Source organism: Pieris napi, chromosome 9, assembly GCF_905475465.1.
Source record: "Pieris napi chromosome 9, ilPieNapi1.2, whole genome shotgun sequence".
In the NCBI taxonomy this organism is placed as follows: Eukaryota; Metazoa; Arthropoda; class Insecta; order Lepidoptera; family Pieridae; genus Pieris; species Pieris napi.
The window spans coordinates 1,383,547-1,527,725 of NC_062242.1; the positions used below are offsets into that span (position 1 = coordinate 1,383,547).

The 144,179-nt window shown below is 32.7% G+C and overlaps 1 protein-coding gene and 2 non-coding genes across 5 annotated transcripts in view; 2 read left to right on the top strand and 1 right to left on the bottom strand.

Annotated features, from left to right (window-relative positions):
* Window positions 1-3,496: 3,496 nt before the first annotated feature.
* LOC125052439 lies at window positions 3,497-111,630 on the top strand. Of its 3 annotated transcripts, none has more exons than XM_047653288.1 (6): window positions 3,497-3,737; window positions 14,065-14,377; window positions 79,245-79,290; window positions 88,869-88,995; window positions 109,322-109,431; window positions 109,926-111,630. In XM_047653288.1, the coding sequence occupies exons 2-6, from the start codon at window positions 14,274-14,276 to the stop codon at window positions 110,286-110,288; spliced, it is 750 nt and encodes a 249-aa protein (XP_047509244.1). In that variant the 5' UTR covers window positions 3,497-3,737; window positions 14,065-14,273; the 3' UTR covers window positions 110,289-111,630. The 3 variants fall into 3 exon arrangements, with proteins under 3 accessions (XP_047509244.1, XP_047509245.1, XP_047509246.1); XM_047653289.1 differs by having other exon boundaries at window positions 3,505-3,623; XM_047653290.1 differs by lacking the exons at window positions 3,497-3,737; window positions 14,065-14,377 and adding an exon at window positions 66,707-67,036.
* Window positions 111,631-138,813: 27,183 nt separating this feature from the next.
* Window positions 138,814-138,886, bottom strand: Trnaf-gaa. Its single transcript has one exon. It is a non-coding gene; the product is annotated as a tRNA-Phe (tRNA).
* A 5,201-nt stretch (window positions 138,887-144,087) lies between these two features.
* Window positions 144,088-144,179, top strand: part of LOC125052793 — a 203-nt gene continuing 111 nt past the window's right edge. The window contains exon 1 of the small nucleolar RNA XR_007117492.1: window positions 144,088-144,179. This exon is cut by the window's right edge and continues 111 nt beyond it. This is a non-coding gene — a small nucleolar RNA (small nucleolar RNA U3).

Here is a 144,179-nt window from a genome sequence, read left to right on the forward strand (position 1 = left end):
TGTCTATGGTGAAGTGATAAATTAAAAGTCTTTTTAAATACATCTAAACTATTCAAAACACTCCTACTTAAGTTGCTTTAACGTTGCTTTGTCATAATTTAAACATTATAACAGTATAAATATCGATACTTGGGATGTGGTGGTAGAAATTTGGTAGAATTTCGTATTTTTGTAGCGATATCATTAAAAAAAATCGATCAAAAATTAGGGGTAATTGGGGTCGCTTATTATTCCACATATATTAAATTAAGTATTCCCTGACCTACCCAATAAAGGAAAAATAATGTTATAAAACAGTTAAACCGTTTCGGAGGAATTTAGTTACAGACACAGACACAAGAAATTTACCTCCTTATGCATAAAATCTTATTAAAATAGTGGAAAGTTTATTTTCTCGTCGACTCATTTCTTCCTTCTTTCTATTTTCTTTCTTGACCTCATTGACTCTGTTCTTCTGTCGGGATATTAACTAATGCATTTGCGGTATTCAAATGAATGAGGCAATCCGGAGTCATCCTCATTAAAAATATCTCTGAGTTGTCATACCAGTAAGTAATTATCGTAAAGTATCAAAATTATATTCATCAAACGATAGAATTTACAATATAAGACGTGATTTAGATTTGGTAATAAAGGTGTTATGTTTCATACAGAAGTGTCGATATTGGAATTCACATTAGCGGCGAAATGATTTATGAACTTTTTAATACATTTTTATGTTAATTGGTTTTTGTTTATAACATTTTAGATGCGTTTTATTTTGACTTATACAATACAATTTAAAGTAACATAATGATCCTGACATGACATATTCATTGTTTAAATTATTTTATATGTCATAGGAAATTTAGTTAAACGGTGATTATATTCTGATATATGTGATACTAAAATAGGACCAACCATTTATGCTGATTATAAAGGAGATACTTGGCTAAGCAAATCATCGCGCATAGCTTGCAGAATTTGAGTTTGGTTAGCCAAAATTTAGGGTCGAATAGGAAGAGTAATTAAGCAGTAATGAAGAGGCACCGAAAGAAGAAAAAGAAATAAAGAGCAGAACTTTAAAAAATTTTCAATAACACTATACATATTTACTATCAGGACTATATAAGTGTTATGCCACTTATACGAAGAAACATAGACAAATAGGGAAGGAAACATACTTCCCCGAATCGTCTATGAAATTGTGTTTCCTGACACCAAGCTGAACGTCAAAACAGTAGTAATAATTGTAACAATTATTCTCAAGAAACAGTGATATGAAATTTTATCTCCACCACACAAATATACAGTATTAACAATATTCTTAACCCCCATAATAATAATAATAACAACAATAGATAAAAATGGATAAGAAGAATACTCAAACCAATTCAAAAAGTTTGGTCCCTGTGGCAGTGTACCTATAATAGCAGCATTTCCTATAGTAAACAAAAGACGGTATAGTAGGAATACTTTTAATAAAGTTCGATAAACACTGCTATAAATAGTGAACAAGAGAACATTGTCAGTACTTCCAATGAAGTTTGCTTGCATCCTGCGTTTGTGTTTCCGTGGTCCTGTGGCAAAACTAGGTTATATAAATGACAATGTAACTGTCATGCTTTCAATATAAAGTGGCACGCTACTCGCTAGGCTCTTGGAGTTTATATACATTTTTAACATTGTATAGGGAACATAAAGACTTCGTAACAGTCAGATATTTGGAAGCTAAAATGACCGCCATTATTATATAAAACTACTAGCTGATCCGACGTTGCTTTGCCATGTAGGTATATTATTTCTAGGAAACTTTTTTTTAGTTCAATAAAAAATAACTATCTACTAAAATAAAAAATAGGGGTTGGTCGTAGAGGGGTGACAGTTAAGGGTTGTACGTATGTTGTATTTATAAAAAAAAGTATATATAATTAAAAATTAATATGTATAATATTTAGGGGTTTGAAAGATAGATAGTAGCCGATTCTCAGATATACTGGATATGCATAAAAAATTTCGTAAGAATCGGTCGAGCCGTTTAGGAGGTGTAATGGGAACGAACATTGACAAGAGAATTTTATATATTACTCGTAGATATGGGATTATCTCGCGCTTGGTCCCGAGATCTCTCATACAAATTCGACGTGAGTCTGTAATCTGTATCGTCTGTCGCAAGGCACTTGAGTCTATTTGCCCAAGTTCACTATGGATAAATATTATATTGCATTTTCGATTCATTATTTGAGTTCGTATTAATGTATCACCCCTGCCGGAAATAATTTCGTATCACATACGATTAAATGTTTCCTTTAAGCCAAAAGTTTCCTAAAACTCAAGGATGACAATTGATTTATCCGAATAACCTATAAATAATTATCATTCGAGGAATGTTATTGGCTAATTTAAATTGAAATAATTCTGATATGAGTATAAAATTAACACAAATTCCAAACATATTTATGATTATTTCATTGAATACAGAATGAGTGAGGAAAATTGATTTTAGGAATTGTTTACGAAATTTACTTCTTAAAACAAATATACCTATCGTTCGGATTTCCCATTTTTTATAATAACCGTTAGTAATTGCTACGTATCGTAATATTTTTTTAGAGTTCATGCATTTGGCAACAAATGTTTTATACACAAACTATACACGCTGTTAATGAGATTTAAGTTTCTATTTAGTTTTAGTTTTTTTTTGCTGTTTGCTTGTGTTTATTTTTTTCCTTGCTAGTTGAAATTTTTATTTTCTATGTATGTGTGTAAAATTTGTGAAGTCATATTTTCTTGTAAAGCATGTGTTGTTGTAGGACTTATAAACGAAGAGTAATTACTAAGACTGAATAAATGTGGTACTGTACCTTATTATACATTTACCTTACAACTCGTAACAATTACGTCTCGTATTTCTATCAAAGAAACCAGAAACATTTAATGCACTTCCGCAATGTATTACGTAATTTACATAATAATACGATCAATTTTCGCTACGCATTAACACGTGTGCAATATTCGTTACATTTGAAGCCACTATCAAATTACATATTAATTAATTTAAACAATACTATGAGTATTGTTTATGTTTCTGAAAAAGACACTGTCTTTTAATAAAACAAATGTGCTCAAAATTGTAGGGTTTGACACTACATAGCATACACTAATATAGCTAATTAGACAGCTGATCAACGTGGTAGCAATAGTCGAAAATCAGTGTATACGTCAATGTGTCGTACTATGTTAGTACTTTAATACAACATAAAGTTAAAGAGTTAATTGTTTGGAGACAAGTTTAAGTTAGACTTTTTTTGGATATATGTCTGGTTTCACGTATTTTTGAAAAAAAAAACTCGTGAAATATATAAAACATCGTACTCATTGGAGCGATTAAAACGTCATTTAAACAGATTTAATTAAGAATTTTGAAGATTAAATATGGTATATTGTTCCTGAATGCGTCACTGTTAGAATCGGGCGACCGGTCGGGGCGAATGTCGAGTGTTGCCGTACTGTGACCGCAGTCACGGCACAGTCTCATCTAAACCACAGCTATGCGCACATCCTCCCTAACATAGCCGAATTTTTCCTTCAGGGAATCGCGAAATTACCGCGCGTATTTGGCGAGAACTTTCAAAAACAATTTGGTAAAGTGATAGTGTTGCATTGCTTATAGATTTTTGTGCGGTGCTGGACATGTTGTGAAGTGTATTTATTTTGTGCATTTTTTCTTTTTGGATTTTTTTGCGACGGAATTTTTGGTTGGTTATTATTTTTTTATGCTTGTAAGTTATTAGCGCAATTTCGCTTTTATTTTAATTTGTAACATATATCTTTTTATAGAAAATTTAAGTCGTACAAAAAGTATTCCAGTAATTTTTACTTGATTTTATCTGAACTATTTTCTGATTCTGTGAATTTTATAACCCCGCATACGAATATTTGAATAGGCTTAGGTATTACTACCTATAAAATAAGAAAATAAAATCGTTAAGTATAATTTTTAAGAGACTAAAGTTTTCCGAATGTTTAAACTTTTTCATATAAAATTTTTCTTTGAAGATTTAAAAGTGTTTTTTTGCTAAAACTATTTTAGTATATGTATAGAGATAGATAGATAAGTATAGACGCCTTATTCTAAAGCGGATTTTTTTATTACTTCACTTTAAACCCCGTTTAACGGCTGGCGGTCAACATAATTTTTTTTAGTACAAATCTTATTGTACACTATTAATTTTACATATTTTAATAAAAACGTCGATAAAAAATAAATAGTTTTTATAACATTTCAGCTAAACTAGCTTATGCTATCGATCAAGTTCGATTAATTTTCTTACGACAAATTCTGTCGGCGCAGGCGCATAGAAAATCCGGTGGCTAGTAGGCGGCTGTGATTAATTCAACGTTATAGATTATTGACATCGTTTGACAAGTTTTTGTTGAATAGAATTTATATTACACCTATAATTTATACATAGCTGTGAGACTTCGCATTTATGATTTTCTATACTTTTCTATACAACACAATTAAGTTTCTGGAGATATTCCTTAACAACTATTATTATATTTTGTAAACTAGAAAGACTATTCGAGTTTCTGATGTCCCTTGTAACGAAAAAAAACTAAACTATAAAAAAAAAAATTAAAAAATCTATGTAGGTAATTACATATAGTTTTTACAAAATTAATATTTCGATAATTGGCTATTTTTTTATACATTATACTGTTTCATATTGACTTGTATATCCAAGTTCAATTCAAATGTGCTTATAAAAACAATTGAACCAATATACATAGTTTTATTATAATCCCACAGAGAAACGTGTGGTCAAAGTAATTTATATCTAGTATAATAACTATTTTAAAGAGGAAATTTGGTAACGATACAATTGATATACAAAATTCTTAATTTAATTTATTTAATAACTTAATTAAGTGATTACTATTACTTTAGCAGGCTATACGAACGAACGAAGATGGAAAAGGCTAGTTACAATAGAAAATAATACTATTTAATGGTTTGTCAGTATTTCTTAATAAGAACTTAGAAATTATATATTCAAAGAACGTGAGACGTGAACTGTTGTCAGATTTTTGTTTTTATAGTAATAACTAATAATAATAATAATTTAAATAATTAATAAGTTAAGCGCAATCATAAACTCACTACAAGAATATTTTTTTAACGGTAACCAGGTGATTGCTGACGTACCAATAACATGAACATAAACTAGGTGAATAATCCAAGTATTATTTATCAAAACATCAAGAACATGACTCAGCAAATACGATAATTTATTATTTTCAATTATTTAATTTGCAATATTCTAAATTACGCGTGACAGAGTTTTCCTAACTTACCAGTAACACGTTTCCTCTGTTTCACAGCGAGCTTTTATAGATAAGTAGATAATATGTGCCTGTGTATATATTTTTTATATAAATTTTGGGCATAAAATTCTGTCATTTCCTCCATGCATGCTTGTGTCTCCGGTACTGCTAGAAAAAAAACTTTTTTGTATACAAAAGTAATTTTATTCATGGCTAATATATAATAGGCACACGGCGAAACAAACGATTCCTTAGTAAGCCTTTTCGTGCGTGAACATAAACTGCCTTCTTGGCGGGCAGACACAGAAATGTCCAGCAATTGCGAGACTTATAAACAAAAAGACGACGTAAGAACCGAACCACTAAAATAAATCCACAAAAGTTTGTACGCAATAAAATTGAAGATTGCCATAATAGCAATAAATTCGGATTCTAAAATAGAATTTAAAATAACAATCCCATATATTGCCGGGAATGGTGTTATTGACTGTCACAAGTTGGGACTGTGCGACGCCGTCGAATTCGGAAGCTTTTCTACCTGACCATAAAATATTGTGATTCTTTTGTTAGTTGTTTTGCCTAGTGCTAGAACTTTTATGTGTTGTCTTAGCGTGTGTGTAGATACACTTAGGTCAAGCTTTCAAATCCCAGCATGTACCAAGCGATTTTTATTTCTATGAAGATCAATCGTGAAGAAAACCGACAATTATGCTAGAATATAAAAAATATTAAGGAATCATGTTATCAGTGGCGAAACCTATTACATATAACTGAAAGTCTTTTTTATTCTATATTGATCTCACTCAAAAACATATACACATTTTACTTCAGTGAACGTTTTATCACTCTTCTGCGGCAAATCCAAAACTTTATCGTTAGAAATCGAACTATGAACACTTCGTTTGTTACTCCAAGCTTTCATTATGGCTATGAAGTAAAGAAATTGCATTTGATGAATAAAAAATCAAATTTGTTGGAAACTAACTTAATTTTGTTTTGTATTTTTGGACTTGGTGTGATGTTACAAGATAATATAACAAATTAGAATTAATTAATTTCGTATACAATATCTTTTACAATAGAATTTCAATCAGAGACACAGTTTTTGAATAAGTTATGTAATTATTTATAACTATGTTATTCGTAGTTAGCAATGTGTTTAAGATGACACATAGCCACTCACGAGGCGGCTATGTGAAGTATTTCCGTTGATCTTTGACAAGCTGTCAAATTGTTTATTACCGAATTTTCTTTTGGATAGACTACATATATTATAAATATACTACGGCAAGTTCAATGAGCTTATTTCGATATTTTTTTATTGATTTCAGCATATTTCGATTAAAAACGATTCTTTCTAGGTTACCCTCCATGTGGTCTATATTTAAATTAACAATATTCTTAGTTTAAAAATTTTGAACCCTGCTTTAAATACTCTTAAAGTAATTCTTTTATTAAACCTCCATATAACTTTACAAACTATTACTTTCTAAGCACTTATATTGTCTTGTAGTTAGCCAATTTTGCGGCTAGTTGGCTCGGCTGGATGTTTAGGATAGGCAATTTCAATAAAACGTTCTCGCCGAATGGTTTTCGCACATTAATCTGCTCTCTTCACGACGATATGCGAGACATTACAGTCCTAATGTAAGTTTCTAACGTCGTATTATTTTGTACATACAATGTCTTTGAAATAGTCTAAGAACTCGTGTAAAATCTTTTAAATAAATATGTCTTTGTGATACATGTAAGTAGTTATAACTAACCCGCTTATTAATAAAAACGAACTAATTCTTTCGTCGCTTTATATCGAATCTACGCTGTGATATTTGTACTTTTAAAACGGTACAATTAGGTACATTTATTTTGTGTAAATAATCTAAAAAAATAAACAGTTTTGACAAGTGCTTAAATGTGCTATTCTAGGTTTGATTACCGGCGATATTTTCTATATATAAAAAGAAAACGCGTTCGATTCCGAATCGAACTCCCATATGTCAAATCCAAAACGTTTTTTACATTCATGAGGCGCTTACGTGGCGTAACGACATCTACCCACCCTGATAGATACAGATATCTGAAGCCATATTAAGGATAGTACCAACACCATGTTTTATAATAATAAGGGTGGGAAACTGTTTTTGTTAAGGTTATATAAAAGTCGACATGACCTTCGTGATCGTAATTGAAATGAAATAAAATTATGGTTTTCATCAAACGAGCACGATAAGTGTTTCTCTTTGATTAATGCCTGTAGGTCAAGTAGGCAAAAGGCACGATATTTTTGCACGTGTTATTTTATTCGGAATCTTTGATTTTTATGTGGATAGAACTTTTTACAGAAAGGAGTTTCTTATGTCATTTTATGTGGAAAATAATAAAACTCTTTTGCAAAACAAAACGAGCACCTAAGGAAATTAAGGAAAAGTCGATTTTAGTTAATTAAATAAATTAAATTGTCTGACGTAGTCTGTGTACTAATAATCATTAGTAAGTTCTGGCAATTTTTCAAATCAAAATTGGTGAATTCTTTAAAACCGAAACACGGTCAATTAATGGTTGGCAATAAATATATTTTTAATGAAATAAAGTTACAAATGTAACCTTATATCGAGTGTTATGTCCTGTTTCAAAGTCCAGTAATAAGCTAAGTATGAAAGATTCCAATTATGCCTGACAATAAATGTCTGTGGAAGATAGAAGTTGTGTTCATCCTCGACCAGTCAAACAACTGATTGATGCTTTGCATTTGTCACTTTTCACTTAAAACTAACAAAAACGTGGCATAACGGACATGTCGATTATCTGTAAATCCGCATTATGTTTTTAGACTCAAAAGGCCTATCAATTTCCATATTTCAAGTAACACAATTCCTCACATTTCGTAGCACGTAATTCCACATTTGCATGGGTGCTAAGGAACTACAATTGAATCCGTTAGAAAAAATGTTGTTACGCGCCTTTAATAAGTATACGTATTATGTATTTTTACATTTCCTGCTTACCTAACCTATTTTTTTTCTCACAATGGTAGCCTGGAAGGGATCGCTCGAAAGCGATAAAGGCGCCAGTTCATTTAATTATGTCAATAGTATTATATTTCTGTATGCAACTAAGTATTATTAAAAATAATAAGTATCTATAAATCTTAAACTGGTAAAAAATAAAATTTGTATTTTGATTTTTTCTTTTCTATTTTGGAAGTGTAATATTTTTATTATTTGTTGTAAACTTTTTGTTCACAGTAATTGAAATGTATTTTAAAATATATAGTATATACTATATACCTCATGTACTATATATAATATACCATGTTGTGTACTTTAATAAACTACAATAAAATCACGGTTTAGGAGGTTATAATTGCCTCTTGCTTGAAATCATATTAATATGGATTACAGCTTTTAGGAGTATGCCAATGATTTGAAATGGTTTAGGTTAGAATAAATCAAACCTTAATCAAATTTTAAAGCTTTAAATAACGATTAACAAGCAGGGAGGCCTTGTTAACATGGCATTGCAACAAAATAAACTTGCTACGAGTCGTAATTAAGTAATGAAAGTTCGCGATTCGATACCTCTTTGCGTGACTTCTAGTTTATAGCATAACATATTCTTATGGACTTGAATTTATTGCTTGAATGCATTTTTCGTTAAACTTCGTTTAATTGTAAATAATTGTATTCGCGATTTCGTTGCTTTATTTATTTACAAAAGCTTGTCAGCGTTCGGCACACAGATACATTGGTACATAACACGTACTGATAGGCTAACATAATAAACTGAAAGTGGAAAAATACATTGATCCATTTATTATAAAAACTAAAGGAAAGTTTGATTTAAATCAAAGTGTGAGGAGAGCAGCTATAGATATCCTATTAATATTACTATGGGTATATGGATAATGATGGTAACTTAAAAAAAATCCTATTACAATTTGTGATATGTGATATTGAACTATTTAATATAAAGTTGATTGATGAATACAATTTGACAGATATTCACAAACCTTTTACTACAACTCTATTCAGAACGTTACGTAAGTGTAGTCATAATTAAAAGTATCCTTTATATACTATTAAAAGTTTTTACATGGCACGTGCGCAGTTCCGTTAAATAATTGTCTATTTCGAAGTAATATCCTGCACGCGAAGCCTCCACGTAACTCTGACTTGGTAAAACCAAACGTCATATAACTGTTAAATATTCATATATGTTACTGATGTTGTATAAACTTATAAAAACTCAATTCTTGAGGAAAAAATAATAAAGAACTTTTTATTAAAGTACTTTGCACCTTAACATTGTATACCAATAATTCTGCTCTGTTTATTATTTTTGATTCATTAATTAATTTCATTTTAATAATTATTAAAATAATGTAATAAATGTCGACGCTTCGCTAAGAAATTTGTGACCAATTTCAATTCCATCGTCGAATATTTTTTTTTTTAAATAAATAAATAAGCTTTAGTACAAGTGTTGGTCAAGTGGTTTAAGCGTTTCTTAACTCCGTATTTAACACTGGATCGTACAAAGCCAATCGTGGGAAACCGTTTCTTAGGGTAAGATTCAGAGACCAAACTAAGCGCGAACTATCAAGCTTCAATGTCAGGCACAAAAGGCTAATCAACTACTTATCTAAAACATTATCAAGAAAACAGATGCAATTCATGACCCATATGGCCATAGAACCCTTTGATTATTATTTTTTAAACACACTCACAGTAATTATTATTAGTTCTATAAATAAAAAAATCTATATTCGGCCGTCAATTAGTATGTAGATAACATTTATTTATTTAAATGTTGCCAATTGCACATTTAAAAATATGAAATTCTTAATTAAATGAACTTTTATGACTTGCAATACTTACTTCCAACATAGCCTCATAGATTGATTAGTCATAATTAAGTGTGTTTAATAACATGTGTTTAATATATATAGGCCCAAGTATTTCCGAACCAATTTGACTTAGTTTCCAATTCTTAAAAGGCCGGCCTTCTGGCAATGTTAGTGTCCATGGGCGGCGGTATCACTTAACATCAGGTGAGCCTCCTGCCCGTTTGCCTCCTATTATATTAAAAAAATTGTGATACATAAGCTTTAGTAAGATCACGTGTTATTGTGAAGGCTTGACACTGCACTGCGTCAAATGTAAAAATTTGACGTAAGCCCACGTCATAGTATGTTGACGTCAAACTGCCTTGATATATGTAATGGGCTAAACCTTGAATATTTTAGTATAATATTACATTTCTGTGAATTTTTTTAAAATGTTTATGCCCAATATTTACAATATTCTTAACCTACATAGTAATAATAGTAAAGTAGAAAATAAAACAAATTTTAAATGTTTGGTCCTTATGGCGGTGTAGCTTTAGTGCTGGCAGCATTTCCTCGCTGTATTGCGATACTTATTCGTTGAGCGAGGAAAGCACCAGCTCTGGGGTCACCGGCACTATCTACCAGACCCCTACTTAAATATGTAATTGCGCGTGTGTACTTGAACCAGCCCAAGAGTCTCTCCTCTAAAAGGAACACAGTCAACGTTGGAGGAAAGAAGAAGTGAATTAGTTGTATTGCGATATATTTTTCGTATAAACACAAGCAGATGAACAAATTTATTTCTGTGCATACATGACAACTTCTTCGCAATAATTGTGCACAAAGAAAGAAAAAATCATGGGTTTAAATGAGTTGAAGCGCACGCTAACGTCCCGTGAACTTGCGTTTTGTTTTTTTGTTTATTACATAGTTATTATATGTGTGTTTATTATTTTTTAACTTTAGAATTCATACAAATAAATCGGCACCGAGTATGCGATCAGGATGCTACTAGTAGCAAATTATACTACGTAAAAAGTGCCGTATTGCTGAGAACCTACGGGCTATTTTAGCATTTCCATTTTTCTGTAGTTAGGCAATAATAAATTGAGTTAGTATTACGGTACTAATATAGATATATAACGGGGGTTGGTAGAGAAGTGTGAAAATGAGCGTTATATATATTTTTTTAATCCAAATAATAAAATTAAATAGCCCCTTTTAACTAAGGGGTATAAAATAGGATTAAATTAATCCTAATTATATATTCTCAAATCTTTTGTTATGTTTTTCATAATTTCATATTAAATATTATATTATATATTATGCTTTAAATGATTTGTTGTTGTTATCTTGTTGTTGTTATCTTAAAGCTTTTAACTTAAAAAAACAACACGCTTTCAGCAACTGATGCTACCGTATTTCTTTAAGAGCAGAATTTAAAAAAAAACCTTTCAAATTTGATGCTTTCGTAATATCAATTGCAATAGTCACAAGTATAAAGCCGTTTCACAATCGGTTTCAATTTTTTTTCTACTCACTGTTGTGAAAGTTCTACACAGTGATAAAAAGCTTCGGTAAGTGTCGCAACTGTAGGTCTGTACACTGTGGTAGGCCAAGTAGGACTTTCATTTACAATTATATTGCGCGAGCGTAGACCGCTACGCGCTCTAATCGTTCGCCAAACACTCGACATTCTACGGTACCAAGTCACCCGTGTGGTCTGCGAATCATACAGATTACTGGAAGTGAACTTTAAAATATGTCATACAAAATAATTAAGTTCAAGTGCAGTTCTTATGTGACTCATACAATCTGCTGTTACAATCACTACGGTGATTTCATACCCTGAATGCTTCCGACTTCTTAGCTATGGTTAAGAAGTCGTGTACAACTTCTTACACCTTAACCAGTGAGGCTTTCGTGCCAGCCAGACCCTGGTTCTATTGATCGAGGATCCTCCCATTGGGTCGGAGGATGAGCACAGCATTCTTTCTCCACACAAGAGTATATATTATTTCGCTTGTGTAATTAATTTAATAACATTTGTTTAAATTGATATACATTTTTTTTGATAATTTAAATATTCATTCCCAACACACAAATATACATTACATATTCTTAACCTAGATATATAATAATAATAATAATAATTAATAAATAGAAAATTAAAACAAATTTAAAAAAGTTTGGTCCCTGTGGCAGTGTACCATTAACGCAGGCAGCATTTGCTCGCTGTATTGCAATACTTTTCGTTGAGCGAGGAAAGCACCAGATCTGGTATCACTGGTACTATTTACCAGGCGCCAACTTAAATCTTTAATTAGGGCCTGTGCACTTGAACCCCACAGCCCAAGAGTTGACTCCAAAGGGTACAAAATATATATGTGTATTATTTTCTGTAAATACTGTATATGTGTTTGTGTTGTGAAAACAATTAACTAATACAATACTTCGTATTTGAAAATTCCTTATTGAATGAAATAAGCTGTATAAAAGCTGAGAACACTGAATTTGTAAACGATCTTATACAAGCGAGCAAGAAAGTCGAATGACAATTTAAACGTGAGCTTTCATACATAAATTAGCAATTAGCCATACCACAGACTTATCCACTTTCAAAGTTTTGAGAGACCAAAATAGCGGTTGCAAATCAACTCATTATCGAATATATAAAATTCTCGTGTCACAATGTTCGTTCATATACTCCTCCGAAACGGCTCACCGATTCTTTGGAATTTTTTATGCACATTCAGTAAGTCCGAGAATCGCTACTATCTATCTTTCAAACCCCCTAAGTAATAAGGGGTGCCCACACCAAAATTTTATTTTTTATTATTTAGTCAAAATATTTTATTTTCATTTTTTTAAGATACAGCATACAAAAATACATACAACCCTTAATTTCTATCTATTTATTAAGAACTTACAAATAAAAAATAGGTGTCCCATGTTGGTATGTACTAAAAAGGTAGGCTAAGTAAAACCTCATTAACGAGAAACGAAGTTCGCGGGGGCAGCTAGTTCTCTATAATTTTATTTTAAGTCATGTCCAGTAACGCTATCTCGATGTACGTGAACTTACCAATGTACCTGAGATCTGCAAGGCACCTTTATTTATGTATACTCAGACAGAAATCACCCTTTGCATCGCCCGCTCGGCGCATGGGAACCAAGAAAGCATTCAAAATGATTTATTGTAAATGGTTTTCTACTTTGTTGGCTAAAATAATAAGCACCGCGCCCGGATTGCCGTTCTAAATTCGATATTTTATTGTTATTTTTTCGCTTTGCCACAGGCCGATACACATCGCTGGATTTAATTTGCAAACCCTGCGGTAGGCCATTAGGGCAGATTGAAACGGCCAGCGATATGGTAATCATATTAGCGAAAGTCGTTAGTATTAGGCTGTAGATCGGTGAAGCGACTTCCAGTACGGTCGACAAATAAAAACGTAAGCACAGTAGGAATTGCGGGTGGCTTTGTGCGTCCACACAATGCCATTGAAACGCACGAACCGATTGACGTCTTGACTTCGAAGGTGTCATGAGAATTAGTGAGCCATTATTGCCCATAGAAAAGCAATGGTCAAGCAAAAAGCAGATAACAATAATTAGTTCGGACGCTGCAAAAAGTGACATAAATCCCGCATAATAAGTTCCCCGTAATGCAAAAAGCGTCGCTTACCTGAAGCCTACTTTTTGCCTACTGATAATATAATAAACACCTCAATTCTCGGCAGAGGTATTGTTTAATGACTTTTCTGTTGTGATATTGCACAATCCCCGTCCGCTTTTTTCTGTTGGAGGAAAAATAAAAGTTTTTGTTTGCTTGGTAGCGTTTAAACAATAGGTATCGCGTGAAGGTGTGATTTATTGCGCCCTAAAATTCTTTTGGATCGTAACTAACGAGTGCTATTTTGTTTCAGGTGCAATATGGGATTGGTTTAGCGGGTTTTAAAGTTTAATTGTGTGCGTGATAACTTGATAAAGATGCTGGGGTGTGCTCAGAGGAGAGTGACCTCGGTTTTGTGCGTGAGAAATATCAGTTCGGCGATCGACAGCCGGTGTTTAGATAAGTAGTGTGCCGGCGCCCATACGTGACCAGGGGAAGTGAAGTGACCACCACAGGAGTGGTATGCTTTATATTGTATATTGTATCGACTGCGCGCTGTCTGGTCGCTACGTCACGTGGCTTCCCGGCGCGCGACTTCAGTGCTGGATGCTACTAACTGTATACACGTGAGTACTTCATTCATATTAGTTATTAATAGTAGATGATTATTATACGTGCAAGTGATGGGGGGGGGGGCTAGATTACCCTTAGGACTGCATAGACCTTCACAGTCAAACGCTATATGGTTTGTTGTGGTGATGTGTACCTATTGGATATAGAAATAAATTACTTAATCCAATTGATAACATTGTTACTGTTTTGACTTTAAATTGACTTAGTTCGTAATCTAGAAGGTGAATCACTAAACTATTCTTCTGTCGAACCTCCTGCTAAAACTACATCATTTATTTATTTGTTTATTTATTCACACTTCACTTTAAATAAATACATAATACATAAAAATTTTAAGAGATGAAACGGGCGGCCTTTTGCCTAACAAGCGATCTCTTCCAGGCAACCCTAATAAGTGATAAAACTAAAAAATAAATATGATCAGTAAAGTGTAAGAAGTGCAGAACTAAATCCTAAAAAAACCATAGTCATGAATGGAAAAGAAAAGGAAATACATGAATGACACAAGTCACGATTGATTGGGATAGGATAAGGTTAAGAAATGTTTAAGGGTATGAGGGTAGCCAATCGTATGGAGTATTATTTAACACAAAATCTTCTCTCAAAATATTGCTGTAACTTTAACCCGGAAACTTTCTCTTTTATTTTATTATTTTAACGTTATGTTATCTAGAAGGGTGAATCACTAAGTTAAATACTGAAATACTTACGTCTGTTGAACTTTCTGCTAAAATTACAGCAACACAACACAGTTATTCCGATAAACAATAAACTACAAGCTCTCTCCTTATCAGAATGCCAAATCGTAAAATGACTGCTTCACGACTGATTTGAGCGCGACCGACGCTGCGAAAACCGCTGTAAGAATTCGAAAAGTGAGTTACAGAATCGCAAGGCTGCGATTTTATTTCAGCGAAGCCTATGTTAAATTAAATTAAAAATATTAGATAGTCCTATATTAAACCCTCAAACAGGAATCTTGCGAATCAAAATTTCTTTACAAATAGGTTTATTACAATGTAGAATGTTAAGCTATGAATTACGAGCGTAGGAAATTTACAGTTGCCTTTCAACTTTACGAAGTGTCAAGACTGACATTGTGGGCCTCATCAATGTTGAGGACATAAAATTATTTCCGCTAAATCTCAATTCACAGTGCTTCGAGTGTTTGCCATTTAGAGGCCAGCGCAAGGAAATTGCACTTCCTAACTTGAATGTGGCAGAAAATTCAACAGTTATGAAATATTATCTGATAATGTTTATTAAATGATATGGAGATTTTTGGTAATGGAGGCAATGGCGCCATGTATCAACGATAGTAGAGCAAGGGTAAAAAAAGTTGCTAAAAGAGCAGTTCACAAAAAAAAATTCGATAAAAGTTTCATTTGAAAGAGATATGATTGTTTAAAGCTTTTTGAATAACAAGTATGTAGTCGTTCTATGCTTAAGAATTAAAGTATCACCAGGAATCGAATCCTGGACTCCGGTTTATTCGCCAAGAGTCTTATCGATGAAGGCGGATATATGGATAATACTGTATGACGATCGGTAATATATACTGATATTATAAAGAGGAAACATTTGTGTTTTTATATGTTTTCACACACAAAAACTACTGGACCGATTTCAAAAATTCTCTCACCACTAGAAAGCTACTTCTTCATTGACGGACATAGGCCATATTACATTTGAAAAAAAAATAAGATCCCTAATAAAAATGCAATAATACATATAACACAAGATGTGAAAAAATCTGAAAAAACTGAAACTATCGATGATAGAACAAAAATGTTGTACAGTATTATAGAATGTATCAGTATCTACAAAAACAATGTTTTACCCATGGGCAATTGTCTGTTTGGCTATCCCGAGTCGGAACTCGAAAAGATCAAATTATTTTGTATCATTTTCTCTAATATTACATGAAGAAAGTTCTGCATTTTGAGTTTTTGTATTTATTTTTAACAATTTATAATAATCAAGATAAAAATTCTTGGACTGATTTAAAAAATTCTGTCATTACCTACTGCGAGCGAAACCGCGGGGTAATGCTAGTTTAAAATAACATCAAAAGTTCTTATAAAAAAATATAATTTTCTTTAATGGCATCATGTATTTCTTTTTTACTCAAGTTACGTAATATTTCATTATTGCTTCTTTGTATAGGTTACATTGCCTTAACCACAGGCATAGACTATTATATTCAGTAGGACAAGGCAAACTTAATTTAACTTAGCATTGAAACTGACAGTTTTGGTAAAGTATGCTTTTAATATATCTCAAATAGACTGCATATTTTTCTGTATATATTTAAACTGAGAGCAATCATGGCTGTCAATCCGGGAAGCACTTTTGACATTGCAACATCTCTTGAGAACTCACGAAAATTAGGTAACATAATAATAATTATGAAACCAGCTGCACACCGATGTATTTTCGAACGAATTCTACTTCAACTTCCAGAAGAGAGCGTATCAATTCTTAAAAATCAGGCAACGCACATGAGAACCCTCTGGCAATGTGAGTGTCTATGGGCGGCGGTATCAATTAACATCGGCTTTGTGACAGTTTGCCCCCTGTTACATTAAAACATAACAGTAAAAATCTGAGCCCATAGCAACAAGGAATGCGGCAATTTAAGTTCTGATATTTATATAGTTTCCACATAGATAGTTCTATAAGCTTACCACATAACTTCAATTGATTCCAATGTCCCTAATATACCTTTTCTTTAGATTTTATTTTATTTAATTTTAGTTATAGTTGAATGTTATTTTTAGTATCTTTTTGGAAATTAATTATGCGTCTCTTGTACTTTACCCTCTGTAGATGTTTTTTTCTATTGTGCCATTTTAGGGTTGCCTGGAAGAAATCGCTTGTTAGCGATAAGGCCGCCCGTTGCCTAATAACTTATGTAACCTACTTACTTTTTATTTTTTTCTATATGTATAATTATGTGTATTAAGGCAATGAAGTATAAATGAATAAATACTATTGATTACGTAATTCGATAACAGCTTTATAATGTAATGATAGTTCTGTAGTTCCATAAATGCAGCGTTTTGCAGCGGACAGATTCCGTGACTACGCGTTTTTCGTTTGTACTTTACTGTTCAAGAAATACTGTGGCACCATTGAATATTATAGTATGTTAATATAATAATAAATGTTATACATAGACTAAAGAGTATATCGAGTTATTATCGTCATAAATAAAACGCTTTTGGTAGTGTAATATGATATGATAAATCGATTAGGCCCACCCAGTGAATTTCATACGCGCCAAAATGGGAAAGAAATTAATTATGTACATGCTTTATGATATTATATGTTACATAAGCTAGTACCGAGACGTGGGTTCGATTCAATGGATAAAGGATTATTATATACGTAAGAACCCTTACTGTGTACTAATGGATTTATATAAATAAATAATAAATAAAAATGTGAATATTTTATGTTTTATTAATTATAAAAACTCATTAAAACTGTTAGGAGGTGAATGAGGTGACTATTTACGATAATTTTAACCCCCATAGCTTTTATTCAAAAGTGGATTTTTTGAGTTCCATAATTCAAAAATGCAACATAAAAAAAGTATAAATATAAATCTTATTTCTTCTGAATCATAATAACTACTGGATGGATGTCAAAAGTTCTCCATCAGAATTTCAAATTCGTAAAAGGCCGGCAACGCACTCGCTAGCCCTCTGGCGTTGATAGTGTCCAAGGGCGGTATCACTTAACATCAGGTGAATTCCTGCCAGTTTGACCCTAGTTCTATTTTTTGAATTTTTAATCCATCTGTAATCAGCCTGGATTTTATCAGATTTTATGAGATATTAGGGCAATTAGAGAACGCAAATCCAATAATTTTTATTTTTTCCTAGTTCTATAAAAAAAAATTGTAGGTACTAGGGTACTACTAGTAGGATAATATAGTACCCTGAAACATAGTCTATATTTATTTCAAAACAATAAAAGAACATAGACCCGCGAATGTCGCTTGCTTTTATATAATATTTACAGATTATAATTACCACAGATATACTTAATTAGCGTAGCACAAAAACTAACTATACAAAAGGTTTCGCTAAGTACTTCGCTCTTTATAATTTGCATAATGTATGTGGGCAGTGTCGTATTGTTTGTGTATAGGTTCATATTACTACTGCGATTACGACATGTCTAGACTATTGAAATTCAAAGGTAGACATTTTTTCTAAGCAACGATGTGGGCGTTGAAGACGTATTAATGAGATAGGAATGTTTTTGTCAGCGATGAATTACCGAAATTTAAGATCGATCGCATTTCTTTATTAGGTACGCGGTGTAAGTTTAAACCAGAATTGAAGTTATAAAGTTTTATAAGTTATACTTCTTTAGACGCGTTATGAAAAATTGATGAGAGTGAAATTTTACGATGCGCGCGCACCGTGACACAAAATTAACAGAATGAAGTTGCCCACGGATGATGCTACGGCATTGGACATAATTTAAAAACAACATTCGAATAATAATAGAATTTATGTTACACTTAATGTAAGAGAATAATAATGAATATTTATTTATTTAATTTTTCAAATGTAAACTGAACTTTATTGACTATAATGACTCCTTTTCCAATCTTTGATTATTTAATTGTAATTAATTATTTGCATGCAATCAAAAACTATTTTTAATAATGCCAAAGAAGTATAACTTCTTACGCGCGTACCTAAGTACACGCACCCTTTTTTTTATTTTGAATTGCGAACTTTTTCGAAGCTTTGCTTTAAATTGACACGCCATGTTGTCTTTCAAATCTTTATCGATAATGTTATTGTTTGTATGTTTTGTTTGTAAGTACGACGAATTGCCTCTACAAATTTCTTAACGCCAATGGAGGGAGGTAGTGGGATCGATTCCCAAAACAATTACACGCTAGGTATAGGGTTGATCGTTAACAATGTTACGATGTTACTAGGAGCAAACGGAATTTCCCTGTACTAGACTATCTAAAGTTAGTAATTCTGTTTTGGGAAAATGGATACCTTTCTTTAATAAAATCCCAGAAGCTATTTTATCTCTGCCTTTTAATAAATTTAAAGAATGTATTAAAGAAAAAAGGCTTACTATGAATTTAACGATTATCTAGTTGATAAAAGATCCTAGTGCTAGATAGGCTACTTCTAATTAATTTGCGATATTTGTTTTAAAATGTGATGTTGATGATTGGCTATTTTAAAAGAGTACCGAGAGTTTTTTACGCCGGCTTTTTCTCTCGGCCTACACCCTCTGTCTTCTTTGCCGATGAGTAGGGATGCCTACAAATTCAAATTTAATGATGTGGAATAAGTGATACCTGTATCTTATATTCCATAGTAAACATATTTTTTTTAATTGTAAAACTTCATCAATCAAACAAAAACAGTGTTGGATCCATACCATACCCAATTTTTGGAGAATATGGGAGTTAAAAGAATTTGAGTTTATTAACACACTTGTCAGAGGTAGTGGGTTCGATTCCCAAAACAATGATTAACTAGGGACAGTCAGTAGAATGCTTGTATTAAAACTTTATTAATAAAACATAATAATTAATTAATCTTCCCCATACCCCATTATGGCGTAAGAGGATGTCTTTTGTCAAAAATCGTCTTGAAATTAGGTCATCAAAAACTAACTAAACTAAAATCAACTTTGTCATGGAAACCAATACAAAGTTGATGACGTTATAAACTCATCCAGATTATTTTAATTTCAATAATATAAAAATATTTTCCCATAGCGTGAAGGGTCACTTATCAATAATAAAAAGTGCCACCTACTGTTTTACAACTGTTCACTGTGATTATGTAAGAAATTAGTATTCGAATATGATTTCGGTAAAGAAAGTTGACAAATTTTTTGAAGCTTACGTTTCAAGGCCAATTGTTTAATAAATATGTCTGCATGAAGTAATAACAAATTGGACGAAATGCACTTTCCATCATGAGACGTTTAGTGCTTTTATTTTTAACTTATATTTATTATTTATAATGTCATATAAACGCTTAACACATTGTTTAGTACTACTGTGAAAGCAGTGTTGGCCCAGTGACTTCGGCGTGCGACTCTCATCCCTGAAGTCGTAGGTTCGATCCCTGGCTGCGCACCAATGGACTTTCTATGTGCGCTTTTAACATTCGCTCGAACTGTGAAGGAAAACATCGTGAGGAAACCGACATTTCTTAGACCCAAAAACTAAACAGTACTACTATGATATTTATTATATTAATATGTTAAAAAAAGTATTAATAATAAAAGCATATCGAATGCATAAATACTGTCTATTAAAAATGAAAAACACATTAATTTATACAAATTTTATTGGTAATAAATAGTTTTAAGATACTTAAGTACGAGAAAGTTTCTTAGATTGTTTTGTATAAACTAAACAGGAGTGTTGACCTATTACAATAACAGACATTTTTGTTAGAAACGGTATCGGCTAGAAACAGTTAAAGCAAGCTAAACCTAAGGTTTATTCGAACAAAAGCCTACCCCTTCGCACCAGTCATCTGCAGTAGACTTTCTAAAGTTTTTCTACATACGCTTTGTTGACTTGTCATGGTGCACAATCGTTTGGAAAGCGACTTTTACTTGCGTGGGCGTCTTTATTGGGAACACGAAGGACTGTTTTTCGAAGAACTAAAGAAAGAAACTGTATGATGTTAAATTTTTGTGTCTTACCCTTAGTATTCAAATAAAGGCTACGCACTAAGTACATTTGAAATGTATTTGAGATTTTGTTGAATAATTGTCGCGTTAGCAATGATGTAAAAATAATTAAACAAGCAATGTGTTAAGGCGAAGCTTATATTATTTATTATAAAGCAATGCAAAAATAAATATATTTACGAATGGAATCTGGTCTTTTCAGGCGAGGTTTTTGATTAAACTGCAATAATATTGCATATTTTAAATTACGGCATAAACACGTGATAGTTAGGAAGTTTATTTTCGTGATAACGTCTTATAAGTGGTCGAACGCCGGCTGCACGCATGATAAAACCTGACTTCTTGTCACGTTTCACCTGAGCTGAGCGTAACATGACTCACTGTCACGTTTCGCCTGAGCCGAGCGTAACATGATTCATTGTCACGTTTTGCCTGAGCCAAGCGTAATATGACTCATTGTCACATTTCGTCTGAGCTGAGCGTAACATTACTCTTTGTCACGTTCCGACTAAGCTGAGCTTAACATGACTCATTGGCACGTTACGTCTGAGCCGAGTGTGCAAGCGATAGAGAGGTACGATACGATAATTTTCAATTATCTTCTGCTTTGTATTATAGAAAATAATGATAATTTAGTGATAACAATTCAATTGAATTCATAAAAGTATGCAATTTTTCATCAATGTTTTGTTATGACGTTATCGCGTAAAATTAGTCCGTAAACCGACTTTACAGACACCCAAATTTATGTATTAATCTTTATAACGTCATAAATTAGGACTAAGACTTCATTACAAAGGACAGACGTGACGATAAATTAATTAACACAGCTGTGCACAGGTGGTCTTTTGAAGAATAAAAGATGTTATCTGTATTGATGGTAGTCTCAATGCACTTCTTAATGGAGTATTGATATCAAGGCTTTTCCGGACCAGTGCATGAGAAATTACTATCAATATAAAGATTTGATTGTTTGATTGAATAGGCTTCGAAACTACTTGAACGATTTGAAAAATTCTTTCATCATCGGGATCCTACATTATTCCCATTGAACTTGGGTTATTGTTTTTTGAAAGTTATACCAAAAATACCCATAAAATATATCTATCGCGTACGCTTCGGAAACTTGACAATAGAGCAAAGTGATGTACCACACTTATAGAAGGCATCAATATAAAGTCTATCCAGCCGTGCGAAGCCGGGACTGTGTCAGTAGATATATCAAATAGGAAAATATCTTATTAAAATACAATTAATAATTATGATTATTAACACAAGCACTCATATTTAAAAGTATCTCAACACGCACACTGATGAGCTATAATGTGCCTTCCGCAACAATATTATTATTGAAACAACCTCTAATTATTTTTTTTAACTTAACTTTCTCCAGTGTCTAAAGGCTAATCAAGTACTCGGAGATTTTCCGTTTCTACCAAATAGGTATTAATTTTATAGCCTTTTGCGAGTTTCACACCTTCAATTTTAAATCTTTACATACAATTATTATTTAATATAATAAAATTCTTGTGTCAAACAATGTGTTCCCATACTCCGAAACGGCTCGACCCATTCTTATGAATTTTTTATGCACATTCAGTAAGTCTGAGAATCAGCTACTATCTATTTTCCAAACCCCTAAGTGATAAGTAGGGGTGTTCACCCTAAATTTTTTTTTTGTTTTTATTTTTATATGATACAGGATACAAAAATACATACAATCCCTAATTTTCACCCTTCTACGATCAACCCCTATTTTTTATTATTGAAGATAGTTATTTTTATTGAACTAAAAAATGTTTCCTAGAAATAATATACATGGCAAACAAACGTTTGCAGGGTCAGCTAGTTTAATATAATATATTGCTTGCTAGCGTCTTCAGTTTCATTAAAGTCAAGTCCTAATCCCAGATGCAGGGCATACACAAATTCTATTTAATACATATTTATTATCAAGTTTAGTTGGTGATCAGCCATTCACACGATTGGAACATATTTGACGTTCACACTGATTTTTTTTTTTTATATTTTTTTTTATAGAACGGGGGGCAAACGGGCAGGAGGCTCACCTTATAGTGTTAATTGCGCACATACTAAAAATCAGTGACGCACAGCCGGGAATTGAACTTTGATTTCAGGGTTAAAGACGCCTGGCAACAAGGCAAACGCAATTTATTTTAGTTTTTTTATTAAGGTAGCCAATGGCTTTATTAAAAATTACAATACCAAATGTATGTATTAATAAAGAATTTCCAGGAACGGCCTACCCTGGTAAAATATAATACTTATAAATTATTTATGTGTGTGCGTGTTTGTGAGAGGGTATGTGTGACTGGTTAATCAATAAACTACTTTGTATATCATGTTTGTATCCTTAGTTGTAGAAAATAAATCATTATAAATAGGAGGAAAACGGGCAGGAGGCTCATCTGATGTTAAGTGATACCACCGCCCATGGACACTCACATTGCCAGAAGGCTCGCAAGTGCGTTGCCGGCCTTAAAAAATATTATGTTTATGGGGGCGTTACGAGAAAATAACTCTTGTTTTATTTTTACCACGAAACACAGCCACATAGCGACTACCTATAATGTCTACCAATCATGTAAAAATCATTGAGATTCCACCTAGACAGTCAGAAATTATGAACAACGTAAAATTCTTAATATTAAATACATCGGCCGCACCTTTTGATCTCTTCCACCAATATGCGTAATTGTGGGTTCCCTTGCAGCTCAAGTTACAAGTGTCCGCGGTTAATTAAACGTCCAGCCATAACTGACGTTAATAATAGTTTGCCTATTAGCAGGTCTACTATAAATAGGCTAACGAAAGGCTTGGTCTTGTATTTATTTTTTGATTAATTTTTTTAATTAAGGTGATTCATTATTATGTTGTTCAAAGGTTCTGAACGAAAAGTGGTCGGTTCGGAATGGATTTAATTTTCATTTGCAATAAGGTAAATGTCGCGACGTATACGTCTTTGGGTAGATTCTGAGTTGAGACGCTAAGTATGACCCTTATGTCTAAAACGTCTGATACTAACGTTTAGATTAGGTTAGACTATAGTGGCGTATTAATAGGGTGGCAATGCTGGCAAAATACCACGGGCCCCCAACCCAAGAGGGCCCCTGCCCAAGAGATATTATGTTGTATGGATGAATGTGAGGTCTCCAATACGCATTGGGCTAGCGTGGGGACTACAGACCATTCCCTCTCGCCTAAGAGAGGAGGCCTATGGCCATTAGTGGGACATATACAACGTGTAATTGAGTACGCTGTAAATGAAGTTTTTTAAAATTAAACTGAGTAGCGACTTTTACTGATGAAGATTTACCTGAAAGAAGATTTCCCACGGGCCCCAGATGGTATAGTTACGGCATTGGTCTGGCCTCTAATCAGTTCTTTCAGACAAAAAAATTGCTTATAAATTTATAAACAAGATCGTTTAACTTGAACGATCGACAAGCTTTAATGAACTTATTAAGCTGTAATAACTCAAGGGTTTCATTACATTGATGTCTTTAGCGCGATAAATGATCTGTCTCAATATTTAAAACATATTCAGCGTTAAAAAAGGTAACAAGATAACAGCCTAATACATCGTAAAGTAATTTATGAAGCATGAAGTTAGTTATTACTTGTTATTGAGTGTAATCTCTGTGATTAAAAAATATTGACGTATAAAATGATTTGACGCCAAAAGTCTATAAATGAACATGCCATAGGATAATCGCCTCGTAGGTCTTCAATGGAACAAAGAAATAGGGTTTTTTATAGGTGATCTACGTATAGTTGAACGGAAATTAATATAAAATGAATTATTGTTAGATGTTTGTTCGTTAGGGCTTTGTTAAATTGCAGAAAGGATCTCGATATTCTTATGAGTTATTATTATAAAATAAAACAAAATGAGTACAGGATATGTATCAATGGAACCACAATCAAATAAACTAAACTAAATCTTAAAATTAACTTTAATAAATTAAACCAGGATAATTTTTGGTTTATCCTATCAAACTGTTTTTAAATGGTAATATTTACAAAATAAATAATTGTTAATAACCCTGTAGTTGGACACCTATTTTAAGAGATTTTCCAAAGCTATAAAAAGAAAAAAAATCAAATAACTTCAAAAAATAAAATCTTTAATTAATTATAAAGTTTCAAAAAATCTACTCCTCTCAACCTATATATACTCTCGCTCCTGTGTCGAAATCAACATCATAAATGAATTAAAAGTAGCCCATGTAATAAAAACGTATTGTGTCCTATTTGGATTAAAATGCCGGTAATGGCCTTTTCCGTATTGAAGCCTAGGTGACAATTACAGGGCTGCGGAAATCAGTTAATGGTACAAAATATAAAGCATCATATTATTTATTATCAATAAAATTAAATCACTACTAAAAAAATTACACTTTCTTTATCCTGTCGCGCATTGTTTCGCTTTAACACGCAAAACACTTAATTTTGTATCGCGCAGCCCACAACACAACGATCACTTTGTAAGTCTCGATTTGTTTAAGCTGTCGAGGAATATGCTTAAAAATATTTAGAATATCCATAGCGATAAATCACCACAATACATAAGCACACCCCATATACACGTACGCACACTTTCACACACCACAGCCGAATTAGCTATTGCTTTATTACTTTTTGATTTTTTTCCTAAGTTTCCTAAATGTTTGAACCTTTTTGTACATATTATGTATTCCATCTTTGGCTATACTTGAAGTATAATTGTCTTTTAAAAATATAAATATGTCTTTTATTTATTTGTTCATTAAAGTTTACCACATCATACATAGTAATAAATCTACGGCATATTGAAGTAATCATGTATTACAAAAAAAATACAATTAAAATATATACAAGATAAAATAAGCATACAATAAAGTTACCAGAAATTTTTGGTAAAGCAGAAAAAAACAATCAGCAAAACAGCGAATTAGTATCGAAATAGGCATACAATTCTTTCTCTTAAACCGATCAGCCCACTACCGAATATACCTTCGGATAAGCACCGTTCAATCCGTTAAAATCGCATCATCGAATACTTATTAAAACTATCGAAAAATCGTGTACGTAAGCTAGTATTGCGGCATGGTTATCGTGTTTGAACAAACAATTTCAATTTAAACGCGTCGAGTGATCTTGAGTATATTAAATTTTTTGTTTGTATTTTATTGTTAAAATACAATAGTAGCCTGTCGAAGCAATAAAAACTTATGATAGATTGAGTGCCATACATCCGTTTTTTACACCGCACAGCACATTATGAATATTAAAATGACCATCTTTTTTAATCGAATAGGGCGTTAAGAATTCGGTATAAATTACCTAACTATTAACACAACACGTTTGTAGATGTTAAAATTTTGGAATTTGTTATAAATTTGTTTTAAATTAATTACCTGACACGATTAGTTTTAAAATATTTTAAATTTTAATTACAATAAGAGTCTTTTAGCCTCATTCTATTCTTTATTTCTCCCATATAATATTTTGCAACAAACAATACGATTACAATTAAGGAGGTATTGCCAGACTGGTTTCCAAGCTAGGTAAGAACATGTGATATGGATAACCAGGCTTCCATTCCACAGCAAAGTCATACTGAATGATAACATTAGTACACGTACAGTACAGTAAGTACAATAAGTAGTATATTATATACATGGGTAGGCAAATAAATTTAAAGTTTTAAAAAAGAAAAATAAAAACAATATCATCAAACAGTCAACTAGATTACTTAGAAATTAGTGGAAATAAAGTTGTATGGGTGTATGTGAGTAAGAGAGAGAGTGTGTGTGTGTGTGTATGTAAGGGGGTGTTAGTGGGTATTTGGGTGTGTGTGTGTGTGGGTTTATATCAGGTACATGCTTGAGAACATGATATGTGAAAATTATTTAATACATCTAGCAGATGTTCAATGCATACTTAAACTTAAACAAATGAAGAATAAAGTATGACAAACGAATGTGTTTATTAATTTTGAGTTGCTTCTCGCCATCTTTGAACCGTCTTTGACCTCTGAACCTACACAACACATTATAATGTAGTTTTCATAAATAGACATAAATGTTTATTGTATTTTCTACTTTTAGTCTAAGTTTCTTTACGTTGTTTAAAGCAACGCTTTTCTCTTTCCATTTTATGTATTAGGGTGATTCCCATATATGCTTTCATAATTAAACTTGGCTCATTAATATTCAAAATAATTAAAATCTATTTTTATTGTGTATAATGATATGCATGATAGCTTGACAGATCGTAAAAATTGTATTGGAAGTTCGACACTTTCTAGATATATTTGCATATACATTTTTATCAAAGCATAATAAATATTTTTATAAGTGGACCAGAAATTTCTTTGTAATTTTTAATGTTCAGTGAGAACGCTTGAACCATTGATTTATCTTTATTGATTCTATTTTGTTTCTGGTTAATGGTTTCGTTTTTAAATTGATTGTATTTTTGTTATTCTCTATTAACACTTTAGCTCCAAGTAAAAGAAATTGTAAGAAATTACTGAGGTAGATCTTCAGGTGTTTTTATTAAACTTATCTTAAGCACAAAAATCGACGTTTCTCGACCTATAATATAACATTTAAATCCTGAACAGACTTTAAAAAAAATTAGCTTAAACCCTCATTAAAAAAAAATCACCAATTCAATACATTCGTTTAGGCACTAAGATGACACAGAACTATAAAAGGTCGACCACCTATAAGAAAAACCTCTTTCGCACTGTGTGGGCCTTACGCACAGACCAGATAAAAGCCACACTCAACATGCACTGTCAATGACACGATATGTAAAAAACCATTTAGAAGCGATTGAGCCAAAGCGTGTCCAAAGATTTTAATTCAAAAGCTCGACTAGGTCAAAAACATTTTACGATTATTAAACCAATCGATTGACAACCGGGAAGACATTCTTGTCGTTCCCATATTTTTATAGCGTGTAAACCCGTCGGCGGGTTTTTATATCATCTCCTAAGTGACATAAATTCTAATACAAAGTCCATTTGTGTATCTCGGACGTCTTAAAAGGTATTGGTATAATCGTTTCTCTGCTTTTTACAAGGAACTCATTTCAATTATCGGCCGATTTGATGGTTATAAAACGCGATGCTTGTGTCGTGACGGCGCCCAGCCGTGTGCGATGGCATGTTTTTCATTTTTAATTTCGGGGACGCTAATTTAATTAAATCTTTTTAATGTTTTACGCAGGTGCATCCTGCCGCTTAATTTTCATAAGTAACGGTGTGTTGGGTTCACAGTGGTATTCATTTTTTGTTTTTATTAATAACCATAAGTTACATTTGACTTCTGGAAGCTTTAACTACCAGAGGTATCTGTTCAAGGGTTTGTATATTTTTATCGAATTATATGCATTGTATATTTGTGGTAATCGAATCTTGATCCAAATCACATCATAATACTCAGCGGCATTTATATAATCTCACTGCTATTCAACTGAGGAACGTGACTCAGGAATTGTAGCTGTAATGAAATAATATTAGGTGGTTACGTATTATACATAACGACAGCTAATACGAGTAATCGAACGAACTCCGTAACTTTTGATGTTGTTATAAAAATAACGTAATCTAAACTTTGATTCTACACGTTAAGGACCTATCCGGTCGCCAAACTACATCATCACATTCCATTTTTCGCTATCGTTTATTGAAGTAGGGAGAATGGAAAAAATATATGGTGGAGTTGAATAGTTTATGTATCCATTTTGAAAGATCGATACACGCTTTAAATAACTTCACTCGATAGAATAAAAAAACCCAAACATAGCCAATTTTGACGCTTTATGACGAAAATGTACATAGAACATGATGTTGAAATTTACACGATATATTTTATCGCCAGCCAAGTAATCCATTTCAGAAAAAAATATCCTATTCGTGCAGGTTTTAATACAATTAAATGAATTGAAATGTAATGCTCAGGAGTTTCTTATACTCTTGTTCCTAAAATCGTTAAACTTGCGTAGACATCAATGACATGTTGACAATGAAAGTGTCACACACGATTTGTCCACAGATAAGTAACGGCCTCTAAAAAGTGAACAATATATCACAGACAAGTTTAACTCTGAATATCGAATTAACGCTTTCTATTGTTTATAGGGTGTTTGTCAAATAGGAACAGAGAATAAAGAGGTTTTTAATGACAGAAAAAATAAATTTCACTTGTAGTTAGTACCTTTAGAGCCGATTTGGCCCGTTGTGCGTTAATATTTTTTCACTTTTGTGTTTCCCAACCAATTCAACTTTGGGTCCTTCAAGGAAAGAGCGTACCAATTCTTAAAGGGCCGGCAACGCACGTGCGAGTCCTTTGAGTGTGTTCTTGGACGGCGATATCACTTAACATGAGTTAAGCCTCTTTCTTAATTTTTTTTTGTTATATAATGTTATGTCCGTTTAGTTATTTCCCAAAGTACTACTATAAATGACATGAAACTGATTAGGTTACAGCATATCAGAGCTATTAAGTTTTAATTATGAACTAATAAGTTTTTTAATCATTACCGAGAACATCGAATGATATTAAAATCTATTCGAAATGTCAAAAAAAATATTTTAAGTAGTATTTAATTGTAGTGTTTGAACATATTTGCGACATATAATCAAGAGATTTTCCATCGCTTTTACTCCTTAAAGAATGATTTTTTCTCCGACCTCCCTAAATACAATTGAGATACAGGGTACACTCTCATATACCGATAGGAGAGATGTCTGAACATCACCACACCGGGACCAAATATACGAGGACATGAGATGTTAAAACAACGTCAATTTCTAAGTTTGAGGTGGTAGAAAAAACCGCAATATCGTATGATAATCTCATACTAATCTCGTAATAATCTTGAGCCTCTTAAGGCAAACCATCCTGTACATAGATGGTCCTAGTTATAATATAACAAGCGGGGTTAGTGATTCATCACGAGCTTGTCAATTATTGTAGTAGCGGCCATCGACTAAGTTTAATTAAAATTTATTCGACACTTGTGCCATGGACTATTTGAATAACAGATTTCATTACTTATGGCGAATGTTAGGATATTTGAAGCAATAAATTATTTACAATATACACTGATTCACAAACGTCGCAAGCGAATTCAAGCGCGATTTAATCGTAAGAAAAAATGTCAATTTATATGGTTTCATAGAAATTTTTGTCCTGATATTTTTAGTTATATTGTTCTTTTATATGCAATACTTCCAACTTTCATTTTGTTCCGTTTGTAGAAGAGATTCTCTGGCCGTGGGGTTCTAGTGCACTGGCGCTAATTAAAGATTTAAGTTAGTGCCTGGTAGATAGTACCGGTGACCCCAGAGCTGGTGCTTTCCTCGCTCTACGAATAGGTATCGCAATGCGAGGAAACGCTGCCATTGTTAAATGTACACCAATTTTTCAAATGTGTTTTAATTTTCTATTTATGAATTATTATTATTATTACTATGTGTGTTAAGAATATTGTCAATACTGTATATTTGTGTATTGGAAATAAATAAATAATTTGCATCACCAATAAAAATGCATAATAAAATTTATTAGTCAATTCACACGTGATAAATAGCAGAAATTAATATTAATCTTTATTATGCAAATTAGTACTAATATCCCGTTAATCATTAATAAATCAAATTTGCGCCTATCAATTAACCTAATTTATTCCCAATTAATTTTTGATAGTATCGAAGCGGAATCTTTCTTCATCCAAAATAGTACCTATTAAATTGATGGATGGCCTTTTAACTATAGTGTTCAGGCTTAGAATATTAATTGCGTTATGTGGTTAAATTTCTAATAAATAGTTAAAAATTTCGATCATTACGAGGTGATTATGATCTTGAAAATTAGAATCTGATTAAGTGAAATCAGATAAAACAAGGGAAAGTATTAGAATTAACTCTGATGTGTCTATGATTCTTAAAGTATCCTTTGAGTTATGGCGGCGTTGTGGAATAACTGTTTTGTTACCATGGTAACCATGATATTTTTGATAATGGGTTCCATAGAATCAGACCAGTGTTGTCCTAGTGGCTTCAGCGTGCGACTCTCATTCCTGAGGTCGTAGGTTCGATCTCCGGCTGTGCACCAATGGACTTTCTTGTGAGCGCATTTAACATTTGCTCGAACGGTGATGGAAAAAATCGTGAGGAAACCGAAATGTCTTAGACCCAAAAAGTTTGTTTGACGGTGTGTGTCAGGCACTGTAGGCTGATCACTTGAGGCCAAGACCTAAAGAGGTTGTAGCGCCACTGATGTTTTTTTTCCATGGAATCATTGTCTTAGTCCACCAACTACCGTTATTTACGTTTTTAGTCCGGTAATGTTACATAATTACTTATTTTAACAGGCAACTATTAACGTAATAAACGTTGGAGTATAGGTATAAGCGTTATCTTTCGAAGTTGGGTCTTAGCGACTTCCGTAGTACAAAAAAGTGTAAATTTTTCTTATCCGTACTAACTGAAACTTTCGAAAAATATTATTAATTTTATTAATAGCATTTAATTTGATTACGTTCTTTATATTATTAAGATAACAGTGCTTCATAAATATTTTGTATATTCAAATTTATGTGAATGCCGGAATTAGGAACGTTGCATGATATACTGGGCGTGAAATTTATATTAATGTGAATTAGCAACCGTGAAACAAGATCCTATTATCTCACAGCCTATTTAGGTCACCATTATCACCATGTCTGTGATTCTCTGATTTGAAAACTCCTCTTTCGAGTACCATTTTCGCGCATAACTCCTATATGTCGATGGTTGAGATGTCAAACGATTCCACTATTGTCTTCACTAGTCTAAAGCAATATTTATAATATCTGGCATGTCTATTCAAAATTAATTGCTAGTGCTCTAGCCGTGTTGGCTAGTGTTGGTCTAGTAATTTCAACGTGCGACTCTCGCCCTTGAGGTCGTAGGTATCGATAGCCGGCTGTGCGCCAATGGACTTTCTTTCTATGTGCGCATTTAACATTCGCTCGAATGGTGAAGGAAACCGACATGTCTTAGACCCAAATAGTCGACGGCGTGTGTCAAGTGGCCGATCACCTATTAGATTAAAAATGATCATGAAACAGATTCAGAAATCTGAGGTCCAGACCTAAAGAGGTAGTAGCGCCAGTGATTTTTTTTTATTAAAAATTAATGAAACATGGGTAAAATCTGATTCTGGGTTTATTCCTGGTTTAGTCGATAGATAAATAAAGAAGAAAGAAAATATATCATTAGGGTAGTTGTGTATCAATGTTTTAAAAAGTATATTTCCCAGTCCTTGGCCCGTGTTTTATCTAACAACGGAATCTTAACTAGATTTTTATCAGATCGGTTAAGGCCTAAGCATATTATGTATAAAGTTTTTCACAAGGGTTTTGTGTTTGACATCAGTTGACTGAAGATTTGATAAGAGATAGTATCTTGTTAAAGTTAGACCCGTGAGATATACTTTTCATTGAATGAAATAATAGACGTATACGATTAGAACCTTGTGATTGTAATTTATGTGTCATTCTTGCGGTATATACCTTAGCAACGTCAGTCTTTAGGTGATGCATTTGACTCTGGTGAGGTACAAGAACTCATTAACATCATGGCTATTACCTAAAAACTATTTAAATGATCCTAATCCTTGGGCTTAATTTGCTCCAGTTCAAACAATTTGTATAACTAAAATCTTTAAAAACCGATTAAAAAGAGCGACGGTAAGTTTCTTGCCAGTTATTCTTGCCCGCTCTACTCCCTCGACTTGTAGTAAATGTAAATTTAAAATCATTTTAACATCTTAATTCTGTTGACGGTCATTACTTATTTATCTATATGAATAAAGTTAAATAGAGTTTGAGTTCGAACGAAGACCTGTGTCTAGTTCTAGTCATAAGGGGGTGTGGTTCTAATATATGTAAATGTAGTTGTTACCAAATTAATTTAAAAGATTAATTATTAGAATATTAAAATTATATGGTATAAATAAGCCGCCAGAAAAACCAAATCTGTCTAATTAGAATTTCTGGACTTTTTCAGTGCCTATAGTAGTTATTTTTTTATTATGTAATTCTTTTTTTATGTTTACTTTTTTTTTCGTCATTTTTTTTTAAAATTGGTTATGCATTCTTGTCGATTTAGGGTCACCACGACAGGATTTTGATTTTTATAAATAAATAAATAAATGTAACCACTGTCTAAAGTGTCACGATACCTTATCAAAGTTAACATTAAAAGATATCGAAAATATATAATGAATGCATCAACTGGTCGTCCATCAAAGTCGATCAATGCGTAGGATGATACTAAATACATGTGACAAACATTCTTGCTTGAGAAAGTTAATACTATGGGAAAATATTTTTTGATAGAAAGCTTTAGTTTCAGTTTACTTTAGATAGATTTTCGTTTATATAAAATAATGAAAAATGTTAATGACCCGGTTTATTTTATACTTCGCTGTGTGCACTTGTCCCGGGTTTGATTTCTAGCATAAAAATAATTGTTTGAGGCAGGCAGTGTTTCTAGTTTATTATTACTTAATCCATAAATAGAATAATAACAAGAACCTTTTTAGGTCTGGGCCGCAAATTTCTTTATCAGCTCATGATCATTTGTCAATGTGATTGGTGATCAGCATCCTTTGCCTGACAGTGACACACCGACTTATTGGGCAAGCTGGTTTCCTCACGATGTTTTTCTTCACCGTTCGAGCGAATGTTAAATGCACACGGAATAAGGATATTTCATTAGTGCACAGCAGGGGATCGAACCTACGACCTCAGGGATGAGAGTCCCACGCTGACCAAAACTACTCACTAAATAATTTTGCTTACTTAAAATGAAACGGATGATCGTGCTTAGGACAAATATCAGCCCCATTCCCTATTGCAAACTTGGGACATACATCCCGCAAGTTCCGTAAACTGTGACAAGCAACAGCTTTTTCCATTTCTTACCTCACCACATCGTAAACGTTATCGCCCCTAATAAAATTTGTATTAAAACAAATTAATAGCGTATGATATACTAATCGCAGGTAGTTCGAGATAAAAAGTTGAAATATGATAACCATAGCCATAAGACAAGGCCAATTAGCGATCTTAATTTTTCAATAAACTTGTAGCGACTACTGCATTTAGATACTGAACTTGTATAAGATAAGCATTAATGAAAACACAGGTTCAAGCAGGTTAATGACAAATTTAAAATTGGAACGAATTGGGACAAAGATTTCGAAATTGAAAATGGAATTCCGAATTACGTAATTGGCAAAGTTGAAGTTGAAATGGATTCAGTTGGAATACGTACAAGTGTTATGTGACCTTTGATAACTTTGAGGATTAAAATCACATATCAAATATTAGATCAAGGAAACTGTTAAAGCATTATTACATAAGAAAATAATTTGAAACGGGTTTACAGTAATAAAAACATAAATGCTTATTAAACTGAACAAAACGCTGTTTAAGATGAAATAATTTTTTTATTTGGTTCTGTGAATATGCCTAATTGATTTAAAATAAAAAATATTCCCATAGTATAAAATGTTAGACTAGGGTTGTAGATTTTTAATTTAAACTTCGGCCCAGGAAAACTTCCTGAGAAAACCGTGTAATACTAAAATCGTACTAATAAAAAATTAAGTGTGGAGTTTCTTGCCCATTCTTCTCCACACGAAACTACCTTTTGGAAGGGGCAACTAGAATCATCTTTTTTTTTTTTTTTTTGACGTTCAAAAGTGCCATTTTAGATGGTCTAATTGAAATAAACGATTTGACTTTTTTTGACTTTTTGAATAGGTAGTGCTTAATCATCCGGGTTACCAATACCATTTACTTAAGTTGTACATATACCTCCGACGACAGCATAGTTGGGTAGTTAGCTAGAATATATATAATACTAAAATCGACAAAAGTCAAAAATAATTGATTCATATAGGTAACACAATGTACACTTATGAACGTCAAAAAAGAAATATACATTAAATGCTTCTAATTTTACATTTACTGCCAGTTCTTAAATCAAGGGCGTAGAACGGAAGAGAAGAACTGGCAATAAACTCTCCGCCACTCTTTTTAATCGCCAAGTTTTGTGTTTTACACAACGTTTGTAAGGACAGCTCCTTACATTTACCATTACATCATGTTCCACATGACATCTTAAATAATAAATAATAATAAAATAAATTAAAAACAAAGATTTGTCCTCTATCAGCAGGAGGCATATTCTCATGGGAACAACACGCAAATACATAGTTGAAATAACTTACTTCACCGCAAACACGAATTCAAGTACGACCTGTCACCACAAGTAGCACCTGTTCACGAGTATGACGCATGGCCAGCCATCGGCCCCCTCGCCATATTTTAGGGTGAGAGACAACCCGACGCATGGACAGTAGATACAAAAAACAAAAGGTTTTACCGCCAGTACTGATTGCATTAATTTCCATAATTAAATGTTTTTTTTTTCAATAATTTCGTATTTAAATGTGCACTTTGGTTGCGTCATCACATAAATAACGAAAAATAAGGTTAACTCGCCTTTTACTTAACAAACACTTAAATCCGTATCTTAACAGTCAATTGTACAAGACATAATCGATTGTTTACCGATTAATTCTGATTCGCAATTACCATAAAGAATTGAATTTATTTCAGTACAGGTCACACTAAACGATATAACGCCGAGTGTAAAATTTTAATGGCTGGGAAATTATTTTTATTTATACTTTTACGATCCTGCTATCTTTACAGTGATCTTTTAATTAGTAAATTTATTAAATATCAACTTTGTTTCGGAATTGGCATTTTGTGGATAGCTTTGATTTTTTATTTATCCTTATTTTATTGTTTAAAAATAGCTTTTACAGAAGTAAATATCTCATGATATTATTTTCATTATTCAATCTATAAATATAGGTAAAAAAAGCCTTTAAGATTTCCCCAAGATTTGTATTTAACAATTATGATTATCTATCTATCTATCTGCGGAATCGTAGCCCCTAAACGAAGGCTTGTAAGTTTTCTTTCGAACGCTGACGTGGCGAAAAGATTCTTTGCTACAATTTATCTGTTAAGCCATTTTAAGTTACCAGCTCTACTTTTAGCTGCGGTAGTAATCTTACATAATGGGTATTTACATTAGTAGCATCTATACTTGTACCACTGTGCTAATCTGATGAAACCCAAAGGCCCCACTTTTGAAACTTATAGGCAACACTGATCTGCCTTTAGTGCACATTATCCCTGATTTTTGGGTGAAGAGATGCTGGTTTCTTAAAACCGTTGTCTTTCACCGTACACGCACATTAATGCACAACCCAGGTTTGAATGCATAACCTCCGAGGTGACAAGTTTACCACTACGCTAATATCTATTATTACAATAATGTATGTACCACGAAGCTTCAACTAGTTATTGAAGAACAATTTATGAAGGCAATTTGAATTCCTAAATTGAACGAGGCGCTAAGCATCATTTAAATTATTATTGTGTTTAGATTCTATTACAAATTGCTTTGCGGATTACATCGGATACTTTGTAAAGAATGATTTATGGACACATATCCTATTACAGGTTATACAAAAATGAAATAACAAACACGTTAAATATTAAAAAAAAATGGTGCGTGTACTTATGTACGCGCGTAAGAAGTTATACTTCTTTGGCTTTCTTTATTTTTTTAAAATATTAAACAAATAATAATAGATATTTAGCGTTAATAATTTAACAATATTTAATATTTAGTATATTATTGAATTATTAATTAATATTAATAACAATTATTATTTATTATTTTATTATATTATTCATTTAATTTAATAACTAGGTATGTTTCATAACCTTTTAACTAAGTAACAATAGGTCTTTGTGAAAAAGCATTGCTAAATTTCTTTGAAAAAATAATTTAAGCTTATTAAAGCTTTATTCGTTTAAAAGGTACTACAAATGTCATTATGGTCATACGTCACGCATATTCTATTTCTTTTTACTTGTAGATTGTCTTATTCCCATCTCGCTCGCGCACGCTCGGCGCCCATACTGAATTTTGTGTCACGGTGCGCGCGCATCGTAAAATTTCACTCTCATAAATTTTTCATAAGGCGCCTAAAGAAGTATAACTTCAAAAATAATATCGAATTGAAATATTTATTTACTAACTTACCTATTTATTAACTCCTACCTGCCCGTGTGGATCTCGTATATTTTGGTCAAAGAGAAGTAACATAGAACTATAATGAATTGTACCTAAACTATTCTTAGGAATCTAATGAAACCGAAGTCGTATAAGTAGCGAGAGTATCATGATTTTTATAATTCAAGAATTTATTAATCTTCAAGAATTATTACACCGTCCAAACGGGTTTGCAGTTATAAACACATTTGCAAATAGTTATAAAAACGTGACGTAAAGGAAATGTTGTGTAAGGTTAAGCGATGTGAGGTCTTTTGTTTCATATATAGAGGCTTTTGATAAGCAAATATGTTAATAAATAATGTATTATAAGATTAAAAATGTATAAGAATACAATTAACTATAATAAAGCATGCCCTCTTGCAACATTGCTGTGCCTTGCCAAGGTCCTTATTGATTTTAAAAGAGTACCGAGAGTTTTTTACGCCGGCTTTTTCTCTCGGCCTACACCCTCTGTCTTCTTTGCTGATGAGTAGGGATGCCTACAAATTCAAATTTAATGACGTGGAATAAGTGATACATGTATGATAGTTAGATAGTGATACAGTATTATATGTTCCATAATAAACTTTTTTTTATTGTAACAAAATCACTACATCTCACCAGTAAATACGAACATAAGAAGATAAGATAAATAAGAAGATTTTTGACTTTTGACTTTTGAAACCAAAGACTTTGATAAATACTAACTCCGCTGGTACAAAAAGTGTCTTGGCTTCCGAAATGAGAATCTTCCAGCGCTCCCTGTCCTGTGTCCCTTCTGCCAATTCCTGGCTTTCAGCTGCAGCAAGTACTCCTCCACTTAATCTATCCTGCTAGATCCAAAAATTTGTTATTCTAGAGTTTTTTCTTGTTATGAAACAATAATTAACTATAGTAACGATAAGAAGTTATTTATCTCAGAAAGGTATAATATAAAGTATGTATTCATAGCAATAGCAATTAGCGTATAAAACCAATCAAGACTCAAGTATAAATGATAATTATCAAATTCAAAGCATCAATTAATACGTTAAAAACTTGAAATGATGCGGAAGTGAGTAGTCAATATCAGAAACAAATTGTTATAACCTACGTCAAAACAAATACTTATGAAACTTATAAGCTCGATGTTAGGGTGCTGCCACATTATGTTGTAACTATAGATTATGGTACGAAACTGTCGACAATAAGACACAGATTTTTAAGAATTGCCTTCGTTAAATGTATTTAATCATTTTGATATATTTTCTTTCGTTAATGTTTGAAACTTTATTATGTATTTCATTTTTGGCTATATCCTTGGTAAAATTGTTTTTTTGTTATATATAATTTATGTTCGCTACGAAATAAAAGAAATAAAAAAGCATTTGAAAAACAAATATAGCCTACTACTAATATAGTGTTAGCTTGATAGTGTGACTCTCATTCCTGAAGTCGAAGGTTCGGAGCCCAGCTGTGCACCAATGGACGTCTCTTTCTTAGTTCGATTTTAACACTCTTACAGTGAAAGAAAACATAGTAAGAATAACGCCATAGACTCAAAATTTACGGTATGTATTAGACACAGAAAGCCGATCACCTAATTGCCTATTAAAAATAAAATGGTAAAGAGTGGTAGCGCCACTGTTTTTTTTATGTTACTCAGAGGTAAAAATGTAATTGAATAATGGAGTAATTTGTGATCCGGTTCAGTTTTTGAGTTTATTCATCACAAACATAAAAAAATACAATTAATATGTAATGTAATATTAGTAATATATTGAGTTATTTTTATCATCATACACGAATCTTAATGTATTGTTCGCTATTGGGACTTTTAGCTAGAGTTCTAGAAAATCAACTTGGAAACTCGCAGACTTCTGCTACTACACAAGCTTAAACTACGCCCCAGTTAAACCATTTATTTTATGTTACCAGTTTTGAAAGCGGTAATAACTTTTGATATTATTCGTATACCGTAATATGGCAACACCTTTTATGAATCTCGTACAACAGTCACGAATTAACAGACAACGATCATCAGTTTTATTTATTTTATTTTAACGGCGCCATCTGTCAATATTTTTGTTACGTAACAAGCTGCACTTCACTGTAAGCAATCTATGTATATATAATAAATACCAATTAAATTGTATATATCAAATTATTGTGTCACACTGTCTTAACTTAACTCCGAGACGACTTGACCGATTTTTAAGATATGTTTCGTGTAAATTGGGGTCTTATGCATGCCGATTCTCGAATTTTCAATTATTATAAGGCCGGCAACGCACTCGCGAACCCTCTGGCATTGAGTACTATTAATGCCATGGACGGTGGTATCACTTAACATCATGTGAGTACCTTTCCGTTTGCCCCCTGTTCTATAAAAAAAGAGATGTTTTCCTTCACCATGAAATGCGAAGGGTGTTAAATGAATAGTCCATTGGTGCACAGCCGAGGTTCGAACCTATAACCTCAGCCACTAAGCTACGCTTTATTATTTAAAATTATTCCAAATATTTTTTTGAACATATTAATTGATTTTGGGTGTAAAGCTATAGCAATAAATAACACGGAATTAATGTTAATTCGTTTTATAGATTAATCTTAAAAATGGCGTGGCGCCATGTTTTTTATGAACAAGATTGGATCGCTAAGTTTCTTATATACCTACTATATACCTGTCTATGTACTGCCTTTGATCAAAAGTATAGAAATATATTTACGTAAAAATATATTACGTTAAAATTCTATATTTTAAAAATATATATTCATAATACCGTCTTTAGATTCAGCAGCTATTGCCGCTTGCCCTGCCGTATATATTTCCTTAAATGTTGCTTTGGCAACGTCAACCAGATCAGGGCCCAGTACTCTGTAACTTCCAATAGCGACAGCGATATCGTTGCCATGGCAACGAGAATCTAAAAGTAAACACGGTATTAGTATTAAAAATGCTATAGTACCTACACTTCTAGAGGTTTACATCAATAAATTAAACAATACAACGAAAATACAAAGGCGTACATTTTTAAAGCCAAATAAATACACAACTATAACAAGAAAAAATAAATTTTGGAGTCGTTTTTAACTTGATTTCGAGTAGAGAGATTAATAATTCGTAAAACGGAATAATAATAAATTATTTTCTAAAACCGTATAGTGAATGCTAAATGATACTAAATAATAAGTAGTAATGATAGACCGGTCGAGTTGGAAATCATCTTCATTTTCTTAGATGTTTATTTACATGACAAACATAAAGTTTCCATACAGTCCGTGGCATACATAACTGGAATCTGTAAAAATGCCGATAAACGGGTTTTATATAAAACTGCATGCAATATCGGAAATTTAGAAATTGAAATAGAGAGTAGTTCCTGTTCATTTAACATCAAATTGTGGTGGGCACGAGGTTTTTGAGCTCCAATAAAATCGAAATCATTCATATATAGTCAGCGGAATATAACTGTTAACGTAAAATTGTAAAAACCGTTAGATTGTAATCTATCGGTTATCGGTTATCGGTATTCGGTAGATTGTACTACACTAACTTAGTTATCATTCAAACTTCTTTGGTCAATTACAGATTAATTTTACTTCCCAACAATTTCATATAACTACCGAATAATAATACGTTAATTTGTAAGCAGTTCGTTGAGGTTCACAATCTTTCGACAGTTTACAATCTCGCGAGATAGATTACAATCTAACGGTTTTTACAATTTTACGGTGACATAACCATTATGAAACTGTCAGAGAATAAACTATTGTTAGGTAATCTCGGTACTAGTGTTTCTCGATTTGAGAGTGAAACTCTTTGCCCCTTTTTAATGTTCCCTGGAGTGCCAAAGCGGAAGCTCTTTCAAGGAGCGTCTAAACAGGCACCTTCTGGACGGGTACGCACTCCTTTTCAATCAAACATCAGTTAGAAGGTTTTTTCTGCGGGTATTTGCAATCAGCTCTAAGGCAATGAGCGAATCTGTTCTGTGGTGCTGAAATATGGAGTGGGTTCTCATTGGAAGCATCTACTTATCTTCTGCCTACAGCTACTGTTTACTTGTCACACATACTGTTCTATGGTGAGTTGGCGAGCCAGTTCGTTCGGGTGACAGATTAACCGCTCTTTGTATTTAGCTGCCAGTCTCTGGATTTCCTCTTTGGTTGTTCTCATTTCAAGTTGTTCGTGAACTTCATCGTTGGTTATGGTACCTTTAAAGTTGCTCTTAGGATCTTCTTTTGTTGTCGCTTTTATTTTACTACAAGTAAGTTTAAATTTCGTATCGATGTACAGCCGAGGTTCGAATCCACGACCGACACGATCAGGGTTGTGAATCCTTCAAGCCATGGCATTAATAAACGAAAGTTTTTACATAAATGAATGGACAAGTTTTATAACTTAATAACTTTGCGTATAAGTTATGTCGGATCTTTTTGTGTCATTTGTGTTCGCAAGTTTCGCATGATTTATGTGTCCATAAATGTTTTGTTGTAAAACTGCATTATTTGAATGTATTGTGGGTGTGATCGCTATTATATCTCGAAAGTCGTAAAGTCGGCACTGCGTTTGTTGTTTCTCTTCATTTAAATCCAACTTGTATTGTTCAAATATGTCGGACAAAAGTATACTCGTGTACCAATTAGCTTGGTTAATTAGATCGATTTGACTGTGTCAGCCTTATACGAGTGGATTTCGTGATTGTTTCGAACAATAATCGTTGTTTAATAAATAAATAAAAACTTTATTTATGACAAAAGGGTTGTGACAGAATTCTTATATCGCTAGTCCCCACACTAGGGAGGCTCTGTGTTGTGTGTGTTTTATTTGAATTATTTACATAAAACACTTAATTCCACACACTATCCATTAGTGGAAACGGTACAAAAAAGGTTCAGTTTTCTGTTTCGACTTTTTAAGAGCCAGAGAGAATTAGTTAAAATAGAGCGACGTTGCAAGATTTTTTTAATCTAGGGGCACGGCCAATTCGAGAAAAACAATCTAATGTAATATAACATGTATTACTTGTGAGATACATTGTGTTTCGATGCGAGAGCCAAATCAATGTATTTATTTAATACATATAAGATTTGTAATATCGATATGTAATATGATATAAGATAACATAACATAACAAATAGAATCCCTTAAGTTGGGACTGAATAAATTCTGACTATTACATGGATCTCACAACTTTTTATGGTAGAACAACTGCGGTTCGAGCATGGTTTTTTACACGTTATGTTTTTGATGTTCGTACTTTTTTACAGCATAGAACTAAGTACCGACCTCACTAAGCAAGTCATTGCGTTGAATTCTAGTTCCTATTCAATAATACATAATAGGAGTTGTGAATGTCATTAACGTTTCAAATAGTCGAGTGGAACGCGTCTTGTTGAATAAATATTGTCCAACAAGTTGCCAAGTGACATTTCGAGATTCCTCCCGCCATACTGACCAATCACATGCGTAGTTTTATAAGATTTCATTAGTGATAAGGAATGTAATTTCTTAGCAACTATGAGAATGCTGTGATTACATAAGATTTAAAAATGCGTTTTATGTATTAAAACAAACCCATTAATAGATATTTCTTACTGGCTGATCCTCGTTCTATGGAAACGTCTTGGTGGTAACAAATACCGTTCTAACTTTAGTGGAGTTTTTACTAACGTGTTTATTTGAATTTTATATATAATTTTATATGCACTATCAGCGTTTATATATTTTAAATTAAAGTGACTTTATTGGTCAAATAATTATTTTCATTAAAATTTTTGATTTAAAGTCTAACCTAGATTCATGACTGATGGCTAACACATCATAAAGATCTCTTCGTTCTCATAAATATGGTGTTATTCCATTCCTTTTTTTTTCCAATGTGGTGACTTACAGATCTTTCGCTCGGTATGAGGAACTCGACTCAATATTGAATATCTGCTTTGAGTGCAAACTTGGCGAGAAATATCTACAAAATTCTACTACTGCCACCTTTTATTTTTTAAAACAGGGGGCCAACGGGCAGGAGGTTCGCCTAATACTAAGTGATGGACACTCTCAATGCCAGAGGGCTCGCGAGTCCGTTGCCGGCCTTTTAAGAATCGGTACACATTTCTTAAAATACCCTTAGTTGAATTGGTTCGTAAATACTTTACTGAGCTGGTTCTGCATAGTGAAGGTGTGCGGGAGAAACTAATCATTACTTTTTTAAACAACGGCCAGAGCTATTTTGACCTTGACTCTGTCATATAATTAGCGCAAAAGTCTCATTTAAGAAACAAAGTTCAGTGGTTACAGCTATTGGGTACGTCAATCATTGTTATAAAAAGTTTGACAAATGATATTTCGCGGTGTTGTTTGAAGGATTAAAAAAAACACGAAACAGTTAAAGTGTGATTGATGGAGGCTCGTTTGCCAACTCGTCATGGATTGGAAATTGAATAGAGGATAATTTCACTGTCGTGTTTTATAAGGCTTGGTCCACACTAATTATTAGGACTGCTTGAAACGCGAATCAGTTTTCTTTTAAAGAACAGGAGGCAAACGGGCAAGTGACGAGCCCTCTGGTTAGTGCGTTTCCAGACTTTCTTTCCTTCAAGAAAAGAGCGTACCAATTCTTAAAATGATGGCAACGCACTCGCGAGGCCCTGGCATTGAGAGTGTCAATTGGCGGCGGGGCGGTATCAATTAACATCAAATTCTCTCTGTTCAATAAAAAAAAACTTTACACGTTATTGTGAACAATACCTTATAACCTCACTGTCATATTTTCAATTTGATAATCAGCTGACATTTATGTGGACTTTTTATTGTCGTCGGAGGTTCAAAAGCGGATTCCATTTGATCATTAATTTGACTGCGCAAGAGTACGCAAAATCGCTGTATATTGATCAAAGATTAATGATTCATATTTAGGCCTAGTGAGCTATAGGTTCTATTTACGAAATAAACAATATTAAAATCGGGTAGAATGGACTTTACGATAGTATTGTTCAACATACTCGATATTTCATGTTTTCCATTTTATAAATAGAGTGACGCAAAGAAAAAAAATAAAACGGGAAAACGAAATGAATCATGGTTTTCGAAAAACAATTGACGAGTTGCATTGCACGCTGCACAGAGATCTTACATTAGGTTCCAATTTGGTTAGCTTCAGTCTCGAGTAGAGTTTGTCTTTTATCCAGAAGATTTCCATTTCCCCTCTTAACATTCAAATTGCCCCCCTGTGGGGTGGTCTCACGTTGGAAAACTCTGATCTGGACGAATAGAAATCCTCGAAGCAGTTACGTTTGTGAAGCCTGTGAAGTGCCCAGGAAACTTCTGATCTTCTGGAAGTTGCAAAGTTGGCTTAGGCAGGACTTTTTGACGGGTGTCTAAGTGGGGAAACTGACACACTATATAAACTCTATAGAAACATCCCTTCTTGCCTATAACATACAAATCAATGAAGCATTTGTAGAAATATTTCTGGCCCATATTATTCCGGGACTCCAGTCGTACTCAGAGTCATGGCGGCAATAGTCTTGCGTACAATTATTATGTTACGTGCATTGAATGAATAATATAACACACACATTACCGCATTCACACTAAATGTGATTTGTTAAGTATTCCTATCGTGTTGATAACTACAATTTGATATCGACACTAAATCGTGTACAGTGGTTAGAATACAAATGCGGACACACAGGTTGTACGCTTTTGAATACATAATTTTACACTCTGGGAATAACCTAAAAAACTTTTTTTTTACTGTGATTACAGATAATTATTTGTGGTCATCAAAAGGTTATGATAATTTAATTAAGTAGACAAAGTAAATTACAATATAGCCCTTAATATTATAAGGGAACTCGCTGACCCGGCAAGCGTCGTTTTGCCATGTATATTATTTCTAGGAAACATTTTTTTAGTTCAAAATAACTATCTACTATAATAAAAAATAAGGTGATGGTAGAGGGGTGAAAATTTATGTTGTTTTTAATACCACATAATAAAAAAAAATTATCATTAAATTGAATAAGACTTAAGATATTTCTCCAATACAAATTAAAAAAAAACGCTTAAACGTGTAGGGACACAGATAATCACTTATTTAAAATTTATAGATTAATGGACGACTGAGACAAATTTAATTAAACGTCAATGTTGAAACGAATTTGGATATTTTATAGGAGTAATATGATATTTGCAATAATATATTAAACATCTTTATTTTCGTACGAGAAGGAATGTTAAAAGTAAAAATGTCATCTTTTTAGTCCATTTTTAATGAAGGTAACATGGGTTATGCATTAAGTATTAAATTACAATCCAAACATTTCTTAGCTGGAAAACATAATATGCTTCTGCCTCGAAGCAGTGAACCCAAGAGAGAGAAAAGAAACGGCCGTTCTTTAAAACTCTATCAAATTTATTGTTTAATTAAAATACTAAGCTTCTGGAAGCTCTACTCTTACAAATTTGAGTAATTCCTCGTAAAACGTAAATTAATCAATAAAGCTTTTTATAAATATTACGAATACTTAAATGTTCCTAATCCTTGGGATTGATTTTCTCCAGTTCAAACAATTTGTTTGACTCAAAATTTGGCGATTAAAAAGAGTGGCGGAAAGTTTGTTGCCAGTTCTTGTTGCCCGCTAGTGCATTGCGTAGTAAATGTAAATTTACGATTAATTTAATTTATTTTTTGACGTTCTTGTTTACCTATATGAATAAAATTATTTTGAGTTTAGGTTTGAGTTGAATATATCGCAAGCAAATGCTTTTTTTATTCTTTCACCAATAAAAGTGAATTAGTTTAGATGTAAAACTCGAAATAGAAAATTCTGCCTCCGTAGCTTTTTATTTAATGCACAGACGCAAAAATGTGTCTGCCCCATTTGTAGGGTTTAAAAGTGAGTCTAATAATTACGCCTGAATGAATTAACAAAACAGGCTTCCCTGAGATTCGCGACATTATCTGCTAGTATATTATATAATGTATGTATATGAACAGATGAAAAAATTATGTTTATTTATACAGAATATGTAATGGGCCACCCAAAAACAATTGTCCTTGAATTATACATAAACGACGGTAATAAAACTACTACATACTATGATCACTTGTTTGACCTGCTTACGTTCACATTACTGAATACCAGGACAGTTCAATTATCAACTTTAGCTGATCTGCTAACGTCATGATCAAAGGAGCAGCACCGAAAAGAGTCTATTTTTTACCAGAATTTATTCTATGTAAGTTAGTAAAACAAGTGTGAAAATATTTGGGTAAATACTTCTTTTTGTGGTTTTCATTAAAGCTTAGGTATTAATTTAAAATATCAAAGTCTAATTTCAGACAGGGTTAGAATGGCTCAAGGTTGAGAATGGTGCCTAGCCAGTAAACTTAAGCGTAAAATTCAGAAACTCTAACAAAAATGTATTGAATATACTCACAAATACAACGCCGCAGATTTATATCTAACTGTGGTCATAGCATAACATTATTACGGTCTTATAAAACGAATAGAAAATCATTGTAACCATGGTAACAAATTCAACCCAGGCTTTGTAATAAGGCTTTATGTTTATTGCTATGTTATTTACATAAACATTCATGTCACGCAAATTAAAAGACTTACAATGCTTTGAGTTAAATTTGAATAAGAATAGGTTTTCGTTAATTAAGAAGTTTTGGTGTTTATTGAATTAATCAATTATCACATTAAGATCCTGATTATAATTATTTTGATATATGACGACTTTGTATGTGATAAAATAACAACTGAGAATTTTAATTGTGGCTTATCTTATTATCTTGTGTCTTTTTTTACTCCTAAAGTATCGACTGAGAGGGTTTTCTACGCGCATCTTGGTGGTTAATGATTATGGAAATGTCAAAAATCACGTTTATATAAACGTTTTTATTATTATTAGAGCTTTATCAATGAATCCATACAATAATTGATTAGTTAACATTTCTTAATATGAGTATTAGCTGTGTTCGTTTTTTTTGTGGTATTGTGTGCCCCCTTTTAGGGTAAAGCCTCCTCCATTTTTCCATTTCTCTTTTTCTCAGTTTTTTCTCAATGCATTGTTCTCTCTTCTTCATCTAATTCTCTTATTTTGGATGATAGGGATCTTACGTTGTATAATTTTAATTGTTGTGACGTAAAGTGCCTTTTTTATTTTTATTATGTTCTTCGTTTTCCATATGTAATGGAGGGCGGTAGTCACAACGTTATATATTAATATAAATTGAAAGTTTTCAAAATTTAACAAATACCTGTTCTAGATCAATATTTTATTTTATTTATTTTATTTTATTTTACAATTTTAGGGAAACTTACAGCTAAAAAGGTTCAATAGTATACAATTAACATGATGACGGCCAATTATCAGTTTCCACACTTACAAAATTGTTTATTAATAAATCGTAAATTATTGTTTTATCTTCTCTATATTTGATTCAAGAGAAGTTAAAACATCCGATAACAATGAACTAGAAATCGAAGAAGCCAATATTAGTTGAAAATTAAAAATCGTCTTTCAAATTTATGTATTTTATATGTTTGACACTATGTTTATTAATTAGGTACAATATTGACGTACAAAACAATAAAAACCAATGAAAATTCCACAAAACCAGCTCACGTCTTCATATTTAGCATAATCTATATATACAAAATTCTCGTGTCACTGTGTTTGTAACCAAACCAAACTCCTTCGAAATTTGATGGCTAGTAATAACTATTTCTTCCCCTAGGTGACCCACCCCTAGTGTCCTTTCCAACTTTGTGTCCGATCGAGTAAAGACTCTTGGGCCGTGGGGTTCAAGTGCACAGGCGCTAATTCAAAATTTAAGTTGGCTCCTGGTAGATAGTACTAGTGAGCCTAGAGCTGGTGCTTTTTTTCAACGAGTAAGTACAGTAGTACGGCGAGGAAATGTTGCCAGCGTTAAAGGTGTACAGCCACATAGAACAAACCCTTCTAGCACGAAGGGTGAAATTTAAAAAGATTTTTAATTTTCACCCAATTTGTTAGTAAATATTGTAATAATCTTTATATGGCAAATCAAAGTTTACTGGGTTTGTTTGTTTGATTCTATGTATATAATAAAGTATGGGGCGGACCTATATTAATTGTCCTTTATTCTCGCCTGTCCTATTAATTTAGTAATAAAATTTGCTTGCGCATTGAATCTGTCTCTATCTGTACTAAAGAACACAGTTGTTTACTACATTGGTACGATGCCGAACTCTGGTAGGCTATTTAGTATTTGGTATAAAAATAGCGATAATTCTGGCAAATGCGATGGCGCCACTGATAATATAAGCAGAAATTCGTACTTAAATAAATCTAAGAAATAAATTAAGTTTTAATCAAATAAAACTATTTTATTATATTTTACCAAATTTTCTCTCCATAATAGCATTCATAAGAGTTAAATGAATGCGCGTGCGAAAAAAGTGCGTGCGTACAAAGTACACATGTCCGAAGTGAAACGTCTTTGGCAAACTAATTTTTAACTCTTGTTCATATTTATACAAATCTTAATAAAACTTTAGATTTCCGAAACTTAGACGGAGGGAAATAGGAAGATAAGTTAGGAATTTAATTGTCATTAAAATATTAAAAGTGTTTAAAATTAATACAAATAATAAATTTAGTCTTTTAATTTATTTCTTTGATAATAAAAACGCGATATTATTCTTTGATAAAAAAAATTTAATTTACAAATAAATTTTAAAAATAACAAATTTGAAATTTTAATAAACTATTTTGCACAAAAAATTACATGCTAATATTTCATAACTTTTCTTTTCCCTTTTCTTCGACAAAAACGCTGCACATATTCGTGACTTTTTTTTAAAAATTCCTTCATGGGCCTCAAGAAGTTTCATTTCAAGAATACTCAAATAGGATTAACCGTTTTCGAGGTTTTCGCTTAGCAACATATATTGCGATTTATTTTTATTCATATAAGATATTCTTACAGTCGGGTCGCGCAGCTAGTATGGTAATAAATTTTTATTTCGACAAATAATATAGTAATTTGGTATTCTTGGAATGTTGAATTTGCAACAATATGTCACGTATAATTAATTATTAACATATTAGTCTTATTGGGAAGCTTTTGAATATTTAATGACGTGAGTCCATTTTATAAATAGCAGTCCAATTGAATTATTACATTATATTATACTCAATAATGAACAGGTCAAATATTCAAGTCTTTCCTCCAACTTCGATTTTGTTCCTTTAAGAGTAGACTCTTGAGCCGTGGGTTTGGTGCACATGCGCTAATTAAAGATTTAAGTTGGCGCCTGGTAGATAGTACCGGTGACCCCCAGAGCTGGTGCTTTCCTCACTCAACGAATAAGTATCACAATACAGCGAGGAAATGCTGCCAGCGTTAAAGGTAGGTAGGTAGGTAGGTAGGTACACAGTGACCAAACTTTTTAAATTTGTTTTAATTTTCTTTTTATTAATAATTATTTTAATTATTACTATGTATTTTAAGAATATTGGAAATACTGTATATTTGATTGTTATTTTTATGTTTTAAGAAACGGTTCTACTTATATATATTTAGTAGCTACTTCTTCGATGCTTAGTTGTATGAATATGGAGTTCTAGAAGTTACTGGTTCAATTCAAATATATGATTTGTGGTTTAAAGAGCGTACCAATTCTTAAATCCAGCAGGGCGTCTTCTCGCATTTCGGAAGTCTTCAGAAATGACAAATTTATCTTGATATGTGAAGTATGCAAAAATGGCGCCGTTATATATACGTATTACCCGATTACCTTGTAATTAATCCCCCTGATACCAAGAATCGGACAAAGTAGGGATTACATGTAATATAAAACGTAATATACCTTACTGTTAAACTGCGGTGAAGGCGCCATGTGTCATGTCGTAAGGCTTCTGGTTTTTAAGTACACTCAAAAATAGATTAAATTTGTTAGTTGCAGTGTAAGCGGAAAATAACACATGCCTGTTTCCTGCATTTTTTCTTTTGTTTCCTTTGGATTAGATACTTTTGGGCCGTGGGATTCAAGGGCTCAGGCTGTAAGATTTAACTTGACCTCTGGTAGATAGTACCAGTGACCTCTAGTGCTGTCCTCGCTCAACAGCATAGCAATACAGTAAGGAAATGCTGCCAGGATTAACGGTATACTACCACAGTTAACCTCTAGTGCTGTCCTCGCTCAACAGCATAGCAATACAGTAAGGAAATGCTGTCAGGATTAACGGTATACTACCACAGTTACCAGAAGCGTGGTTTGAGCGAGGAAAGCATCAGTTCTGGAGTCACCGGTAGAACTGGCGGCAATTTAAATCTTTAATAAGCGCCTTTGAAATTGAACCTCATAGCTCAAGAGTCTCTCCTCTAGCCGAACAAAATCAAAGTTGGACGAAAGATTTTGTTTTGCTGTTTATTATTTTCTGTCTGCTCTGCGGCTACGCCAGCTTTTATGCTTGTCTGAGGGAGGTGAGACGGGGCTAACATATCCATATAAGATGCATCCCATACTATAGCCCGTTCCATCAGGGAATCAAAGACATTCTATTCTATTCCCTAGCGATGCCTATTCTTCAAAACGGCTGGAATATTGAGGCAAGAGAGCGGCTGATAGCGGCGTGGCGAGTAAAACGACCTGCATACTTTAAGTAATGGTCATGATGCCAAACGTCATTACCATGCACTCATGGGGCACTCCATAGCGAAGGCCAATGACAATTCAAAGTGAGTCAGGGTCCAAAAGGTCATCATTGGCGAAGGATTAATTCAATGACCGGCTTCCCTAGACCTCACTGCTACCAGCGTTGCATGTTTTGTAATTGAGATCTGACCTTGAGTTTTGGAACACAGATTAACAAAGAGTATCAGTGCCATCTACTCTTCTCCTTCTCCTAAATTGGTTAAATCAGTATATCAATATGCTACGAGGTGAGATCAACTACACTAAACGCGGAATGAATTCCGAAAAAAATAATTTAATTGATTACGGCAATACTAATGTGATATCGCAACATTTTCCACATGTTATTAAAAATTTGAAGCCTCTAAAAAAGTTTTTAAATAGGGTTGGGGTCACAGAATTAATCCAATTGAATATCGAAGCCCTGAGACTGTATATTGGCTATACAGTAAAACTGGTGTAATCTTCAATCATTTACACAGTCATATAATAAATCTTTTTTAGATCAGTTATGTAAAATGCAGTAAGTGATTTAAAAGAAAATACTTTTACTGGATTACAATTAATAACGAAACCAAGGACATCATCATCATACCACACAAAACAAGCAATGAAAGTGTCTGACATGCCTAACATGGAAATATCAACGAGGCATGAGAAGGAGAATGCTAAACATTAAAAATGTACACAAGACACATAAAAATAAGATCAGAGACGAAAGCAATTGATGCTCTAAGCCACGCAAAAAACCCTGAAGTGGGAGGGTCATGTAGCGCGACTCACAGATCACAGGTAGACAACAGTAACTACATGGAGAGGCCCACCTTACGCTCCTGACCTTACGCTCGATGCGATGATGACTGGATGATGGATCCAAATAGCTCGGGATAGAGAAAGGTGTCAAGCCTTGGAAGAGGGTGCCTGATACATACTAACTAATCAAATAAACTAACAACAACAAAATATAGTTATCGCAAAAACAAAACTAATATTAAATACGACACATAAAGAAAAAACATATAGACAATGAAAATAAAAAATAAAATATTTGAAATGTATATATGTGTAAAATTTGTGAAGACTGAAGTCATACTTTCTTGCACATTTTAAGTGTTTTAGGACTTATAAATAAAACGTTGAAGAAATGATAATATATGTAGTATGTTCGGGTACGAGTTCGACGGGTAACGCTCAAACAGTAGCGATTTAAAGGTAGTAAGAGTGAGAGTATAGCCTTACTGGGTCAGTCTGCCAAGAAAGAAAGAGTAGTATTGTCACAAAAACCCAAAATACACAAATGCTTAAGAAGAATCTAGTTAAATAAATTCCAAGTATAGAATCTAATATCAATAAATATAACTTGTGTTTGTGGAATCTATTCTGGCCACTAGGCCATTAGGTTAAGGGCTCTCGACGCCATAATATTCTTTGCCCTGTCAAAGGCGCTGTCTCTAATTGATGAGACCCTTAAATATTATCTATGGAATTAACACATGTAGAAACTACTTAGTAAGTGTATCTATTTAATAGTAGATATTTTTTATTGCTGGAAGGTATTTAAATAATTTTCTCACAAGAATATGTTAGTAATCGTGGTATTAAAACGAGAAAATTTGTTATTTAGTGCGCTAAAACGATTTTGATTCTATTAATAATATCTAAACAGGGAAGTTTAAATTCATATTAAGGAAGTTCATCATTTAGTCTGCAAATTAATTTTTAAATAATTCGAAAGCAGTGTTGGTCCGGAGGCGTTCAGCATGCGGTTCTCATCTCTGTCTCATCTACTGTCGTAATTCGATAGGCTGAGGTATTGACAATTGACAATGACTCAATTGTCAACTGTCAAATTTTGATAAATCACAAGGAAATGGTGCCATGGCTAAGATACACTAAAAAAGTATAACCTACATGTTAGTGGGAGCAATTGGAATTCAACTATACCTATATCTATTAAACTTAAATCAAAGCATCCAATTTATTTATATGTCCATCTATGGGGTTGTGTAAAATACTAAAACTGTTAAATGTACCTACGGTCTACCAAATGGATCACCTTGAGCGGCGAATATAATAATACTAATTTTATAAAAAGTAATTTGTATTGTAATGTAAATCAAAATCTACGGGGCGGATTTCCAAATTCTCTCATTATTTTACATTCCTAACACATTTATTAGAAACCTGCTACTTCATTTTAAAGAAGTAAATTTAAAATTCACTTTTTGGTTTTTATTTGAATCACCAAAAACATTTATATATTACCTTATCAGTTTATGTTACGTTCTAGACTCATATTGCGTGACATGGAACTCTATTCTGCGGTTAGTTAAGAACCTCTGTGTAATTGTTCTGGCGTGTGGTCGCGCGGTGCCATCCTAATAACCATATTTTCATTCTGATACATAAGACCTTGATTGTCTTGGCACGTTTTATTGCGCAACACGATTAGCAGTTTCAACACGAAAATTCTTACTTAATTTTCTTACTTACTCGTTTCGTGTACAAAGTATTGCTTATTAGTGATACTTAACTGATAAATTAACGAAGAAATTGTTTTTGAAATAAAAAGCTCACCTATATTCATTTGAAATCATTTAATTCAAAGATAGAATATCTAGTTATTTAGAAAAATAGAAGAGTTCAAAAATTTAGTAAATAGTATAAAATAATAATAATATAGCCTTTACATTCCAAATCTCTGTGAATCTTAATTATATTTACACTCCAGTATATTTCGGAGTCCGGTGTGCCTCTTGGCACAGGCCTCTAACCCTTTTCACTATTCTCTTTCTTTTGCAACTCTTCTCCAGCCTACTATTAATTTGAGTCTTTTGCGTTGTCGGCCTGTTCTTAAAAAGGATAAAATAATATAGAATAAATTAACTGATAAACGAAAAATAAAAAAGACATGTATAGCGATATATTTATATTATACATTTCTGTGTTGTAACACTACCTAGACAATATAAAATAATAAATTATTATTAATAAATATAAATACAATATATTGTTACATTGAGAACTAAATATATTGGCCGTAAATTATTAAGACACGGGGTATAAAGATCCTATTAGTCTAATCATTTGAAATTAGTATGAAAATACTTAAAATACTAATTATTACAGCTACGTCTTCTCAGATCTTTTTAATAACCATGTTTTTTTATTCATTTAAGGAGCTGCAACCCGAGGTGGTTGAATTAAACATTAACACAATAAAATAATAAAAGTAATTATATTAATAGCAAAATAAGAGCAGTGTTGGTCTAGTGGCAGCTCTCATCCCTGAGGTCGTAGGTTCAATCCCCGGCTGTGCACCAATGGACTTTCTATGTGCGCATTTAACATTCGCTTGAAGGTGAAGGAGGCCCAGACCTAAAAAGGTTGTAGCGCCACTAATTTATTTTAATAAAAGTAATAGTACATTTATTTGGATCCCATTCTCTTATTTGGTTTGAATAAGCAAATATTACTTGAAAGGCTAAAACTGGAGGAGGCTTTTTGACTTACATTACGTCAAATATTAGTAGTGTTGTCTCATATTATCATGTAAAGTATTTTAGTTGAAGGGCAATATAGAAAAGCTACTCTAAGAAGTCTTTAACATTGACATCTAGTCAGTATGGGAACTGACCTATAAGTAATATAAAAAACAAGTTTGGTCTCTTAAAATGTTCTAAATTTAAAAATTCTACCGAGACACACCTATGATAGACGAACGCGAGTACAGTTTTCTGTATGCTCACGACCACGCCTTGTTTGAATATAATGTTGAACATAATTCGGACGTGGCATATAGAACAATATTTGCGATTACACAATGTTCATTTCACTTATCGCAATATTTGTACGACAATTATAAAAACAAATTCTACACGGCTAAAGTATACGAAAACTCAATTCTGTATGTGAACGATCGACTGGAGCGTGATCTCGCATTAATTAGCTATTTGATAAATGTCCAGGAAAATTCCAATTTTTTTGTATAGCTTTACATATAAATTGACGAATATAGTACAAATATATATACTAGTGTCATCTATATACCTTATACATTAGATCGAAATTAATATAGTTGTTTTAAAACAAATTAAAATAATTCAAAACACGCCCTAATCTAAAAAGAACAATCTAGAAGATTGATTTTGAAATTTATTAGAGTGACCTTTAACACGTGATCTGCTTTTCGATAAATGCTCTTTAAATATTCTAAACTAACAGTATTAATTGATTTAAAGTGTAAATTGGAATTAATCATAAGTTTCATTTGTATGAAATTTCCTGACTATGGGAGAATGACGTAAACGCCTTAAATATAATGATAATAATTTATTTGCAAGAATATGGTACAAAAATGTTATGGTGATACAATCTAAACTTGGCATTCTACCTTTTAAGTTACATTTACATTATGAGTATCATTCTAGTCAATTAATATAATATTATTTTATCACTACATCATCATATTATAAAAATATATTATTACGTTACCAAATTAATACTTATTATAATCTTTTACGCAAATAATTATTTTTTAAGTAGTACATTAAGTCGATTTTTAAAAGCTCTAGTAGGAAGATACTGACTGATACACATCGTTGATTGTTTGGTCTGTTTGCCGGTTTCCTTCGAAGCATTCTTTCACCTGGGAATTAGCCAAAGGAAATATATATTTAAAAAATATATATATATAGGAAAATGGTAGTCGATCGAAGTTCGACACATTTAGGGTTGAATATTTATTCATGTATATCTTATATATAAAATTCTCGTGTCGCAGTGTTTTGGTTAAACTCCTCCGAAACGGCTTGACCGATTCTCATGTAATTTTGTGTGCATATTGGGTATGTCTGAGAATCGCACAACATCTATTTGTCATCCCCCTAAATGCTAAGGGTAGTCCACCCCTAAATTATTATTTTTTAATTTTTAGATAAATTTTTAATTTTAATTTTTTTTATGATTTAATTTCTATTTTTAATTTTCACCCCTCTACGATCAACCCATATTTTTTATTATAAATGATATACACGGCAAAACGACGTTTGCCGGATCAGCTAGTAATATATATATTTATATACCTTGAGCTTTTCGGTTTCCTTTTATGTTTATATACCAAGAACCGTTGTCTACAAGTGATACGATAAAATGCCTAAGTAAATATCCGTGTACTATTAGTTGAATTATGTTCTGGAGTTTTTGATTAAATTGTTCTACAAATGGTTGATAATTATCGGCGCCAGTGTTAAAGACAGACATACTCATGTTTTATATAGTTACAGGATATTGAAAATTAGATAAATGCGTTATTTATATCAATAATTGGCATCACAAAAGGGTGATTCAAGTAAATATAAGCAACATACATGCTTTTGTTTTTATCCGGTTTCCAAAAACACATTATTTTAAAGAAACAGTATTTTCGAAAGCTGGAGTGCGAGTCAACACTTTTATAGAATTGAAATAGTAATTTCGTTTTTCATTTACCTAAATTCCATTTGATTTGGTGTTTTTAAACTTCTGATTCATAAACATATTTGCCAACAACCGAACACAAAATGGCATCGAACTTTGAACAAGAATTGAAAGTGCTAATGCGTTTTTGCAAATCTTTGTCTTAATTAAAACCTCACTTGACGTCTTAAATAATATTCCCTTGTTTCTTCACGATAACAATCTTAATAACTTATGACTGGCATTATTGCGTTAAAAAAAACGTAGGAAAGTTAACAAAACATCATCCATAAATTATCGATCTTAACTTATTTAAACAGATCAATGTTTGACATACTGTTACACAAATATAATAATTGTCCCAGATTTGCTTCTAAAACATTTTTAATAAGTAGATTAACACAGAATATAAAACGTCATCTTTTCTGCCCATAGGTTTCGAGGTTAAATTTGTTTGTTAAAAATTTAAATACTGTTTAGAATTTGAGTGGCGTTTATCGATAAGCAGATTCTGATATTCTGATTTTTATAATGGGCAATCGAGCAGTTGAGAGAGAAAGAATTGCCTACCGCAAAAGGCTTACGGGAGTGATGCCGGCCTTTAATATTACGTGTTGCTCAATACATACAATAAAATATTTTTAAAATCATCAAAGTATCACTATCAAACTATATTTTAACTGGTTTGCACGTCACACTTCGCCTTTCTGTATCTTTTTCATGACAAAAAATCTAAGCAAGTAGGTGATTTCAGTATCTGACACCAACTTTTTTGTTGCCGATTTTGTCCACCGTACGAGAGAGTGTTTAATGCGCATATAGAAAGAAAAGTCCACTTGTCCAGGGTTCGGACCTCAGATTCCTGAGGTCCGAACCCTGGACAAGAGTCGCAATCGCCGGGCCAAAACTCCTCAAATTAAATCTAAGTTATATATTAACCGCACCTTATTAACCTTATCGTTATGTAGACGTTTCATCTCGAAAACGAAACGATAACTTTCCTTTGTTTTTCAAATGCCTTATCGATCTGGACTTAGTCATTCATTGCTCATTGCGTTCAAAAATGTTAATCACATTAACACCATTGGCGGTTGATTAAGCTGGTGAGGGTCAAAACACGAGTTAATCAACACAAAAATATATGGTTATTATGGAATATAAGATATCCTACCACTTATTCCACGTCATTAAATTTGTATCGGTAGACATCCCTACTTATCGTATGTAAAGTAAGTATCAAATAAGGGAACATTCAGAGTACCGATTAAATGATTATCGTAATTTTTATATTATTACTAGCTGACCCGGCAAACGTTTGTTTTGCCATGCATATTATTTCTAGGAAACATTTTTTTAGTTCAATAAAAATAACTATCTTCAATAATAAAAATAAGGGTTGATCGTAGCGGGCTGAAATTTAGGGGTTGTATGTATTTTTGTATACTGTATCATAAAAAAATTCTAAAAATTAAAATAAATCTTTTTGGGGTGGACACCCCTTATCACATAAGGGTTTGAAGGAAAGATAGTAGCCGATTCTCAGACTTACTGAATATGCATAAAAAAATTCATAAGAATCGGTCGAGCCGTTTCGGAGGAGTATGGGAGCGAACATTGTGACACGAGAATTTTATATATTAGATTATATTAATAATGAAGGACTGGTTATGGTGGGAAATGGGGATGTATCAGTCCACACATACATTAGATATCTAAGTAATACTGTCAACGTACTGATTAACAAACAAATTATATCATGATGAAAATTACTGAACATTGTGGAATTGGGACACACGGTTCGTTGACACATCGATTGCCATATGACTGTGACGTCATTGAGTCGAGTCTCTCTATTTATTTTACTATGTTACGAAGAAAGCTAAAATTTGTATTCAATTAATTTTCCATTCAGATTTTGAGTGATTAATTTTAATAAAAAAAGGTATCGGTACTCGGTAATTAATCGTCTATATGTAATATATTTTTATACTATTATTAAATATTTTAACGGGATTTTTTTATTCAAAAATCTGACGCAGCGAACGTCAGATTGAATATAATTAATTTTTATTCTAATTTACGAAACAAATTTTCCCGATTTCTACAATTTTGAAAAAACTTTTAGTAAATTATTATATTTCTATACTAACCAGCTAGTAACTTAAAAAAACTACATTCAAATATTAATTCAATAATACCTAAAACCAGTTAAACTATACTAATATTTTTGTAAAGATAAATAAAATTTAAGGATTTTAAAAATTCGAAGCTGCCAGGATTATTATACAAATCTAGGGTCTCTAGGCCCTGAACCCCATACTCTCCACTTCTGCACTGCTTGTCAGTGGAAGCCTGTAAATGGATTTAAAAAAACCAGTGGCGCTACAAGCTTTTATGTCTCGGCCTCAGATTTGTATCAGTTTCATGATCGTGTTCCTCACAACGTTACCCTTCACCGTACGACAATGTTAAATGCGTGCATTGGTGTACAGCCGGGGTTCGAAACAACGACCTCAGGGGTCAGAGTCGCAAGCTAAAGCAAAACCAACTGCACTTTGAAAAGAATTTCCCATCATAAAAAGAATTATATTACATTGTGGCATATCAAATTAGTTGACTACCGACATAAATTAATCTTAAAAAACACGCGCCGTTTATCAATACCATCAAGAGCTTAGATAACAGTACGCTTATCACTTTATCTCTCGACACACATAACATTGGTTTATAATTATCGATACTTTCATACATGGCGCCAATGTGCAATATTACTGATAACTGATAACGGACCGTAAGTGTGCACCGGTGCGAGAATTAATGCTTCGTCGTTGGAACTATCTATTAAAGAAAAGAAAAACCGATTAATAATAGGTGCCATCACAAGATTTAATTGCGCATTCTTCTAAAAGTTTATTCTAAGAGTACATTGTCTTCACATATAATTATTTAACAAATGTAACAAAATATTGTAAACCTATTTTAAAAGAGTAAGTGTGTAGTTTCTTGCCCATTCTTCTCCAGATGAAACTACCTTTTGGAAGGGGCAACTAGAATCTTCTTTGTATTTTTTTTTGACGTTCAAAAGTGCCATTTTAGATGGTCTAATTGGAATAAATGATTTGACTTTGACTTTACAGTTAAATCTGTGATTCTTACCACCACTATGTGGGACCAGCTGCTCATCGATCGATTTCCGAACCAATAGTGTATTATTAAAAGGCCGGCAACAAACTCGCGAGCCCTCTGGCACTGAGAGTGTCCATGGACGGCGGCCAATTAAGATAAGATGAGCCTCCTGCCCGTTTGCCCCTGATACTTAAAAAAAAACATTCTTCTAAATTTAATTACTAATCGACAATAATATAGAAAACTTTGCTAACCGGTATGTGGTGAGGTCAAATGAGGATTTCAGTGCTGCTTACAGTAAAAGACGAGTCGTGGAAAACGTATATTGTGAATTAAAAAAAAATCATTTAGAGATGATAATCCATATAAAAATAATTAAATAATGGATCAATTCGTGCTTCAGTGCAACTTAAGACTGGTTAGTAAATGCCGAACAGTAACAGTTTAAGTAGGTATTGTCCATCTGTCCATCTGGGAACATTTACCCCATACCTTAATGGAAACACAAATGCTTTATATAAAAAAATCCAATAAGTTACTCTTGGATGGGGTGAAGTTCACACATGAACTAAAAAGAACCTAATATACGATTAAACTTTATAAAAACTTCTTTAAATACCTTACAAAATTGAAAAAAAAAATGAGGATAATTCAAGTAAAGTACACGTACATCTTGGAAAATGTTGAACTTAAAAAACTACGCTTCATTTAAAGTCAGTTTCCTCTAACTTTCCCCGTTTTCCCCGTAACTTGCCAGTTGCAAGATTATGTAAAATATGCGATATATAAACATAGACAAAACATAAACAATAAATATAATAACCATGTGTTAATATCATTGGAGAACGTGGCATTAATTTATTATTTTAATATATTTTAATTACTTTGCTCATCACATATGAAATATATTTTATGATTTGAACTAAGAATCATGTACTGTTGTATAATTGATGCGTATTATCAAGATAATTTAACTATTACTTTAAAGACACATTAAATTTTAATCGTGCTAAGGTATAACTATGAGGATACCACTGAACTGATTGTGATGAAATTTTTAGCGTTTAATTTGGAATATACCGAATTTTAATCAATAATAAATATCTCAACTTTTTTGTTCCCGCAAAATTTGTGAACAACCATAGAGCAAGGATTATCCATTTCATTTACAGCTCTGAATACCTCCTTTTGAAGTTGGTTAGGCAAGGAAGGCTTTGTCCAAACAACAAATATAACACACCAAAGCTAGCGACCTGATTCCGGGACACGTAACAAATAAATTTTAGTACATGAAAAATGGCAACCACTCAAGAGAATATTTACAGTTAAAATTATTGAAGGTGCATCCTCTTTGCTGTTTTAATAACTTTCTTAAAACAATTATACCGTTTTGTATAGTCTCGTACAAGACATTTAAAACGTTTGTACATATTTAATTTATTAAACAATTTCACATAACAAATAACAACCCAGAGGGATCATTTCTGGGCAAAATAATAATACAATATTTGATGTTGCACAGACCCACTTAGCTATATAATGGTGTAAAATATACAACGATATCGCTCTTTGGATTTAAATATTTTGTTTGACGTGGATAGTCTATACCTAGACTCTACACTTTGTAATCAATGTCAAGTCTTAGTTACAGAGGTATCCACTCACAAAGGCCGCAAGTCACGCGTCATACTTACGTATTACACTTGAATGGTAGTTATAGAGGTCAAAGTCCCGCAAAAATTATAAAGATAATAATCACTATTAAATGTGCTGAAGGTTTTTTTAATTCAAATAATAATACAAATACAGTGTTTTCAATACTACAAATAACAATTCGTTAAATACCAATGCAACGAAGATTCATGTAAAATGTCAGTTTTGGTATTGTCTTGGCTTTAAGCGCTGTCATATTCATTTTCAAACACAGAGTCAGGAAGTGCGTGAAGATAACGTTATACCCACAGCAACTTGATTAGTGGGTTAATTTCAAATAATCTGTAGAACATATCAAACTAATTACAAGTGCCAGTTTGACAATTAACATTCGACAATTGACAGTTATTTTTTTGAATTCTAAATTCAAATTTAGAATCTCATGGCTCCATTATCCTCAAGTTCAAAGTATGTAAAGATTGTCCATCAGTACATAACATATACTAAGTTTACTGTAGTTATGTTTGTCGACTGGCGCCTCGTATATTTAATTGTTCACACAAACAGACACGCCTGATCTACTAATGTAACTAGTTTTAGCACATTTTTAATCAGGTTTTGGGATATGTATTAGGAATATAACCCTTAATATTTACGCGCCAAAGTATATCTAAAAAAAGAAGTTTAAAGAGGTATATTAATAAATAAATTTTAAAGTGAGCCTCCTGCCCGTTTGCAAAAAAAAAATTAAAAAAAAGATTAAAAGTTTAGTAAGGGACCTGACAGATTGCCGTGTCTAAACAAATCACTACAAAGTAACACTAGAAAAAACTAGCAAATAGTAGTCATTGTATAGGACTCTAGATATATTGTGTCAAAGATCCGGAAACCATTGCGAAACCTCGGAGGGCGAAACTTCAGGAGTAACATAGTATTTATTTATAATAATATTTATTTATGGCAATATTCAGATTTTTTTTACTCTCAAGAGTACTTTTACTCAAAATAATTTCGTACCCAAGAAAAAATTATAATAAAATGCATTTCCAACTAAATGCAACGTCTGCATTGACGTATCAGTCAAGACTAAATGTTCTATAGATAATCAATTTATATGAAACACGAGCAACCATAAAGATTTCCATAGAATATATAACTTGATTTTTAAAATGTACTCAAGCGTAAAAGTTTTTATTATTTGTCTGGCTTTAGTGCTCTCGATTCAATGCAAACTCAATTTCGAGAGATCGGTCATTATTTACTTGTCTCATATCCAAGTGGTATCATGTAGCATTTAAAATATTTGAAGAATAAAGTGAATTTGCATTTATTTTGTTATATTATGCAATGAGACACGAATGTAGGTAATATTTGAGTAACGGAGTATCAAGGTTAAACAAACAACCATTAAACTGGCCAACTAGATTTGTTTTCATACAGCGGATTTGGGTAACTGTCACATTTACTGTAAAGCTTATAGACAATTATAAACCACAGAACACACAGAATTTGTTTATGTATTCTATTTTTGAAATAACCTAACTATGTAAGCTAGCAATATAGTACCGTAGTAAGTAGTGGTCTGTGCTGGCTTACTTCTTGGGCTTGGTATGAAAATAAGGTTTTATATTAAGAATTACATAGGTGCATAGTCTTAAACGTCGTTCATCAGTATTCGTAAATACCCGATCTCTTTTGTATAGTGATCTTAGACCGATAATGAAAGGAGTTAATGAAATCTGAATACGCAATTTGATACTGAATACCCATGGAGAATGTTCAGAGTTGTTCGGATTAATGCAGGTGATTTTCATCATTGGATGTCAAGGCAGAATACAATCAAAGTCCGTCGTTCCACAACTGAGCGCACTACCACTATGTGGAACCAGCTGCCCACCAAAGTATTTCCGAACCACTTCGACTTAGGGTCTTTCAAGAAAAGAGAGAGCGGCGCCCTCGCACTGGCAGTGAGAGTGTCCATGGACTTATTATCACTTCCCGTTTACCCTCTCTTCTATAATCTCACATCTGCTCACAATAGTGCGTACCTAACGCACTACTAGTGCGTACCTAACGCACTACTAGTGAGCAGAATAATGCATTGTGATAAATGACTATTACTGTATGATCGTAAACAAGTGACATTGGTTCTAGTTCATCCATCCAACTTTTTCTATTCCGTAGTTGTTCCTGTAGGAAACACAATAATTCGATGATTGGAATAAATTCGGATGGGACGTTTCAAATAAGCAGTTCCCCCGGATTCTGTGTTCCTGCGACCAAACGACGGAAGTGCACATTGGTGATTTATACTTGTTCCTGACTTGTGCTGTGAACTTTTATAGTCCTGTTAGTATAGAGAACTTGAGAACACTCTGAGCGTGACTTTAGTAGTACTATCGTAATACGTTATTTAATTTTGCTATTTAACAATCAATTTACTGAAATAGTTAACGCCTAAACTTGACTTAACCAAAAGTAACACAAATTACTTCCATTTTCAAAATCACTAATCGGAACATCTGCGATCGAAAATAGCGGAAGTCGCATCAAGTAAATACAGTTAAATATGCACTTGTCATAACTGAAGATTAAAGTCAAATAAAGGAAATGTATTGTAAAGGCTACGACGTTGGGTCAAGGATGGTTTTACTGTAAACACTTGTTGTACTGAGATTCATTTAGGTGATTGAAGGCCCTAGCAATGTTTAGCTCTGTTTTAATTATTGAAATGTTATTTTATTAACTTCTTTGGTTACTTTTGTAGATATATTTTAATAAATGAATTGAATAAACACATATAAAGGAAAATTATTGATTTAAATGCGTCTTAATAATTTTCCAGTTTTTTTTGAAGTTCTTTAGGCGCGTTATGAAAAATTGATGAGAGTGAAATTTTACGATGCGCGCGCACCGTGACACAAAATTAACAGAATGAAGTTGCCCACGGAAGATGCTACGGTATTGGACATAATTTAAAAACAACATTCGAATAATAATAGAATTTATGTTACACTTAATGTAAGAGAATAATAATAAATATTTATATATTTAATTTTTCAAATGTAAACTGAACTTTATTGACTATAATGACTCCTTTTCCAGTTTTTGATTATTTAAGTGTAATTAATTATTTGCATGCAATCAAAAACTATTTTTAATAATGTCAAAGAAGTATAACTTCTTACGCGCGTGTGCGTACGCCCTTTTTTTTAATGAATAAAATTGCACCTAACGACGTGAAGTTTTGGGGCCTCGAAAGAATTCATTCAATGGTAAATTAAAATACTAAACAAGGAAGGACACAAAAGACGTGTCAACGACTTCGGAAATAGGAAATGTCACTGAACACATCCATTTACGATTTAATGATTAATTGAACTGCGATTTGAATCTTAAATACGGTAATTCACCTAAATTCTCAATGTCCCCATAGTAAAATGTGACCTCTTAATAAGGAAGAATTACAAAAGTTTCGGTATTTTGACCTACAAAAAGGTGATTTCCCCAATCACCGCTTCTTTTTTATGACGTCAAAATACTCAAAAGATATAGTTAGAATATATTAAAGTCTTGTGTTATAAATCTGATTTACTAAAAAAAACATTTCAAGTTATAAGTTCTTAACTAACAAATAAAAATAGAGGTTGATCGTAGAGGGTAGATGAAAATTAAGGGTTGTATGTATTTTTGTATGCTGTATCATAAAAAAATAAAAACATTTTTTTTTGTCTAAAACATAAAAATATAAATCTGGGATGGACACCCCTTATCACTTTGGCTTTTGAAAGATAGATAGTAGCCGATTCTCAGACTTACTGAATATGCATAACAAATTTCATAAGAATCCGTCGAGCCGTTTCGGAGGAGTATGGGAACGAACATTGTGACACGAGAATTTTATATATTAGATATAGTGATAATTTTCAGCGAAGACACGCTAAATATATGTGCAAACAAAAACACGCAGGCCTAATGAGCTGGGATGTTTTGTATGTAATTATCTAGCTAATTAATATTTGCACAGCCTCCACACAGGTCTTGTTACTTCAAACTACTTGAGAACTATTTGAAAGTATGATGCCTGTTTGACATTGTTTTCTATACAAACTTATTAGTGTAATGGTTAGCATGCTTTGCATATTAAAAAAAATGGTTTAGACTTAACCACCTATTGGTTAAAATTGAACTTCTAATGCGACTTCGATTTATGGTTGCACTAGCCGTTTCCCGTCCGCTTTGCTGGGCGAATTAAAATAGGAAATAAATAAAATTTTGTTTCATATTTTTATTATTCTTCTTTTTAACTTCCCGCTAAGAAAATTGAAAATGTTCGAAAATCGACGATTTAACAGAAAACAGACGTTTTGAGGTTCTAGGAAGCCTCTCCGAATGTTTCCGCGGTGAAGTCCGTATGTATAAATTTTCATAAAAGTAAAACAGCAATAAAAAAATGAAGGAACGTTGGAATTTTATAATAAACCATCTAGGAAAAATTTCGCATCGAATGGCAGTAGTGTCATGTCGATACGATCAGTGGTTTAGGCGTGAAGGAGCCTCAAACAAAGACCATTTATCTTATATATATATAGAAGATTAAACGTTTAACGCTACCATGGAGGGCGTATAAAAGCACTGTTGCTTTAAACGTTAAAAATCTACAATTTTTTTTATATTGATTAGTACTTGGCGTATAGCTTGAAGGTCATACATTTCTTGTGTATCAAATTTACATATATTTTTCCATTTCTATAAAAACTCGTCTTTCTATTTTAAGATTAAACCATGCGTGCATCATTGTCAACAATCATAATTAAAAGCGCATATTTATATAAAAATAAATAATAGTGATAGTATTTGTATAGTTGTGGTAACTTATAATTATGTAATTCAACGAATTTAACACCTGTATAAACTAAACCTACATTAATCCTTATCATTAATCACATGAAAAGAATAATACGTTCAGGTCAAACATTGAATACCAATAGTGAAATTAAAAAGGCACAAACGTGAAGAAAAACTTCAAAACATCACTTTTCAGTTTCATGTAAGCACATCTGAATGTTAAATCCATTGCCTATTAGCATAGCGCGATCGGTGCTATCGCGAACAAAAAAAAGTAATTTATGTAAAGCAAAGCGACGCTATCGCTCGGGTGAAGGATTTCTCGGGCTAAATAAAAAGCAGTGAGGTTGTAGGCACGCGCATTGGCCCATTTTGATAAAGCCACGCATAGATTACAGCGACCACTCAAGCACTCAGGTGTACAACTTGAACGTTCTGATTTCTCTTTTATTTTTCTTTGAAGCAACCTTTATCCGTTTTTATTTGATAGTCCTTAAAAGTTTAAAGCGATTAAGCGAGCAATCGCGAATTTAACTCAACATAAAGGCCCTTTCAGTGAAAAATTAAAGAACAAAAAGCCTGAGCACATCACACACACAAACAAAAAAGTTTAGCTTATAAGTTTATAATCAAGCGCGGTTTTTATCTCGTATTCCGTAGTCATCGGCCGACCGTCGAAGAGCGCACATGTCGTTTTCGCGGCTCGACTCGTGTAGCACGCGTGTGAAAATATACGGGAAGTTTCATTAGAGTGATGTGAAGCATTTGAGGTGTTTTCCAAGTACTTTATTTTGCGTGTTACAAAACCTATTGTTTGTAACGCTAGGCGAAAATATGTTTTGAGTGTTTTGAATGCGTGTGTTTAATTATTACATAAAAGTGGATTGTTCAAAGGAAAATCGACTGGAAAATTCAGTTAGATGTATGTTCAACGTAATATACAACGGGACAAAACATGACGGCAAAGTTCGGCTATGTAAGTGTTTTATACATTTTTTATGTGCTGTTATAATATACTATATAAATAATTATAAAATTATAATCAATCGAATATTAATCGAAGTGGTATATATAAAAATGTGCAGTGATAAAAACTCTTTATAGGTTTTACTAAATTTAACTTTTGTAGGAAGGTAGATCCTCTGACGCGTAAATTATTTTTCAATTTTTGTTCACCGTACGCGGTATAAGCAATTATTCATTACGTAAAATAAATCCCTTGGAAAACACACGCCCATAGTGTTTAGCGATACTTACCCACAAGGCACATACAGTACGAGTTGTCCCAAGTAGTATCTTTTCCATTCGATTTTTCTTATAAGAAAATCAGGAATGTATTTAATCCAAAGATATTGCGTATTATTTCAAGACTTCAGACAGGTATTTACTATCAATTATTTCACTTATCAGCATATATACAACTATTTTGCTATCAATATTACTTAAGTACCAGGTTTTCATATTGTGGCATATATACAACATACTACTTACTATTGTATATCTCAACATATTAAAAGTATTGTCTGATTTATTGTATATTAATTTCAGCAGGTACATTGAATCATTAAATAAGGATAATCGTTCAGGAGTAATCCTTTAATATGCGAAAATGTGCCTTATTTTAAAGAGATAGGATTGAGATAGAATTAATTTGTTACAAAAATTAAATTTCTTGACCGTACTTGAATACACTGCAGATATGTTGCGAATGCGTTGTAATGTAAATGTTTTTGGTTAATAATAGTTTCTTTATGAATTGCTTAGATAATATAACAATGATAATAATATCTACTTTTCCTATCTTATTACAAACCGACGGTGCGGTTTCGATATTACATGTTGAAAGTTTCTATACCCAATCGAATTAATATTTCTTCAGTTCTCTTTGTTGATGGTACTTTTTTTTAATTTTGATAAAGACCATACAACTAATTTGACATAGGAAATTCCATTGATGTATTTGTTATGAAAAAAGGCAGTGTCTATATCAAAAAGTGAAAAAGATATCCAGAGATGTTCCAGAGATATCTTTTTCTTATGCATATTTTATATATATGCAGATTTTTTTTCATATGCAATTTGTGGGCAAATTTTGGAAAGAAATGTAAATATGTCTTTGCATTCTTTTATTTATACTTCTTGCCAGATCAGTTACGCTTATACGGTATTACGTTATTTTGGTTATTAATTTCATAACATAAAGGGACAATATTAGCCATGCTGACGCAATGAGCACGGCATTCATTTTCTTCTATGGCAAGACGATGTCGTAGTTAAAACTAATTTAATTAATATTTATTATTTGTTGACTTAATTTTAAGCAATCGACAAGTATGAAAGTTATATGTTTATGAAAGTTATATGGTTAGTATGGCATATCGGTTTAATAGTTTAGATATAATAGTTAAGAGTTCTATTGATAAATAATAATTGAAAAATTGGCGCTAAGCTTGGTCGCAGATTTCTGTTTCGTGATGATTTTTTTTCGTAATAGGCAAGTAGGTGATCAACTGTAGTCGATATGTCGAGAATAAGGTCTAAGGTATAAGGCTTTCCTTTCGATGTTTGCCTTCATGGCGCACACGGATAGAAAAAATCGTGTTCGAACGCACGACCACAGGGTTGAGACACGCACGCTTTAACCACCGGGCCATAACTGTTCTGTATGTTTATTATATTTTATACATTAAAAGTAATTTGACAACAATATCTACGTAGGTTACCGAAATGCGCACAACTACCGAACTGATTTTGATGAAACTATCCCTTAAGTATGTACTCGTATATATTCCATCTGTTAACTAATTTCGTAAATAAAAACGTATTTTATAATTCCTATATACCTGGTAGTTCAGAGACCTCTCACTCGAATCCTTCCCGAATATAATAGAATAAACACTACTTATCAAGAGATTGGCCGATTCGGTAGTGTGCTGATCAATTTAAAAAAAAAAACATTGTTAAATGCCTATCTGATACCTAATTTGCTATTTCAGTAGCAATTTTACGTAACAATAAGCAATTACAAGTAAAATCTAAAATTGGGAGTGTAATATTGTTATTATTTTTACTTTTTTGTAATATTTCTGTTCTGTTTACCACAATTTCAACATCACTTACATATTACTTTTAAATCAGTTAAAAGGATCACTGTTATAACTGTAGGCTAATTAGAAACATTACCCATTAGGAAGATAAAGGACGATTCGCAAAGCTCCAATAAGACTAGACCACATATTGATTAACTAATAAACTGCGCATTTTATTCGTAGCATCAGCGTAGACCCTAGTTTTGAATTGGTTTTATTACGAATTAATGCAATTTGTGTTTATAATTGAGATTAAAACATGGAATAGTGTTGTAGGCACTGTAAGTAAGCCGTGTAAATAGTTATATTTTATAGATTTTGCATTTATATGGGAGACGGCTAGTGTGGCAGGTTCTCATTCAACAGAGGAATTTTCAACCAATTTTTATAATTTCTGTTTATTTTGTCACAAGAAAATTTAGTTTATTATCAGTCGTTGATAACATATCTTTTATTAGCCGATTAACGTCAATGTTGGTATGTAAATAACTTCCTGAATTGACAGAAAAATAAATTTATTTTAGAAAATTTATCGCAGAAATATATGATACAAAACGCAAATGTTTTTTCATATTTCTTTAGATACACATTATCAATTATTATTAATCTTAATTATCAATAATTATTATTCAATAATTACTATGGATTTATGAATTAGGATAAAAATAATATTCTATTTTTTTATAAATTAATCGTAAAATAATATAATACGTTTGTTTTTTTTTATTATATAATAACGCACGTGCTTACAATTTTACAATGCAGAAATGGTTTGATTTAATTGAATAATTAACACATATAGTTAAAATTATAAAACATATATACACTTTATATGTTTTATAATTTTAACTAATATTTTTCACCATTGAATTAAAATTTATACCACAGTAGCAAATATCACTATCTTGCCGCAGGTCGTTGGCTTATCAAATACTTAGTTATTATTTGTTCTTGGAGTTGAATATTTTTTAATAATGTACTTTTTTTCATCATCATAATAATATTGACTTCGTGGTACTACGAATTTAAATAAATCTGATCAATGAAATCACTTTTAACTGGTGGGATAAAGCTTTCAAAATATCGTGTTAAGTAAATATTGTAACATTTGGCGCTTATATATATGTTTTACTTTTTAATACGTTTTATTGAAATATGTAAATAATTTTTATAACTCGACGAAGAACTCGGAAGTAACATAGCTATTAATATTTCAAAATTATATAATTTATATACCAAGGCCAATTTAAGCAAAATTTATTTCTTACTTTGAATTCTAGTGTAACTTTATAACCGTAAATTTAATGCCAAATATAGTGTATCACAAATTATGGAATATATAGAAAATTAAATTATCTATTTTTAAATAACAGATGTTACTTAAGTGATTTTCATAATAACAATCTTGGAAAATCTTTGAAAACTGTAATTATATAACGAAGAATATTGAATAGCAATCAATAATATCTTGATCTCCAATTAGTTTAAGTGACGTGACCTTACCGGTGTCAATTTAATTCAATTTGATGCCATTTACGTTCTTAGCATCAGACATTATATTATAGAAGAAAATTCTTCATAAACAATATAAAATCTTCAATATTTACCGGATGTATTTGAGTGATATTTGTGTACTCGCGTATTTCTTCTTGTAGATACAAAAGTCTCTAACAATTATATCCAACACAATATTACAGTATTTAAAATATTCTTAACCTACAAAATAATAATTAAAAACACACACTACACTAAAGTTACGTGTAAAACTATTCTTAACTTTGAATCAAAATATTGCTAACATTTTATTTGTTATTTTAAAATATTCCCTGAATGAAAATTTATTTTAAAAGGCCTTAACATCAAAATGTTACAATACCTATTTTAGCTTAAAATAATTTAATTAATGATTAATTTGTCAATACTTGGCTGACAATAGCCTCTTTTTACCAGCCTTAATGACGTCATTATACAAAGACATTCAAATTCGTAGATTTTATCTTGTTGCATTTGAAGTTATAATAAAGGCCCGTTTATTTCCAATCTTTACAAATGTTGAATATAACAGTATAGATTTGTTACTCGATATCCTTATTTCTTCCAACATTTTCTAATTTTTTCTATTCATGGCTTTGGGTATCCATTCGCGGGTAACGCTTCTTTATCTTCTATCTGCCTTTTTTAGGGCACCTTTTTCTTATTTTCCTCCTTAGTCCTTTCTATATAGTTGTTTTGAAAGTCCACCCACTTTTTAATCCTAATATAAATTCATTTTCTAAATATATGATATACACACGATTTGTAAACAATGTGTATCAGTCCTTATATATTAAATTATATGTTATCGTCCCATTAACAGAGGTTGATTGCATGATCTCTAACTTGTGTTTTTGTTGGAATCATTTTGTGTTATTGCACCTATATCGCATAGCAATGACAATGTGGTTATAAATGATTAATGATAAAATTGATACTTTTAACTACGTCGAGAATGTTTGATAAAACTTTAACCGGCTTAATAATACATTTTAACTAATATACGTTACGTTTACGTTTCACTTATTGTAATTATCAAATCACTTGTCACAAGTCATCCTCCTAATACAAATATATTAAAATATAACACTTAATCAATGAAGGATCATAATAAAAATAAATTATTTATATCGCACCTATCTCTTTTCATCAGTGTAAACATAACTTGAACGAAAGAGAACATAAGGGAACTATTACGTAGGGTTCTTCTTTGGCGTAATTTTTAAAATTTACTGCCAATTAAAGGGTTCGTCAGGATGATAACTGCGATTTTTCTAAGGAAAATTTCAGTTATAACTTAAGTTCAAGTTGAAGTTTGAATACCTCAAGTAAGAGAGTAAAGCTGGTGGAACATCTATCACCTCTGTGCATTATATATCGTGTCCAGTATTGATATACATTACGATACGATCTTCAAACATACAAACATATTAATCCAACGTTGAATGCGTGTACTCTCGATTTTATGACATGAATATCGTTATCAACACGTATTTAAAATATGCCTAGCATATGAAATTGAAATATGTAGAAGAAATATCCGTACAGCCTTTGTAAAATCGGAAATATGTATGATGAATATATATAGCAGTGCTTGTTAAATTAATCTGTAAACCGAGTCTGTTTCACAGTATTTGAGTCACTTAAAAGTGGCTGAAAAACCTCAAGAAAATTTTACTTCGCGTTTCAGCCCTTATTAATTTAATTGCTTTGTAGAACGCATAAAGCGAGGGTTATTTCAAAGGTCATTCTATGTATTTAAAGACATTTCGTAATTAAAATGCCTCAAAGTCTTTTAAATGAAATTTTTCTCATAAAAGCTCTTTGTAATACCAAAATAAATCTGTATTTAAATAACTTAAGTGATTTAAAAAGAATTTAGTTAATAATTGGTTTATTTCCATTCATATTTCCCCCGGTTCATTTTGAATCGGTAACGACCGGTGTTGAGCGCATATTTTTGCGTTGAGTTGGTGAAGAGCTTGCGTGTCTTTTTACATTTGTAATGCTCAGTAGCTTCTGCATATTGTAGATGACCTTCTAGGTCAATGGCGCGACGGATCTGGTGACTGCGATAAGCAGTTTCTGGGTGGGTTTCGACTCTCCGTCGGGCAACCTGTTACCTCCGGCGTGTGTCGTTGTCATGTCTAGCGGCATGCTTGTGGCCAGGGGGGCTTGCCTTTATTGGCCGGCCCTGAGAGAAAGGAAAATCTCAATAAAAAACCCTTAAATTCCCGACATTGGGGCGCCTTGTAGGTTTTGCGCGGTGTCGGTTACCTGTATTTACAGGTGGCTGGTGAGTAAAGTCAGTCGCTAGCGGCCAGCCCTCGGATACCACCCGTCCTCCGAGTGGTATAAGGGTTACCTAGGTGCAGGGGGCACCACCTGGGTGGACTGTGTATTTCCCCCATGGAAAATAATTTATGAAATGACAACAATAAATAATCTAATAAACAAAAAAAACAAATCAAAAGAAGATGTTAGTGTGGAGATGCCGTGTGATGCGGCTGAGCAGGAGGCTGGAGTGGCAACGGCGGGCGATCAGTTTGTTTTGCCAGCGCCCCCCAGTGATATTATGTTGGAGTGCCCTGAGATGTCGGATTCTTCCACATACTCAGGTGTTGAAGCAAGGGAGTCTTTGACAGTTTCATCGCGGTTTTGGAGCTCCCGGAAGCGTTTCAGAGAAGTCGCTGACACTGATTCAGATATCGCTAGAGAGGCGACTTCAAAGATAACGCGGCGTAAAGGCAGAGGTCGGCCATCCACTAAGGGCGAGAATGTGGATCCGGTTCCTGCTAATAAATCTGCCAAGTTGAAAGAAACTAGAGCTGAGAAAAAGGCTCGCGAGGAAGAAGAGCTTTTGGCCTTGGAAATTAAAGCTCGAGAAACACAATGTACTCTATCTTCTGTCTTGGTGTCGGAACAGGGCGAGGATATGTCATTGGATTTAGTAAAGAGGATTGAGGCTAGCCTGGGAGTTGTTGAAAAGGTCGCCACAAAATCGTCCAATATCAAAGGACAATGGGTCCATATGGCAAAAAATGCCATTGCGGACATGCGGAAGGATATTGGGGTGCTTGCTAAACGTTCAGTTTCTGAGGAAACTCGATCTCTGCGTGAAGACAACGAGCGCCTCAAAAAGCAAATTGAGATACTCCAGCAGGATATGACGGATCTTCGGAAACATGTTGGAGTTAATTCAAAGGAGCCACCGCTCACTCCTTCTCTCCTCGAGGAGTTTGAGGCAAATCTGATGCGCCGTATCGGGGATAGATTAAATGCACGGTTTGAGAGTCTAGAGCCTAGGCTTAATCCTGCACCTGTATTAAGACCTTCTCTAGCCGCGGACCGACGCAAGGTCGTTGGGCCCCCTAGATTTGAGTCAGGTCAATCCCAGGATAATAGACAGGTGAATAGTAGAAGCTTGGTGCAAGCAGCATCTACTGCTTTGCCCCAAGGACCATCCTCTATTTCAAAAAAGAAGAAAAATAAAAGAATTGCAGGAGAGGAAATATTGGCCATTGAAAAGGTATCTGCTATTACTCAGCCCTCGCCTCTGCAATCGGCTTCCAACCTTTCTAAGGAACATTGGTTGATTGTTGGGAAAAGAAAGAAAAGGAAAAGGAAGAAAAGGGAAAGGTCAGGTGCTGTGTTGGCTCAACCAACTGTAACAGGTTTTCAGGCACCAGTTAAAAAGCCAAGACTGCGTACTCCCCGAACAGCTGCTGTTGTTGTAACTGTCCCGGCGGAAATTCAGAAAAAAGGCGTAACATATGCGGAGGCTATTAAAGAAGCGAAAGGCCAGATTAGGCTAGAAGAGTTGGGAATTGAAGCAGTTAGGTTTAGACGTGCCGCAACTGGTGCTGCCATTATACAAGTCACTGGTGAAGGTGGAGGAGATAAAGCAGATGTTTTGGCTAAAAAATTAAGGGAGTTGTATGGTACGAAGGGCATCCTTGTATCGAGGCCTGTTAAATCTGTTGAGGTAAGAGTATCAGGCTTAGACGATTCTGTTACTGCTGACGAAGTAAAATTCGCTGTGTGTAAAAAAGGGGAGTGCTCATCCGATCATGTTAGAGTTGGCGAAGTTCGTCAGGATAAGTCAGGTCTCTTTGCGGTGTGGGTGAAATGCCCGGTGGAAGCTGCAAAGAAATTGTCTGAAGGTCGTCTGCTTGTAGGCTGGACTTCAGCTAGGGTGACGGTGCTGCAACAACGAGAACTTAGGTGCTTCCGCTGTTTGCAAGCTGGTCATGTTGCAGCTCGTTGTACGGCGGAAATAGACCGTAGTAAGTCTTGTTACCGGTGTGGCCAGCCTGGCCATCGTGCTTCTGTTTGTTCATCCAAACCACAATGTCCTCTGTGTATTGCGGCAGGTAAAACAGCTGATCATCGACTGGGGGGGAAAGCTTGTACGGCTCCCAGTCAAAAGATGCCGAGAAGATTCAACACGAAGGTTTCAGTAGAACCAACCTTAAGCGGTGACATAATGGAGACCCAAGAAATTGTAATAAGTTAGTATGGATCTACGCTTTATTCAATCTAACCTGAACCACTGTGCAAGTGCTCAAGATCTTTTAATTCAGAGTTTGACACAGTGGATCGTTAATATAGGGATTGTTTCAGAACCATACATGGTTCCAGATAAAAACAACTGGGTCGGTGACCGTGATGGTCTTGTTGCGGTTTTTATAAATGATGTCAACTTGCTGTCAGTTGCTTCTACAATGCAGGGTAGAGGTTGCGTTGCTTTAAAAATTGGCAGAATTGCAGTTATTGGTGTTTATTTTTCCCCAAATAAAACGCTTGCTGAATTTGAAACGTTTTTGTCCGAACTGGGCTGTCTGGTTTCATGGTGTCGACCCCTCGATCTTATAGTCGCTGGAGATTTCAATGCTAAATCTACAGTGTGGGGGTCTCCAGTATCTGACGAACGTGGTGACGCTTTGTTGGATTGGCTAGCAACTCAAAATTTAGTGTCACTGAATCGGGGTAATGTTCAGACTTGTGTACGTATGAATGGTGGCTCTATTGTGGACGTTACTTTTTCAAGTCCTGCTCTTGCAAGTCGTGTTTATGGATGGAGGGTGTTGTCAGAAGTTGAAACTTTATCAGACCACAAGTACATTCGTTTTGATATCCTCGATTCCACTGTAAGCTTACCGGGTCCTGCTCCATCTGAGATAGGTCCTAGATGGTCCCGAAAATATCTAGACAAAGATGCGCTTACCGAGGTATCCTTAGTAGAGGCTTGGAATTCCAAACCTTCAAATTTTACAATTGATTCTGAGGTAGAATGGTTTAGGGACTCACTGACTCGTATCAGTAACGTTGCTATGCCCCGGATCGGTCCCATCTCACCCAAGCAAAGCGTCTATTGGTGGTCATCTGAACTAGCCCGACTACGAATGGAGTGTGTTAAGGCGCGTCGCCGTTACACGCGTTTTAGAAGAAGGCATCTCAGTTATCGTGATCCGGACGAAGAGGCAAGTTTATATACTTCTTATCAAGAAGCAAAAAGGGCTCTTCGGTTGGAAATAGCTGAAGCAAAGGATAGGGCATGGAAGGAGCTCCTGAACTCTTTGGATCGTGATCCTTGGGGGCGACCGTACAATATTGTCATGAGTAAACTCCGTCCCTGGAGGCCGCCGCTAACATCCACAATGGAGCCGACGTTTCTGGGGATGGTTGTTACATCGTTGTTTCCTTGTGATTCTACTCCTTTTATTAATGTTGACTTCGATCATTCAGAAGATATTCCTGAGGTGTCAGAGGGTGAGTTAGGGGCTGGTGTTTTTAAAATTCAAAACAAAAAAACCGCTCCTGGTCCAGATGGATTGCATGGAACGGTTTGGGCGCAATCTCTTAATAATGGCTTATTTAACAGATTTCGAGATCTCCTTTCTGATCTTTTGAGGAAAGGCATATTCCCTAATAGCTGGAAAGTTGGACAATTGCTTCTTCTTAGGAAGTTCGGGAAACCGGTAGATTCACCTTCGGCCTATCGACCTATTGTTTTACTTCCTGAGGTGGGCAAACTGTTTGAGCGAATAATTGTCTCGCGCCTCGAGAAGCATCTACAGACTATTGGTCCAAATCTGTCTGATACTCAATTCGGTTTTCGGCGTGGTCGCTCTACAATTGACGCTTTAGCTAAGTTAAGGGACTTGTGCGAAGAAACTGTCTCTGGGGGTGGGGTTGTGTTGGCGGTTTCGCTAGATATTGCGAATGCGTTCAATACTATTCCCTGGAGAGCGATTATGGATGGTCTCCTTTATCATGGTGTGCCTGTGTACTTACGTCACGTAGTAGGAACTTATCTCTCTGATCGATCGATCATTTATCCAAGTCGGGAAGGTTGGAGATGCTATCAGGTTCGATGTGGAGTTCCACAGGGGTCTGTTCTTGGGCCCCTTTTGTGGAACATTGGATTTGATGCAGTCCTTCGAGGTAGACTGATGCCAGGAGTAGGTTTAATATGTTATGCGGATGATACACTTGTGACGGCCAAGGGATGTAATTATCAGGAGGCGAGTTTGTTAGTTACTGCTGGAGTGGAAGAAGTAGTGACTCGTATAAGACAACTTGGTCTTCGAGTCGCTCTACAAAAATCAGATGTCATATGTTTCGCTAGGAGGTCACCACCTAGAGGCGCTGAGATAATAGTGGATGGTGTTCATATGGCATTAAAGTCGACGTTGAAATACCTCGGGTTGGTTCTTGACGCCCGATGGACTTTCAAGGCTCATTTTGCTGCCCTGGAACCCAAGCTTGATTCAACTGCAATGGCATTGGGTCGTATAATGCCAAATATCGGTGGGCCAGGCGGGGGCTGTAGGCTCCTTTATGCTGGTGTGGTGCGTGCAAAGGCGCTTTATGGGTGTCCGATATGGGCAGATAAGTTGTCTTTTTACAACAAGGCTTTACTGAGACGGTCACAGCGTAAAGTTGCCATAAGAATTGCTAGGGCATACCGTACCGTATCCTGTGACGCGGCATGTGTCATAGCCGCCACTCCGCCTTGGCATTTGGAAGCTTTGGCTTTGGGTGAAATTTTTTGGAGACGAGCTGAAGCCAGGAGTGGTGGTTTTGACCCACCTCTGGAGGTAGTCAAGGTCTGGAAGGAGGAGTATCGCCGCCTAATTTTGCTAGAATGGAGGGATGAGTTAAGTGAATGTCGGTTTGGTTTACAAACCGTTGATCTTATTCGTCCCTTCTTGAAACACTGGGTGGACCGACGGTGGGGATCGCTTTCCTATCGGCTCGTTCAGGTTCTCTCTGGGCATGGATGCTTTGGGAGTTACCTGCATCGAATCGTTGGGAGAGAGGCGACACCTGCTTGTCATCATTGTGACTGTAGAGAGGATACGGTGAGGCACACTGTTGAGGAGTGTCCGGCTTGGGACGGCTTTCGCTCGGTCCTTGCTGATAGCACTGTTGGCAATCTGTCGCTTCCACTAATTATCCAAAGAATGGTGGAAGCTGACAATGACGGCCCATGGAATGCCTTCAAGGCTTTTTGTGAGGCCGTCATGACTGAGAAAGAGAATGCGGAGCGTCAGCGCGAAAACAATTCTGATGCTCCGCCGGTAAGAAAACGACGACTGGGGCAGCGACGCCGTGCTTTCGCACGTCTGCCCTAAGTTAAGATGCTGATGATTTGTTCGTGGGAGGAGTCACGTTGATATTGTGGCATTCGCGTTTGGCGGGGGTAAGGATAGGGCACAGCTGTTACCTGCCTCCGCCCTTTGGCGAGCCGAAGGCATCCGTCAGGTTTTAGTGGGTAGGTGTGTAAATATTATGTCTGAGTCCCACATAATCCCTGCTGGAGTAAAATTCAGCAGGGATATGCGTAAAAGCATTTCCTGACGTTAAAAAAAAAAAAAAAAAAAGTGGCTTCAGCGTGCGACTCTCATACCTGAGATCGTAGGTTCGATCCCCAGCTGTGCACCAATGGACTTTCTTTCTATGTGCGCATTTAACATTTGCTTGAACGGTGAAGGAAAATATCGTGAGGAAACCTACATGTCTTAGACCCAAAAAGTCGACGGCGTGTGTCAGGCGCTGGAGGCTGATCACCTACTTGCCTATTAGATAAAGAAACAAAAAATTTATTCTGATGTGACAGAAGTATGAAAACATAAAGTTTACACTATTGTTTAGCTGAAGAGAAAAAGAATTTATAGTTTTATAAATTTTTAAATTAAATGTGCACCACGGTGTTATCACTGTATCTTTATTTAATAGTGATAGCAATACCAATCCCGACATTTTGTATGCAGTTTCAATGTTATTCTCAATATCAATAGGCGCTTACGCAACCTTGGAATCAAGCGTTAAAAAACTCAGTGCAGAAGTCTGTATCGTTATCGCAAACAGGACTTTGAGTACCAATTTTTGAATAGTTTGAAAAATTTAGATTTGGAGTATTTTCGAATCGTTACAACTTCTCTGGTCTCGTCAACGTCTCTGCTTATCTCCTCCTGGTGTTGCAGGTGTCATGTGCGCCTAAAACAATGAAGTTGATAATTAAGCTTTGATATTTACATCTTCTTTCTGTTACAGGTTACCACAGCTTGCCGTCTCTGCAAAGATATTGTGCCTCCTGATGGTAAGTATAACCTTGACTATATATATACTAATATCGTTAGCCAATGTCATTATGCGCATAGTAGTTTTTATTTTATTTTCTACTAATGCACTATGCATGTACTATGCGCGAAAGATTCACCAAGGCCAATAAAAGTTGTGTTTCTGAGAATAACATGAAAATCTTTGTGACATTAACACGAAGCACCCAAAATAGAAAAACTCTTTTAAAAAAATAATGATGTTAAATATTGTATCATTAAAATATATTTAGATTTCATTGGATTCGTACATTTAATAACTTTTAAAATATACAAATGATTCACGCTATACATAACGGTTACTATTTTTATATAATAGGAGACAAAGGGATAAGAGGCTCATCTGATCTTAAGTGATTCCGCCGCCCATGGAAACCCACGTTGCCAGAAGAATCGTAAGTGCGTTGCCGGCCTTTAAAAAATTGCCACGCGCTTTTCTTGAAGGACCTTCTATCGAATTAGTTCGGAAATACTTTAGTGGGCAGCTGGTTCCACATAGTGGTGGTGCGCGGCAAAAACTGCCGTGGAAAACAATCAGTTGTGGAACAACAGACGTCGAGGTGATACGGATGGTATTCTGCCTTGACGTCCGATAATGAAACTCAAAATACTTCTTAAAATATTTCCGGGAAATAATAGTGAAGTTAAATATTTTCAGGCCAAACTTGTCTTTAATTTAACATTCACCCTAAGGTTATTCGACAGTCAAAAGTTTATCACCACCCATTTGTCATCAAATTTATTCGCGCCACTATTAGCAATAAAACATGACCTTTAGGTAAAGTATTAAAATCAGCTTATATCCATCAATATTGAGCAATTCATTTAATACTAAAAGACTTAACCCCAAATCAAAATTCCTATGACGTTATTAAATATATATTTTATATGTTACCACTGTCTGTATATTTAAAAAGAAAACCTCAAAGACAAGGTTGGCAACTCAAATTTATTTCGAATCTAGCAAGAGCTGATAACGTCTGAATAGATTCTCATAATTTGTTGCTAAAATCCATCTTTATCAACTCAACTTTGTATTAAAAAAAGGTATTGGTCCATTCGTTTAGCATTTGTGTTGCCACAGATATACACAGACAGGTTTGCGGGCTTAGAAGTAAAGCTTGATTCTATATGTTCCTGTAGCTTTTTATAGGATAGGCTGTTTAGTAAACCTCTGCCAGTATGTTCTCCATAATACTATAGTGTAGGTTCTAGTTAGCAACTGCACAAAGCTGGGGCAACTCACTAGTCATACGTTGGCAGTTATTAAGTAGGGGACTTATAATCTAATTTTATTGCTTAATTTAATAAGCTTAGTCCCACTTATTATTCACAATGTAAACAAAATAATCCCCTAATGTCATAATTTTGTAATTTATGTCTTCTTTTTAGCTTTTAGCGTGTGATTTAATAATCAACTAGCAGCTGTACTCTGAGTCTTTCGTTAAATTAATTTGGTATATAAATAATACCTGTGTTCATGGCCTAGTGGTTTGATAGTGCGACTTTCAACTCTAAAGGTCACACCTTCAAATACCAGATGTGTAGTAATGGAATCCGGAATGAATCTTATATCGTCGCTGTAGAATGATAACGTATGTCTAGAGAACCAAATATTACAGGAAACGAAATGTTTCATTTCGCCAATGTTCGTAAAAAATATTATTATCTGTTTTTGTCCATAGCTTTAGATGGTATAAAGGACTTATTAAATAATAACATAAATAAGTCTTCATGATTATATCAGTTAAATGACATAAGAGTCTAGGAATAAAAAATAAAAGGTTTTTGAAGTGCAACTTCATGAGGGTAAATTTTACGAAAACGTCACGAAGTTGTGCAGCGTTTTTGTTGAAAAAAAGGGAGAGTGTGATTGAGACCGATGGAGAGAGAGTGAGAAGGGTGAATTACCTTATAGAAATTATATTTTTAAAATTAAAATTTCGTAAAGAGAATTTATGAAATATTAGTATTTTATATTTTAAGCAAAATAATTTATCGAATGACGAACTGTAAATTAAAATGCCACGTGTTTTTATTACCGAAGAAAAAAATTTAATAACTCAAATTTATAATTTGTATTAATTTTCGACACTTAATATTTTTATGACAATTAAATTCATTAAATTCCTAACATATCTTCCTTTTTCGCTTCCTCTAAGTCTCAGAAATCTAAAGTTTTAGATATGTATAAATATGAGCAAGACTTAAAAATTAGTTTGCCAAAGAAGTTTCACTTCCCACATGTGTATGTTGTACGCACGCACTTTTTTGACATACGAGGTTATCATTCTACAGTCACGATACCTAAATTTTAATGATGTCAGAAATCCGATGCACTTGCTACAAGGAACTATAAAAAACAGATGCAATCTGTGGCGCCAATGGGTTTATTAATTGTATGTTACAAAATATAAAATTACTATACGCAGCGTTTCATAGCGAACGCATTATGTTTTAATTTAATATTAAAATGTAAGCTATCATATTCGTTGGGCTACCGGTTACCTATCATTTGGCGCCATTACCTGTAAACACGACACGCTGGATGAAGAAATTCAATTTAAGGATTACCACGACCCACGGTAATATTGAATATATTACAGTGATTACATTGTAAGTGTCTACACAATTACTAGGTGTATCCCATACAATAACTAAATTATTCGTTCAATATGTACTAGATAGATAACACACAAATAATATTTAATAATAATATAGGATAGGATAAAAATACAAAATCGTTAGTTTCTCTTATTTTACCACCACTATGTGGATTCAGCTGCCCACTGAAGTATTTTCGAACCAATTCTTAAAAGGCCGGCAACGCACTCGTGAGGCATTGAGTGTACATAGGCAGCGGTAACACTAAACATCATAAACCTCCTGTCCGTATCCTTTATAAAGTAAATAACGTAAAGAATGGTAACACTTGGAACATGGGGCTTATTAGATGAAGATATCTTTCTCAATAACTCTTTCTTTTCTGTTATCATAGAAAAATGATAATAAAATTCTGAATGTTTTATCAATACTGATAAACTGAGAGTTTATATATGAATAGATCAGCAAGCAATTGCCGTAAGTAATATATCAGCAAAAAGTGCGTTGAATGCGCCGGCGCATATTAAATACGGAGATCATGTTATGATGATCATTTTCATAATTTAATCCAATCGTGTTTGTCGTATCTAATGTTGCCGCTTATTTCTTGTTTGTGTAAGAAATATTGTAGCGATAATAAACACTATTTGTATTTGGAATTCTACAAGTATTTTAAATTTGTTCGAAGTTTTGTAAGGCAATAATTTGGCCGACGCCATTATAATTTTTTGTTTTGTTAGACTGACTTAGTACGTGTTTTTCATTTGCATTTTTCCTTTTCCCAGTTATTATGTATTATCAGTGCTTGTGATATAATGTGTCCACTGTTCTTGTTAAATAATATATAAACACAAAAAATATATAAATGACAACTTATATGAAACCAGCAGTTTTTCAAAAAAAATTGAATTCGAATTCTTTATTAAGTCTTTGTATAATAAACACAGGTTTTGTCCGATTTCTGAATACCTTTTTGTCTTCGGTGACTGACACTAATCTAAATCTACGGTACAATTCAATTTCCTTAGAATAAGACGGGATTTCTCGTCTTCTTTAAATTAAATACAAAATCACGAATTATTCTAAATTCGTTCTTTATTCGAAATTTATTTTAGTTGTCATTATTCAACACCACCCAGTTATAGCACAAGACGATAATTTCATATCTAAATACAATTTATAATATCACATGGATATTAGCATAAATCGTTTACAGCATAATAGGCTATAAAAATCGCAAACATGAATGGTTAAGTGGTTTCAAGTATTTCTTAAAAGTGTGCTAAAATCAACTAACACTGACGTCAATACATAACTAGATTGTGTTTTGAGGAAAGAGAAAAGAAAATTGTGAATAAACTGTTTTGCTTATTTATTTATTAATCTATCTAAAATCCATGACAATTATGGTGAACATTTTTACAATGAATAAAAATATTAAACTTCCAATTTAAATGTTTTAGTAGTAATTTATCGCTTTTTTTAATTGATCAGTCCACTACCAAATATATATATAAATATATAGCTTCACATAGTTAATTCATAATGGAAGTGTTGTCTTGGATTTCCGTATAGTTATTCCGGTATAAATCTTCTTCAATCAATTATGAAATCCTCCCTGAGACGTTTTCCTTTATAATTTCTAATATAATCTATAATATCTACTCCGAATAATTTAATTTTGATTCTATACGAAAAAGGAATCATTAACAAATCGATAACGTTGCGTTGACAAAAAAATAAAAGTCATCAAAATTTTGTGGAAACTCAGCTTTTTAGAGTTAAATAGCTTGATCGATTGATCAACAGGAATTATTATTTATCAATACGTGTGTGGGCGTTTTAATCGCATTAAATAATTTGATAAGAAATAATTAATTTTGGTCATGGCTTATATCTATTTTAATATGCGAAGTATTTTAAATGTATGTATGTTTTGTTTGTTTTTTTTGCTATAAATATGTTGTGTGTGATTTTAAAAGCTCAGTGGTTAATACAAGCCCTAAATCTGTGGGTTCGAAGCCTAATTAAATAAAAAAATAATCAGTTGTCGCAATTAACCACTACAGTGATGGAAAACTACTTTATAGTACGAATATTAATGAAAAACTTGGAGCTATCTGAGCAGAATTGGATGTTTGCATTATATTATTCAACTGTGAAAATTTCCGATAGATTTGGTTAAAATAGAGCTGTTGACTGCGTGCGGTCAGGTCGAACGATAACTCGTATTAAACTTGATAATAATCGAAGTTAGTGAATAAACATTACATAGCATACTGATAAGGAATATATTCGTGACTTAGCAGATCCTAAGCAGTATACAGCAGCTTAGTGGTTAAGCGAAGTCTCGAGTCAAGTGTTCGAAGATTTTACACAATTGTTTTTCAATGAACGGTGAAAAACATCGTGAGATGACCGTTATATAGAATCAAAATACTGAAGTATTTCCGAACCAATTTAGGGTCCTTCAAGACAAGTGCGTACCAATTCTTAAAAGGCCGGCAACGCACTCGCGAGCCCTCTGGCATTGAGAGTGTCCATGGACGGCGGTATCACTTAACATCAGATGAGCCAGTTTGCCCTCTGTTCTATAAAAAAGTCCATCAAAGAATTGTTTACCCTCCTATCAACCTGGTGTCGGGCCAATGACTCCAACTTTTGTAATTGGGGGCTTGACAATTGGCAAAATGAACTGCAAATAGAATAGTAAGTCGTATTCCACATAATCCTAATAGTTTTATTATTGATCATATTTCCAGAAAAACAACCATCAAAACATTTGTGTACTCTGACATTGTGACAGATATTATTTTTCATAATAAAACAACGACTCGTCTAGAAATATGTAGAAACCGGGCATTAGTGTATATAGTTAATTATAAATATCCAATAACAATTTTATTACACGCAATGACATGAGTGCGACCCGTGTTTTTAAATACAGATAAATATATTCTAGTCATTAAATCGTTAGTACTCAATTAAAAGGTAATTGCCGGCTTAACTGAAAGGCCAAATTGAGGTTATCCTATTTTAATAACTAACAGTTGACCTGACTTTCGGAGCTTACCTGTTTTCAATGGTTAATCATTTTTAAAAGTAGGTCACAAAATTTTCATATCCCAAAATATATACTAATTAAAGAAAATTTCGATACTTCTTTCATTAATAGAATTCCATAGTGTTCCAGAGTAATTGAATGTTGTTTTTCAAAAAAGCCGACACTAAAAATGACTAATACAAAAATCAAAAATCATTTAATCATATAGGTAACACATTGTACACTTATGACGTCTTGTCAGTAAAGAAATACATATTAATGCTTCTAATTTTACATTTCAATTTTACTTTTTTAGTGCCAGTTCTCAAATTAAGGGCGTAGAACGGAAGAGAAGAACTGGCAATAAACTCTCCGCCACTCTTTTTAGTCGCCATGTTTTTTTTTACTTTATTCTATTGTGTAATGCCAGAATTAAGTGATGAATTCTTCCTATATCGTATGTTTAACGCCATAGAAAGAAACTTCGCGCTTATTATATGTTGCATAAATGGGTTGTCGAAATATATAATTTTTTCATTTCTGATCCAATGTAAAAACTATTTTTAATTGTAAATAATGATGGGAATCTGAAATTTAGTAAGAATTCTCACAAAAAATCTACATATATATATACAAAAACTTATAGAGATCTGCAACAATGTATGAGGATTATGAAAGAGTCGTGAAGCGACCCTCAGTTGATGGATAAAATTAACATAATTCATTATTTAAATCAATAGGATGTTATATACCTACTTGTTTATACATGCGACTTTGTATGTGCGAAATTAAATATTTTACAACAGGAACCAAACGAGCTTTCATCAGAGACTTACGACGCCAGGAAGCTTTTAAAAGAGTCGGTTGTTATTAAAGTAGTAGCCTTTTTTCATGGAAATAAATTATCCAAGGAGGAAGTTCAACTTTAGAAGTTTTCCATAGATATTCGTTTTGACCTTGTTGGATTTGGTTTCCATAATGACAGTTGGATAATTGGAAACTAGGGACTCCAGGAAATCTGATACTCAGCCAACTGAGTGAGACTATCTATGACAATCTGAGCGACAATTTGAATTAATTTTATTGTGGCTATTTTAATTTAATTACTGAGAAGGTTCTATAAAATACTAATCGTATTTTTTTGTTTTCGTTTATTTACACATTAATTACTGTATGTACTGTATTAACAATTGTCTTATGTTTATATACATGATTTGAACAGTTTATTTACTTATTCAGATACTATTCATGACTTTGAACAGTGGCGACGCTTTTGCACCTAAGATTTATGTGGTATACTGTCAATATCAATATAATGAAAAGGAATATTTACATATTTCTCCTATATCTTCAATGTTAAAAGTAGGAGTATTCTTTCAGTTGGAATATTTAAGGTAAAACAACTTGACTTATAAATTCCTCAAATTTAAGAGTTCGCTCGTTTTACAGTATAGAACAATAAACCAACAACGTCAAAAAAAGGCGTAATCCTCAAATAGCTAATTATTTTTTTCCTTATCACTCTCGTTTGACTAAGTTTATAATAATTTTGTAAATAATTATTTCGTCACATTACAAATCATATTTTCCATATCTTAGCAAGTGACTTAAATAGAAAATAAAGCTTAAAAAGTGCCCGTGAAATTCAATATGTCTGAACACCGACAGCGGCGTAGCGCTTTCCACCTGAACATGACACCCAGTACATAATCATAAGGGAACATGTCAATCGCAAAACTGCAATGGAAATAGAACTTTATGAACTAGATCATAGAACTAAATTCTCTCAAAACCTTCGATATGAACCCCTGGTTAGGATTAACGTGGTTGACCCATTAAAACGATCGATTGTTTCCTTATTATAGCATACATACTTATTTTTTTCGATTAGATTTATATATAATTGGATAAACATAATTTATATAGCGAACATATACTTGATAATACCAACTTTGCGGCAAGAGATGGCGTTAATATGAGAACGACTATTACGACTTAGGGTCCTTCGAGAATAGAGCGTTCTAGTTTTTAAAAGGCCAGCAACGCACTCGCGAGCTCTTTGGAAAAAGATTCTAATCATAATATTAAATAGTTATCTGGCAGCTTGATGAAGTATTCTCGCTGACTAAGATTGCCGACATGCGCTCGAAATATCGTGTTAAAAACTTAATACGTAAATTCGTAAAGAAGTCTTTTAATACCTAGTCGTGTACAAAGACAAAAATAATGTTGTAATTCATGAAACGTAAGTTTAAATTTAACTTGTTTGAAATTTTTAAACTTAATGTAAAGAAATTAGTAATTAATTCAAGTAGTTTTGTTTTTAAGTATTATAATAGTATAGTCGAAGCTTCGGTGGACGGAGAAATTGTGACCAATATGTGTTCCTCAGTCAAATTTCTGTATTTTGGAAGCTATACCTCTTTTGGCGCTTGAGGGAAATATGATGAGAGTAAATTTTTAGGATGCGCGCGAACACCGTCACTAAAAACACCCAGATAGCTATAGTCAAAATTTTAGTTTTTTTCTCTTAATAGTGTTGTTTTTTCTACAAACGCAGAGTAAAATTTTTGATTTTTATCTTGTTATTAAAGAAGTATAACTTCTAACGCGTGTACACAAGTACACGCAAGTTTTTTTAAATAAGTAAATAAAAAAATATTTCCTATAATACTCAAAGAAAAAGCAACGTACAACGCAATACGACAGTCATTTAAACGCCACCAGTGCAAGAACAACACGTTTAAACTGAATATATGTGAAAGAAAATAACTAAAAACTAGGCTGTCGCAAGAGTTTCTCAAAATAATCTAGATTCTGTATTTATATTTAAGGCGCTCGCGGGGTCACGAAGCTGGGATAGATCAACATCTCTGTAATGAGGTGTCGTCTGCGTTGGCGCCATAAGTTGCAGTGAAAGTGTTATAAGGAAACTAATTTAAATTGAACTGTATTGGTAGGAGGACACACACATACCTCCATCTCTTTTATTTTATTATCAAAATAATCTATCTTATGAGCGTGCCTTGTTTAGGTGGTTACTGAACAAAAACTTTTTTTTATGTAATAGGAGGCAAACGGGTAGGAGACTCATCTGATGTTATGTGATACCGCCCATGGACACTCACGTTGCCAAAAGGCTCGCAAGTGTGTTGTCGATCTTTTAAAAATTGGTACGCCCTTTTCTTGAAGGACCCTAAGTCGAATTGGTTCGGAAATACTTAAAAGGGCAGCTGGTTCCACGTAGCTGTGGTGCGCAGCAAAAACTGTCTTAGAAAACGCTAGAACAAATTAGGATAAAGTACGTTTATGAAGACTTTTTTACCGTTTCTTACGAATTTATTGTTACTGTTATGTTTACTATCATTTTATTTTTTAAAATTTAAAACGTGAAATAATGAGACTACGTATACGTATACTTTCAGAGATGAATGACACATTACATTTTTAAAGTTTTTGTTCAAATACTTACCTATTTTTTAAAAAAAAGGTCTGCCACTATTATAAAACTTACATCTAGAAACAAATAAAACTCAAAACATAATTGTACGCCTTTACAGGCACGAACATGCATTGTACTTAATAACTTAAAACTAAAATTTTCTGATTATAACAGCAAATATAAATGATAACTATTATTGTAAAAAGTTTAAGACAGTGCGAAACTGTGGCTAACTCAATCATAGTGATTAATTTAACTTATTATATTATACTTTATTTATAAATTATATACTTTAACGAAATATATCTGATTATAACAGTTAGCAATGACTCATTGCAAAATTTTGAAGACGGTGCGAAACTGTGGGTGGTCAGAGGTAAATTTATTGGCTAACACATCCTAGAAATATTAGAGTTAGAACCTAAGGCGGCTCTACGAAAGGCACTGGCTTTATATATAATGTTTTTCAGGTGATGATCTCTGGCGCTGTGCCGTCGATGGTCCGTTCCGTTCGGCTGTACAGCAAGTGCTCGCATATGTATGTCAACGTTTTCCCCAACGGCACCGTCATGGCGCGATCAGATGGAAACGATCAACGTAAGTATTAAAAATCATAATAATTAGTAATAAAACTTACCTTGTCCAATACTACTAGCAGTCTCTATTAAATGGAAGACCCTCTGTTCTTGGATACTATTTTTTTCTACTTACCACTGTACTTAAGGCATGAATTGCTGTGTCAGTGTCTCGGGGTGGGTGGTTATGTAAAACATTAAATTAATGTGGTTTTATCAGTTTTCTTTTTCTGAAGTGGATTACTTGGCTTGCGATAAAATATATTGTGTAAATTTCAAAATCATGATCTATATATATTTTCATCAAAAAATGAATTCAAAGTGTAAAAAATTGGCTATATTTGGATTTTTTTCTATCAAGCAAATATGAATTCAAAATTTCATCAACTTGATGGCTAAAAGTCTTCAACAGTCAGTTATACAAGGCGTTTTCTTTTGCGAACTAGCGAACTGTGGAATCGACTCCCGGTGGGGGCTTCCCTGAGAGATACGACCTCCAACTATTCAAAATTTGAGTGTACTCCTCCCTCAAAAGCCGGAAAAGCATCCACTAAACATGGGTGTCTATGGGCTGCGGTGACTGCCCTTTTTTGGCGTCCCGCAGGCTCGTTTGCCCCCCTATTATATAAAAAAAACTTATTATCCGCATGCCGAGATAGATTATACTCGTATGTTTTAAGAATATTGAAAGGTTGCTTTGTGATCATTATTTTCGAAATAACAATTAAATGTCATTATTATGGTATGTATAAAACTATTTAAAATTCGTTTACGTCATCGATCTAAGAGTAATCTTAAAGACAAAATGTCAGCGTGTCACGTCTTCATGATAATGTACGCCTTACGTGTTTTTTAGTACGCAATAAAAATAATTTTCTTGGAAACTTAATTCTATAAAATATAGCAATATTCAGAGATCTGAAGAGTAATAAAAGTAGGATTATTATTTTTATATATAGAGTAACTAAATACAATGCGTCATTTTATGTTTTTTATGTCTGTGTTAGGTACATAATAGCTTAGCTTACGCATATTCCCTCTATAAAATTGTGATAATCTATGCTAATTAAATAGGCAACGACTCAACCTGCCATTTTCGGCTTTTTTCCACTAAAGGTATATTTGTGTCAAACTGTCATCTGTCATCAGATTTTAGGTAAAATTCAGAGACGAGATTTTGTAATACTTCGCGCTAAATCTGGTTTCTAAAACTCACCTTCAGAACTTAGTTCGACTCCTTATCAATTCCAATTCTGGACTTATCCCTAGTTCGTACCCTAAATCTTGTCTGAATTTTAACCATAATGCTGGCTGTACATTGTAAAATTAATTGCAAATAGCTTAATACTATAATATATTTTTTACTAATGTTTGAGATTAAAATAGGGAGCAGTGTTGGCCTAGTGGCTTTAGCATGCGACTCTCATTCCTGAGGTCGTAGGTTCTATCCCCGGCTGTGCACCAATGGACTCTCTTTCTATGTGCGCATTTAACATTCGCTCGATCGGCTGAGGGAAAATATCGTGAGGAAACCGACGTCTTAGACCCAAAAAGTCGAAGGCTGATCACCCACTTGCCTATGTTCAAAAATGATCATGAAAGGAATTCAGAAATCTAAGGCTTAACCTAAAGAGGTTGTAGCGCCACTGATTTATTTTTATTTTGAGATAAAAATAGTATAAATTGCGACAAGTTAAACACATATATCGATGTATAAACTTATACAAATGTAGTAAATTCTTGTAGTTCGCTGTTAGAATGTGTATTGAAAACGTATGTAGTTGACGTACGTCGCACTAAAAGCACACGCCATAATCATGTTTGCGGGGGCTAGACGTGAGAAACTATAGGAATATGTCAATAGCAGAAGGGTCAACGGCCATGCAACTGGTACTGCGATATGGTAACGGACATGGTCACCGTGCAATATGCATTTACGACTTGATTCCTCAAGGCCTGAGGAAAATTTGCCTCCAATGTTTTCTTAACATTTTAGCGACTGAGGTATATTACTATATGCACAAACATAAATATTATTCATCAATACTACAAATCGGAAAATTTCGCCTTTCTGTATGTTTATATAATAAATAAATTAATAATGAATCTATCTAACCATCGACTTTAGGAAAAACCCTTTAGTTTTAAGTTAAGTAAAAAGTTTAAGAATCGCAATGATAACTAGCGAATAGATCAGTCGCAGTATGTGGCACTGTACCTATGTTGGAGATAATAAGTCAAACTATCGTTAATATAAGCTGAAATACAAATAGAGGACTTGGATACATTCGTAAGTAAGTCTTAAGGTTAGATAAATATTTAATGAACGTGCAATTTTCACGGTCGATCTTTTGTAAGAATGCAAAAGATACACAATTATTAATCAAATTATTATTAATTATTTTTAACCTATGCAATGCAATTTTTTAATAATATTTAATTCATAATTCAATTCTTAATTAAACAATAAAACATTAAAATATTGTATTTGGGAACTAAATACTTTACTTTTTGTTATAGTAAAACTGTTTTAATCTATAGTTAAATTTTACGATTTAAACCTTGAATTTAAATATCCGTAAACCAATTTGGGGTTGTGGTTAACAAATCTGGACTTAGTTGGTTTATTCCCACTGACAGTTTTGGGTTAGTTTTAGCTGATAACTAATATAAGTCGGAGAAACTATTACGGCATTTAAAAAAAATACATTTATAGAGTACGTACTCTTTTATAGGTTACGATATACGTGTATACGTTCTCAAAACGTAGATAACGTTTTTTTTCACAGACAACGACCTTTAAAACGGTAATCTAACATAAAAGAAAGTCGTATTTTTTACAAAAGAGGTGTTAATTATGAATATCTAAAATCCGTGTAAATTTTAACGTTTAGTTAGCACCTTAAAATGCAGTAAATTTTTTTTGTTAGGTATAATCAGTCACAATTGAAATATTTGTATTAACTTCATTAAATTCATAGTATTTGATTGGCAAATGTTAAAAAATACGTTTAACGCTCTATTATAAATTTGGCGATTATTTAAATGATCCTAATCCTTGGGATTTATTTACACCAGTTCAAACATTTTGTATGACTCAAAACTTGGCGATTAAAAAGAGTGGCGGAGAGTTTCTTGCCAGTTCTTTTTGTCCACTCTTGCGAACTGGGTTACTATATGAATTATTTTGAGTTTGACTATACATGCCAAAATAATCCGTTTTGGTTCACTCGACTACGTTTATAAATATCAAAATAACTAATAACATATATAGATATATACCAATTTAAAATCCCTGAAAGCATGTTAATGTTTCATAGCACATTGGCAACAACCAATGATAATTTTTACTCGTGATTTTTATATCGTCTAGACTAAGTTTAAAGTAATTTGTAAATATGTTACTTAATATTTGTTAAACACTTCTCCGTCACCTGTTCAAATAAAAAGTACTTTCACCCGCGTATTGCGGTTTGTTCAAGAATTATCGTAGGCATGGACTAAAGGTTGTATTTATGCCTTACAATGTAAAGGTACAAGGATAAAGGTCAAGATTTTACAACTTATTGACGATATACACGCGCCTGACTGGGAGCGTTCAAGTATTACGTAACGCAATTTTTGGAGATTATTGACCCCCCCCCCCCCCATGAACTCGCCGTAACGTTTTTCAGTATCGAAGTACAGTTCTATATCCAAGTCTAGTAAAACGTTTCGTGACCATCTAGTGACTCTTTAGTTACTATTATGTGGTGTAAGTAGAAAATAATATTAACAATAACGCGTAATTCAATCCCCGCCCCGCATCGTAACGTTTTACAAAAGGACCCCCCCCCCCAATATCGTTACGTAATACTTGAACGCTCACTAACTGACTGACTAGTGATTTGGGGCCCAGTGATTCGGTGGGACCAAAACCACCAAAACAACTAATAGAACTTTCAAGACACTTTCTTTTGCGAACTAGCGAACTGTGGAATCGACTCCCGGTGAGGGTCTCCCTGATACGACCTCCAACTGTTCAGAAAAAGAGCATACTCAATACTCATTTGGACACCCTCCAATACTATAAAAAAATACTTTATTGTGATAATTCTGATAAACTTAAACAATGAAATGTGATAAATGAAAAAAACCTGTGAACAAAAGTACACTACTGAGTGAATTTTAAATTAAATGCATTACTTGATGTTAGACTATTTATTAGTTTAATTTTTAGTAGAAATAACGTTAGTAGAACCTAGTTTTCGGCATTACAACCTTCCGGTCGTGCTCTATCTATTGTATATGTTTATCTAAATATTCGTATTACTTGCTGCATACGCTTGACCCAATATACAATGACACATTCCATTAGTGGCGAACGTAATCAATTATTTGTAATATGATTTGTGTTTAGTTCAAGACGATCCACTTACATTAGCCAAACACAGCGATATTGTCTTTCAGCAAAAATTCCAAAGTTACGCGACAAAATATGCTTATAATCAACTATAAAACTAAACACTTTAAAAATGTATTTCCCTTAGGTCAGTCGATAAAAACCAAAAATATTGTTTTGTATTAGTGCATTGTGGTCGTTTATATATTATGTTTAAACAACGCGATATGAATTTGAAAATAGTATGTATTTCATATGTTTTCTGGAGGTTTGAGATTTCCCATTTAAAATTATATCTTATGTAAACCATATTTAACCGTTTTCAAAAAAGTTAGTTATCATTTTGACCTGCAGTTTCATATATACAATTTAGGCTTCCAAGCACGTGTGCTAACTGCTAATCGTAAGTGGATGTATGTTTATTCACAAATTTCTCGGAAACGAGAAGCCATATCGAGATGATTTTTTTAAATCCAAAACGGTTCAGTAATTCATGAGATAGATATGCACGCATTTTCCGCTTTTCAGTTAACAGGTATTCGCAGGTAGTAGGTTTTTTTTAATTTTATTTGCTTTATAATAACTCCGTAACTATGTATATGGTATCTATGTAACGTAGGCAATTCTTAGAAAAAGACAGATCATCTAGACTTATCTAAAATTTATCACCCCATGATCCATGCCCCATTAGGGGCATTACTGTATATAAGAAAATTTTGAATATGTCTTTATATTGACGTAATTTTTCATTTACAATGATTGCAATGATTACCTACGCTCATTATCAATGTAACAAGTAATTAAACTAATGAACTTTTCAGTTAATTTAACTGTAATGTGATTAAAACTAAAATAGTGTTAATAATACGCAAAAAATTAATTAAAATGTATTTGTCATAAAATTTACTGAAATATTAATAAAATTTTACATTTAAATATTTTCAAAGTAGAAATAATCTTTTAGACGAACTTAATTAACAAGAAACGTGTTAAGAACTATGTTATAACAAATTCGTATTCAATAACCATTATGTTTGACCCCTTGTTATATAATAAGTGCTTGCATGTTAGGTTCACATATGCTAGTCGGTTTCCGCCTTGTACCGCCTCCCGCCGAATATCAGCATAAAAAATGTGACTGTTTTTAATTAAAATTTGATGTTAATGGGCTGATAAGAGAATTCAATAATTCATTCTATTAGAAAGTGGACTGAAAAATTCCTGAGCATTAGCTAGACACCTCCAGCGAGTTCGACTGCTTTTCATTCTTTTAACAGACAAAAACTCCGTTGAAACTTATACCATAATTACTTTTATTATTATTATGTTTTGTATGGTTCTGTGTATGCAAAATCGCAATTGACTTTCCGGTCTTTAGTTCGTGATGTAAGGAACAAAAAAAAATCAGCACCGCATATAACATCTTAATAGGTAATTTAATCAACATTAAATCCAACTGACAGTAGGCATTATCAGAAATTAAATCACATTGACATTCTAAAAACTATCGAATTATTGGACCATTTAAATAAATAATAATAAAGCGTTTATTTAAAAAGAAACATTCCGATTAATTAAAAAACTTACAATCAGCCACATAAAAATAGGCATGCAAATGTCATAAAAATAATCATTATGTCATAATAATAATGTTTTTTTATTATGACATAATGATTATTTTATGTTCTTTATAACTGTTGTCAGAACTTATAATCTAAAAACTCTCCCACATAAAGGCACCTTGCGTTTGAAAATCTAATCATCTTCTACTTGAAAGCATTCATTACACAGCAGTGACCTGTAACTTCTGGAAAGGTGATTAAATAGATAGCTATATGTATAATATGTATGTGTGTAGTATGTTGGATCCCTAGGTAGATACATACAAGTTTATTATAATATTGGATAATTTATACAGTCATAGCTGCTGGGATATATAAACTTGGTACTATCAATACTGAGAAAAATTAAAAATTATTCGCAACTGAACGAAGGATTTGACATCTCACTATTCACAGACGGTATAATTGAACACACAAACCAAACACACGTTTTAAAACTGTATAAAACATTAACAATTGAATACTATTGTTAAATATAATGACAAGTTATTTTCAAGTGTTAAAAAACCGATTCGATGCATTTTTTGCGCTGATACCTGGTACCGCCCGCAAATTATACGAAATCAATTGAGAGGCGGCGCCTTCCCAAATTAAGTTGTTATAGGTTAAAAACTAAATAACCATAATGCGCTCGCAAAAAATACCCCACACGTTACCAATTATTTTACAATAATCTAATAAAAAATAACTACCGGGAAATGATTTTGGGGCATTATAAGTGGTGTTTCAAAGTTTTAGTCGAATTAGTAAATGTTGTTTTAACAATTGATTTTAATTTGAAACTTAAATCAAATAAACAACAATTTTCCGTTAACTGTTCTTTTAATGAAGAATTCAACTAGAACATAGTTCCCTCCATCAATTTCAAGGTCTCATGGCTTTTTAACAAAACAAATGCGAATCGGAGGCAGAAACGCGTGCTTAATGCTAAATCAATTGTGATATAATCTTCCAGCGCAATATAAATTGTTACACTGCTATATTTTTAAAGAAAATGAATGTCACTACCATAATATAGCGGCTATTATTGCTATTTATTTAATAACAATTAAAATAATTAAATAATTAGGAGAGCGACGGGCGATCTCTAGAAGAAACCGCTGTGCGAAAAAAATAAGATAAGCGCAAGAAATGCTTTTGTGAAAACTACATAAGACATACAATTACTTAGACACAAAGTATAGAACAAAAGAAAACAATGAAATTAAAACATATGTAGACAGTGTAAAAGGACACATGAATCACGATAATTTCAGCTAGTTAAGTTAGTACGAAAGTTAGGGTTACGATATCTTTAAAAAACTGTAATTGACAGATAATTAATGATGTAATTTATAGAACATGCTCCTTTCTATAAAAAATTTAATAAAACAAAAAATCAAAGGTTACATGCGTGCGTGTTAACAATAAATCTTAATAAAAATCAAATAAGTTATAAAAATTGTTGATTCCCACACGCGATATCTATCGTTGAAATAAAGAAAATTTATGTGCGTTTTAAAAAATCTTATTGCCTATCGTACGCTAGTGCTTAACCCCGGTTTCATTTCGCATTCCGTTCCATATTATTTGGTTCAGCTTCGGTTATAGCACTTTAGAGGAACTTTATCGGTCGGCACGCGCGGCGTTTTATAAACGTGATTTCCTTGATTGTGATTGGTTGTACCAAATGTATCGTATCCTTGCAGTTAGCTGTCGACCAATAACAATCATACGAATCGCCATCTTGTATGTATGTAGTGTGGACTCACTTTCCGTTTCCTTAGAAGCCCATTTGGTCCGTTGTGCGTTTGGTCCTGGATAATAAAGTCATCCTATGTCCTTCCAAGCTTAGCGGGGCCGAGAAACCCCGATAAGCCAGCAGATCCTCTTACTTGATTGGAACCCGTAAGAAATGCGGTAACGTGGCCATCCCGCTAAGGCAAAGAGAGCCAGAAAGACTTGGAGCGAGGTGAAATTCGAGGCTCAAGACCGAAAGCGATGGAGACTCACTCTGCCCCATCTAGACTTTATAGGACATTAAGTCAAGGTTCTTTCAGAAGATCAGAAGTTTCCTGGGCACTTCGCAGGCAAATCCATCCAATCCGCATTTGCGAGAAGGACAAGGGAAGGGGCGGGTACGGCCAGCCAGCATCATTCCGGATCCTCTATTTTCAAGCTCGTCGGCAGCATTATTGCCGAGAGATCCATCATTATTTGAAACGCCATCTTATCGTCTTTTGTTTTACATTCTCACCTTCACAACACACAATTAGCTTAATAATGATTTATCTCGTTGTCATGGTTTATAAGTAGTAAACATTTTAGATAGTTTTAAATAAAAAAATAGTTTCGTAATAAAAATATCATCAATACACAGATTTAAGCCGGTCACAATTTTATTATTACATGTACATGGGTGGTCCCACTTTGTCGCTAAAAACATTTATGTTTAGTAAACATTTAACTTTGTATTGCAAGGTGTCGTGTTAAACCATTGTTTTTTTTATGTTCAGTATATTAAAATAAACAGTGATTTAGTGTGTGGCAAAATGGAAATTACACTATTGGAGATATACAAAATCTTACATATAACTTATCCATGCCCGACTAAAGATTATTTTATTCAACAACTAGCTGACAACGTTTTGCCATGTATATTATTCCTAGGAAACATTTTTATAGTTTAATAAAAACAACTATGTACTATAAGAAAAAATTAAGGGTTGTATGTATTTTTGTATGCTATATCATAAAATTATAAAAACAAAAAAAATTATAAAAAATTAGAAATAAATTTTTGAGGTGGACACCCCTTATCACTTAAGGGTTTGAAATATAGTAGCCGATTCTCAGGCTTACTGAATATGCATAAAAAAATTAATAAGAATCGGTCGAGCCGTTTCGGAGGAGTATGGGAACGAACATTGTGACACGAGTATTTTATATACATAGAGATATTCTTATAAGTGCAGAGTTATAAACATTAATTACTAACAATAGACATAATATGTTAACAAATAGACGAATAAAAAATGAAGACACAAATCATATCGTCAATAATATTTTTAATCTGTGAATGCATTTAGTAGGTACGTTGAGTATGTTCTTGCAGCCTGTGCCTTCGCATGGCTGGACATTTAAATTTTTAAATATATAGCCTATGGTACACAGGAACAATGTAGCAGTAATTATGAAAACATATTTTGAATCGGTCCGTTGGAATTTGAGTTACAATATATTATATACAGCGTTTTTAAATATTTAATCGCACGTAAGATTTAAAACTTTCTCATTCGTTTGAAGTTCCAAGAAAACTTAAAGCTTTTCCTTATTTGTCAATATAAACAAAATGGCCGTTTAAACTGTAGTTTTGTTCGGAGACGACAATATGATTCATGTCATTGAAAACAAATAGTTTTATCTTTATCAATACGTAAGAATGACCTGATTTCGATCACTGTAACAATTTCTAATATCGGCTGATAGCATGAATCAGGCAAACGTCACCTCTTTATCTATGGTTATAAAGTTCAAAACCCTGAGTCGTTGGAAATCGACCTAGTTTTTGTGACACCTGAATTTCACTGGTGTCTAGATTTATTAGGGCATCGATATTTGGTGATACCTCATGATAATCTTTGGAAATTTTACTTCCATTTAGGGATATTTTCAATGGTTTTGTGTAATTTTCTTCATACTACTTTCTACTACTACTTATTTTGTGTAATTGCTTCAGTCGGGATTAGTTTTTTTATAATTATTTAATTTTCTTTGGTTACTTTTCTTCTATACGGTCTTACGGAATCGGTTTCTGAAGAGGTAATCTAGTCTATGGGCATTGGTTATTCAAAATTATAACAATTCAGAGGAGTCAATACAACCGATAATGAGTCTTCATCTTAAATCCAAATAAAAATTATTTTTTGTAATATCATAAAATAATTATGATCCTTTACTTTAACCTTTATTCATATTTTTCTATCAAGTTTATTTTACTTGGTCTTGAGTTGGTCCCGCCAAAAATCCACTAAGATTCATAAGAATAACAATACTGTTAACGCCTTGATATCGAGAGACAAATCTAGAAAAGGAAAATGTTATGTTTATCTGTCCAATTTCATATTTTTATAAGATGTCTATGAATCCTACGTTTGATTCGCACCAAGTTCCAAGACAAATCGCAAATGTACAAAGGAAATTGTCTCGTAACGAAGCTTATTAACACACGACAGTTTATAATTAAGTAAATATGTGTAAAATGAAGACAGTGTTACATTAATTAAATGCTTATTATACAGACACACAGCATTCCATGAATTGATTATAGATAATGATTTCAAAGATTCGCGGTGACCTTTATTTTCCTATTATTATTTGCATATTGTATTAAATTCAGATGGCATTAGTGTCATTGTCATGTTGCGGTCTAGACTGGTCGTGTTATTCATAAAAAAACAGTAGATTCTATTACGGTAAATAGAATCGCAGTTGCAGTGAATTTTAATGTATTTTTCTAAATGCTGATAGTGTGTTTATTTTTAAACAAGAACATATGTGCGTCAACTGGCATCTATCACTTCACTGCAACTCGATTCGTTCATCTTGAAATTTACGTTGTAAGCCTCCTTCCAATAGACTTCCTTAGCGAGTTTTGTTTCCATTTTCTGTAGTTACAAACTTAGTTGCGTAGTATTATATATATTACAAATGGTCACTCATTATTTATTCATCAATATTCTATAATAACTACTACTTAAGAGACTGGCCTGGACATGTTCAGGACAAAGGCCGGGGAAGTCACGGCAGGTCAGGATTACGATGGTTAAACGATGTTAAGCTGAACCTTCAAGATATGGGAATCACGAACTTGAGGTGAAAAGCTCAAAGTAGGAGTAGGAGGTTCTTGTTTCTCCCAAGGCCCGATGGCACGATGATGATGATGACATACAATACCTGATTTAACACCAAATACCTGATTGTTCCCTCGGAAAGTTTCGGTGTATAAAATACATTATAATTAAAACTATAATAATTATTTCTACGTTTTCATTATTTTATAAAAACTTATTTAAACTTAAGGAAACATTCCAAATATTTCCTATCATATACCGTAGCTAATTATAAATAATTTACACACACACTAAAAAACCAAGATAATTTTTCTTTAGTTTTATTGATCAAGTTTCTACCCGATCGGTTAATTACTGGCCGTTGACACCAGTCGATACAAAAGTGCAAATGTTTAATGATAAATAGTAAATATCTATAAGATTCTTATATGTATACAATTTGTGAATAATTTTTATTTGAAGACAACTTTTAACAAGATATTTCGTAGAATGCATACTTTATCTAAAACACACATTGTTTCGGGATCGTAGTTTAAAACAATTATTATTTGGCTTTCAGACTTTTGTGTTACATTTCAAAACTAATCGTATAATAGTTAGTTATCTGTCGAGTCAACTTTTGATCAGTGGCGAACCACGATTACTGATTAGCATTTAGCACACGAAACGTCAAGTAATGGTAATAATGAAACAAATTGGCGCGTATTAATTTCGCATAAATAAACTTATTTGTGAACAGTGCATTTATTTTTAGGGTTAATAATTACACGTTTGCTTCTAGATAAACATGTACATCAGGTAAACTTTATTACCAATCGCTAGTCAACTTTGCACTCAAATTTTTGTCTCAATTTTACGAAACATTTTGTGACCTCTCACCCGCGGCTACTTTATTGTAAGCTGTATAAGTTGTACTCATATGGGTCAAGCTCTTGAGTTCTTTTCATGTTAAACAAGAGTACTACGTGAATAAAATGTACTAAGAATAAACAAAAATAATACGATTGTCAACTCCTTTCTTCTTTTGTTATTTGTGTTTGATTATTCGCAGTAACCTTTACGTAACCAAACCAAACCTACAGATAAATATTTCTGATATTAAATATAAAAAATAATTCGTTCAGTAGCTCCAATCTTTTAACATTTCGGATTTCAAAAGGAACGGTTTTTAAAAACATTTTCAAATACATTTTATAACGTACGTTATACGTACTATTCGTTTGGTGCGTGATGCTGTAATATAAACTATATGAATGGAATATCCAATACCAAAGTGCGTTCACAATCCAGAATTATAAAGTTAGTGTAATTATTACTTCTACAGGACTATACTCATCATCTATCTTCCCTACTACACCTATATCGCGGTGATGTCAATATGTTTCTAATCTACGCCTTTGTTGCCACGAGAATGTAAGTGCGTGCTCTTTCTTATTTTTACCGTACGATAGAAGTAATCAAAACAGATTAGTGAACAGTTTTAGTGATAAAATCGAAATATAGATATTATCAAAAAATATACTATGTTTAATTGTTTATTCAATCAATGACCTAGATATACGGATTACTATTATATAAGCGTTTAGTACATATTATATAGCGTAAGGATCATTGTAATATATTTAAATAATCTATATAGAATTTGGAAATGATTAAGTAGCAGCGTGCGATGCTTGGTCGTGGGTTCGAGCTTCGGCTGTGCATCAATGTAATGGCTATGTTTTTAACACACGCCCAAATAGTCGATGGTGTATGTCAGGCGCAGAAGGCTGATCATCTGCCTATTACAAAAAAACAATCACAAAACAGATTTAGATGTCTCAAGCTATTTTTATTGTTATAATTAGTTACACCGTACACTATTTAAAATTACTACAAAATACCTTACCGGATAGAGTTTATTTCTAAAAAACAATTGTAAATAATAATATATATGCAGTATTTAGCTAATGAACAGATGATCGGTTAAAAGGTTCAAAAAGTTCGCGCGGTCACTGACCCCAATGTAAATGCTCTTTTATTTTAAGGTCCCCATTTCCTACACGAAGATAAACTTTTCCATACGGTTTTCACATAAATTCTGACAAAAACGTTAGAACGGCAGCTAAGCCTGGTCCGTTAATTTATGTTACGTGTAGTAATTTGTTGCTCGCATTTCATCATATATTTGTTTTATAAAATATATACAGGGATTATTAAAACCCTTAACTTTAATCTAACTTCTAAGTAAACTCAACAAGTGCGTTTAATTGCGCAGATAAAGTGTGAGATTAAGCTCCATATACACTGGAGGCTTCAATCCGTGCTTACGTTAAGCTCCTATGCATCCTGTCGTCAGCTTGGCGCTTATTGGAGTTTACTCACGTTGTCATCCGACACGGAATCGTTATAACGGTTTCCCGTTCGATAAGGTTACGTTGTAAATGGTTTAAGAACCATTAAATATTTATTTATTTATAAAACCAAAATCCTGTACTAACGGGTGACCCTAAACATTCAAATAAATTAGGAAAAACAAAATTACATAATAAAAATATCACTAACTACTATAAACACATACAAAATAGAACATTTGTTCACTCAACGGACAATAAAAAAGGTCCGTTCACGTATATAATTCGATGACTAAAGGAATACAACGAATGATATGTGTAACTTCAGAAGGTTAGTCCCAGCTGGGCACATGCAATAAGGGCGGACGATGTCGCCTTCAGATGTACCCATCAGGCACATTGCTTACTACCGAATTACTGTCCTTGCCATGTAAAAATTTTATTGCGTACATAACAAGCGCGACAGTAAACTCACAATAGTGATTTTCGTCAAATATTTTAATAGTCTCAGAATAGCTCTCAATTGTTTTTTATCGTATACCTGTACCTGAATTAGTATTGATGTAAACAAAGTACTTGGAAAAATGGCCACCAAGGATAACTACTACCTGGCAAGGACCAACAAATAAAAGATTTAGAGGTAGACCAAAGGAAAAATGGATAAATAAACAAAAGAGAAACGCTGGAGAAAACTCACCAAAGCAAAAGACAGGAAAGTAAAGTAAAATTTAAGGATTATTAATAGAAATATTTTATTTTTTTAATGCATGCACATATTATGTAATAATTAATCATATGATATACTTATTTTATATAGTATTAATTATGGAAATAAAGAGGCTATAATAATAATAGTAAACAAAGTGATTGTAGCTGACAATTTATGTAGGTAACATTTTCAGAGAATTTTATATTATATATTCGTTTACACTATGGAAACAGACCGCGATTAAGGCACGTAAAGATCCTTCTGTATACCTACCGCAGCGGCTCTATCTGTTGGATTAGATGTTACCCGACAGTTGTAATCTTCACTTACCAGTCTAATGCTTTCTTAGTTATCAAAGACTTTTATAAACTATTCATCACTAAAAGTAAAGCGTATTTTATGGATTTTAATGTGTTTATTGTCTCTTAGGCTTAAGCTTAACCCCATAAATACCGCATGTGTTTTTGTACTATATTTAAAAAAATCTAAATCATAATATGTTACATTTAAAACCACTGTGGTTTGTATTAATAACCATAGCAGTCTTGTTTAGCAGTGCGACAAATTTATATAAAAATAGGCCTTGCCGTAGTGCTGGGCCCATTATTTAAGCATTTATTTAAAATAAGTAAGGACAAAATATTTCATTTATAATATTATTTTTGTTAAAGAAAAAGATACTATTGTTTTTGTTGATTTTATATATATATTGCGAGTGTACCGTATCACTAGCTCAACATCTGTTCTATGCGGCACGAGAAGTATTTTCCCGTGAAATCAGCAATTTTGAAAAATGTCCATTACTTCTGGAATATTAAATAGAACCCCGGGTGACTGTAGCTAAATAAACACAAGGATGTTAACTACCATTTGCTTGTAAAGGACTTAATAATGTATAATTTGACATTTATGATAACTAAACTCATTGATATATTTGATGTTTTCGCTTCTAAGAATCAAAGTTTGGGTTATGACCTAAATGATTGTACCGTTTACATAATTTCAAGTTCATTTGATATAACATTTTATTATTAAAGCCCTTAACCTTCTCTTAAGATGACTTATGTGGGATTTTTAATTAACTTATATTATTAATAAATTTATGGCGGTGTCAAGGCATATATCTCCACAGTTGTTTGTGGTACCATCGTCCATGGACAATGGTTCAGTCCTTCTACTCTCAACGTGAAGTACTCACCATAGCCTAACGCTAAAATAGACTAAAGTTAGAATAAGGGAATAAAAAACAAAAATATATATTCATATTAAACTCATTTGGTCATACATATAGCTTGCTATCGTTTAGTTCCAAATACGACCACGGAGCGCTGTTCAAATACCCCAAATAAAAACTATGTATTACTATTTTAATAATTTGTCGAATTTACGTATAAGTACGTATTTTATTGAACATAATATCAATATTTTGGAACTATACATAGGCTGAAACAGACTTGAGACATATTAATTGTGTTTAGTTAACCAGTAGCGCTACAACCAACAGATTTCTATATCTTCAAGGAAATGTTCACGACAGCATTTCCTTTCAATATTTCCAGTCGATTTCCTCATCATGCTTTTAACCCCTGGAGTTTGAACCTACCAACACTGCTCACGTCATAGTTGCTAATATTGTTGAAAAATAACTGTCGGTAGCGGTCTTAACAAAAAAAGGTGACCTTTCAACGGTTATCTCAAAATGACGAAGATTACGTAAAATCAAATGTTTGTAGTATGATTTGTGACAAGGTCGGCGACGATAAATTTTTACGAGCAAATAATCAAATTAATTATAATATTTTTTATTAAATTAAATTGCTTTATTTATGTAAACATTGATAACAGTTGCTGGAAAGATTTGCGTGTTATTTGCGGATTAAATTTAACTATAATCGATAAAAACTGTTAATTTGAAACCGAATTAATTTGATTAGTCGATACAAAAAATGGCGCCAGGGATTATTTATAATGGCGCCATATTTAGTAAAAAATCTGACAAATACTTTAAATGATGGGACGTGATGTAAGCAGTGAATATTTAAAAATGGAATTTCGTAATTGGAACATTCGCAAAGTAATCTTGAGGAAATGCAGCCTACGATTATATCGATATCACTTATCAATGATAGCCGGACGTTGACCAATTACCGGTAATCACACAGGAAAATCCTTAGAATCCTATTTTGCTAATCGTGTTATTATTAGAATTAAACAGATGTAACCTTTATGGCACAGCTGGATGTATTTTCAAACATTTTGAAATAAATATAGTCTATGTTGATAATGAAGCATTCTTATGTGACATAATTTTTATATCTGGTTCAGGTTTGATTTTATTCCTCTTCACTTTTTTCTTTATAATATCAGAAAAACAAATATTTTTCGTAGTTTGCTTTCGCGCTTACCGTAAAACTTCCCTGTCATTATGAATAGCATATGCAAAAGCAGATTATGGATATATGAAATATTATTGCACTTTTATCAGATTTTGGTATCCTCGGAATCTGCGCTGAGAGTTATCTGAAAATCTGTGCATAGTGCATACATTACATCATTCGTGTACATTTTTTCAGTCAATTTCGGTGTAGAAATTACATAATACATATGTATATGTTAAGCCTTTTATTAAGAACTGCGTACTGCGTGGCCTCTCATTCTATTTTTTATTGACAAGATATTAACAGAAACTGTAAATATTTTCGTAACCTTTAAACCTATTTGAAAAACTGTTTAGCTCAAATAGCCTCGGAATTTGTCGTGCCTTGGTTATATTAGTAAAATAACATTGTATTGAATACATAATGTTTTTCAATAACAAGCTAAAGGAAAATTTTGATGAAAACATGATTTTAGTCTAGATAATATCATTACATATTTTTTTAAATATCTTAAATATACTTTTATATTTTCGATGTTTATTAAAGCAATTCTAACATTTTAAATAAGTCTTTAGTCACTGCCTTATATAAAATAATCGATTACTCTGGAGCAATATACAAAAAATTATAATTCTACTTTTAAAAATCTACTTGCAACTTTTAAAAATCTACTTATCGATAATAGAAAAATATAATTCTATTTTTAAAAATCTGCTTGTAACTTATTATCGATAATAAAAAAATATAATTCTATTTTTAAAAATCTGCTTGTAACTTATTATCAATAATAAAAAAAATTCATTCCTTTTTTAAAAATCTACTTGTAACTTATTGATTTTAAGTATTTCCTTGACTAACTTGCTACCTTTATTAATTTGTTTGTGCACTAATTCCACCGTCAAAGTATCAACCGGTCTTTGACTGATAAACAGACAAGTTACCGTTTCCAAAGGGCATATCGAATCGAGTAACAGTTTTCAAGTGAAATCTAGCATATTCTAAACAAACAGTCATCCTAAATGTAAATTTTCATGATGTATAGTGACATGTTTGTGTGTTATTGTTGTCACCTTATATGTTTATTAATACTATCATTTAACGGCATCATTAGTTTATACAATTGTATCACCAATTATTACAAAAGTAAAGATAAATAGTTCTCTAAATAATACCTACTTCATTTTTTTATATGTAGTAAAAGGCAAACGTGCAGTAAGCTCATCTGATGATAATATATATAAGTGATATCGCCGCCCATGGACACTCACATTGCCAGAAGGCTGGCAAGTGCGTTGGTATTAGTTCGCTCTATTCTTGAAGGACCCGAAGTAGAATTGATTCGGAATAGTCGCGCGTCAAAAGCTATGCATCTGTGTCTTTGATAAGGTTCCATGTTCGTAGGAAATGTCGGCGAGATCAAAGTAATCATGTTTACTTTTCAAAAATTTGTGGTTAGGCAATGTTGATGTTTTAATTACAAGTGAAATATGGCGCATAGATATCGTAAAACTGTTTGTCTATACATATTACAAAACTGTAAACAGCTTTAAAACGGTAGTATTTTGTATGTTTGAAAAATTTAACATTTTACAAGCATTGCCAATAACAAGGAACACTATATTCTATCCGTAGGCGCTGTTGTCGCAAGTTGAGAATTACGCTGTACAAAAACGCGGCGGTAAAATTTAATCTTTTATTATAACTTATATATTGGAATATAACGCCCCTTAACCACTATAACTCATTTAAAAAGTATTTTAACTCATTCTAATATCTATATATTCTAATATCTTAAAATCCACTTCAAAAACAATTTTTGTATAGATTAAATTTTCACTTGGCACAATTATATTTTTCTTATTTGTATACTATATAAGAATTAAAATAGAAACGAAAGACAAAACGATGGTGCACTTCGTTCGACTGTGATTGGTCAACACGGGCCAATACGCGATCTTGTGACATCAGTTTGACCAATCACGACGCAACGTTTCGTCCTACGTCCAATCCCTTTACATTACATAATTTTTTATTCAAATGATATTTAATTTATTTATTTTACAGAATATTATAGTAAAATCATAATATGTTACATTAGAAAACCGCTGTGGTTTGTATAAGTGTAACCATAGCAGTCGTGTTTAGGAGCGCGATAAATGCATATAAAAATAGTATTTCAATTAGCTTTTTATGTTGGTTAACTTTAGGCTATCCAATAGCTGATTGGGTAGTCCATTAATTATTAGCCGCGGTAGCAAATACCTCAACACCTTTCTCGCCATATAAGTTGTTTGCTCTCGATGTACAGATCCGAATCTACGTTCTGTACGTCATGCTCAACACGTTTTATGTTATCTCAAAAAAAGTGCACGACTAGAAGACATTTATTTACTTTTTCTATTATGGGTAGACCTACGTCTACAATACGTCCTAAAATACTACTATTTTGCAGTGTTTAAAAATTCCTTTCTTTAACTATATACTTAAGAACGTCAATATTTATAAAATACTGGAATCAAAGGTACTAGTAGAGAAATGCCAAGAACTCTCCGATCATATTATTATTACGACAGATTAAATCATAAAATAATTACATTCACCCTTAGTGCGAGGCAACGCATAAAAATTAAATACAAATTTATGTTATAAGCTCGAAGCATTTTTATTTTAATTGAAATGATATGGCCGGTGTCGCCTATACCTTTTTCTTTTTATTCGTGTTAGGTCATCGAATTCCACTCAACTTTCCTCGTGTTATCTAATCGATGACTCGGCTTACATGATGCTGTTTCTGTGAACAAACAAATCCTTTAATTAGGCTGTGACAACGTTGATTCACTGTGATTACAAGAATTTACGATTAAACGTATAATCATTTTTATATATCGGTCAAGGATTTCAATTACTCTCAATTATAAAAGAAACTTTTGTATGGAAAAATTATTATTATAATAAAAATATATAATCTTTGGTTGGTATTGAGTAACGTATCTCTATTAATATTAAGTATTATTAAATTGTTCGAAGAAATATTTATTTCCAATACACAAACACAGTATTTATAATATTATTAATCTACATAGTAACAATAATAATTAAATTGTTTTATATACATATATGTAGTACAACTTTGCCAAAATTAACTTTAATTTGGCAAACCCTTCGTCCGGTCGCAATGTTATGTATTGTCAGAATGGAGTTATATTAATATTATTACACTACACTATGTAGTATTAGTAATACTGTAATATAGACGCGAAGAAACTTTATCTACTTTATCAATTCTTAGATAGCAAAATTTTAATGTTTTAAAATTTAAAACAAATAAATTGTTATCGCCATGTAATCCCATCACGTGTCAAAGACTTGTTGTCAAATAATAGATTAATTTTATAGACTTTTCGTACTTTAATATTCAAATATCATTAACGATTAGTTTGTTGCACTTATGACATTCCCATAAGTTCATGCGGCTAATTGAATTTATTATGAGACCAGGGCGGCGACTTTAATTTTAAAAATTTATTATCGCCCGTGGTGTACTGTCAGATGATTCTAATTATTTCCCATAATTAGGTATTCCAAAGATCATAGATACTGTGGTTGTAATATACGTTTAATTTATCTGGTTTAAATGTATTTAATGAGAGATATTGTATAAGATATTCAAAGAATGTTCATCTGTCAAATGATGTAATAGAGCCATTACGTTTTGAATTTTTATTTATTTTATTTACACTTCTTTGCACTCAATAATAAACATACATATGTTTCTAAAGGCTGAGTGGAAAGGGTGTCTTTATTATAAGCTAACTCTTCCAGGCAATTCGTGCTAAAATAGAGCTAAATGTAGCACAGAATGAATATAAAAATAAATTTTAAAATTATAATTTATTTTATAGATAGCGCCATCTATTGGGTATTACTTTAAACATATAAACCATTCTGTTTCTCAGATACCCAGAACAACATTAAAGTTAATTTAGCATATGTAAAGCATATGTCTATACGAGTATATTAAGGCATTTAAAATAAATACGTGTCCGCGTATTTCTTATGAATCATATACAAATAAAATGTTGGTTTGTTTCAGCGAATCTCACGATCAGCACACGCGGCTTAAGCCTGGACCTGCTCATCCACTCGCCCGTGCAAGACATGTACCTCTGCTTCAACCGCTCACGACTCGTCGGCAGAAGACTGGTAAGATATTACACATTTTTACTAAAATACTAGCGGACCCGACAGACATTGTCCTGCCCAATATTTCAAGCGATTAGTATATTAAACAAAGTTACCATCCAGGGCGTCATCCAAACGCTTAAAAAATCATCGGTCCAGCCGTGTAAGAGAAGTTCAGTGGCATACACACGTTCATCAGTATCTAATTAGATATGACGATATTTGCAGCACGCATTCTGTCAATGTTTTGTCAAACGCCATAAGGTTACATCAAAAAAGTGTGAATTGTATGGTGGTTAAGTGTTCTTAAATTTTCTAATTTTCCGCGCTTTTTTCTTAATTTTTCCTTCATAAGAACCTTCTTCTCACAATAACAAACACAACAAAGGAATAATTAGCGAAATCGGTCCAGCCGTTCCCGCGTGATGCCGTGACTAAGGGAAATAGGGATTCATTTTTATATATAGATATTTCGCATCTATAAAAATTATTTCAAATATACTCTTTGTCCTCAGACAAGGTTTCAAGCCGAAAGACAACCGAACTGCCTCTTCAAAGAAGAATTCGTAGACGGCTACAACAGATACCACCTGGTAAAGAACGAAGACCGATACATAGGGTTCAACAGGCGAGGCGCTCAGATGCGACGCGGGAAGAGCTACCTACCCGAAAGACAGCACAAATGCTTCTCCCTGCTAAAGGAGGCCCACGACTTCGACATAAACAGACACAATACTGTGATCGCGGGCACCGTGCCCAAGTGGCGCCCCCAGCGTAGGCTCCGGCCTCCGTCGCAGAACTCCATCAAGCCCCCGTGTCACGGCGTGCGCCATCACCACGGCAGGCATCAGAGGCGGCGAAACTGCGAGGGCACGTAGGTGACTCGACTAATAATTTGCAGCTGCATTTACGCTTCAACGCTTATCGCGTTTCGTTGCCAGCGACGGACATTGAGTGACCAGAGTATTAGTCAACTACCACAGTATTATAACAGTGACGAGGACTGGATAGTGTTAGGTTAGCACGGCCGAGGTGGCCGCGGCATCACAAACGCCTTATGAATGGTAGCTGAAGCGAGAGGGGGAGCAAACATTTGAATGGGACAAAAAGCCACGTCCGGAGATGTGAAATTCCGTATGCTTGTGTAATATCGTGGCGCTCGTTTGCTCTTCTGCGCTCGAACTCGTGCTCTAAAAGGAAAAAAGTTCTGTGGTAAGAGCAAATAGTAGACTCACTAGTCACGAGTCTTCGACAGACCACCGCTGAACTTTGAAGATTACGATAAGGCGTCAAAGATATTTAATCTGCCCATTTGTTTTGCCGAACTTTGATAACTGAGTTCCAGCTCGCCTACCCCGGCTCGCTCGCAATAATGTACTTACAGCTCCGTTGTCAATTCTCAGTGTATTATTTAAAATGCTTTACACTTTTAAGTATAGATCATGTTATCCGCTTGTAAATATATGTTTACTTATTTATCGAAAACTTAAATGAACATGTAAACGTACTTAGATGTAAAATTGTATTAAATTGTTTTATATTTAATTCGACCGATCGCTCTCTTGTGATTTGCCACAGTCGACCTAATTTCTTCTACATTCGACCTTCCTCATGTTTTCAATTGTATGAAATGTTATGTGTATGATTTTGAGAGTTTTGTATATATTATTTTTAAGTGTTCGTATGTGAGTGAGTTTTTGAATCTCTATTGAAATTGTACAGTAGATTCTCGGTTGTTTAATGGTTTGTACGAGACATAATCAATGCAACTCGAATTTGTAAGTGAAATAGTTGTGGGAATATGAACAATCGAGAGTCTACTCCAGACTGATGACAGTTCCCGCACGGTCATCAAATATTGAAGCGAAATTGTAATCTAAACACATTAACAAGATCTGTGCCATTGTGTGGCAGTGCACGATTTGTAAGTTAAGTTTGTCTGTAACTACGTAGGTAATATTTATAGGAAAATATGATATAAATTTAGTATACCAAGACCCGTGTATGTAGTATTGTCATCAAAGTGTGGGTTATCAATGTTAGACATTCCAATTAAACTTATTTAAAGACATAGTCGACAATACATAGCATTCCATTGAATAAACGCTTTTACAAAGTACTGTTAAATTGTATCGCCGTGTCTATATTTATAACAGATGCTGAAAACGAAATTACATATTGCTAAGAAAATTATGAAATTAAATCATATTTAACTCGCAATCTTTGTTTTTATACCCCATCTGAATAACAGCCCTGCACTTTTCGAACTCACACAGCGGATTTCGCATCGGCGGTCGCTCTCAAATCAGTCGTGAAGCAGTCATTTTATGATTTGGCATTCTGAAAAGGTGGGAGCTTGTAGTTTATTGTTTATCTTTAAGTTACAGAATCGCAAGACAGATAACAATTAATAAAGGGTTAGACAAATATATAACGGAAGTAGAAAATAAAGCTTTAACTTAAATATAAATACGTATATCAAGTCTCTGGTGACTTCTAAAATTAATTCGAAACGACAAGTAAATTATTGATTTATTAACACTTCGAAATATAATTGACATCATTAAATGAAAAGGAGGGCAACTGGTGGGCTTATCGCTTTCGAGCGATCTTTTCTAGGAAACTAGCGAGAAAAAAATTAGATAAGGTAAGAAAAAGTGCAAAAATACATGAAAGTTATTTAGACAAAACTAATGGACCAAAACGAAGCAATTAAAACATTGCCACCACTGCCGCCACTGGTTTGTTGGTATTAAATGTGTGTGTCAGGATGAATGATGTAGATATCGAATAAGAATTCTAACAAAAAGGATTTTTTTTATATTTAATTCTCATGAGACCACTTTAATTTAAGAGCTTACCAATTCTTTATAAGCCAGCAACGCACTTGCGAGCCTTCACGTGAGTGTCCACGGGCGGCGGTATCTCTTAGCATCAGATGAGCCTCCTGTCCGTTAGCCTCCTATTACATAAAAAAACAAATTCAGTCTGCTACATATAGTGTTGTAGCACCTTATTTTCAAAAAGCTTATTCTTACATTTTTAAAACCTCTTAAATTACAGTACGAAATCCAAGTGGGCAGTTTGGCGTTTGTTGAATTTATGTCGTAACTTTGAAGATTAGCCAGAACTTTGAATTTTATTATCGGATTACGCGCATAATTTTAAAGCGATACTTCGAAACATGTTTAAGATTTGTAATTGAAATGAATATGTGCATTTTAGGGCCTGTCTCTCTGACTCATTTCTGTATTAGATAACTTTTAAGCCTAGTAAACCATTCTACTGGCTGATTCTACCAGGTACTGAGAATGGTCTACTGAGTGATCACGGCACCGCATTCGCATTCGTGTAAGGGGTACATTGGATATTGTCCATGTTCGGCGTTATCACTTAACATCAGATAGGCCTCCTGCCTGTTTGCCTCTTTGATCAGTAAAAGCAGAAATGTAATTACCCCATGCCCCGTTGGGGAAAGAAAACATATTTCGTTTTTAAAACGTTTTAATTTATCCAACCAATGGAATTCAATGTTATTAATCACAGACTTAGACACAAATTAAGTCAATTAGTGGCTCCAAAACCACATTTATACTATTGATAACTTAGTAAACTGAGCTTTAAAGCTATCTTGATAATTGAGGGTTAAAAAAGTTTCCACTAAGCTCACCGGAAGGAGAATGTTTACGGGTTAGTGTAACACGAAAGGCAAACAGGCAAAGTGGGAATAAGAAGCCCGATGCCGCTTGGGCATGCTTACGGCAACGATTAGCACCTCAGCCGTTACTGGAATTAAAGGTAATCTTGGGTTATAGCGTCATGCGTGCTTAGAAATGACCTTCTCTTGTTAATAAATAGAACCAGTTTGATAGAAATTCGAGCAGTGTTGGTGTGGCTTCAGCGTGCGACTCTCATACCTGAGGTCGTAGGTTCGATCCCCGGCTGTGCACCAATGGACTTTCTTTCTATGTGCGCATTTAATATCTGCTCGAACGGTGAAGGAAAACATGGTGAGGAAACCGACATGTCTTAGACCCAAAAAGTCGACGGCGTGTGTCAGGCACTGGAGGCTGATCACCTACTTGCCTATTAGACTTTAAAAAAATGATGAAACAGATTCAAAAATCTGAAGCCAACCCCTAAAGAGATTGTTAAAATACTTCGACCTTTTAAGTTTGGTTAACTTAAATATAGTCCAGAAACATACTGCTTCGGATCTATAATTAAAATCCCAGTAAAACTATATATCGTAAACTATCAATAGTGCAAATATTATTGCCCCTGCCAAAAGGTTGTTTCATATGGAGAAGAATGGGCAAGAAACTCCATTTTACTCTTTTAAGTTTTTACAATATTTTGTATACATTGATTTGATAATTACATGTGAAGACAATGTACGTAGAACAAAAAGCTTCTATACTAAAATAAAATAGGTCCATGTTCAAAAAAACAATGCGGCAGCTAACTAAATTATTATATAGATTTTATATTCTTCTTTATAAACAAAGAAATAGTTAACATATAGTCAAACAGTCTGTGTAAAACTCCAATAACTTATTTACAATATCGTCAAAATAATATTTAATTTTTCTCAATAGACGCGTCAAAATATACTCGTGGTACGAACGTTACAAACAAATGTTTTACGATTTGTTTCTCTTGACAATAGTTTCATAGTTTTCGCGTGTATAAACACGTTTATTATTCATATTGAAACAATTCGTATTATAGCGTAAAATCATGTATTACGTGATTCTTTGTTTGACGTAAATCCTCATTCCTTATAGGTGACGCGTCTGATTGTTTGTAGAAAATTAGATGGCCTTCACATTTTTGAGGATGACAAAAGAAAACCCGGAGATGGGATTTTCATTGTGATTTCACCAAATTAAACAGCGATAGGAAGAAGTTAATGTTAATTGGGAACATTAGATAAAATAATGAATTTCCAGAACCCTTTTACCTCCAGTATCAGCTGAGTGTTACCAACATATGTTTGATTATTTTAATATAAAATTCACAAAAGAGAGTGCTACTTTACATAAATCACAATCTTGCTTATACAATAAGAATAGCTAATAAGTAATATTAAGTTGACTTGACTAATGAATAGCTTAAACTAAGATAATGTTCATTAACAATCTTAGTGTTCACTTAGTGTGTGTTATGAAACTTTCGTGTATCCGAAATACCGCCATTGCACTTATGTTCACTTCAGTAGTTTAACTCAAAAGGTTTAGTTTTATTTAGGCGTCTTGTTCCTGTTCATAAGATAAAGCTTTCGATCACGTCGATTTTCTAACAATAAAACCATAATCGTTTAGTATCTACGATGCCACGGAAATACACAAAGAAACCTTATATAAAACTCGTATTTTTGCGTCGGGGGATGTAAAAAATTATGAATGGACGCCCTAAGGGTGGATGCTAATGGTTTTCTCTTAATTTTATTCAAACTACTTTTTTAGTTTCCCAAGTGTCAAACCCGTGACGGTTAAATAGGTATTTGGCTAAATCAGTTGAAACTGAACAATTCTAGTTTCGACCTTCCTTGTTAAGTAACAATGCACAAAGATTTTCACAATTACCTTAGAAGTTTGAAGTAATGATTAATAGGTGATTATAGGTGATTCACCATAATTATTCCCCTTTATTTTTACTAGAGTAATTGACGTCATCAGATAACACGTTTTGAATGATTTTTTTTAATCATTAGTACTAGTGAATACTGAAGAAAGATTTGTATGTGAGTTGTAACTCAAAAGTACCGAATTCTTTTTACCGGATGCTTTTTAGGTGGTGACGTCTGCGAATGGGATCGCACCACGGATGTCGGAGTTGGGGCTGAGTCTACCGAATGTTTTTGTACAAACATAGTTCTTACGATAAAAAACATTCTCCGCTCCGATGTGCACTTTTATTAAATTTACAATCTGACTGTCGAAAATTTAATAAAAACTCTGCATATGTCGAGTTAATCTCATTCCTCTAACGAACTTGACCCACTCAGATAAGTGATAAAGCGGGGATTTTCATGCCTGTAACATATTTGCAAGATATTTAGAACTGATAACATATATTAAATAATTATTGTTAGCTTTAAGATTTATTTAATTAAATTCTAATTATTTTTTATGAAACATATTCATCAGATTCTTGCTACAAGTGCGCATGTGCAATAGCTACTCGTTTGACTCGTTCGGTTGTTAACAAATTGTTACGAATTGACTCGAACAACTGCCCGAAGTAGGATGGTCGAGTCGGAGTAGGGAATAGAATCATTATAAAAGAGGTTGTAACACATGCTCACGGGTAAACAAAGGTTCAAGTTTGAAGAGTTTACGTAAAATCAGTGAAGTGAATTATAGTAAATCAAGCCATCATTGGAGTGTTTAATTTCCTACCCCAAGAACTAGATCAACTAGCCCTTACACTATTTATTACTTAAAGAAAATGTAAAAAAGAACCGTTTAAAATGTTTACTTAATAATAAAGTTTTTATTTCCTTGCATAGCCGTGTTGGTCTAGTGGCGTCTGAAATCTTGCTGTGTGTGCATTTTTTCTTGCTTCGACGACGGAGGAAAACATCGTGAGGAAACCAGCATGCATATATTATGTACATATTATATACTGTATGTAATTGTTATATTTCGAACACCAGCACTGAAGATTCCACTAAAATGCTGTGTATAGATGTAATTGGACTTCAGGTTTACATATGTTGTTTAATGTGTAATAACTGTATGTTTTTAACTAATCTGTTTTCTGTTTCTGTACCTAAAATGTTAAAATAAAATATAAAAAAATTAAAAAAATACCACAGCCCCAAAAGCCGATGGCGTGTGTCAAGCACGAATACAGAAATTCCAAGTCTAAATGTTGTTGGGTCACTGTTTTTCAGATACGTGACAGCGCCATTTATGAAGCCCGTATGAATTATCTAATAATTTTTAACACGATGAATGCACTCAGACTTCTGAATCTTACCTTGCGACTACAAATCTTGCTTCTGAGGAAACTGGTACGCGGTTTCCTTAGATTTATCGTTAATGGTACTGTTTGTCAATAAGCACTGGAGGTGTTAACAACATCCTCATCACCGACATGGCACAGCTGTGTTTGTTGATGGTAATTTACAAACATACAGGTTTGGAAGTACAAGCAATACAGCTTTTATAAGTTTCGAACACCCACCTGTGGATATATTTTAACATGTATTGTATCAGTATAGTTAAATTAGTTCGAGAATCTATTAAGATAAATATTTTTTAATCACTTCAAATTTACAATCAAGTATACAGTATTTTCTTATACTACAAAGTAATAATAAACATTATTAAAAATAAAATAAAAATAAATTAAAAAAGTTTGGTCCCTGTGGCAGTGTACCTTTTACGCTGGCAGCATTTCCTCGCTGTATTGCGATACTTATTCGTTCGAAAATTAATTTTTATTTTGCCGCGTTTTAAAAGAGATTTATTGAAAGTTCTTCCTTGATGTAAACTTTGAAGTATTAATTTTACTGACGTTTATCAGTGTTATATTATGTTACCTTTACGAAAAATAATTTTAATATGACTGAAGTGTGTGTTCAAAATGTTTAAGTTAGCATCAAATTTGATAAAGATTACTACAAAAACTCGCCTGCCATTACAAAAAAAAACCGCCCCCATTGACACGTCGTATTTAGTAACTAAACTTACACTCACTCTTACACCATCACACAACACAGCCAAATTAGGTATTATTTAGTTGAATGTATTGAATAATTTTTTTTTGTTTGTTTGATTTTGTAATTTTTTTAACCTTTTTGTAGTAAAATGTAGGTATTATGTATTCCATCTCTGGCTATATTTTTAGTGTAGCTGTTTGTAATTATATATAATTTATGTTAGCTGTAGGATTACGAAATAAATAAATAAACACATGGTTCACTTTTAGAGGTAAATAGTCATACACACCTCGAATGACCAATATATCGCATAATTTTCCGAGACATAATTATCATTGATTAGTTTTTAGTGTGATAATATATTTCGCCTGTTAAAATTTGTATGTTTAAATGTATGTTGTACCAATTTCTACTTACCTAAAAATAATTTCGATTTTCAGCGGAAATTTTTATTTAAATTGGTTATATTCCAACTTAGTATCTGTCCAAATTTCATCAAAATGGTCTCAGTAGTTTTTGAGATTTCAGTATCATTGAGTATTTGGTAAGGGGTTACACATAATATACTTGCCTAGGTAAATAATGTTGACAGGTATTTTACTAGATTTTATTCCAAGAAGTTCGTGTATGACTCAAACCGAAAATAATTGTGTTCACACTTCACAGCTTTCCATCAATTTTATTAAGTTACACTATTTACGAAAATCAACACATTTTCTATAATTGCATCAACATTGACACATAACGATTTATAACTTAAGTTGTGAAATATTTCGTCAGATTCAAATGTGATATGCGCGAAACAAAATTTGTTGTAAAACTTTGCTATAATAAAGTCTGAGCTAATAAATGTGAAAATCAGTCTCGAAACTCTAGTGTGTAGGTACTAATCCAGGTTTCCCAACGTGATGCCCACGCCCCACGTGGGGCAATTTGATTGTTATTCGAAAATTTATTAAAATTATTTGGAACATGAATTTCAGTTTTTATTATAGCTATGTTTTAAAATTCACTTAATGTGTTTCGTTATCAATTTCCAAGTGATTTCTTAATAAAACCTGAGAAACCTTCACTTAAGAAACCATTTGAGTTTCTTAAGTGAACTATTAATTTTCTTATTATTAACATTAGCATAATAATTTTTGAATGGGGCATGGCACAAAAACTGTTAGGAAACACTGCTTTAGACAGTCTTAAATGGATCACTTAATATAAATTGCAATGTCTGAAAGACAATCTCCTAGTAACAGAGAGATTTTAAGCTAAGATAAAAATGAATGTAATTAGCTTCGTGAAAATTTTGAATTTCCTGTCACTTTATTCGCCAAGTATCGCGTAGAATTGCGTTGCGTGCGTTTCTGAATAAGCCCAGTATTAGTCGAATTTAGGCAAAGGTAAGAATGGCTAAAAATTTGGCTCGAATTATCCTGAAGACTGCAGTTTAAAGTTTTAATCACGTTACTTAAGTAATTTTAGATTTTTCCCCTAGGATACATTCACGTTAAATAAATTATAATAAAATAAATCTTAGAGTCTTGATTTTCACTTTGAACCATTGTAAACCAATTATATTATAATATTATAGTAATGAATGTCGACGGTAGACGAAAAATATTTTGTTTTTATTTTCAGAGAAACAATGCCGAAATCATTCAAGTTACATACATTTAAATAGTACATTTGTTAAGTCTACTCATAACGGCGCGTTAATCGGCCCATGATGGCCAACTTGTTAAGGTTTGTGCTAACAGACAATTCAAACATTTAACCCAGAGCCGGTCCTACCTGGTAACTGCTTGGAATTTTTGGTATTCAATTTTGGGTTTAGAAATTTACGGTCATTATACTAAATAGTTTTAACATGGTTTCAATGTACTATTAATAAATGGTAACCACGACAACTACTTATAGATAGAAATTCCTAAAACAATGTGTCCTCCGTCAAATTTCCTGAAATGGTTCTTAAAAAGTATAGACAGTGAAATTGAAAGTCGTTAAAAATTACGTTAAAGAGAACTAAAACTTTTGAGTTAATAAACCTAGTGTAGAGAATATAAGCGCTAGTGTGGTATCTCGGACACACGAACATAGTGCCAAAATATTAACATTACCTTAGTTTAAGCTATTTATTAGTATTATAGAAAATTTAGTCAACATAATATTACTATTATATAATAAAGCCCTTATTGTATATGTTAGATTCATGTAAAGTCGCACTCTCTTTTGTGAAAGTTATTGTAGAAGAAAAAATTAACTAATTAAAATATATTATTTGTGTTCAGTATATATATGTATTTATTTAACTAATCTTTGCATTACAAAACCAGTTAAATGATAACTCTATTGCAATAAGCGATGTCTTCCAGGCACCCACAGAAATATACAAGGAAATGTTATAATTAAAATGGAAAAAAAAACCAATAGACTTAATAGACTCCAAACTAATTTTCTGGTGTTAATATAAAATATTTCGTTCTTAATTAGAAACTAAACCCCAACGACCAGGGCCAACGTAATATATAAAATGTATAATAAAAAATAATTCACCTCTAAATTATATTTTTATCCATTTCACCCAAATTCTAAAGTCCAAGAAACTTTTATTGCCAGTTATGAAGCGAAGTTATTGCAGCCCGGAAGCTGTAAAGCAAACAAGCGTCACCCTCTGGCCTCATTACAATGCCTTTGGAGAGGTCTGCAAATACCACAGTCTTAATCTCACGAATTGACATACAAGTATAGAAATGTATTAAGGAATAACCGCCATTTTCTAAAATAATAAATACATTTGTCAATAGGCCTGTGCAATAGTAAACCGGAAAAAAATGTTAAAAATTATTTATATAATCTAATAGTCAAGTGAGACTAACAACTATGCCCATAGAACAAATCTTAGAAAGAATCATGTTAATTCTAAAATTTACTGAAAGTGTAGATATATATATAGGAAGTTCTAATTGTATTAATTTATCCATATATTAAATTAATCGGAAATTTTAGCCTACAGCATTTAGTTACCACCTTAGAGACATGACGTAACTCTTAATACATTAAAAAAAATATGTTTATTATGGAATATAAGGTACAGGTATCACTTATTCCACGTCATTAAATTTGTATCGGTAGACATCCCTACTCATCGGCAATACTTTAATTATATACGGGCTTTAAAAAAAAAAGACTGACTTTTGGCCAAAATCCCACCTGATGGTAAATTATGGTGGAAGAGGTGGGCACACCAGATGCCTATTAACCGCCGCTTAAATGTACCCATATTAAACTGTCAGGGAAGATGGAAAAACCAGGCCGTTCATTGTTATAAGTACCATAATTTCCCCAATTCCGTGAAAGTTGCCGCGTCTAGTCAAACATCCCTCCCATTCAACCCTTTCACTCAAGCTTGACAAAAAATACTTCACACTCGGTCAATATTTGGCGTCCACTGTCTTGGTGTGTGCCACAAGCTATTCTCGCTATAATATTTAATAACAATGTTTTATATTTTTTGGAAAAAATAAATAAATCAGTGACGCTACAAACTCTCAGATTTCTGAATCTGTTTCATGATCATTTTTAAATCTAATAGGCAAGTTGGTGATCAGCCTCCTGTGCCTGACACACGCTGTCGACTTTTTGGGTCAAGGATATGTCGGTTTCCTCGCGATGTTTTCCTTCACCTTTCGAACAAATTTTAAATGCGCACATAGAAAGAAAGTCTTTTGGTGCACAGCCGGGGTTCGAACCTACGACCTCAGGTATTAGAGTCGCACGCTGAAGGCACTAGGCCAACACTGCTCAATGTTGCTTGTACTCAAACCATAATATTGTTTAATATACAGATTTAGTTTTATTTTACCCTTATGGCGGTGGAACGTGTCAATCACACTGAGTGTTTTTATGGCGGTTTTTGCTGCGCACCACCACTATGTGGAACCAGCTGCCCACTGAAGTATTTCCCAACCAATCCAACTTAGAGACCTTCAAGAAAAGAGCGTATCAATTCTTAAAAGGCTGGCAACGCACTCGCGAGCCCTCTGGCATTGAGAGTGTCCATGGGTATTAATTAACATCAGATGAGCCTCCTGCCGTTACAACATTTTTTAAAATAGAAATAAGGAAAGAAAAAACCTTATTAAACGCTTTCGAAATCGAAATCACTGTGTACATACATTAATATTTCTATTAAACCCGCTACAGCACCTGACTTAAAACAGCTTTAGAATGGACCTTCCTTTTAACGCCACTAGCATATTTGAACTTGTCGGGTATTACAAATCCATTAGGTTCGCTTGCGGATATGTTCGGTGTCAAACAGGCGTATCAAATGTGTATATAAAAAATACTGTTAATTTGATTTTTTTACTACATTCTCGAACAACACTGATGACAATGGCCCGCGAGTGTCTTACCAGTTTAAAAAAAACTCAGCACACTGATACATTGGTATACATGAGAAATAAAATACAATGTTTAATGTGACAAGTAGGTACTTACAGGCAACAAAAAAATTAATTGAAACTAACGAAATATTTTCCCATTTCTATGTATGTTCTGAAACATGCCCAAAAACTTAACTGGAGATGGGCAGGTGCCCGTTATACAGATGACAGATGGTCTAAAACAGTAAGAGAATGGACCGGTCCAAAAGAAGAAAAGAACAAATGCAGACTAATAGAGTAATGGGCGGACGGGATCGAAAGGGTAGCTGGAAATAATGACGATGGCAAGATATAAAATTGGATGGAAAAAGTTGGAGGAGGTATTCTCGGACAGGGACCGCATCTTAAGGCATGTATTCACTTTGATTAGTGTGAGTGCAAGTATTTAAGGATGATTAGTGCTGGTGTGTAGTGCAATAAGTGTCCAATTATTGTTTAGTGGCTCTGTTAAGTAAATTCGCTGCGAGTGAGGGGGAAGGTTACGCGACGCGACAACACTCGCAAAAAAATAGAACACTCTTCTAATCACTTTACTACGCAGCCAACTAATTACCTGCACTAATCACTAATCAAAGTGAATATACAGGCCTTTAGAGTAGTTAATGTCATTTATATGTATTTCTGTCAAATGTATGTCAATAATATGTGAATGAATAAAGGCTTATTATTATGTATGTTCTAGAAATCTTAGCGCCACGGTCCCTATTTATATAATATTCCCATTACATTTTCGGACAAAGGACGTCGAGTGTTTAGTCGTCGCCGAGAGGCCAACAAACGGACAAATAGAGCAGGTTCCCACGGACAAACACTCTGGAAGGACCCTTAAGACCCTCGCTATTCAACAATAATACTATTTTAATTTTAATGTGCGTCTTAATATTATTTTCTGCAACGATGCATTTAAATAAATAGAAATAACTGAATTATTTATTTATAAGTTCTAAAACAATGTGGAATGCCTAAAAAATACAAGAAAATATTACATTACAAATTTAACACATATACATGAATTACGAAAAAAATTAAACAAACAACCTCAAAATAAAAACTAAAAATTAAAAATAATACAATTATCAAAAAAATATTGATTAGAAATCTCATATAAAGCGTAACAATTAGTAATTATACGATAACTTATAAAAAGGCGTTTTAAAGCGTTTTTTAAAAACCACCAACGCACTCGCGAGCATTCTGGCGTTGAGTGTCTATGTACCACGTAACATCAGATGAGCCTCTTCCGTTGGCTTGTTGTTCTATAAAAAAAATGACTTTTGTGTCTAAGACAAATCTCACAAGGCTTACCTTCACCATATGAGCATGTGTTAATAGAAAATGCAGTCAGAGAAAGAAAAGTCGATTGCTGCAGGTGTGATAAGAGAGTTTTTCTTATATAATTATCATAAAGAACAGAACACCGTACGAGCCGTATCAATGCAATATTTCATCAACATCACCTTGATGGCTGGAAATCTTCCACAGTTTCACAAGGCACTTTGCGAACTAGCGAACTGTGGGATCGACTCCTAGTGAGGACTGAGGGTCTTCCCTGAGAGATACGACCTCCAACTATTAAAAGTAAGAGTATACACCTCCCTCAAAGGCCGGCATCTCTAAAAATGGGTGTCCATGGGCTGACATGACTGCCCTTTATGAGCGTATTTATAAAAAAAAACAATCAAACGAGGTAGCAAGCATTACTTAAAACTCTTCTAAGAGTATTCCTCGCAGCATATCTGTCTCCACTTAACCTAACTTGAGTTATATCTCTGATAAGGATAAACTAATCTTACAGTATAAAATTATGTTCCGAGATCGCTCTAATTAGAAGGAATGAATTATTTATCGTGTCTTCAAGCAGCCACCGCGTATAAAGCTGTTGCTATTAATCATTGATCAACCTGTTTCAAGGATACGCTTTCGGAATACATCGTCTTTTTTCAAAATACTACCGATAAAGATTTTAAAGTATTTCTGGGTAGTATTATAACGAAATAAGTTAAAAATTGGATTTATTTTTGCAAATTGTTTAAGTTAAGATAAGTCCTATTAATAATGACTAGTCTAAAATAATAATTTAGTGGTTATAATAAAGTCAAAGTCAAAATCATTTATTCATATAGGTAACACAATGTACACTTATGAACGACAAAAAATATATATATATGAAATGCTTATAATTTTACTGCCAGTTCTCAAGGGCGTAGAACGGAAGAGAAGAACTTGCAATAAACTCTCCGCCACTCTTTTTAATCGCCAAAAAGAATAATCCAGCGGCGCAACCTAAAACGTTCAATCTTCTGTGGCAATCTTGGCCTTAGCCTTCTTCACTTGACTAATGTCAGGTCTTCAATACCTGCAGCTGAGTTTCATCATCGGACGTCGAGGCGGAATACGAAATTCCAGCCGTATCACCTCGACGTCCGTCGTTCCACAACTGAGCGTTTTTTAAGGCAATTTTTGCCGCGCTCCACCACTACGTGGAACCAGGTGCCTTCTAAAGTAATTCCGAATCATTTTAGGGACTTCAAGAAAAGAGCCATCAATTCTTAAAAGGCTATTGGCAAAGATAGAGTCATGGTAAGGGTTGGTGGAGGCATTCATCCATGAGGTGTCCATATCCACAGGCGACCAACATACATTTAGCTATAAGTAAATACTAACAATATTTGAAATGGAAATTAAGGATATTGAAATAAAAAAGGCATTACTATTAACAAAACTATCACTAGATCTAAATTTCACAGGAATAAATTTTCACTGAAGACGGGTCTTATAAAATCAATGTACAAGAGCCCCATATCCAAAGAATATAAGTATCACTAAGGTACCTACGTCAAAAACATATTTGACGCAGTCGAAAAAAGGGTAAAAATTTAACAGACCTCAAGAGAATGCTCGTTGGACAAAAATTTTGAGAGCGAAAGAAGAGATAATCACCGAAACTGAAGATTATTTAGAGGCTAAAGACAAATTGTACTATAAAAATGGTATCGAAATTGTATGACCGCTACAATCGTTGTATCGCTCTCGAAGACTATATTGAATATTCAAATGAAATTCTATAAAAAGATTTTTTTTTATGTCAGCATGTCCATCCCACCTAATATATTGTAAAAACGACACAAATGTTGTCTATATCCAACTGTTAACTACAAAACCTGGCCTTCTAAAAAAGAAACATAAATCTATCGCTCATCACATTATTAATGAGTGGTCATCGAAGAATGTATCTTGATTAAATTGTTGACGTAATAACATCATTACTACCGCATGGACCACCCAAAATCATCACCTCGAACTAAAGATAAAGGAAATTATGAAAATGATGATTGCTTGTAATTAAGGCTTCGATGGCAATTTGCATCTGATATGAGCTAATGCGCAAGGTTCTTTAAATATTTCGGAATGCATTTACATAGATAAACCGTGTATGCCCTTAAGTAGTTCGTAATTTATTTTTAGATTGTTTTCGATATGAAAGAATGATCAGATACGATTACTGATCGTAATCTAAAATATTTTTTTATTTTAAATAGAATTAAATAAAGCGAATTTATTATGTTATATAAGGGTAATCAAGTCTGATATATTTGTGTCTGTTTTATTGATTATCCAATATATAAAATTCTCGTGTCACAATGTTCGTTCCCATACTCCTCTGAAACGGCTCCACCGATTCTTATGAAATTTTTTATGCATATTCAGTAAGTCTAAGAATTGGCTACTATCTATCTTCCAAACCCCTAAGTGATAAGGGGTGTCCGCCCCAAAAACACATTTTTATTTTTTAGAATTTTTTTCATGTTTCTATTTTTTTTTACAACCCTTAATTGCCACCCCTCTACCATCAACCCCTATTTTTTATTATACGAGTAGTAGATAGTTATTTTTATTGAACAAAAAAAATGTTTAATAAAAATAATATGCATGGCAAAACGACGTTTGCCGGGTCAGCTAGTTAATTTATAGGAAAGTAAATTTAGCGCTAAATTTTATCTTTTTCGGGAATATCCTGTCAGTTTCTTTTCGACGCCTAAACATTGCCCGCTCGCTATGTGCGCTATATCTATTGTCATCGGATGAATTAAGTAGCTTATATGCGTATATATATTATCATAATAAAAACAGCATTTGTTATCAGTATGATTGAGTACTATTTATTACTATTAACAACTCTTGTATTATATTTACAGCAAATTTTAAAAACGTGTCTTAACTTTTTGTTTAACATTATATTTTATTCGAAGTTTGTCTCTGTTCATTTCTATAATTTGACGTGTTAAGAATCATACATGTAACAATACTTCGTGTACGTCATCATAGAAATAACTATTACGGTTCTATAGAATTATAATCTTTGAACATTAAATATGCTACTACAGTATTCATGGACGGTTTGAGGGCGTTCCGATGAGTAATGAGCGTTGTAACGTTTATAGTTGATTTATGGTAAATTTTTTTAGTGTACGGGACTTTTTATCATGCGTATGACAACACACAACAACTAAAAATATCACCTTAAAATCTACTTCCATGAACCCACACGCTCAATGTATTAAGTTTAAATACCTGGGTTCGATTGCCAGAGTAATATTGCAATAAAATTGTAACAACGATGAAAAGTATTAAACAAAATAATTTATTTGTTACTTTCTAGATGTTCCACGATGTTCTTTTAGTACTGTTACCCCACCGTACCCCACTATTACTTATCCTATTTCATATTATTATAATGAATTGCTTCATCAAAATATCATAAGAACAGCAGAGCAGGACAATTATAGCTTTGTAAGACAAGAAATTTCAGCGGTTGATACTAGCAAAGAGTGGCAAAGAGTTTATTGCCGGTTCTTTTTTAAATTTAGAAGAATTTGATGTTTTATTTGCATTTTTGATTTCAGGAAAGTAATTAACGTTTGATTTTAATAAAAAGCGATATTAATAAATATAGTAGCTCTGTCATAAGTAATATAGATGTAAAAAAAACTATAATTATTTTATTTTCGAATTCAATGGAAATTCTTAATCGTGATTTTCAAATTAAAAAGTTATCGACCAGCGGAAGTCGATTAGATAACCAAAGGAATGTCTTTTTAACTGACTTGAAAAGGCGAAGAAGGTTTACATTCTTTGATTTTCTTATTTGGTGATTACGTCAACAGCAATTATTTACTTTTTTACGCATATTACCCACACATTCTCTATGCTTGAAAACGCAATGCATTTTCGAGGATTGTGCTGACAAGGGGGGGGGGGAATAAATTGCAATTAATCTGCTTAAGTAGTAATAGCAACTCGGGGTCTGACCAAATTATGACAATTATGTCTCAACATCCCTAATAAGGAATAAATTAAAAAACCACTGCACCGATTTAAGATATTAGTTTCACCATTAAAATTCTACATTATGCTTTAGTAGTATAGTATATTTTTCGGAAATATTTTTTGTTTCGTACAAAATAAATTTCAATGCTGACGCGTTTACGCAGCCTCTATCTTCTGGCCTCGAATTCTGTCCTAAAATCTCCTTTGAGGTCAACAAACAAGGTTTTGGGAACATCAACGTCAACAGCTCGATGGTTATTAAACTGAATCCCAAAATAGAATCATTAGCAAAACATCTGACACCTCATTTAAATCATGTGTGTAGGCATACAAAAATTATAACGTTACACAACGGTACGATTAACAACACAGAAGAACCGGTATTAATAGATATTATGTCATGTACGCACAGAGAAGCCGCTTCCAAATTATTTTAGTATTAATTATTCTTCGTGAAATTAGCATACAATATAACCCATTCGATGCGGTGGCGCCGACACGCCTACACACCTAGTTCACTTATGGAACCTTATTAAATTAAAGTCACGAAACTTAACGAATGTTTACTACTGTGCGATGTAAACTTTTACTTTGATAAAGTTCTATACGTCTAATAATCTACGAGCCGTAATTAATTACGTTAAAAACTAGTCGTTAGTACCTCGGAGTTTGCATGTTATCATTTATTAGTGTCACTAGACTATCTTGTAATGAATTGGTAAAAAATTTGAAACATCGAATTAAGTTCAAAATAACAATGTTGTGATTAATAAGGATAAGAAAAACACATCAAAGTGTATATATTTTATTAAAGAAAATCACTAGTCTTAGCCCGTCCAGGTCTATCCAGGCACCTTCTTTATGAGGAAAGCGGTAGGCTTCAATAGTAGGTAGACACAATTTAAAATTACGATCCAGCCTTAAAACCAGCTTAAGACTAAGAAGTAATTAAAAAAAAAACTTATTTAGTTAAAACTTTTTAAATGTTTTGATTTCCATTTTAATTATTTTTAATTCTTTCTATTATTACTTTGTAAATTAAGAAAATTGTAAATACTGCCTTGCGATTCTGTACCTCACTTTTCGAACTCACACAGCGGTTTTCGCAGCAGCGGTCGCGCTCAAATCAGTCAGATTTGGCATTCTGATAAACAATAAAGTGAGTTACAGAATCGCAAGGCTGTATACTTGATTGTAAATAAAATTTACTCAAACATATTATTTAACATAAGAAAGTGTCCAATAGCACTACTCACAGTGTCTAATAAGGGGAAGACACTCTGTTCTTGTGTTCTATGTTTTCACTTACCACTGTTTAGCACTTAAGACTAACGTGCATTTACACTAATTCACTTATTCGAATGGTTTTGTCCATTTCAATTTCACTAGGCGCGTAGTAAACAGTTGAACAGCCTCGACATTCAGTACAGATGACTGCGAAAAGTTATTACTTACAGGCGTAACAAGGCTCTAACATACTGATTTTATTATTACAGTATGGCTGAAATAAAACTGTTTGAAGGATGGACTGCAATTCCAATTCTGTTACTAGACAATATAGTACGGGAGGTAGCAACGTTTTCGAGAAAGAATTTCAGGTCAGCTGATTTTGTGATATGTCTTCCTTCTTGCACTTCCGGTTAGAGTCTGGGCAATCTGGCTGGCGGTAGTGGTTGCGTTCATTAGTGCGCATCCTATCTGTCCAGGTAAAAATCCTGGATTTTAAAAGCATTTTAAGAAGCGTAATTTTTAATTTTTCGTTTTTAAATACGTCTACCTGACATACTTATTTTATTGCCAGACATTTTTCACGTTGCTAACTATGTGCCAGACGCGATTTTAAGTTTTATTTTTATGAAAATTTCAAAGCATTTTAGAATGTCTGTAATTTTAATATTATGTTATTTAAATATAAGGAAAACTGAAAATGAATTTGCCAGACATTAATTCGGTTGTTAAGTCTTGAATTAAAATGATAAAGTATTGCAGTATGATGAAGCATTGCATTTTAAGAAGCGCAATTTTAGATTTTTCCTTTTTAAATACGTCTACCTGACATACTTTTTTTATTGCCAGACATTTTGCACGTTGTTAACTATGTGCCAGACGCGATTTTAAGTTTTATTTTTATGAAAATTTCAAAGCATTTTAGAATGTCTGTAATTTTAATATTATGTTATTTAAATATAAGGAAAACTGAAAATGAATTTGCCAGACATTAATTCGGTTGTTAAGTCTTGAATTAAAATGATAAAGTATTGCAGTATGATGAAGCATTGCATTTTAAGAAGCGCAATTTTAGATTTTTCCTTTTTAAATACGTCTACCTGACATACTTTTTTTATTGCCAGACATTTTGCACGTTGTTAACTATGTGCCAGACGCGATTTTAAGTTTTATTTTTATGAAAATTTCAAAGCATTTTAGAATGTCTGTAATTTTAATATTATGTTATTTAAATATAAGGAAAACTGAAAATGAATTTGCCAGACATTAATTCGATTGTTAAGTCTTGAATTAAAATGATAAAGTATTGCAGTATGATGAAGCATTGCATTTTAAGAAGCGTAATTTTTGATTTTTCCTTTTTAAATACGTCTACCTGACATACTTTTTTTATTGCCAGAAAATTTTCACGTTGCTAACTATGTGCCAGACGCGATTTTAAGTTTTATTTTTATGAAAATTTCAAAGCATTTTAGAATGTCTGTAATTTTAATATTATGTTATTTAAATATAAGGAAAACTGAAAATGAATTTGCCAGACATTAATTCGATTGTTAAGTCTTGAATTAAAATGATAAAGTATTGCAGTATGATGAAGCATTGCATTTTAAGAAGCGTAATTTTTGATTTTTCCTTTTTAAATACGTCTACCTGACATACTTTTTTTATTGCCAGACATTTTTCCCATTGTTAACTATGTGCCAGACGCGATTTTAAGTTTTATTTTTATGAAAATTTCAAAGCATTTTAGAATGTCTGTAATTTTAATATTATGTAATTTAAATATAAGGAAAACTGAAAATGAATTTGCCAGACATCAATTCGATTGTTAAGTCTTGAATTAAAATGATAAAGTATTGCAGTATGATGAAGCATTGCATTTTAAGAAGCGTAATTTTTGATTTTTCCTTTTTAAATACGTCTACCTGACATACTTTTTTTATTGCCAGACATTTTTCGCGTTGCTAACTATGTGCCAGACGCAATTTTAAGTTTTATTTTTATAAAAATTTCAAAGCATTTTAGAATGTCTGTAATTTTAATATTATGTTATTTAAATATAAGAAAAACTGAAAATGAATTTGCCAGACATTAATTCGATTGTTAAGAGATAGAGATAGAGTTTTAGAAGATAACGAAAGTTCCCAAGAAGATGATATGAATGACACCGACACAGACAGCGACGATGATGATGATGATTATGAAGATGCCTCTTTTTTGTGACGTCACTATACGCTAAAAAACTTGAAAACTTAATATTAATTATTCATAACTTACATTTAGTAATTAGGACAATTTAAATAAAGTGTTGATTATTAATTTTAATCAAATTTTATATTCCTTTTTATGCTCGTACTACAAGCATTATACTGCAATACTTTTCATGACTTTTACATTTTAATTCAAGGCTTAACAATCGAATTAATGTCTGGCAAATTCATTTTCAGTTTTTCTTATATTTAAATAACATAATATTAAAATTACAGACATTCTAAAATGCTTTGAAATTTTTATAAAAAAAAACTAAAAATCGCGTCTGGCACATAGTTAGCAACGTGAAAATTTTCTGGCAATAAAAAAAGTATGTCAGGTAGACGTATTTAAAAAGGAAAAATCAAAAATTACGCTTCTTAAAATGCAATGCTTCATCATACTGCAATACTTTATCATTTTAATTCAAGACTTAACAACCGAATTAATGTCTGGCAAATTCATTTTCAGTTTTCCTTATATTTAAATAACATAATATTAAAATTACAGACATTCTAAAATGCTTTGAAATTTTCATAAAAATAAAACTTAAAATCGCGTCTGGCACATAGTTAGCAACGTGAAAATTTTCTGGCAATAAAAAAAGTATGTCAGGTAGACGTATTTAAAAAGGAAAAATCAAAAATTACGCTTCTTAAAATGCAATGCTTCATCATACTGCAATACTTTATCATTTTAATTCAAGACTTAACAATCGAATTAATGTCTGGCAAATTCATTTTCAGTTTTCCTTATATTTAAATTACATAATATTAAAATTACAGACATTCTAAAATGCTTTGAAATTTTCATAAAAATAAAACTTAAAATCGCGTCTGGCACATAGTTAACAATGGGAAAAATGTCTGGCAATAAAAAAAGTATGTCAGGTAGACGTATTTAAAAAGGAAAAATCAAAAATTACGCTTCTTAAAATGCAATGCTTCATCATACTGCAATACTTTATCATTTTAATTCAAGACTTAACAATCGAATTAATGTCTGGCAAATTCATTTTCAGTTTTTCTTATATTTAAATAACATAATATTAAAATTACAGACATTCTAAAATGCTTTGAAATTTTCATAAAAATAAAACTTAAAATCGCGTCTGGCACATAGTTAGCAACGTGCAAAATGTCTGGCAATAAAAAAAGTATGTCAGGTAGACGTATTTAAAAAGGAAAAATCAAAAATTACGCTTCTTAAAATGCAATGCTTCATCATACTGCAATACTTTATCATTTTAATTCAAGACTTAACAATCGAATTAATGTCTGGCAAATTCATTTTCAGTTTTTCTTATATTTAAATAACATAATATTAAAATTACAGACATTCTAAAATGCTTTGAAATTTTCATAAAAATAAAACTTAAAATCGCGTCTGGCACATAGTTAGCAACGTGCAAAATGTCTGGCAATAAAAAAAGTATGTCAGGTAGACGTATTTAAAAAGGAAAAATCAAAAATTACGCTTCTTAAAATGCAATGCTTCATCATACTGCAATACTTTATCATTTTAATTCAAGACTTAACAATCGAATTAATGTCTGGCAAATTCATTTTCAGTTTTCCTTATATTTAAATAACATAATATTAAAATTACAGACATTCTAAAATGCTTTGAAATTTTCATAAAAATAAAACTTAAAATCGCGTCTGGCACATAGTTAGCAACGTGAAAATTTTCTGGCAATAAAAAAAGTATGTCAGGTAGACGTATTTAAAAAGGAAAAATCAAAAATTACGCTTCTTAAAATGCAATGCTTCATCATACTGCAATACTTTATCATTTTAATTCAAGACTTAACAATCGAATTAATGTCTGGCAAATTCATTTTCAGTTTTCCTTATATTTAAATTACATAATATTAAAATTACAGACATTCTAAAATGCTTTGAAATTTTCATAAAAATAAAACTTAAAATCGCGTCTGGCACATAGTTAACAATGGGAAAAATGTCTGGCAATAAAAAAAGTATGTCAGGTAGACGTATTTAAAAAGGAAAAATCAAAAATTACGCTTCTTAAAATGCAATGCTTCATCATACTGCAATACTTTATCATTTTAATTCAAGACTTAACAATCGAATTAATGTCTGGCAAATTCATTTTCAGTTTTTCTTATATTTAAATAACATAATATTAAAATTACAGACATTCTAAAATGCTTTGAAATTTTCATAAAAATAAAACTTAAAATCGCGTCTGGCACATAGTTAGCAACGTGCAAAATGTCTGGCAATAAAAAAAGTATGTCAGGTAGACGTATTTAAAAAGGAAAAATCAAAAATTACGCTTCTTAAAATGCAATGCTTCATCATACTGCAATACTTTATCATTTTAATTCAAGACTTAACAATCGAATTAATGTCTGGCAAATTCATTTTCAGTTTTCCTTATATTTAAATAACATAATATTAAAATTACAGACATTCTAAAATGCTTTGAAATTTTCATAAAAATAAAACTTAAAATCGCGTCTGGCACATAGTTAGCAACGTGAAAATTTTCTGGCAATAAAAAAAGTATGTCAGGTAGACGTATTTAAAAAGGAAAAATCAAAAATTACGCTTCTTAAAATGCAATGCTTCATCATACTGCAATACTTTATCATTTTAATTCAAGACTTAACAATCGAATTAATGTCTGGCAAATTCATTTTCAGTTTTTCTTATATTTAAATAACATAATATTAAAATTACAGACATTCTAAAATGCTTTGAAATTTTCATAAAAATAAAACTTAAAATCGCGTCTGGCACATAGTTAGCAACGTGAAAATTTTCTGGCAATAAAAAAAGTATGTCAGGTAGACGTATTTAAAAAGGAAAAATCAAAAATTACGCTTCTTAAAATGCAATGCTTCATCATACTGCAATACTTTACCATTTTAATTCAAGACTTAACAATCGAATTAATGTCTGGCAAATTCATTTTCAGTTTTCCTTATATTTAAATAACATAATATTAAAATTACAGACATTCTAAAATGCTTTGAAATTTTCATAAAAATAAAACTTAAAATCGCGTCTGGCACATAGTTAGCAACGTGAAAATTTTCTGGCAATAAAAAAAGTATGTCAGGTAGACGTATTTAAAAAGGAAAAATCAAAAATTACGCTTCTTAAAATGCAATGCTTCATCATACTGCAATACTTTATCATTTTAATTCAAGACTTAACAATCGAATTAATGTCTGGCAAATTCATTTTCAGTTTTTCTTATATTTAAATAACATAATATTAAAATTACAGACATTCTAAAATGCTTTGAAATTTTCATAAAAATAAAACTTAAAATCGCGTCTGGCACATAGTTAGCAACGTGCAAAATGTCTGGCAATAAAAAAAGTATGTCAGGTAGACGTATTTAAAAAGGAAAAATCAAAAATTACGCTTCTTAAAATGCAATGCTTCATCATACTGCAATACTTTATCATTTTAATTCAAGACTTAACAACCGAATTAATGTCTGGCAAATTCATTTTCAGTTTTCCTTATATTTAAATAACATAATATTAAAATTACAGACATTCTAAAATGCTTTGAAATTTTCATAAAAATAAAACTTAAAATCGCGTCTGGCACATAGTTAACAATGGGAAAAATGTCTGGCAATAAAAAAAGTATGTCAGGTAGACGTATTTAAAAAGGAAAAATCAAAAATTACGCTTCTTAAAATGCAATGCTTCATCATACTGCAATACTTTATCATTTTAATTCAAGACTTAACAATCGAATTAATGTCTGGCAAATTCATTTTCAGTTTTCCTTATATTTAAATAACATAATATTAAAATTACAGACATTCTAAAATGCTTTGAAATTTTCATAAAAATAAAACTTAAAATCGCGTCTGGCACATAGTTAGCAACGTGAAAATTTTCTGGCAATAAAAAAAGTATGTCAGGTAGACGTATTTAAAAAGGAAAAATCAAAAATTACGCTTCTTAAAATGCAATGCTTCATCATACTGCAATACTTTATCATTTTAATTCAAGACTTAACAATCGAATTAATGTCTGGCAAATTCATTTTCAGTTTTCCTTATATTTAAATAACATAATATTAAAATTACAGACATTCTAAAATGCTTTGAAATTTTCATAAAAATAAAACTTAAAATCGCGTCTGGCACATAGTTAACAACGTGCAAAATGTCTGGCAATAAAAAAAGTATGTCAGGTAGACGTATTTAAAAAGGAAAAATCTAAAATTGCGCTTCTTAAAATGCAATGCTTCATCATACTGCAATACTTTATCATTTTAATTCAAGACTTAACAACCGAATTAATGTCTGGCAAATTCATTTTCAGTTTTCCTTATATTTAAATAACATAATATTAAAATTACAGACATTCTAAAATGCTTTGAAATTTTCATAAAAATAAAACTTAAAATCGCGTCTGGCACATAGTTAGCAACGTGAAAAATGTCTGGCAATAAAATAAGTATGTCAGGTAGACGTATTTAAAAACGAAAAATTAAAAATTACGCTTCTTAAAATGCTTTTAAAATCCAGGATTTTTACCTGGACAGATAGGATGCGCACTAATGAACGCAACCACTACCGCCAGCCAGATTGCCCAGACTCTAACCGGAAGTGCAAGAAGGAAGACATATCACAAAATCAGCTGACCTAAAATTCTTTTTTTTCAAACGTTGCTACCTCCCGTACTAATATATCCTTTCGTTTATTGACTTTCGCGACTCGAACCATACCTATACATACGTATACATGATACCGTATTCAGTCGAAGTACATAGGCTCAAAGGTTCAAAAAAATGTATTAGAACAATTTGTGGAGTAAACTATCTTGATAGTTGCGTAGCATTTAAGAAGCTCAAAATTGTATCTCTTCCGTGTATGTATGTTTTAGAAATGTCCTTATTATTTATTATATATACTTTTAAGTCAACTGGAATGGACCACTGTCGAATTAGACATTGGGAGAAATTGGCTATACCAAAAAATTTATCTGGAATTGTATAGTAAAAACACTTTCTGTTGGCAATCAAAGTTTATAATAATTTACCAAAAACATTAAAAGATCTTCCTTCTAGAGTTTTTAAAAATCGACTTAATGTAATTTTTGCAACAAAAAAAAAATATTCTATTTTTTCGCGTGAAACCTAATTAAATATTAATTTAGTATTGTCTTTGATTAACATAACGTTTACACATTTAAAGAAAAAAGCTTTTACCGGATTAAAGTTATGTATTATTATAAATTGCTGAGATTAGTCTCATACATAAAAAAAATGCAGGAACTTTCTCTGCAGCTGTGATACTTTTTCACATTCAACATCTTTTGTCTTCAGTCACCGTGACCACGCACGCTGTAAAGCACGCGAAACGTCGGATAAATTTAAAATTATGTCAAATAATTGTAAATTTATAATAATACATAACTTTAATCCGGTAAAAGCTTTTTTCTTTAATATTAATTTGATAATGCAATATATTTTAATAATGTGATGATGTAGTGATAAAATAATATACGAATTGACTATAATGATATGACTCATAATGTAATTGTAACTTCTATTCTACCTTTTAAGACAAATTTGCACGCCATTATTTATTGGCAAAATATGGGAACTAGATTGTACAACTATAACATTTTTGTACCATATTCTTGCAAATAAATTATCATTATTACACTTTATATTTAAATTCGCGGTTTTTTAAATTCCCGGAACACAGTAAACTGTGTCAAAAAACCGTTATCAATTTAATTCGCTAAATTTAACGTAATAAATATGCTATCCATCAAAGGTTTGTATGAAATTGATGTATGATATGACTTACCATGAAATCCTTATTATACTGACCTGATTAAACTTACACGTGGCTTGGGCTTCATGTCAACCCTGACGTCGGTCTCTCGGATCACGGCTGTGCATCAATGGACTTTCTAGTGCGCATTTTACTCTTCTTCGGTGGAGGAAAACAAACAGAAACCGTAGACATAAAAACCAACGCATGTCGTCGGTCAAATACAGAACTTCAGTTCTGCTACAGCTGTTCACAGCTGATCACTGACTACCAGTTACCAGTTTACCCACTGACTAGCCTGAATGGTTGATATGCTCAGCGGTTGTAAAACACTTTGTTAGTGCAATTCAAGGTATCATCATCATACTGACTGTAGCCGAAGATTGTAGTGTCGCTACTAATCTTTTTGTAGCTTAGTGAAATACAACAGTGAGAGTCTACCATTAAATCAATTAAAAGCAAAATTTATTTAGTACACTTGTATCAAGAAACTCTCCGCTACTCTTTATAAGCAAGTTTTAGTTAGCAGGAAATTGTAAGGAATTGCAACCATTGTCGCCATGCTACAACAAAAAGTTGTCATCACTTCTAGAGCATGTCAATGTGTCTTGCTGTAATGGGGGTTGCTACCTTATCTGTAATTCTGTTGGCTGACTATTTTAAATAAATAGTAAACAAATAAATCATTTTCGTTGACCACCATATGAAAACATAGTTCACTTCACATGTTAAAACAAAATCTCATAATTATAAAATAATAAACACTTAATAGCTGCAATTAATAAGGTAATGTTAGAGAGTAGAGACATTAGAGATAGTGTCTTAATTTACTACTTTCGAAAAAAATATATATTATTAATGATTATTTTTCCGACCCAAATATCGGCCAATAGAATTGCACCATTCGACGTCACGTGGTACAACCTACATGGTATTATACTGAAAATTTTTTGTGAAAATTTTCTCTGGTCGTTGCTTCAAGAAAAGTATTAAGTAGTTGTTTTATTCATTATGAAATTCTTATTTGTAAACTGTACATTTCGTCTCATGGTGCAATTCTATTGGCCGACATTTGGGTCGGAAAAATAATCCCCCGAATACCACTCGAGCTTCAAAATTATCTGGTATTTCCCTCAAGGTTCGTTGCAAACAAATATAGTCGTCATGACGACTGTCGTCGTCATGACAACTATATTAATTGTTTGCAACGAACCTATCGGGAAATACCCGATAATTTTGAAGCTCTTGTGGTATTACATATGATTATTTGCGTGAAGCATTATAATTAATATTAATTTGATAACGTTATAATATATTTTAATAATGTGATAATGTAGTGATAAAATAATATAAGAATTGACCCATAATGTAATTGTAAATTATATTCTAGCTTTTAAGACAGATTTGCACGCCATTGTGTGGCAGAATGTGCCAACTTTAGATTGTACCCTATAACATTTTTGTTGTATATTCTTGCAAATAAATTATTATTATTATAAAAATATATATCAAGAGAATTTCGATTAAGCTTCGAGCTTTATGTAAGTTGTTAAAGCTTCGTTCGAGTCGGTAAAAATCGTACGCCTAGCTTAATATCTCAGACAAGAACGTGTTAATTGTAGTAATTCACGCTTTAATTGATATCGTTTTCAATCGAGTGGGTAATTGCGAAGTATTTAGCGTTTTGATTTGTGAGAAAAATATAGGTGTGTTAAGCGAGAGACTATTGTAATGTAATAACAAGGCGGGATCTTATTAATTTTATAATTTATTGCAGGTCAGTGCCCTCCTGGTGTAAGGTTTATTTTGTGCGTTGATTTGTTCTTAAGTTAGAATAAAAACTCAAAAACACTAGAATTTTGAATTCTCTTGAATTTCCGAGAAATTTGTGGACAAACGTTTCACTCAACCAAGTGCTGGGAGTTTTTCGACACTATAATTTCGATATATAAGTCTAAATATCTATGTAGTCATATTAAAATTAAAAGTCATAATATATATGTATGAAACAACAATACTTTCGATGTCATAATTTTATCAATTATTATTTATTTTGTTGCAACATCGACATATAAATCTATATATATAAAAAGAAAATGGTGTTCGTTTGAGGCTCTTTCACGCTTAAACCACTGATCGTATCGACATGAAACTACCACCATTCGATGCGAAATTTTTCCTAGATGGTTTATGACTATTTATTTATTATTAATTCCAACGTTCCTTAATTTTTTTATTTCTGTTTTACTTTTATGAAAAATTTTCCCGCTAATAAAAACAAAAGAGGCTTCCTAGAACCGCAAAACGTCAACATCTGTTAAAAACTCGATTTTCGAAATATTTCAATTTTCTTAGCGGGAAGTTAAAAAGAAGAATAATAAAAATATGAAAAAAAAAATAAAATAATGAAACATAAAATTTATTTTAATTCGTCCAGCAAAGCGGGCGCGAAACGGCTAGTATATTATAATTTGAACCTAGGGCCTAGTGGAACCTAGGATAACACAAAACTTGAATACCTGAGCAATAGAATTATAACACAATTAATTTTATTAGTAAGGTAAATAATATTAATAGCAAGAATTAAACAGTTTTATTACCGTATATTTTACTTGATATAATCCTAAAACCAAAATGTGTAATTAATTTTTAATTTGCATGTGTGTCGAAAATATAGTAAACAAAAACGCAAAAAGTATTAACTGCCGAAACCCGGGATTGAACCGGGGACCTTTAGATCTTCAGTCTAACGCTCTCCCAACTGAGCTATTTCGGCTTACGAAACCGGCTCCAAATTAATAATCGTTACATTAACATGGACAGAACTACATCGAACTTGCATATGTCGCAGCCAACTAGCTTAGTTATCCGTTCTATCAACAGCCTTTTAACTAAACAGCGCCGTTTAACTAGCGGCCTGAAAGATATTCACCCGTAGCGTTTGTTACTACATTTAATAAACTGGCTGGCTTATGCTTAGGCCAATACAGACGATTACTGCGAGAAGTGCATTATCTATTTTGATTTTCATTACAAAGTTATCGAAATTATGTAACTACCAAATATAATAAGATAATAATATTGTTACTTACACTTTGATATGAACTTACGATTGGTTGTTGAAAATAATAATAATAAAAAAGTGCGTGCGTAGAAAGTACACATGTCAGAAGTGAAACTTCTTTGGCAAACTAAATTTTAAGTCTTGTCCATATTTATACAAATCTTACACTTCAGATTTCCGAGACTTAGAAGGAGGGAAAAGGGAAGATATGTTAGGAATTTAATTGTCATTAAGTGTCGAAAATTTATACAAATTATGAATTTATTTCTTCGATAATAAAAACACATGGCATTTCAAAAATTGTCATTTGAGACTTCAATAAATTATTTTGCATAAAATATAAAATACTAATACATACCTACTTCATGAATTGTCTTTACGAAATTTTAATTTTTAAAATAGAATTTCTATAAGGTATTTCGCCCTTCTCGCTCTCCCTCAATCATTCTCAATCGTTCTCTCCCTTTTCTTAGACAAAAACGCTGCACATCGTCGTGACGCTAATATTATTATTATTGCGTTTCATCCGTAACAAATTTACCCTCATGCGCCTAAAGAAGTTTGACTTCAATAATAATCCATTATTATTTAATCTTAATCATTCCGTATCGTTTAAATAACCGATGACCAAGGTAATTTAAAAGGCGTGATGCTACCTCTTTGCGAGGAATGCTTCGCAATCACTTTGGGATAGAGGCGCCGCAGGTAGCCACCCCCATTAATTGACTATTAAATACGTATATGAAAAAAATTAAAGACAATGTATTTTATCAAAGTTGATAACTCAATTTAGTTGGGGCGATGGACTAAAAGCCGAGGAGTCGCGTCTCCAAGATTTCATAAAAAATTTACGAGTACCACACACACCTTTTAGCAAATTTATAAGAGTTCTTTACAGTTTCTGAAATGTTGAGTTATAGAGTAGTATAAAGCCGGCAACGCACTTGCGAGCCTTGCACACTGTTACAAAAAAAAAGGCAGAATATTGTGAAGATGTTCAAAACAAACTTAGTCAATTCAGAAAATACTAATTTTACTTTTTTTTTAAATTGGATACTCGGACAGCCATTGACAGCCCATGGACAGCCATTGTGGGTGCGTTGCTGGCCTTTGAGTGAGGAGTATATTTTTTCTTTCATACTAATTGTTGGTACAATAAATATATTTTACAAATTGATACTTATATTTTAAGAGCCTAAAACATAATTTATATAAATTATAAAGTTAAATAGTCTGTTAAACAAAATAATGCAATTCCTAAATTTGGATAGTGTCCATCCCTTTCGGTGTTCCAAAAGTGCAACGTTGGCGGCATCTTTAATAAAGATAAAAATTACAAAATTGGGAGAGTTTTACAAAAACATTATTACTTCCTTAAAATTATAAAGCATCTTCATTACTATCAATTAGCCATAGAATGTAATCTTCAGGTTCTTCTGTATTTTCGTACATCACTAAATAAATTTCTCTTGCTAGTGCTCTGTTGCTTTCCAAAAACAGTTACGAAAATCACATTTATTAGATAGATGTATGGGGTAGCGCGTCAGTTCAGTTTCTACAAAATAAATTAATTAAAATCCTCTTTTTTTAGCCTATTCCTAACAAACTAAACTATTGTTTATTGTTTTTCACAATTAATTGAATATTCGGCTGTACACAACATTTTAGTTTTAAAAAAATACAAACCAAATACAGCATTGAATTTAACTTCAATCCCACACGTAGCCGGCATAACACCAATCAAATCAGAACCGAATGCGGTCGCAAAAATATAAACTATTTCAGAGCGAGAGAAGCTTGCTTCCTGAGAAATGGGAAATAGTAGCAGAGGACCTGTTTCGAATATGAGAATATTTTAGGTAGATGAACTCAAATAACAGCGTACGATGGTGGCGTGATATATTTTATGTTTTTAATATTTTTATTTCTTATGTATGTTTATTATGAAAATAAACTTTTTTTTAAGAGCAGTAGTGGCTTCAGCCTTGCCTGTTAGATTGACAAATGATCATGAAACAGATTCAAAAATCTGAGGCCCAGACCTAAAGAGGTTGTAGCGCCACTGATATAAATATTTATTTTGAAACTTTTTTAAACATAAGGGTCCTATGTATGCGATAGGCCTCAAAACTTCTGTTTTTTCTATATCAGAAATAGTTACAGTAAGATTAAGATATACAATTCATTATAGGTTTATGTAAATTGACGGAATATATTATCTTACCAAAATACACTAGACAATAAAAAATGTGACAAAGTTTTTAGATTTTATTTAGATTGATAAATGACAAAATTCGATCTATCGAATTCTAAAATATTTTATAGAAAGCGTCGATCTGTCATTTACATACAAATATCCAATAAAATACAAATTTCATACAATATATATCAATCCAAAGATACTGATCGGTCCTAGCAAAGATGGATTACAAAAACTGATTGACTAGCGATCCATCGATCGGTTATTGAAAAGTAGTTAATGAGAAATGGATTGAAATATCAATTCTAGTAGTAAAAATTGGATTGGGATTAAGTATAGAAAGCGGCCGTTATACGCTTAAAGTACATTTTTATACGCTTTATATTAGCTTCACCTGTATGTATGTATGTATGTATGTAACCGATTCCTTCGGACTCGATTTTGACCCACTTTTAACGGATAGATTTAATTCAAACTTTGCGCACCTGTCAAAGATCGATGGCAATGCAATAATCCGAAAAAAAATGGTAAAATTAAAAAAAATTTTTACTAAAAAATAAAAAAATAAATAATAGTTTAAAAAAACTAGAACACACGCTTTATATAGAAAACTAAACTAAAACACAGAGCGCCATTATTCTTAATTAATATTTATTTTCTGTTTTTTAGTTTAGTTTTCTATATAAAGCGTGTGTTCTAGTTTTTTTTAACTATTATTTATTAAGATGTAGAAGTCCAAATAACAAAAATACCCAACAAATTTCCGATCTTTGTTTCATTATATTTTTTGCGACGTTTTTGAATATATCCGTGACTAATCAATGCTCTTAATGATGAGATATAAATCTTCCCTTAATAGCTAGGGCGGTGCCATTAAAGGAGTAGCACATTAAGGGTGCAACGTCACTGGGTTTGGATAACAATTCTATAGAACTATTAACCTATTATGTGACGAGATGCTTTTAAAACTTTTTTTTTAACATAAATTACTATTGTTGGGATTGGCAAATATTTAAAAAATAAAAATTTAACAAAATTTCCACAAATTACTCGAAATCTGAAAGTTATATTCCAAAGTAGGGATTGTCGAGGTTTTATTAAAAATGATGCAGTCGTTGGAATTCACCCAATTATGAAGGAATAATTAATAATTCAGAGTTTTCTACCTAATAATAATTATTATAGAAATAAAAATAATAAGGCCCATTTATATCCAAACTTTACAAATCTCGAATATACTGTTTAGATTTGTTGTATATATTTTTTCTTCTTATCCTAATATCCTAACTTCGGTACCATTGATCGGAACCCCTTCATGCCTTCTCCAGCATTTCCAAAGATCTCTTTCTCCATGTCCATGACTTTCTTTCTCCATTCACATGTTTCTATTTCTTTTATCCACCTTTTTTAACGGCCCTCTTTTCCTTCTTCATCTTGTTCTTTTCCATAGAGCTCTCTTTAAAGGCTACATTTTATCCGATATATGCCCCACCACTTACCATTACTTATATGACTAGTGTAAATCTTATTACATAATGTAAGGCTTTTATCACTTTAGGTTTTCGTCTAATTTAAAAAAAAAAAGTGACATTAAATATCCTATGTTATGGTAATTAAGATACACAACTATCGCATTAGCTGTTAGCTATTAGGGTAATTGTATAGTTATAAATAAATAAATATTTTTACGCAATAATATTCCTCTCAGAAATCTATGTAAATTATTTCTACTCGAACACATGGAAATATGACTAATTAGCCCGCATAGACAACTTTTGAGTTTTTTTTAAATTAATTTTGATTGATTTTTGTCTTAAAATTTTATTAGTAATGTTAGTTTAATTTAGATATAGAAATTGTAATTTTTAACGTATTTCGACTTCTGACCTTAACCGCTGAGAAAATTCCTTCGTGTTGGAATTCCAAACAATACGCCATCAAATTTGCGTTGTTTTAGTTTTCTACGCTTTTTAGCTTTCTGCATTTCTAGGGTTCAGGGTTGTCGTAAAGTTAACTGTAGGTACTTCAGGTAACCAACAAACACAGATATATTGTACCTTTGTTACGATGCATGCGTGTTTGGACTTTGGAATGTACAACATTTGGACAAACATTTTCTTACATATGCGAAATAAGATTTACACCAGTTATTAGTAAATTTAGAGAAAAAAAGACAATAATAAATATGTAGGTTATTATTATTATTTTTCTGTAGATCATATTCTTAACTATTTTATTTCTTAATCTAATTATTTGACCTTCGTTGATAAGCAGAATGTATTCCAGTAAAGCGCCATCTAGTTCAATTTATAAAAACTATAGTACCCCTTCATGCTTTATATGGTGACTATGTTTTGTTAATTTGCACACTATCCGTTAGGTGGCGCTTATTGTTATCGAGTATTCTAAAATAATTATACAATATTATAATAGTCTAATTTGGGAACTATCATTATAATAGTTGTCATGGGTAAAATATTTTATTATTAATTTTTTACACTTTTCAAGCAAATACTTTTATTACTATATTCCGATTGTAAAAAAAACTTTACCATGGTTGTAACGCCATCTAGTTTAGATAAAAGAGGAAAGAAGATAAATAAATTTATGAAATTGTATGCTAGATGGCGTTGTGTTATCAGGAATTATTACAAAACGCGCTATTGGAAGAATTCAAATTTAGATGACTACCGTGGACACAGAAAGTTTCATTAAGACCTTACTTCATAGGATCATTTCTATAGTAAGCTCTTCACGCAACTTCTCACTATACGTGGGAAATTTCCAGCCATGATGATGAGACGT

Coding starts and splice junctions, on each gene's coding strand:
- LOC125052439 (XM_047653288.1), top strand. CDS start 14,274: ATGCTTTATATTGTATATTGTATCGACTGCGCGCTGTCTGGTCGCTAC. Junction 79,291..88,868: donor AGATATTGTGCCTCCTGATG/GTAAGTATAACC, acceptor AATGTTTTTCAG/GTGATGATCTCTGGCGCTGT. Junction 88,996..109,321: donor ATCAGATGGAAACGATCAAC/GTAAGTATTAAA, acceptor GGTTTGTTTCAG/CGAATCTCACGATCAGCACA.